Below are 113,168 nucleotides of genomic sequence, written 5' to 3'. Positions count from 1 at the left end.
AAGCACTGTTAATGAAACAAGACGGACTTGTTTAAACAAAAACACCAGTTCCCTTCTGAGTTAAACATTCAGCTTCAAGACTTCAGCAATCTGCAGTGGCTTGGGCCAAAAGCCGCACCAGAAGGGCAGGCCATTGACAGATTTACTTGGGATTGAAGTGGCTAAAAAATCTGCAAGACACTGCTGGCCTGTTAAGGGAGGTGTTGTTTCTGGCAGAAGGGTACTGCTGAACACCTTCGGACATTGCTAATCTGAATGAATCAAGCCCTCGGCCAAAAGGAGGAAGATCAGACCACAGACCCTATTAATTCATCACGTCAGCACAATCTCTGGTGAAGGAACACAGTAATTTCGCCCTCCTGCCCTAATCCACTTTAGTTTGCTGGAAAGCAAGAACCTACGACAAGGCCTCGGCATGGTGCTCAGAATATCCTGAAGAACCCCTCCGAAGGCAGGGAAAGAACGGGCGCTCAGAACGCACCGCAAACCCACAAGCTGGGCCCCGGGCCCCGGGCGCAGCCGCAGCCCCGCCCACAGCCGGCCCCAGGCTCGGCCCGCCCGCCGGGCGCCAGGCGGGCGTGCAAGCTCTCGCGAGAGCTCAGAAGCGCGTGACAAAGCCACCTGTCTACCCAAGTCTCGCGAGCATTTCCGCCACTGCTTCCGGTTGCGATATCTCGCGAGAGGTGGCGAGCCCGGGGGTGCAGGGCCTTGTTTGGCCGTGCATCTCGCGAGAGCCCCTGCGCGGTACGCTGGGCGCCCCCGTGCCGTGCGCGGAGCGGCGAGCGGTCGGGCGCCATTTCGGGAGCAGCCGCGGAGCCATAGACGGGGCCAGACCGGCACCGGGACGGACTCACGACCGCGCTGTCCCTAGCCGCCCGCTCCCCGCGGCTGCCTGAGCGCCGCTGTCCATTTAAGGTTCAGACGCCTGGAGAGGGTGCTTGAGCCCTCGGGCCCATCCCCCACCGCCAGCGCAGTGACGCCGGAGCCGCCGTTGCTGGACTAAGGGGCCCTAGCGAGGATCGCACTGCTCGTGGCGCAGGTAATTGCTCGTGGGGCCGGGGCCCCCCCGCCGGGCAAGCGGCGGCCTGGTCCGCGGGCTGCTGCGGCCTGGGTGTCTGCGCCCCTCCCGCCGCCATGGCCGCCTCGGCCCTTCCCGCGGGGCCGCTCTGCCCGTCACCGGGACCAGAGCTCCCGGCGGCCCCCGCCCCGCCGCCCGGCCGTGTGCGGTTCGGTTGTTCGTGGCCACGTCGCGGACAGACCCAGCTACCCCCGGCATGGCGCTGCCCCGCCCCGGCTCCCCCCTACAGCCCCCCCCTTCCCGCGATGGCGCTGTGCGGAGGGACCGGGCGGGAGCGGCTGCGGGGCTGTTCGCCCTGGGAGACGGGGCGGGGAGGGGCGGAGGTGGGGCGGGCGGGGAGTGAAGGCCTTTGGAAGGAGCGAGGTAGGAGGGCAGCCACAGCAGGGTAGGCAGCACTGGGCATCACTGTTTCTGGGAAACCGAATTCGCTCCGCGTGATCGTCTCAGGAGAGTGCGGGAATTCTGACTGAGGAGTTGCGTGCAGACGTATGGGTCCTGCTGAGAGGCGATCTGCCCTCCCGAGGCGTCGGAGTCCTCCCTAAAGTTTCCTGATGCTTTTCCAGGACACTACATGTAAAACGTGTAGAATTGTCATTCATTGGATTTCTAAAACAAATAATTTTGAGAACGGAACCCTTTTAAATTCCTTTTATGTAATACAGTACAGCACAAAGAGAGAGTGTTTCTCTTCAAAATAGTGACTAGCTCAGTTGCAGTAAATTTCCTGTCCCTTTACGTTTTCTGTAGATCCACAAAGTTTCAGGTGTAGTTCATTCCTTGTTTGTTTTGATGGTTTGGGAGGGTTTTTTGTTTGCTTGTTAGGGTGGTTTTGTTATTTTTTTTCCCTCTACAAACAAGTTAGTCGCTTTTTTGAGCAAGCTGAAAGGCTTTCAGGAAAATTATTTTGAGCATCAGTGTTTAATGAAAGATATTTGAAAATCTGTCAGGATTTTCTAGTCATTTGAAATTATTGCGAACTTTCATTTGTGATTTTAAAAAAAATACTTTCAACTCCATATGTAGCATTATTATATGCATTACATATATGCATTACAGGGCTGATAGCAGGATTCTGTTACATAGACAGAACGTACTCTGATAACATGCTATTGTCCCAGTGGAAGTGTTTTGTAAAGAGTACAAAGGGTACAGATTGCTGGGGTGAGGCCAAAGGTCCACGCAGTTCAGGAGATTGTCAGTGATGGTGGCCAGCAGTAAATGCCAAAGAAAGAATGGGAACAGCACAGTCACACATTGACAGTTCTCTCTATGTGCACTTAGTTGTGGTTCACGGTCACGAGGCGTGTCTTTGTTTAATGAAAAGCTTTTTCTGTAAACTTTTATGGGTTTGGGGGGGTTTTTTTTGAACACTGCATGTGCTTATTTTTCTTTGTCGGGATCCATAGTGCCCTTCCACAGTGAATTCAATGGCTAAATGCTTTGTGAATAAGGACCATTGTTTTGAACCCACTGGATGATAGTTCATTCACTTACTATTTGGGTGAATGCAGTAATAGTCCTTCCCTCTGCACTTTTCCATGCCATTCAAGGTTTGATGGTCCCTATTGTGGCCACCCCTCTTCAGGATGAATAATTCCTCACCAAATGTAGCTGGATATGTTGGTTAAATTACACATCTGAAACTAATTTTGAGTGGGAGTTGTCACCGGTGGGAATTTTTTTGTAGAATTCTGGGTTTGGCTTTTTCATGGCCCTTAGTCATACTGATGTACTATTTATACTACATACTGGTAGAACAGCAGTGAATTAAATCACTTGCATGTATGTAGATGGCTTGAAAAGCTGAATATAAATACTGTAGTAAGAAGTAAAATTGAGCCATTGCACTTAAATGAAGGATGCTCATATCTCTAAGTGATAGCACTATAGCCCAGCAGGTAGTAATTTGAAAATGAGGTTAGTGTGCCTCAGTTAAGTAATTGAGTGTGAACTTCCAGTGTTGTGATCCTGCTTGAGGATTGTGTTTTATTCTAGAATGTATTCCTGGGCCAGGGTCAGATGTGCTGCAGCTCTGGTAAAGCATTCTCAATTATGACATTGTAAGTGGCCTGTTTAAAGAATCTTGATGTGTTGGAGCAATTTCATTATTCTGCCCAAGTCTCGGGGCAGCACAGTTCCTGCAGTAGTGCCTGTAGACAAGGTGCAAGAACTAACCTGTATGATTAAAAATCCATTTTATTGTGCACATGCAGGGAAATCTTCGCTGTTGGGCTGTCAGACTTGTATCTAGAGGACTGGCTATTCTTGAGCTTAAGAAAGAAAAAGAAGAGAAACTTTCCCTAAGAGATTTGAGGAAGTTAATGTCCAAGTTTAATTCCAGGAGTCTTGAGAGTTGCTTAATTGCATATGCATAGGGAGAGGAAATCAAGTGTCAAAGTGATTCAGAGTATAGTAAACATAAAATTATATTAAAGGGTTGAAATTGGAAAATAAGAGGAGCAACTAAACCCAAAATGTTCATGGTGCCAAATGTTACCTGGTGTGGTGGGTCTTTTTTGTCCGAGAAGTTCCAGACTGGATGGACTTTATGTATGCTTTAGTAGCTCTTAGTACTGGAATCATAACTATTTTCCTGTGGCCCCTGTTATGCAGGAGGCTGCATTTCTCAAAGTACCACAGTGTCCACATCCTGAGGTTGATAAATGATGATGGCAAAGGCTAGGAGCTGTGAACAGGTTTGCCTGATGGTGCATTGTCCTTTGGTGAAGCTCTAGCACTTCTCAAGATGGCCACCAGAGCTGTGTTTGTGTGTCATAAATACACTGTGCTCTTTGTTTTGAAAGAAATTGGTGGAATACCTCTGGGGTTTCCTCTGGCTAATGGTGTTCAATCACATTTTGTTGTTTGCAGCCGTAATTACTTTGCACACATTCATTATCAGCTCACTGGGCAAAGCTTCATTCCAGTTTTTGTGGGAAATATCTACCGAAGCCCTGCATCGTGACTTTGAGCCAATGCAGCGATGACCTCTTAAGTAAAAGCTGTTGCAATATAAAGCACGAGGGTGTTTTCCAACTCAGGTGGAATTTACTTCTTCTTTCAGGTGTCCTGAAAAAATGGCTGATGATATTGATATTGAAGCAATGCTTGAAGCTCCTTACAAGAAGGTGAGAAAAAATATGCCAGTGAGGTCCTGTTTACCTTAATTTAGCATTATTCATGAAACTACTGCTGAACTGTAAACTAACATCCCTGGAGCCCTCATGATTTATCTTACTGGACATGCATTACATGTAACTGTCAAGTTAATATATACTGTTAATGTAATTATATTGTGCAGTAGTTTCACTTCAGCGTGATGAATAAATGCCCATCTATCTCTCTTTGTAGACTTGCCTAACGATATCTCACCTCTACTCCCATGAATTCACCTTTGATTCCAGTGTGAACTGTCAATCATAAGGTAGTAATTGAGTGACGTATCGCTGTACCGTGGTCCCCTAGGTTAAAAAAAAACCAACACCAAACACCATCAAAACAAAACAAAAGAAATCTACCCAAAAACCAACTAAACAAAACCAAAACAAAACCAAAACAAACCCCAGAAACCAAAATCCTAAAACCTTTCCTCTAAAATTGCCAAGTCTAGTTTGGTATAGCAACAAGGTGAATGCAGTGGTTTGGGAAAACAGCAGGGTTCCAAGAATAACCTTTTCACCAGTCCCATGGCAAGTAAATATTTGAACAATCTGCTCAGTGCGAGAAGAGTGGGACTTGCTTTTAATGCAGAAGGCTGCTGGCGGTTAATCTTTCAACAGGGCAGATGAAAATCAATTGCTGAGTGAACGAATTTACAGAAATTCTTGGATCCCTGAATAGAATGTTCTTAGCGAGTAAAAGACAGTATCACAGTCTGTGGTGTCATTCTAAAATAAGCTGTTGTATTCTTCTGTCCTAGTTGTTTAATTAGGAAATGTTGATTTTTGTGTGAAATTATTATCAATTAGCTTAGTGATGTCTTTCACTTAAACCAGCAGCAAATGAATACTGTCTTTTTTTGTTTTCCACCAGATGGTGGTGAAGTGTTAACAGACTGCATGCTTTAGCACTGATTTTGAAAGAAATGTATATAAGTTTAAGTTGCCTAGGAATTGTACTTTTGATGTAACCAATGTGATTAAACTGTAAAGCCAGTATATAGATTACATAGCAGCTATTGTTAGTCTATTTTGCAGTGTTTATTACAACTGTGTCATGAATTTTGGATGAGCATTCGTAAGTTTTAAGTGGTATATTTAGTTTATGTAATACTTAGCAGTTACGTTTACATCTTGAAGAGAAAGTTGTGAACTGTTGTGTTAAAATTCTTGTGTCCTGGCTTAACATGGATATTTTCCATGTAAACAGGTATGGAAATAGGGAATGTTTAGGCTGGACTGGTGGATTATTGATGGCTTTCTTGGGAGTCGACGTTACTAAAGCAGTGTGAATCCCTGTTTGCTTCAGGGCGAGATGTGTGACAGAGGTGACATCAAGCTCTTACAACCCTTCAACGAAAATGAGTGAAGATCTCGGGAATGGCATCGGTCACAGGAATTCCATAGTGGCTGGCTGCTAGTGTAGCCACGGGGCTTAGGCAGAGATAGCCTTGGTACTAATCAGAGGGGCTCGCAAACACCTCAAACTTCCTCTTAAATTTTATAGAAATAACATTTAGCCACTTGAGTGCTGAATTCTACAGGATAACTTGCTCTCTAAACCATGTAAGGAAGTATCTACAATTTAATACACACTTTTAAATGATGTAAGTCTTGTATTTTGTAATTGTATGACTTAAATTTAAGCAGCAAAGTGGTTAAACATGCCTATCTAAATTTTCTAAAGCTTTCCACATTAAGCTGTAAACAAGTAATTTAGTATTAAAATTTTTGTTTTTTATTTTCTTATTCCTATTCCCATTACCCTTTGACCACTTGAAATATTTCCGCTTCGTCCTCACGATGTTCTTCTATCAACCCTGCTTAGGATGAGAACAAATTGAGCAGTGCCAATGGCCACGAAGAACGCAGCAAGAAGTAAGTATTTTCTCAATTCTCTACATTTGGGGAGAGGCTGCTGATTTTCGTGGACTTGTGAATCCATGTCAATAGTGTTTAAAGAAATAAATTGAAAAAACTCTGTATTTGCAGTTGCAGCAATTTGGAAATTTTCTTTTGCTTGCAGATGTGGTTAATACCCTTTGCAACTGATGTCATCAAAATTGTGGAAACATTTGCTTAGCATCAGATAAATATACAGACTTGTTACGTTCAGCATATTTAATTTTTTTGCTGTCTTAAGTAATGGCCTGAGCATCTGTTTAATATGTGTCTTATGTATACATGCAGATATATTTTAGAAACTAGGAGAAACTGTAAGCTTTGGTGGTCTCAGGCTGAGATGGAGGAAGAAATTTGTGAATAACCCAAATGCAGTAATGGAACAGTTGCTCACTGTTTTTCAAATACGAGGTATAATTGACATACAGGTTTTAGAAGTTTCAATTTTCTAAGTAAATGGGTAAAGTTACAAAAATCTGCAGTTTGCCCCAAATCTATAACAGCCATAGACTTAAAAAAGCAAGTGGCTTATGAGTGGGAGTAGCAAGTAGGAAGCAAAACTCTTAAGCAGCATGTTACAGACTGTTGGCAGGGAGTATTAAGAGGAAACAACCTTCCTTTCCCCCAGACTTGCCTCTTCCTTTCTATTTTTGTTGTGTTTTGTTTTACTTTGCTATATATAATTTATTCTTAGAATTGTGAAGCTGTGTTTAAAGTATGTTTAAACGCCACATGAAGTACTGCAACTGCTATGTACTAGATCTAACACTGGAAGTGTGAGTTTTTAGTCCTTTTACTCTTCTGAAAGCATTCTCTAGCAATTAAAAATTTTAAAATAGAAATGCGCTGTTGCAAACTTGACATGGCTCACGATAGAAGATTGCTGACATGCTTAGCCACCCATTTAACGAAAAAAAGTATAAATACCAACAGGTAGAAACTTTTCCTATCAATGTCTGTGACATCAGAGGAAATGTGGAATGTGGGGTAAATAACACTGAGCTATGTGTGTAACTGAAGTTGCACTTTTCTTTTTCAGGAGAAAAAAGAGCAAGAGCCGAAGTCGAAGCCATGATAGAAAGAGGAGCAGAAGTAAGGAACGCAAACGGAGCCGAGATCGGGAACGGAAAAAGAGCAGAAGCCGGGAAAGGAAACGGAGCAGAAGCAAAGAACGTAGACGCAGCCGGTCTAGGAGTAGAGATCGCAGATTCAGAGGCCGCTATAGAAGTCCCTAGTAGGTTATTTGTTTAGAGTTGCATGTGTGCTGCTTCAATGTTACAATGTGGAAGGTTAAAGTTTCGCTCTGCTTTCTAAATTGGCCAATAATTATCTTAGAAAAGAAGGTGAGAGGTTAAGCTTGAATAATGTCAATAAATATGGAGTGAAAAAGAGGAGGACAGTAATATTCCTCTTCTAATTTTCATTCTTAGCCAAACATAGAGATGGAAAAGCAAATGAAAGAATGTGTACAGCTGACTGGAAAGCAAAGTTTATCACAAAATCAGTAGCAAAGTTTATCACAAAATCAGTGTAAGAACCAAATTGTCTCTGTGTCCTAACTATCTTAAGTATATGAACTTGATGGTTTAACAGTCAAAAAATTAATAGTAGTCTGTTACTTTGGTTACAGGCTCATAAGCCCCTTTTTTTTTCGTATTACTAAAGATTTTTACTGTCTTGCTGTTCTTAAACATTAAATTCTCTAAATGAATATTCACACAAACACATTCCATGTTTATGCATCCAAACTGGAAGCATCTTGTCTTAGCAATGCCTATGTGTTGCGTATTTGCCCTGCTTTTTCTCAACTTGTTTAGAGGCTGACAAGAATTCTTTTGTTCCTCTCAGATATTTAGTTTGATAGAACTTCAGCAATACGTAGTTCCAGGCATTTGTAAATAAATTCTCGAAAGATGTTTTTTCATCAGTTATCATTTCTGATGGTTTGTACTGTGGCTCTCCCCTTTGCTTCCCATTGCTTCCTTCTGCAGAAGCACAGTGAGAACTGGGCTGTATGCTTGACTGTCATTGATTACCTGAGACTGCTCTTTGTCTCTGCTGTTGTCCAGGTCTCCTCTCAACTGTTGCCAAATCTTGGAATGCAAGATCATGTAAAAAGAAGGCATTTGAAAAGGTGTATTTTTTTATTCATGACATGTAATGTCACCATGATGGAGAACTCTCTCAAGATGTTGGAGCAGACAGTGTTTGCCTTCTGATAAATTGTAGGCATTTGTAGGCATAAAATTCATGTGCAGTTTTATGCACATGAATGTTTTTCTTGGGGCTTTTTGTACTCTTGGACTACAGACAAAACTTCCTGAGGTCTCAGGGTCTCATTGTGCTAAGTCACCTGGATGTTGTAATTTTCGTAACGAAAACTTATTGCAGTTCCTGGGTCCTCTGAGGTGCAGTGGCATCCTTTGCATCATCAGCCCTGTGTATGTGGGCATCATATTATGTATTAGCCCTGCTTTTCCTTTGTCTTGAATATCAGAGCCTCTGTACAATGCTCTGGGCTTCAGCTGTGAAGATTTCAGCAGTGCAGAGTTGGCTTGTTTTCCTACAACTCTTGCACCTGTAAGATTACAGTAGCTAGTTGGGTTGCGCCAGTGCTGCTGTTGTGGATCAAGATACAGATGACCATGATCAAAAACTTCAGCCTTCTGTATATGGAGCCTGCTGGTCTCCTCACCTCCAGTGCAGTGTTGTGTGAAGAGGATGTACCTTTGTCTCCTCTTGTAATTGGGACTTGCTGCATTCTCCCAGCTATGTTGGAGGATTTTGTTCTTTGTTTTTCTAGTTGTCACTGGGTGAGGTAGTTTTTCACCTGGAGAAACTTGGGAGTTCCAGTATTCTGGTCTTCCAAAATGATTTCCTTAAGCAGAGGTTGAAAGTATTGATGTTACTACAATAATCCATGCCTGTTTTAATGCACTGAGATATGTTATGCCAAAAAGGTAAATGGTTACAAGGAGTCTTTTTTGCTATTCTGACACTCTTCCATAGCTGTTTTGGGTGATTTCTCTGGTGTTGAGGCACAGTGAACAAGAAGCAGAGATAATCTAGTATGCTCTGAGGATACATAGTTGTGCTTATTCATTTGATAGTTTGTTCTCTGCTTCAGTTGCCAAAGTGTTGCTTTCATTTAACCAAGTAGAATTCTAGTGTGCTTAGATGGGTTAGTGGAAGACTGGTATAGGGCAAGCACCTGTATCCCAGAAGCTTTGGTGTTCACTGTCGGCAGTCAGCAAGCAGTTGCTGTTATTCAGTTGTAGATGATGGATGGTCCTGTTAAAGTGATAAACATGCTAATGTGATTCCAAAACTCTTGTTTTGGCTCAAAAGGTGTGAAAGAGAAGGACCTCAGAAGATGCGGTTGTGGAGAGCTCTTCATTTCCTGTTCAGGCTCTTTAAATGCAGAGACCCACCTTTAAATCTGTATAACAGGTGCTGAATTTCAGGGAGACAAAAACTTTGGCGATTGAGCCTTCCCCATCACCAGCCACCTTTGGATCTACCAAAACTGGGCTTTCATTTGAAGAAGTCTTCTCTGTATCAGTGCCATAAGCTCAGTGTTTCAAAAGTGACTGCCAGAGTACTCTTGCTGGCTGGAGAATTTATTTCTGGAATTTCTCCTTGTGGGGCTGTTCTGGTAGTTCTGGGTTGGAGTTACTGCTGGCAGGGTTGTAGCTGACTGCAGCATCTAGATCAAAATGCTTTATGCCTTCTATTTTATCTTATTTTTTACTCTTCCTCCTCTTTGTGGTCTTTCTCATTAGCTTTATAAAGGCTCTTTTTCAAGCTGATATCTGCAAACTGAGATGGTTTTGCTGGTGGGAGCAGTTAGGAGGAGTCTCAGCAACAGTGAGAGAAGTAGTGTAGGTGATTCTGAAGGAAAAGAAGAGGGTGCTACAGAGAACCTGAAAACTTCAAGTTTGTCAGTTTAGGCTTGAGGTTGTGGTAAAATGTTTTACTACTTTAAAATTAGGTGACTGGCTTGCATCGCTTAGTGTTCACAGGGGTATTTTTTCTAATGTTATTTTCATGTATGTTGTCCCTTAAGTGCTACATAGCTGTATCATTAGGTTTCTTAGGAGAAAGAACTTGACTGAGTAGTCTTGCTTAGACATCTGTCAGGCAAATCCCGGCCCATACAGTAGAAGTCACTTAGACCATCCTATTTCTATTCTGAAACCAAGAATTTAGACAAAGCTGTTAGGAAAACAGGTTTATTACATGACGACTCAAAGTTCATTGTGATTCTCCTGGACTTTGTTAGCCAAAGTTTGCCTTGTCTGGCATTGTTTTGTCAAAGTCTTGAATATGAATGAGCAGGTAAAAGCTGATAATTTGCTGGCTGTCTTCTGACGTGACCATTTTTGGGCCATGTGGCATCACATAGGTTTTGTGAAAGTGTGTGCTTTGGCTGCACACAGGACTTCGGCTTACAAGGAAGGTGACTCCTAGACATAGAGATTAATGGCTTGTGACTTGGTGCTTCTGTACAGGTTAGCAGGAACTGGGCAACAATTGTAGAGACAGTAGAAGCAAAGAAGAAACTTAAAATCCACAGCTTTACAAGCAAGTCTCACTAGAAAAACACAGGGAGAATACTGTTGAAAAGGGATTTTGAGAAGGTAACTTGGACTCTCACCTTGCCCCAGGCAGCTTTCTGCTTGGTCTGTTCCAGTGGTCTGGGATTTCTTAATGTTGCTCTCATGGAGTTTGTAAATGAGATGGTACTAGTCAAGAGTGAAAATGGAGACTTTTGGAGTTGTGGTGGGTTGTGGGTTTTCCCTGCCCCTTTTTCCTCTTCCTCCCCCCCCAGCCCCCTGCTTGTGCCTGTATTTGAAAACTGTTACTTCTCAGTTGTTTGTGTTTTGGTTTTGTTTTTCATTAGGTTTAGACAAATACAAGATTTCTTTTATTATTTCCTTGAAAACTCATGGTCTTAAGTACTTATTATTGTGTAGTTGGTCTGCATGTTAGTATTCTGGAGTCACTGTAATTGGTTTGTTTGGCTGCATTTGAATTGAAATGAAAAGCACCATGTTTTACATCAGATGTGAAGGTGCAAGGTAATCCCGTGTCTGATAAGAAGCTAGCCTCTGGAACTAGTACCAGTATTTCCAGATGCAGCTTTTGGTGGCTGTGCCATAGGTATTGAAGACTCTGAATAGACACTCCCAGCAATAATTTGTCTGGACTTGAGCAGAAAATTGAATAATTTATTCTAGGCAAAAAAAAGTCTGGTTTTGATCAATAGTGATCTCATCTCAACATGTGCCTGTGTTTTATGTCTTATTTTCTCTTAATAAGTAGTTATCTTCTCTTAATAAGTAGTTTCTAAATGGTCTTTTTTCTTTATTTTTTTTTCCAGTGTTGTACAGGGCCATATTTCCCTTGCTTTAACCTGGCCAGCACGGTTTTGGATCTTGGCCCACTACTTCCACCTGTGTCATGACACGTTTAAAAAACGGGCATCTTCCTACTTGTGGTGGATGCTGAGTTTAACTATAAGCATTACTGCTCCATTGAGGAGCAAGAAGACGTTTTTCAGACAAATTGCCTGGCCAAATGGATTTAGTGAAAGACTACTTAATGTCTTCAGCCTGCCATGTCTTTCAGGGTGTTTCCCATCAATGTGTAGCCACAGCAGAAAGAATCAATTGTGTACAGATGGAAAGCCAATGCCCAGTGCACAGCATTCAGTCTGTGCAGCAGTGCCTCTGCGCTTGGTGGAGATACAGGAAGAATGTTAACAGGTGTTGTTCTTTGCCTTTTGAACAACTCTCTACCAGGAGATCAAATTCAGGAAGAACGCGATAGGACGAATCTGACTGCTCGTGTCACAGTCTGTTCCTGTGTGCCCCATTAACTAGCGAGAGGACTGTCCTTAACATGGAAGCAAAGGGCAGATTACAGTTTGTTCAAACAGACTCTGTGACGCCTGGAGAATTAAATTAGATTCAGTCAAGAGATTGGATTCCTTTTGTGATTACATGTCTGTATACAGCTAACTGCTGGGTTCACTGCTTCTGTGGTTTGGCGGCCATTAGGAACTTTAAGGAAGCTTCATTTATATATTTGTAGCGCTTTAGTGGTGAGAGCTGAGACAACGTTAGTGAATGTATCCCTTGCAGGTGTCTGCAGGGATCCACTTTGGTTTCCTCTTGCACCTTAAATTTCATGGAACTTTCGACTTTAAAATGTTACACTTGAGCAAGTAATCCTGCCAGCACCACTTGGCATACAGCTCTGAGGCCGAGTTCCAGGCCATGAGCGTTATCCTTTGCAGTCATTGCCATGTAGAACTTGCATGTGGACAAAAAACCAGGTGAAAATGGTTACAACAGTAATTGTAGCTCAGAATAGTTTTTATGTACAAATGTGCTATGACTGACTGGCTCATGAACAGTCCTGCATATTCTGGGATTTTGTGATGTAGGTGAAAGTGAGAGGGGATCGTATTCTGTGCCTTATGGTCTGGCATGTATTGATAACCTCTTGATAATCTTATGCATGCTGTGGGTGATGCTAATGGAAATGTTGACTAGTTCAGATGCAAGGGTGGGTGAGCGCTTGCAGTGTAATGTGAGTACAGACAGGAAGTCTTGAATTCAGGTACTCAGGTGTCTTGTCTTTTCTTCTGCCATAGTTCTGGTCCAAAATTCAACAGTGCCATCAGAGGGAAGATCGGTCTGCCTCACAGCATCAAATTAAGGTTTTTGACTTTTCTTTGTTTTTCATTACATCATTAATAGGTTTTATTTAGAATCAGGGGTGGTATATTTGAAGGTTTTCTTGTAATCTTGTTGATCTTTCTTTTTAGCAGACGTCGCTCCAGAAGCAAAAGTCCTTTCAGAAAAGACAAAAGCCCTGTTAGGTATGACTCTTTATGTGTGTTTGGGTTTGTTTGTTTTTGTCCAGTTGGAGTTGGAAAAGTGATGGTGAAATAATGCATGACTACTTGCTCTTGAGCTTATAAGTGGTGCTGGAATTCATTCAGGAAGCCAGTGAGAGAAGAACATTGATAATACGTTGCTTTCTCCCCATGTCATAAAAGGTTGTAAATAATGTCAGTTTGCAAAACAAGTCTTGCTTTGTTTGTTTCTTGGGTTTCTGTATTCTCAATCTTCTTTTCATTGATTGTGATTTAAATTAGTTTTCTGCTAAATTGTACTTAATAATCTAGAGTATGGAATGGAAAAGTACAAATGCTTCTTTTTACTGTTCAGTATTTATTTGTGTTATTTGTAGAGAGGCTATATGCCTCTGGAATCCAGGATCTGCTTATCCATTCTTAGGCTTCTCATTTAAGGGAATAGGATTTAGATAGCTGCTAATGAGATTATTCTCTTACATTAATGCAGTTAAATTTAACCAATCTCGTTTTGTTTTTCAATGACTGGCAAACTCTTACTGAGATAATTCAGTTTAAAATTTTATTGTGGATTCTCGGTGATTAATATCTATGTAATTATATTAACAAAAATACATACTACGTGGCTGGAAACTCATTCCAGGATCCACCATGCTACTTCTTGTGTAACTTGTACTTGAGTACAAGTCACATTTGTTTAGATTGAAAGCTTTGATATGTTCAAAGTGGTGCATCTAATTTCAGCTAACAGTTTAGTATTGAAATAAAATTATTCTAGTTCTTAATGTGTCAAGGATCAAAGTAATTATTCACTATTCATAGTTTTTTATGGGTTAACAAGCTGAAACTATGAAATGGGGACTGGGAGTTTATTTACGTGGATGTCAGTATTACGCGGTGGCTGTAGTGACTAAAGTGACTGGGTAAATGCAAGATGTGAGTTGGCATAGCCTAGCTCGCACTACTTGTCTGAGAATTTGAACAGCTGATCTGTGCTAGTTCACCCCGTTTGCCTTTGTGTTCTTGTCCTTTTTTGATGAAAAGGACATGCAAGCTCCAGAATGGTACATGGTACCAGTTCTGGACAGTAGCAAAATAGGTACCTCTGTTTAGTTTGGGCTTCTGTCCATAAAACAGAATTTTTCAGTTGTATTTGATGCTCACAGTTGAAATAGGATATTCAGTCATGTTATAAAAGTAAACAACTTACCATGTTAATATTTGGTATTCCCTTCAGTTCTTAACTATGCATTTTTAATACAGCAGGCATGTTTTTTCCCATCAGACTGTGAAGTACTGATCATTTAGTGTTTCGTGTGCGGTCCAAATATGAATTAACTTAATTCAGCTTATTTTTTTAACTGAACTTTACTCTTTCCAGAGAACCTATTGATAATCTTACCCCTGAAGAGAGGGATGCTCGAACAGTGTTCTGCATGCAGTTGGCTGCGAGAATTCGACCAAGAGACCTGGAAGAATTTTTCTCTACAGTAGGGAAGGTAGGTGATAGGGAAGTTAAATGATTCTGAATACTGCTTCAAGCTGTCCTAGTACAACTTGAGTACAAGATTAGTATTTTTTCAGAATTGTAAGCGTGTGGCTTTCTGGAGCTTTGTATATCTGTGCAAAGGGGGATTAATGATGAATTAAGTACTAAAAGCTTTGAACATGAAAATGTAGTTTCTTAGTAGCTCATTGTTCATGTGATGTGAGGCAAAAGATGTTGATGCAATTCTGACTCAAACAACTTTATTTTTCATATTTTCTTTTTTCAGATAGGTTTTTCAGTTACAGCGTAATTTGAATATTCATGTAACTTCTAAGCTGGAAAAACTTCATTTGTTCTATCAGCTGTAAGGTTCTGGTGTAAAGCATTAGAGTGCTTCAAGTTCTGTCACTATATTTGACTTCAAACAGCAGCTTTAATGCTAGCTTGCCTCTGAGATATGTTTGTTAAAAAAAGATGTATGCTGCTGTAGATTTTTCAGCATAATTAAAGCCATTGGCTTGTCAAATAATTCTCAGTATTAATACCTATCTGAGAAATAGGCTGCATCAGGCTTTTTCCTTTATCTCTAAAAGTATTTCCATCTCTATTCTTGCCTTTCAGGTTCGTGATGTGCGAATGATTTCAGACAGAAATTCCAGACGTTCAAAGGGAATTGCTTATGTTGAATTTGTTGATGTTAGTTCAGTGCCCCTGGCAATAGGACTGACTGGACAGAGAGTCCTGGGTGTACCTATCATAGTACAGGCATCACAGGTGAGGAATTGTAAACCTCATTTTTGTTCATGCAGAGTTACACCTCTTGTATCTTGATGAGAAACTTAAAGTTTGAAAATTTGGTTACCACTGAATGTTTGGAAAACCTTAACAAGGATGATCATTTAAGCTAGTTATAAATGGACTTCTGTTTCCTGGAGATAACAGGCAAATTAAAGTGATTCAAAGTTATATAAAGGCATTAGGAAAATACAGATCTTAAGCAAGTAGTAGTAATTTTAAGTGTTACAGAATTGAAAGCTATATTGTGTATGCTTTCCACATTAATTTACTGGGTAGAAGCCAGAATTCTGCATGAAGTTGTTCAGTTTAAAGGCTTCTGGAATCTCTTGTCTCTGTACTTCGTCATGGGTCTTGGGTTTTGTAGCTCTTAAGTTCAAGTCTGATGAATAGACTGCAGATCATGCAACAGCTTCTGTTTGTTTGGTGAATCTTCCAGTTTTGATTTGATAGATACAGACTTCTTATGTTAGGGGTTTTTATTAATTTCTTATAGAAGGTGAATTATTATTTTCTCCTTAGGCAGAGAAAAACAGAGCAGCAGCAATGGCAAATAATCTGCAGAAGGGCAGTGCTGGTCCTATGAGGCTCTATGTGGGATCATTACACTTCAACATAACTGAAGACATGCTTCGAGGAATCTTCGAGCCATTTGGCAGGGTAAACTTTAATTTGGCATGTTGTGTTAGTTTATTTGAAAAACGTAGCTTAGTTGTAGAGCACTGGCAGCTTCCGGAAATAATTCAGCTTCGTACTCACAAAACCCTTGTTGCTTTCTTGCACTGCTGTGCCCATGCATCCACAGGCCTTAGGTATGTGGGTAGTGTTGGAGAGCAGATGAGAACTTGGATTTGTGATGGTGTCCAGTGAATATGAATGGTTTCTTACAAAGCTCAGAATTCAATGAATACCTGAAATTAAGGAACAGGGGGGAAAAAAAACCCAAACCAAATAAATTCCCTATGTTGTATCCCACTCCGGCAGCTTGTAGTATCTTTCCCTCCCAGGATTGTGAATGGGAGCCCCATTTCACAGGTTAAAGCACAAAATACAGAGCTGAGGTCTCTGAGTGTAGTACTGTCTGTCATCTGTTTCTGAGGACTTTTTGCTGCAGATTTTGCTGATGTTAAGACCATGAACTAGCAGTGTGTCCTGTACAGCTCTGACTTGGGCCCATTCTCGCTCCTGAGCATTGGGCTGCAGGATGCAGCATGGCTGTAAGTTTATATAGAGAGAATTATGGAAGTGAGCGGATAAAATCTGAAGTTTCCAGTGGAGATATAATACATGTTAGCCCTACTGTGCTATGGTACTGGGGTATATATCATTTAGATAGGGGAAAAGTTAGATACTCAATATGCTTCTTAATAGGGAAAAAGAAGTCTGTTAATGTTTGAGGTTTTTGCATACTTTCTTTAGATATGAACTCTGCCTCAAACACGTAGCAATGCTTTTCACATGCTGTATTCAGAATCAGTATTCCTTTAAATCTCTTGTGCAAAACCTTGGAAAATTGCTACAATTGATTAAATTTTAATCCACATGTGTGGCTGTTATTCTTGTGGTTTGGGGTGGTTATTTTTTTTTCCTCAAGGTCTGGCAGTAGGATTAAGGTAGTTTAGGAGGCTTACATGGAGAGCTGTGAAGATCTTTCCTTCTTATTCCATATGGTCCAGTTCTTCCCAGTGCTACTTTATGGCTAATGGGTAACTCAGCAATGTGTTTTAAATTCAGTAACTGTAAACTTCTAGGAGCTCCCATATACCAATAGTTATTAAAATATACAGCTGTTTCTTAAAGACCCTGGTCAGTCATGCAAACTGCTTTTCTTAGCTTGTAAAACAGGGTTTCTCAGCTTTACAAGAGGTGCTATGATCAGTGTGTTTGATAGGATCTGGTCATGTCTGCGTGCTCATTATCTGCTAGACTTCTGCATCAGGACCAACCCTCTGCCTGTAGCTGAGCTCAAAACCCTTATGTTTACCTGCTTCTGTCTTATTATCCAAGTACCTATTTAGCTGTCTGTATACTAATTTTGAAATGAGGAAGGAATGAGAAACTGATTTAAAAAAATAAAAGTAGTAGTTTCATATTCATGTATGTGTATTTGACAGGGCTGTTTTCATGTTGTGTTCTGGTATCTCGGGGCTTGTTCCAAAAGATCTGATAATAAGTAGCTTTATTCTTACCTTTAGATTGAAAGTATTCAGCTCATGATGGACAGTGAAACTGGACGCTCAAAAGGATATGGATTCATCACGGTATGACTATAATTGCCAGCTTTCTTAGACAATTTCTGAGTGTAACCTTCCCATGTAGGAGAGTATCTCTATATATAAACCTTCTGTGTATATCTGTGTGGCTGTATAGTAGCAATGGAAACATAATACACAAAGCATAACCTATATTTGTTGCATATACATAGTAGCTACTAAATTGCAACTTTATATCTCTGTAGGTCTCATTTTAGAAGTGTCATGTTGCAGGATGCAGCACTGGCCTTTTTCTTTGTTTCTGACAGTTGTCTGGGTGTTGTGAATGAACAATGAATGTGTTTAGATAGAAATAGTTTCCTTTGTAATCAGTGCCTGCAAAAGCAAATGCTACCTTCTGCAGGCAAAGACACTAGTGAAGACTGGTGTTTTTTATAGCTGAAAATAATTGAATTTGAGCTTTTTAGGGGAAATAAAATTTTAGAGGCTGAAACTTTCAGTTGAAAACATCTTTCCTCTTTACCCTCAGGTACACAATTTTGTGAACTTGAGTTTCTTGACTGACCTGGCAATTTGTCATGGGGAAAAAAGTCTCAGCTGGGACCTCTGGCACGTGGACACAAATGAAACCAAACTTACTATATAGTTCATACTTGACGGTTTTAACACTGATAAAATGCTTGTATGTTTATTTTGATGTTTCGCAGCATAAAGCAGAACATCTGTTTAGGAATAACCAGTAAATACCATGGCAGTTACAAGGTTTCAAAGGAAGTGAGTGTCACTCTTGAAAGAGAACTGCAGCCATGGGTTTTGTTGATTGCAGTTTCTAGATGCTGTAACTTCAGCAATATGTTTAAATATGTAGTACCTAACTATGAGAAAGCAAATACCAAAATATGCGTGTGTTTGGTTTAAATGAAAACTACAGAGCACATTTACGTTAGCTCGTTGCTATTACCTTGAAGAGTTTCTCCTATTTGTGTAATTGTGGATATTACATACAGTAGAAGTGTTGCTGAATCCTGTAGGCGGTATTACTGAATTTGTGTTTTTTCAATCTACAGTTCTCAGACTCTGAGTGTGCCAAAAAGGCCCTGGAACAACTCAATGGATTTGAGCTGGCTGGGAGGCCAATGAAAGTTGGACATGTAACTGAGCGTACTGATGCTTCCAGTGCTAGCTCATTTTTGGACAGTGATGAGTTGGAACGGACTGGAATTGACTTGGGAACAACTGGTCGCCTTCAGCTGATGGCAAGACTTGCAGAAGGTACGTGTAATGTTGAATAACAAGTGTGTGAACATACAGAAGTTTGCAGAATTTGAATTAAAACACTCCACAGAACTGTTAGGATAAATGTATGAAACTTCTAAATGCATGGTATTTTTTGTCTTCTAACAGTGAAGATTTCTGATACTTCTGTTACTGCATCCCTAACTGAGTGAAAGGTTTGCTCCAAGGTCTCTGTGTTCTGTTCCAGGTACTGGCTTGCAGATTCCTCCAGCTGCACAGCAGGCTCTACAGATGAGTGGATCTTTGGCCTTTGGAGCTGTGACAGGTAAGAAATGATGACCTATATATATATATATGTTTTAAAATTACTTTATAAATTTGAGACAAGAGGTACTTAACTATGGTTTTTGATCTTTTAAAATAAGAACACAGGTGTTGCAGCATGTTTTACAAACTGTAAAACACTGCAAATCCATAAGCAAATTACTAGTACCAGTATATCACAATTTGGATGGGTGTGATTCACTTTGCATATTTTCCCAAATCTGCTGGTTTTCATCCCAAACCTTTATCTCTTTACTATTCTCTGTGCTAGTGGGGATTTGTATGTTCTACTGCAGTATAAGTGTTGACTTTTAAAAGTGACAGGCTCGGAACTGGAAGGGGATAGACCCATTTAGAAAAACCAGAGCTGTACAAGGGGCAGGAAGGTTATTAGGACTTTATGGGGGACACATCACAAAGATGGCAGCAGTGTTTTTACAGCATGTGTCCTGGTGAGGAAAGACACTTGACATTTTATGTCAGGGAATATGTGTGTTGCTTGGATTTGGCTGTAATTGGATGTGTGTTTTGCAGGTGGGTATGCTGGAATAAGGCTGAGGGATGTGATTGCTGCTGCTTAGTTCATAGCTGGCCAGCAAAACAAACTATTCATGGGGTCTTCAGAACTAGGAGCAGTGAATAACCTCCCTGAAGGTTACTTTTTTTTTTTTTGCTACTTTTGATTAATACTAAGAACAAAGGATATGAAACTGTTATAGCAGTAGAAAAGATCTGAATGTCACAAATAACCCGATGCTGGAACATGTGGGAAGTGTAAGGAAAGTAGCAAAGAAAAGGTGGCATTGCTGTTTGCCTTCCAGCAGAGCTTGTGATGGAAATGATTCAGACTTAATAAGATAGGTCTGAATCATATTACTGAAGGTCAGGTGCAGTCTTAAGAAGAGCATACATGTGAAGCTGTAGACAGTTGCTAAAAGAATATAATAGAGTTGTTCTAGACATGTACCCTTGAAAGGAAAAGGAACTGGCTAGTGACAGAAAAATGTCAGTTGTCTGAGAAGGATGAAAAAGGTACAGTGGTGAGAAAAAAGTGTGTCTAGTCCAGAAAAAGAAGGAAAGGTAGCCACCACTGAAATTAGATCAACATTAATGCAGTTTATAAAGTGGTGTGGCAGTTTTGTGTAGAAACACATGTAGGCAATTAGAAATGAGAGTAGTGTTTTAAAATAACACCAGTCCTTCTCATCCCTGCCATTTATAACAAACAAGGTCAAAAAAATCCAAGCTCACTGAATCAAGAACATGGCCAAAAACATCTGACACAGCGGAATGGTTCAGGTGGCATGGAATCAGCATGAGAAAACATGGCTGTGGAGAAATAAATGATGAGGCTGAATACTGGTGTTTGAAGAAGATGCATGTTTAGCAACTGTAGAAATAAAGGCGGTAGGGGTAACATTGTTTATTCCACTTGTATTGTACAAAAGGAATAATGCAGACATGTGCAACTTAAGTAACTTCAGAAAAACATAAAAATTTTTGCTGCCGTAGAGTCATGAGCTATCCCCAAAGTGAGATTTGGTTATGGATTAAAGATCTCTTTACTCTTGTTAGAGAAAATTACTACCAGGAATTATGTCATTGTGGGAGACTTTAACTTCCCCGATACAGATTGGAGAAGAATTGCTAGTAATAATGGTGGGGCCCAGATATTCCTGGATGTGATATCCGACAAATTTCTTCATCAAACACTCACTGACTCATGAAGAGGGGATGCTATTTTAAACTCAATTTGGTAAGTAATGAAGATGTTATGGATGAGAATAGAAATGACCATTGACTTGAGGGATCATGAGTTGCTCACATTTAAATGGAAGGATACACAAACAGGTCTAACTGATGGTTGAAGAAACAAGGCAATTAAGTCATCTGGTCTGAGCAACTTGGGTGTTTGAACAGGCAGGATGTGAAAAGTTTCTTGTGTTTCACATTGCTAATGCTGTGTTGGGTCTGTATTCTACAGAAAGAAGAAAAAGTCCTGTTAGTGTGGGCTCCACACTAAACCTGGGTGATTAGCTACCTCAGAAGAAATAAGGAATGACCACACAGCCTGTGAAGAATAGGGAAAAGGGACAGATAATAAAATAGTGTTTTTAGTTCAGAAAACAGATAAAAAGATAATTGATAATTGTCTGTCAACAGTCAGATTGAGTTAGACATTATGAAAGTCATGAAAGCAATAGATGAAGGTTTATCAACTCTTAAAGAAAAAAAAAAAAAAGGCAGTGGGACTCAGGTGGATGAAAAACTACTCCCAAGAAGTTTCTGTGTATTTAATTGCCTCAGTTTGTAGTGGGGCACTGGTCATAAAGTTTGGAATTTGAGGAAGGTACGCTACGAATATGTAGTTCAAAAAAACTGAAGATTATTCCTGAGGTAGAAATGAATCTAAAAGAGGCTAATGTAAACAGTTCAGAGGAGTAAAACTGATATGAAATGAGTGAGGGAATACATGTTGTGAAACATGAGGTCTCATCTTTGGTATTGTTAATAAACATGTTAAGTCCATGATACGGTATATAGCTGAAACATGTAACTCTAAATTACGTGCACTTGAAGGAACTGTCTGGCCAGATTCTGGACCTGTTACTGACTAGACTTTGCTCCTTCAGAAGTTATTCTAAAGAAGGGTAAACTAGGGAATATTATGAAAGTATGGCATACTGACAGAAACTGCATTTAAAGACCAAGAGTCTTTGATAAAACTGCCTTTTCTAGGCAGAGGAGGAGCAGTAGTAGAACTCTCTTCCTGCTGATCCTTGGACTCCTGTCATTTGGAAGTTACTAAACTGGAGAAGTGGGTAATAAAGGAAGTACAAGGTGTGTCAAGAAGCTGGCTCAGAGAAAGAAGGATTTTTTTTTACAGGCAAAAGCTAGGAAAGTTGGAGGCTGTTGTTAAAGCCACAGTTCAGGTGTTGGGCTGGTCTTGTGTAATATTTACATGAATGAAAATGGTCAGCGGTAGGAATGAGGTGAATAAATGCGTAGGTGCTGTCGATAAGAGATAAGAGATTCTTGGGGTGTTGTAAATTGTTCACCTCTTCAGGGTTGAATCAAATTCCAATCACATAGTCTGGGAGCTTAGCAGTGGAAGAATGGCCAAGGAGGAGAAAAATACCTAAGTACTTCAGTTTATCGGTGCCAGAATATGACCTGGCAGCATGATGCATTGTTAAAATATCAGCTGTGTTCCTAGAGGCAGACACGCCTGAGTATCTGAGGTGTAGTGTATACATCCACAAACACTTCTGATAATCCATGTTCAAGAGGGGGTCAATCAAAATAGGGAAGGTAAAGAATTAGTTTTATGGGAGACCTGAGAATTTGTCCATTATTCCTATGGAGAAAATTCTAGCAGGAAAAAAAAATTGAAGCTGAACAGTTTTAGCTGTTCTCTGTCTGAGCACAAGAAATTTAAAATAATCGGCCTGTAGAACGTTCTTCTAATGCTTTGTGGGACAAAACATTCCTTACTTGTGGAAGGAGCTATCTGTTTATGAAAAAAATTGTGATGGTGTTCTGCAAAAGAGGAAGGATAGGTATTATCATCCTGGACCTCGATTTGGTCTCTGTTATCTTCTAAGTAATGACTCGGGACACTGGGCAATACTTGGCAGGCTTTGGCCTATTTAAAGCCATCTGGATTTAAAAATAAACTTACTGTTTTAAGACACAAAATGTTTTGATAGATATGTCTGTATTTCTGCTTTCTCTCTACGCTAACCATGCACTCCTATCATGCTACACTTGCTGCTCTTAGAGGTGATATATAAGAACATACTGAAAAATTGACCTGAATTAGACAGATGTATTAATTTTAGTTTCCGCATACTATTCAAAACTGCATGTAGGGAAACACGAGTTGACAGTAAAGAGTGACAATGAATTTCTTAATTTGGAGTGATTTTAGAAGTGAGAGGAAAGGACCATTCTTCAGTCACGAGCAACAAGAGAATCCGGTTAGTTGGTAAAAGATCTGGTGAGCAGGGGGTTATGTTACAAAGGTGGTAGATAATTAACCTATGAAACTGTTGCACAGGATAGTGGTAGCTGACTTTGCTGTGTTTAGAACAGATCTTACTTGACCCTGAACAGAATTTGTGTTGGTGATACAAGCAAGTTTACCATGTTTGGTGCAGGAATTCTGGAGCATTTGTCTCTAGAGCCCCAGGCTGACCTACATAGACAAGTTCAGCTGGACATGATGGATTGGAATTGCAGAGGAAAAAGTGTCTGTCTCCTCATCTAAATTGAGAGAGTTCGGAGATCTGCGGGGTTTTTTTAAATACCTTTGTTTTCAAAAGGGTCTGAGTATTAATTAACTAGGTAATTAGTTACAGATTTGGCCAAAACCATGCAGTTTCTGCAGAGAATACAGGCTAAGGTAGCCTTTGCTATGGTGATATTTCTCATTCTATGGAGGTGAGGACTTCCTGTCTTCAGATCTGGATGGAAAAGTGAAACATAGCCAGCTCTTTTTACAACTCAGCCTTCAGAGCTTGCTCCTTCCAGCTCTTGCTTTTCAGTATGGTTCCTGATATGTATTCGTTTTTGCAAGGCACTTGGAAAGGCACTTGAGGAAAATCTAGAGAAAAAAACCATTTACTCCTGTTGGTTCTTCAGTGTTGTGGAGGAAATCTTATTAGAAAGGGAAAAAGTGTGTTGATACCTGGTGCATTCAGGTATTTCCAGGTAAGCTTGGAAGCTTACTTGGTGCTCATCACTTTGTTACTCTCTAAATGAGTGGATTAAGGTGATGGTTTGCTTCAGTCTTCTCACACCTTGTGTCTGTTAAATGGAACCATTATTGAAGGGGCTTATGCTTTCAGTTCTTGGATTCTGAAGTTTTCTGTTAGTTCAAAGATGTCAAGTATTGAAGTCATGTACTTGGAATAGCTAGAAAGTCTGCATTTGTTTGCTCTTACCACTTAGAATTGGGATAAGTGTATGTTGTTAAACAAGTAAATAATGATGTTGTTAAACAAGTAAATGTTTTCTAGGCAAATTACATGTTCTGAACACTTGAAAACGTTTTGAATTTGAAAAATACCAAAGTTATTTGTATCATTATGCCATCTGTATGAAAGGATAGCAGATGAAGTATTGCCTTATTCTACTTGAAATGAAATTTGATAACTGCTTTAAGAATGTTAGGTTTGGATAGCTGTGTGTTTAACTGCTTTCTGGTAGTAAAGACGTCAAACCTGTAAAGCGTGTCAAAATTGCTGTCATTATTTTCTCATGGAATAAAACATGTCTTGTAAAGAGTTCAATCACAGCAAAAGCAAGCTGGGAGTGATACACTGAATTAAAGGACATGGTCATGTCTGTCCTTTTTAGGGATTGTTTCTCTTTGAAATGCTTTGTGGTCATGGAATCTGTCAAGGACAGAATATTCCAGGAGACAAGCTGAAATTAGTGAAACTTCACAACTAGAGAGGAACAGTGAGACTGGGTTGAGATACTGGAATAAGCTCTTAACCACAGAAATACAAGCTGAACAACCTGGCTGGCAGGTGATGATATAGTGATGCTAGCAAGCATACTAATTAACTTCTCTGTATTTTTCTTTAGATTTACAAACGAGGCTGTCTCAGCAGAATGAAGGTAAATGATCACTTGATATGACTTGTAATTAGTAGGTTTTATTACTGAAATGCTTTTGGTATAGGATTTGCCCGTACCTGAGAAATTGTATCCTGTTAGTTAAGTGTCTGTGGGGAGTCATGCTGTGATTGATTTTTTGACTGAAAATTCTTTGTAGCATTTTCTCCAGTGTTGGTAACATTCCCCAGCCATGTGTTAGTCCAAGAAAATGTGTGGGTTGATATCTGTGATTGGGTAGGAGTGTTTTCCCTCCCTTAGAGAGGGGTCATTTGAGAACCAGGATTTTGGATTTACTGTCTCTGAGTTGCTCATTATCTGACTGCACAACCCTTAATGTCTGAAGTATATGGGAAAGGGGGGCTCTTATTGCAGCTCCATTGACAGAAGCCTGAAGCCTATGGAAGAGCAGCCTGTGGGGCAGCATTTAATACAATGTACTGGGATGATGAGCAGCAGTAAATGACAAGTAATAATTTCATAGTTAGAGGGAAGGAGCAGTTTCAGTTGTCAAATGCTTCCTACAATCTGCATTTTCAAGGGATTAAAGAGCAAGTATACTATTGAAGCATAATTCAACATGCTTAAAACAGGTTTTAAGAATTCCACAAGGTGTCTGTCCTTTGCTGTGCAGTCAGCTGAGGTAGTGCTGTCCTGAGCTGCTGCTGGGCTTCCATGAGGAGCAAAACATTAAAGGTGCTGCTGACATACAACTCAGGCAGACATTTTAGATGCAAATGAAGATGCCTGCATTTTAATGTTTAAATTGAAAATCTGCCAAAATCGATGTACACAATTATATTTTCACTTTTCAGCTTCAACTGTGATTCATAATGTGCTGGTTTTTGTATTGATTTATTTAAATGTATCTATCATCATTAGTGTCTGGTTTTGAGTTTTGCTTTCCTGCCTTCAATTTGTTTAGTCAGAGCTGTTTCTCTTATGCTGAATAAATTAGAGCCCTGCATAGCAGATTCTTAAATATGCTAATGGATTTTTTTCTCATTACAACAGTTCTGGCTGCAGCTGCTTCTGTACAACCACTTGCGACACAGTGCTTCCAGCTTTCCAACATGTTTAATCCTCAAACGTAAGTGATTTACCATTGTCTGGCATTTGTCAGTGACTTTAACATGTAAGAAAGAAATCAGAATGTTGCAGGGGTGGGTTTAATAGGTTTTGGGGGTGGATTTTGTCTGAGTGATATCTCTGTCCTGTTTTTCCTTTCCTTATATAGTGAAGAAGAAGCTGGCTGGGACACAGAAATTAAAGATGATGTGATTGAGGAATGTAACAAACATGGAGGAGTTATCCACATCTACGTTGACAAAAACTCAGCTCAGGTATGCCTGGTTTCGGGGGGGACACACTGAGCAGATGTTAGGAGTTCTGTTGCTCTCTTTTGTCTAGGGGGAGCGTTACAAATTCAGGACTTTTTCCTAAACTGAGCCAAAATTTCTTAGTTTGTGCAGAATGTAGGTGGTTCCTCCTATTGTGAATCATTGTGTGTAACTTGGATGTGGGTACGAGCAGCTTTCTGGTGCTGCTCTTGCAGGTTTACCCAGCTGAAGTTCCTGTAGGAGAGCAGTGACCAGTTCAGGCATTTGGCATTTCCCTTAAGCTCTGCCTTTCCCACAAGTCATGGACTTCAGTTTCCTCTTTCTAGAGCACAGGCTTCAGCAGAAAGGGCCCTTGTTCCAAGAAAATTACGGTGTGCAGGTAAATGTGTGCGTCATCCCATGCTTAGGAACAGTTGTGGTCACTCATGGCGTTAAAGCCTTGTAGTGGGCAGTCTGAGGGCCTGGAGTTACAACAGGGAAGAGGAAGACTGCTGCTGCTGACTGAATTTCAGATTCATACCTGGGTCTTAAACAGGTGAATATATTTTTCTTCTGACTTCAACGTGTTTACATAATCCCCAGACTGGTTACCTCTTCTCTGTATTTCAGCTCTTAGAACATAAAAACTCTGGAAGGTCTGTAAATAGATTAACCATCTTGAACCCTTTTTTTAAAGAATTCACAGCCCAAATAGAAGTTCAGTCTTCATATGGTTTCACAGTTAGATTAATTTCTACCTATCAGACCCTAAAAGTATCCTCTTGTGTTCCATGCTGTGGTACAAGGCCGAAACGTATATTCTGGTTGGTGTGCTTAAGGTGGGATTGTTCTGCCCTGGCGATGCACTTGGCACTCACCAATCATCACTGTCTTGTGCAGGTGCCCCAATGTCACTGAAACCCTTTCTTGTGGGTTACAGAGAGGGTTAGATAGGAGCTGCAGTCTAGCTCATAAAACAAGATGCCACCTTCCCTGGCATCTTGTAGTCTTCAAGATCACAGCTGTGATCTTGTACTGTTGGACTGATGAGAGGCAGAAACCTTGCCCACAATGTGTTTGTTACTTAGAGAAAATGAAGTGTTCTTTGACAGAAAAAAACTCAAAACAACCAACAACCCAGAACACTTCCTCCAAAAAAATTCCCCAACAATCCAACACAAAAAAATCACCACACAACCGCCCAAAAAACCACCACCCCCAAAACCACACCAGCCCTCAAGATACCTCACATAGGTTCTGAGCACATGGAGCTGGAAAATTGTTTCACCTTAGCAAGTGGATTTAAAAGAAGAAACTACAAGCTACTATGTAATGAGTTAATGTTTCATAAAAAATGAAATCTGTTTTGTTACAGTAACACTGCGGTGACCCAGATATAAAATACGTACTGATACAGTTTCCATTGTACCACTCTGTTTTCCAGGCTTAGATTCTGGGCGTGTTCAGAGCGCTGTCCCAGACAAGATTTTCATGCTGAGGGCTGTTGGGTTGGCTATGAGGGTGTGATTTGTTGTGGATGAAACAGTTCCAGTCCCAGCTGAGTGCATGGCTCATGTACCGCACCTATCTGCGTTGCTGAGTGTTCAGGAAAAGCACAGCTTTGCTGCACCTCATTTGGGCATTTAAACAGCTTGGGTCCCTTTGCAGGGGGAGGCTGAGAGCAGAGCTCTGTGTGTTTATTGATTGCTTAGTGCCTTAATCACCAGCCCCTAAGTTCAGGTTCACCCCATGAGAAGGGGATGAATTAGATTGCAGTGGGAAGAGTTAATACAGACTGACTAAAACTGCTAAGGGGAAGGCTGGAGTCTGTTTCTTAATATACTATTTTCCTGAAAAATCTGTATCAGCTAGACTTGGTCTGCTTGGGTATTACTGATGGTCTATTTTTAAGCAGGCAGCCAGAAAAATGACACACATTACTGCGTGTCTTGAAGTTGTTGGATGTGACTGTTGCAGTTCTCTGGATTAGGGAGGCACAGTGCTTGATGTGCAGATGGGAAACTCCAGGTGTCTCTGGTGAAGTTCGAAGATCAGTCTGTCATTCACCTTGGGAACCATCTCAGGCTCTTCCTGCCCTGCTGGGATGGGATTTTTCCCTTTGCCTCTGTTCTTTTTCAAGTAACGACAGACATGCTGATGTTCATGTAGAATTTTTATGGTATCAGTCTCCCTTGAAGTGCTGCTTGTCCTTCCTGTCTGGGGGAGTAGGGAGTGCTTGGTTTTTGTGGGATCCAGGCTGTGAGCTTGCATGTTGAGTGAAGCATATGTGGTTCAGGTTAGTGGCTTTTATAGACCTTGGCAGCTGGGCTGCCATGGGGGCAGCCAGACCCCTTGTGCTCTTCTCTTTCTCATGGTGTTAGTGATTGGGAGCCTTTAGATCCCTTCCCTAAAAGGCGCTCAGGAGCAGATCAGCCATCCATGGCTCAGTGATTGCAGATCAAGCACATGTTTAGGCTGTCTTGCAAAATCATGTTTAGAAAAATTGAATACTGCAACAACTGCCACAGTGGGGTAGTGCCTGCCAGTACCACTGTCCCCTTCTCTTGTGCTCATTCTGTGTTACTGATTGATGCCAGCGGATGCCTGATGGAGCGGGTGTGCCTCTGTCACAGCCAGGTCCAGGGTCCCAACTCCTCACAGGCTGCACTGTTGTGTCTTGCAGGGCAATGTGTATGTCAAATGTCCCTCCATCGCTGCTGCCATCGCGGCTGTCAATGCGTTGCATGGGAGGTGGTTCGCAGGTGAGTGTTCCCTGTACCCGCCTACATTTAGTCATCTGTTACAGAAATGACCAAATACTGATTTTTTACTTTTTCCTCTTGTGATTAGGTAAAATGATTACAGCAGCGTATGTACCTCTTCCAACATACCACAGCCTTTTCCCAGACTCCATGACTGCAACCCAACTACTGGTTCCTGTTCGACGATGAAGATTAATTTAGTCAGTTTTGTACATAGGTATTTTTTGGAGGAAGATTGAGTTATCTTTTATTTAGATAAAACTAAAGGAAAGGATTTAATGATTTAATGTCATTTTGTGTACACTTCCTGCTATCTTTAAAAATAAAATGAAGTAAGCAGAAATGCAGTGTGTTCATTCTCCCTAACTAGCATTTCCACTGTATACAAAGCTGTTGACTTCTTGTTCTGCCTTGTAATTCTTGTACATTGACAAAGGTGATCTGTAGGAACTGAGAAGTAGCTCATAGATAACAAGTACTCTGTAAAAGGCAGATGGGACATAATGACATTTTTAATGTTTCATGAGCCTTTCTTTTAATGCAGCAAAGACATTTTACATTTCACTAAATGTGAGTGATCTGCTCAAGGGTAATATCAGAGAGAGACTGGATGAAGGGACATATTTAGTGTTTTGTATAAATGGAAAATCCAAAAACCTGATGCTGACTGCAGACAGCTACTCAGCTTGCTTTGTGCTCAATAATTGGTAAGAATAGAAGGATTGAAGGGTTTTATTTCTTGATGGTAACTTTTGATTATTGTATCTGTAAAAGTTTCTTTGTAAATACTGTGAGGTGTGTCTAAGTTTCCAAACAAAACATCTCTGCATTTCCGGTTGAGTTTTCATGTGTGCAGTGGGGCAGAGCTGAAGGATTTCAGCCAAGTCTGAAAATGGGTAGGAAATACAGAAACATGTTTTGTTCTGGTTGCATATAATCTTTGCTCTTTTTAAGCTCTGTGAGCTCTGAAATATATTTTTGGGTTACTTCAGTGTGTTTGACAAGACAGCTTGATATTTCTATCAAAGACTTTCATATTGCAACAATCTTTGTAAGAACCACTCAAATAAAATTCTCTTAAAAAGGCCTTCATGAAGCTTTATTTCTCTGCTCTCCCAGTGTGATTTAAGCAGTGTGGGCTTAGGCCTGGAGGTGACAGATGCTGTGCAGTACCAGATGTCTGGGATCCCACTGTACAGTATCCAGGTATACAATGGGATATCATGTGCTCAGAGAGTACATGCAGGAGCTGTTCCCAGCCCCCCGTGCGTGGTTGCTGAGGACCTAGCCACAACTCTTATCTTCCTCAGGCAGCCAGAGATCCGTCCCTCCTGCCCACCTCCACTCCCCCCATTCTTCACACGTCCTGGGGCTGGAGGAGTCAGTTACATTGGCTTTCAGTCTGGGTTCTAGAGGGAGCCTGCCCCTGTGCTTTGCCCTTTCAATCCCTGGCCTTTTTAACCACTAAGAAAAGCTGTTTGACCAAGGCAGAGAGTAGGGAGAACAGAACATTCCTCGGGGGTGGGCGAAGGTGGGGCAGGCAGCAATGCTGCTGGTGTTCCCATGGTGGTGTGGGGAGAGGACGTGCTCTGCAGCCCCTGGGGCTGTAGCTGTGCCTGAGCTGCAGTGAGGCAAGGGCCTGTCCTTAATCAAGGAACTGGGAGCAGGCAAAAGGCAAAGGTGGAGAGGGGCTGGGAATATACTACAGCAGGATCTTGGGAAGAGTAACACAGCTGAAGAAGTAAAGCTGCTCTCTAGGTGTGCTTGACCTGAGAACAGGCTTTGAGTGGTGAATTTGTGTTTCTGCCTTAAAAATGGGAAAAGGCACTTGTACCAGGTGCTGGTTGAGGTAGTGCTGCTGCTCATGTGTCTCCCTTAACTAAAGGAGGAGCAGAGAGAGGCCTTGTTTCAAAAAGCAAGTAATGGAAGAGTACACCACCAACAACCCTTTCCTAGGTCAGGTGTAGGCAGTGCTTCTGGGGCTGCTGAGTTGCAGGAGTGATTCCCCCTGCTCTCCTGGGGGAGTGCTGACCACCTTGTAGGGCTGCTAAAACAGAATGTAGGAAAAGGCTCTGTTTCTGGGAGTACAGCTCTTATGGGACCTGCCTGAATCCTGGGCCCCCTTACTCTGTTGGGGGCATCTGCCCCATGACACCTGGAACTCAGAAATGGGGCCACCTTCAAGCCACCTATTTTTGCAAGAGGAGAGAAACTTGATCATTAGTCTGAACTACCCACCATCTAACTTTCCTAGACTCAGGAATGCATGAGGACCCCAGAGCAGCTCCACATCCACATGGGAATGTGAGCTGCCCAAGTGCCAAAGGGAGAAACTTGTGTGGTGTACTTATATCTGTAAAACAGGACCTTTAATGTAGTAAAAATGATTATTAATTCTCATTGTTTTGGGAGTAAGAGATGGGAGGAAAGTAGAAATTTTGTAAAAAGCATGCTTACAATCAGCAGAGCACAGAGGGTAGGACTGTGCTGTTTCACGAAGAGCTCTCACTTCAGGTGTCTAAAGATTTTATTATCATACAGAGGAGGAATGGCTGGGTGGGGGCACTCTGGGATAAATCCCAAACTCCAGGTTAGCAGCGTATTCCCATACCAATGGCCATGAATGTCCCAAATGTCCCACCGCTTTGCATCATCGTTTTGCCAACTCCACCCATCAGCTCTCGTCCTCTCATGCCAATCCTGAGATAAAGAAAACCACAGGGATTATATAAAAGCTGAAACCTGACAGGTCACAGACATGCACCCGAAAACATCTGAGACAATCAGCTCATGGTTGCAAATTGTATACTTCTTCAGTCTAAATCTGGGCAATTGTACAGAGACTGGCTGCAGTGCCCTGCACTACTGCAGGGGCTCTTGGGTGGCCCTCACCAATGGCCCATGTGTGTTTTTACCTGCAGTGGAACCTTCCTGCCATACCCTTAGCAGGAATAGCTTTGCATCCTGGTCTCCCAAATACCCTTAATACGGGGGGAAAAAAAAGTGCTGTCCCAGTATTTCACTTGCCAGAGTACAAAAAGAGTTGTCTGAGCTGTTGTACTGCATCCTCTCCAGCTGCATTGGCAGTGTTTTTTATACCACCAACTTAAAATTATCTTTCTATTTACTACTGACTCTGTTTTTAATACAGGACACCTGAAAGACCTAGAAACTTCAAAAGGTGTTTCTGTTCTCCAGTTTTCAGTTAACTGAGGTCAGACTGAAACAAAAAGAATTGTTCTGTCTCAAGAAACTCTTGTAGTATTTGGCTTTTAAGCACTGCAGTGACTTTAGGGTCTAAGGAATTTCATGCACTTCATTCTTAAAACATGAGATTTTTCCCTCAAAAGTGGTACAGCAGAAGTATGTGTCATTCAAGTATGACAGAACCACTCTCACTGGTTCTTCTAAATCCCCTAAATCTGCATCCTCTACCAGCATTGTGCTGCTTACAAATACCCTCTGGGAACTGAGAGGGAATGGAAAACTTCAAACTCCCGTTGGATTAGACTTTGTGCCTTTTCCTCCTTCACCTCACTATGAAATCGTTGCCCTCGTTTAATCACAGATAAAAACTATCAAACAGAAAGAGTTCTGCTAAGTATGAAAGAGCTGACTTCAGTGATTCTTTGTCATAGGTGATGTGCAAAGCCAGTCAGCAGTGCCAGAGCAAACACAGAGCAGCAAGCATGGCTTGTTTTCATGTCAGCATGCTGGCAAGCCCCAGGGGAAGGTGGAATAAATCCCCTCTCCGTTGCACAGTGGGACTGTGCCAATACCAGCCACGGCTCTGCAGTTCAGACTCGGGGGTAGTTTGGTAACTTCCTCTGTGCAGGGCATGGGACACGCAAAGGGACCACAATGGAGGCACTGAGAGCTTACAGAGCACCTCAGGAAGCTTTAGGGCCAGGAGAGGGCTGCACATGTATCTGCACAGGCAATTCATCCAGTTTCTCCTGGAGCTGATCCTCCACAGCCTCAGCTTCCCAATGAACCTCCGTTACAAGAGGTAAGAAAAGGTCTGTGAACCTGTGAACTCCCGGCATATGGGGGACCCAGAGGTGATGCCCTGCCAGCACCAGACTCACCTGCTGGAGCCCAGGGCTTACTGCAGTAGCTGGAGTCCCAGACAAAGTTCCACTCATGGGACTGGCACAGGACCAGAACAAATCCCTTCCCAACCCCACAGCACGGCCATTTCTCTCTGGCTATTGCCCTCTCACCACCTGTCTGTGGAAGCCAGTTCCTTGGCGTACCTGAGGCAGGAAAACGTGCCGAACAGCGCTCCTGCAGCCATGCCCACTGCAAAGCCCATCATGAAACCCATCTTTATTCTGTCAAAGCAGCTGGGCTGCGACTGCCCATACGGGCCCACGGTCACAGGCATCTAAAAAAGAAAGGACAATCGATTTACTGCTTTATCTCACAGACTTACATAACCAAACTGCGCTGGCAGGCCGGCCCGTGCAGCTCAGAGCTTCTCGCGCCTACAGCGCTGGAGGTTGTGCTGGCTCCCAGGCTTGTTTCCTTGCTTGTCAGGTAGGAGGGACAAAGAGGGAACGACGGACTCGTTTTCCCCTCAACAAGCTCCTGAGAGCGCCGCTGTGGCTGCCGAAGCTGTTCCGGGGCCTCATATCCTGTGTGCTCTCCAGTCCCCAGTGAGCAGCGCACGCGGCACCTGACCGAGCCTCCGCTACCGGCCCGTCCTCCCCGGCTGCCGCCGGCCTCGGGGACAGAGGAACGGGCAGCGATCCCACCCTTACGGAGACCAAGGCCAGAACGGGGACTCAGCGAAGGGGCTCAGGCCTTGGCCGCCCCGGGAACGGCGGCCATCGCCTGCCACCCGGCGCAAGAGGTCTGGAGGGCGCTCCGGGGTCCTCAGCGCGCGCTTCACCTCGCCAGCACCCCGTCCGTGCCCGGGCCCGGGCCCCCGCCCCGCCCGTACCTCGCTAGGCCGCACCGCGCCTCCGCCTGTCCGGGCCTCGCTTCCGGCGCGCGCCGTGACGTACAGGAAGAGGCGGGCACGGCCGCGCCCCGCCCATCGCGCGCCATGCTGCTGTGGCGGCGCCTGGCGGCCCTGAGGGGCGAGCGAGTCCCGCGGCGGCTCCGGGTGGGGGGACCAGGACCGGGACCGGGACCGGGACCGGGACCGGGATCGGGATCGCGACCGGGATCGGGATCGGGACCGAGATCAGGTAAGGCCGCGGTCGGGCAGAGCCCGTGCCGGGGCAGGGACAACGCCCCCGCTCCCGCCGGCCCCTGACAGCAGCTTTCCCCCTCTTCTCCCCTCAGGGCGAACCGGCGATGGCGGCGGCGCTCTTCGGCCGCTTTACATGGATGTCCAGGCCACCACCCCGCTGGTAAGGGCCGCGCCGAGCATGGGAGGCGGAGCGGGGTCCCCAGACTCCCGGTTCTCTCGCCCGAGCGGTCGCGTGTGTCCCGAGCTGTCGGGGGAACGGAGGCGGCGTTCGGCGCCGGCTGTAGCGGCACAGGCTGTTCCTGTCACCACAGGGCAGTCCGGGCATCCCCCGGAAGGGCTGTAGCTACGCCCGGCAACCCCCTGGACGGCCAGCCCCAGCGCCGCAGGGCGGGAGCGAGGCGGAGCCGCGAAGGGGCTCGCACCGACCCCTGCGGGAGTGGGGACAGCTGCGAGAAGCAGGAAGTGAATTCAACCAAAATACTGATCTGACATTTTTCTTAACATTTTAAGACCTTGTATCCTTTCTGCTCAGAAGAAAGGCCAGATTGGATAGGGCTTGGAGCGGCCTGATCTAGTGCAAAGTGTCCCTGTCCGTGGCAGGGGCGCGGACCAAGATAAGCTTTGAAGTCTCTTCCAACCCAAAGCAGTCTGTGATTCTGTTTTCTCAAATGATGCTGTTCTTCTTTGACCTTTGGTGCAGGTCAGAATTACATGCACAGAACATAATTGCCGAATACTTGTACGTAAGATGTAATAGCCTCAAGTTTCCAAGATCTGGTCTGAGCTAAAGCAAGACACTCTGACAGAAGTGCTGCTGGTCCTGTGGCAGGGAGCGTGTCCAGAGGGAACAGAGATGCTTTCCTTTCAGCTTTTCTAAGGTTGGGTGGTTTTTGTTCCACAGGATCCCAGAGTCCTGGACAGCATGCTCCCATACCTGACAGCCTACTATGGCAACCCGCACTCCAGGACCCACGCATACGGCTGGGAGAGTGAGGCTGCGATGGAGAAGGCGAGGCGGGTGAGTCTTCAGCTCTCCACAGTTGTGTTGGTTTTCCTGCTGCTGAGGAAATTCAGGGTCAAAAGAACCTAAAAAAAAAAAAAAAGCCAAAGAAAAAAACCCCCCTGTTCTCTGTTGGCTGGATTTAGCAGCTTCCTCTTTGCTTAGTAGATTTATTGCTGTACTTTAGTAGATTTATTGCAAGAAAAAATAGAATTATAGAATATTTCAAGTTAAAAGGGACTCACAAGGATCATCAACTCCAACTCTGGCCCTGCACAGGATACTCCAACAATCTCACCATGTGCCTGAGAGCATTGTCCAAACACTACTTGAACTATGGCAGGCTTAAGGCTGCAACCACTTCCTTGGGGAGCCTGTTCCAGTGCCTGACCAGCCTCCGGGTAAAAAAACTTCTTCCTGATATTCAGCCTACATTTCCCCTGACACAGCTCTCTCTGTTCCCTCAGCCCCTGTCAGTGGTCACCAAGAGCAGAGAGCTTCCTCTCTGCTGCCCCTCATGAGGAAGCTGCAGCCCCCAGTGAGGTCTAACCCCCGTCTCCTCCTCTTCAGACTGAAAAAACCAAGTGCCTTCAGCTGTTTGTTTTACAGGCTACCCACTGGGGCCCTTCACCATTTCATGGCTCTCCTCTGGATAACTTCTAATTGTAGTTCTCTAATAACTTCATATCCTTATATAGATTTGCCCCAAACTGTCCCCAGGACTTGGGGTGAGGCCACCCCAGCGCAGAGCAGAGCAGGACAGTCACCCCCTCGCTCGGCTGGCAATGCTGGGCCTGATGTCCCCCAGGACAGGGCTGGCCCTTGGGGCTGCCAGGGCACTGCTGGCTCCTGTTCCACTTGCCCTCAGCCCAGACTCCTAGGTCCCTTTTCATGGTGCTGCTCTCCAGCCTCTTGTTCCCCAGTCTGTCTGGACATCCAGGGTTGTCCAGTCCAAGATGCAGAAGCCAGCACTTGCTCTAACAGTGAGATTAGAGCAACTGAAATGGTAGAAACCAATACTTTAGGCAAAAGTGCCTCAGTATTTTTGGTTTCCTGGAGTCACAAGCATGTTGATGCAGTCATTGGACTAACTCCATATTTTATCATTCTTCTAATCTTAGGTATGGGTATAACTTTTTTTTTTAAGTAATACATAATGGGGTTTTGTCCACTTAAGCTTTTATCTCTTTTATAACAGGTTAATGCTTAATACCACTCTTAATGACTGTGAATTCTTTTTGTATTTTATATTAATGCAGATATAGAGACTATTTGTAGCATAACTTTGTTAAGTACCAGCTGTAATCCCTTTGAGGCTCAAGGGGGTATTCTTGAAAACATTTTGCATGTATTTTGCTGTAGTGAATTCATTGTATGTTTTCTTAACAAGTCAACTTTTTATTTCTTTTTAAACAGCAAGTTGCAGATTTAATAGGAGCTGATTCACGGGAAATTATATTCACCAGTGGTGCAACAGAATCTAATAATATGGCAATTAAGGTAAAAGGTTTATGCCGATTCTTATTTATTATATTAAAATTATGTGTTTAAGAACTGTATGCATCTCTCAACAATATAAATGTTAATATGTTGGAGTAGGTAGCAAATATTTTCATTCCTGGATTTACTTTTTGTGATACTCTGTTACATATGTGGAGGAAATTCATGGATGAATGTTTTGGTGCCCAGGACATGTTTTTGAGGGCAGTGTAAAATATTTGATGTTTATCTTGCATACACCAAATACAATCCTTCTGCTTCTGTAATTAAAATAGTGGACATGCAGATTAGAAACTTTTTTCTGCTGAAGACTAGGTTGTGTATGTAGTATGTGGTTGTTCTTCTCTGCGTTTATGACTCCACTGTAAAAGCTTTCCAAAAAATGCTTTGGTTAATGGCATCTACAGCTTCTATCAATAAACATTTTGGCAGAGTTTTTGAGAAGTGAGATGCTTTGAAAAGCAAGTGCTGATGTAGATATGTAGCATGGATTATGTGTCAGTGCCTTTTAGATTCATGACTTGGGTGAAACAGGAAAGATCCAAATGAATTATATCCAAGTAGTAATTTCTTATTTCAAATCGTTTTGTGTAATGCTTGCTTTCTTCAGTGGTCTAATGCTTGCTTTCTTCAGTGGCCAATTTCTTTTTCATGGACTGTGCCTGACAGGGTGTTGCAAGGTTCTATAAATCCAGAAAAAAGCATATCATTACTACGCAAACAGAGCACAAGTGCGTGTTGGATTCTTGTCGTTCCCTGGAAACAGAAGGTTTTCGTGTCACGTATCTGCCTGTTAAAAAAAATGGGCTCATAGATCTGAAGGTAAGTTGTTACTGACAGAAAGAAACTAAAAATAAAAGAGGTTTTTACTTCAGATTGATGCTCAAGACCTTGTGTCCTTTACATGAAAAAGAGGAAGGTATGATAAATATCACAAAGTAGAATGAGAGTCATAGTTAAATCTGTCAGATCTGGAGAAGGATTTTCTGTTCTGTCTGTTGCCCTACACTTTTTCTCAACCAAAACTTCCACCTTCTATCCCACCATTCAGCTGCTGCTGTGCAGGTGGAGCTGTTGTGTACCCTATAGGGAGCCCAGTACTTGAGGCATTGTTTCAGTGATTACAGTACTTCCTATGTCTGTCCATGAGCCAGCCCTTCTGTGTGTACTGGCTGCAGCCCTGAGATGTAGAAATTGTATGTTTTTAGTTCATCGTTGACATACTGTAGCACGGGGCAGTGACAGTTTTATTCCTAGTCCCTCACCTGCCATGGAGAGCGGTGGTGTGTGTGATGGGTCCGAGGGATCAGCCTGTGGGCACAACAATGAGTTGTGTTTTCTGAGCATTTGCTGCAGAAGTGATGTGACCTTTCTATAAAGTGCCATTCCTTTAAAGCCAGCTGAAAGAAGAGGCTTAAGCTGTTCTGTGGGTGGTTAATTCATTAAAGAAAATAGTTCAGAGAAATGTACAGGATATAGTGAAGCCTGTTGAGACTTGATTTAATCAAGTGGGGTGGCAGGTGCATCGAAGGGTTAGGACATGCACAAATGCAATTAATCCACTCCTCTTCCTACAGGCATTTAATGTTCACATGGGTTAGTGTTCTCCCCACGGCTGTTTGTCAGAACCCCAGGTGTTTGTTGTGAATGAGGGACTGTTGGTTGAGTTGCTGGCAAATTGAAGATGTGCACAGGAATCTTGCTTCTCTGTTAGTCACGATTTTTGTCCCTCTGAACCTTTCACCAGGAGCTGGAGGCTGCGTTCCAGGCAGATACAAGTTTGGTTTCTGTGATGACTGTAAATAATGAAATAGGAGTAAAGCAGCCAATTCATGACATTGGTAAGTACACTGTGGCTTCCAGATGCCATCTAAGGTTGCTTCTGCTTCATTTTAGTTAATGTTTTCATCCCCAAATGGTACTGATGCAAAAGATTAGGTGTAATATAGCTAAGGAAAAATTACTAACATAAATATTTTAAAATAAAAAATGTAATATAAATAAATAATACTGCGGTCCAAATAAAAACTGATTTCAAAAGGGAAATGAGAATGAAATTCAGTACCCTTATGGTGAGCATTGCAGCAATCATTGCTCTGGATGGATCAGCTGCAATTCATTGGACTGTATGATGGATGAAAAAATTGCACAGAATAACTGGCCAAAATTGAGCTTATATACTGTAACAATTTCTTGAGCACTCGTAGTGTTTAAGAGAAGAAATGTGCAGGATTTGGAGTGGGAGAGGATGGTGAACACCACACTTAGACAATCATTCCCCCAGTATTGTCATATATAGTCATGAACAATTCCTTTGTAGGCCAAAAGGCCACTGAAGAGCTACGCTTCTGGAACAGGAGGCAGGGAGAGGGTGAGCCAGGCTCTGAGCTGGCAGGTGGAGTGACGGGGACCTCAGAGCAGATGAAGGGAGGCCCTGGAGAACCACGGTTGGTGGAGCAAGCAGGGTGAGCGGGTGCCTACATAGGCAGGTCCCTGGATCCCAGGTGATTTGTTGATAAAGTTTTCTGTGACAGTAACAAAACATATACACATACCCTTTCTGTCCTGGTTTTATCCCATCTGGCAACCAAGCACCTGGCAGCCACTCACTCCCTCCCCCACCAGCACAATCAGGGAGACAACTGGAATGGTAAAAGCTAGGAAACTCATGGGTTGAGATAAAGACAGTTTAATATGGAAAGCAAAAACCATACACACAAGCAAAGAATTCTGTACTGCTTCCCATGCGCAGGCAGGTGTTCATCCATCTCCAGGAGAGCAGGGCCCCATCCCATGCAGTGGTGACTTGGGAAGACAAACACCATCACTCCAAACGTCTCCCCCTTCCACCTTCTTCCTCCCAGCTTTCTATAGTGAAAGCAGATGACATATGTCATATGGTTTGGAATATCCCTTCGGTAAGTTTGGGTCACCTGTCCTGGCTGTATCTCCTCCCAGCCTCCCATGCACCGCCAGCCCCCTCGCCAGCATGGCCGTACGAGGGGCAGAAGAGGCCTTGGCTCTGTGTAAGCCCTGCTCAGCAATAACAAAAACATCTCTCTATTATCACCTCTGTGTTCAGCACAAATCCAAATACAGCCCTATTCTAGCCATTGTGAAGGAAGTTGGCTCTACCCCAGCCAAAACCAGCACACCTTCATATTCAAGATATCCTTTCATAAGATGTTGGAGTTTTTAGACAGTATTTTGGCTTTGTCTCTGTTCTGAAGTACATACTCTGGAGGATATTGTTTTCTTAGGCTGTGGCAGGCATCTTGTTGTGCACCTGATTTTCCTCTTGCTTAGCTGCTGCATTTATTTTTTTCTTCATTAAGCTCAAAGCAGCATTTTTCCCAAGGTTTTTCAAGGTTCCGTTTCTTCATTGACAAGCATTTGACCATCAGTGAGTTGCTTATAGGCCCGAGGACTCTTTTTTTCGTCCTGTGCTTATATTGTCAAGGCCCTTACTATGGTCCCATGTTTAAATGCCAGAGACAGCTGGTGCCAGCTCTAGTTCCCCCAGTATGTTCTCATAACACCTTTATAACAGGTCCAACAGGCCAGGCCCTGGAGCCTGAGGCCCTGTTACCATGTGGCCTGATACTACTGCCTGTGGCCTGACCTTGCTGGACCACAGGAGGACTACTTATCCTGTGAAGTATCATGTTGAACCTCTTGTGCAGAGGAGAGGTTTCGGATGCAGCTGTGCAGATTCTGTGGAAGATGCACTGTGATTTTTTGATAACAAAAATAAATAATATTTATGTTTACTGCCCATGAACAATACCTTACTTTGTTCCTTCGTATATTTTAGCCTGGTGACAGGCTCAGCTGATTTCAGGTAGTAGTAATAAGTGTGTGTGTGAAAATTCTGAGAATGTTTTTGAAGTTGAGTGTTGGAAAACTTGGAAAATAGAGGAAATGGCATAAAAATACTTGGCAAATACAAATTTGAAAGGAAGGTTGGCTTGTACTGGACATTGAGAAGAAAAAGAATCAAGAAAAAGCAATTCTGTCCAACTGTGGAGTCATTGTTGTGTGGAAACTTTGATGTTCCATGCAACCACTTTTCTTAAACTTGTTAGGTGTGGATTTGGAAATAATATCACTTCTTAACGGTAGAAGACTTCTAAACTTCTCAACTGAAGAAATTCACTGTAGTGTTACCTACCTAAACCTGTGCCAAGGCATCAGCTATAGTAGCCTCTGCCCAGCTTTAGCCACTTCACTGTAAAAGAAACATCACAGCCCTCATTTCTACCTTTGTCACCTCAGCTACCTCAATAACCTACTGTTGTTTTAGATTCACTGATGCTTTAGATCCGTTGTTGGAATCTTTGGGATCATAGTGAAAGCTAATGTGGTTTTGGTTTGGTGTTTTTATTACAGGTGAGATCTGCCGTGCACATAAGGTGTTCTTCCACACGGATGCTGCACAAGCGATTGGTAAAATTCCTATGGATGTCAACAACATGAAAATTGACCTAATGAGCATCAGTGGCCATAAAATTTATGGGCCCAAAGGTACTCACTGAAGTGCTTTATAGGCAATAAATATATGTTTCCATACCTGCCTTAAGGTAACTACACAAGGTATGAAGTCAAACCCGTTTGTCCTAGTGTCAGTTACTTAAGCTGTAGAAAACTGTTCTGAGTGGTGTTGGACAGACTTCAGAGTAGCTCAGGCCCTGCTGCCAGCGTACAGCTGCAGTAAGTGGATCTTCAGTGCTAGATGGGTCGAGGTAGCTTCACTGAAGGAAGAAACAGTGTTGTATAAATGGTGGCAGCATTACAGCAGTGGGGTTTTCAGGAGTCATCTGCTTGATGTGAAGGAGAACTGATGCTGAAATGATTGAAATGAAATCACTTGGTTATAGGGCAAAGTTTAGACCAGAGTGTGACTTGCAACAAGGAGACCAAAAGGTTTGGTGATTTTTTGATTGTTTTCTGCTTCCAGTGGCTTCTTTCCCCTGACTCCATTTTTGCATTTTCTTTGCAGAATGGGGTTTAATATCCAGCTATGCATTTTCTGGTTGACTCACAAATACTAAAAGTCCAGCTATTATTATTGTCATAGTCTATTTAGTTTGTGACAGTGGGTGTTAGCCAGAAAGGCTAACAGGTTCGCTGTATGCTATGTGCTATTTGGAAACAAAAGACAAAATTCTTATTTTTCAACACGTTTTTTTTTCTGCATAAGTTTTGCTGAGGGCTGAAGACATTATATCTGGACAAGGACTAAGTTTTCAACCAGTAACTTTGGACAGATGACAGACATAAATTTTCACAATTTGTTATGCCTGGAAGTTGCAACTGTTCTTCCTGTGGTGACAGTCACTCCTTAAGTGTACCAGGGCACTTGAAGACATAAAAATTTCTAGGTGAGGAGAGTGTTAAACTGACTGGCTATCAAAACTGGCTCATCTAATCCACCCACTGAAAATTGTTGGCACTGATAAGTCTTCCTAATGAGAAGAAAGGGAGAGGACTCCTGGGACTGGTGCTGGCCTAGTAATCCAGGGAAAGAATTTGGAAGTCAGTAAGAGAACATTAGTGAATGCACATAAAAACTTCCGTGCAAAGGGATGAACTTCAGCTGTGTACAGGAATTATGGGAAGGAAGGGAAGTGCTGAGTCCTTGGGTAATTGAAGCACAGTGGAAGAGGCTGAGCTCCCATGACTGAAGCTATGCAAGCCTGAACATGAACACTGGGAACAAACACCATTTCCTAGAAAATGATACTGAACTTGTTCACTTCATTAACTGGACACTCCAGTTAAGAGTCCACATGTGTGTTTGCTGTGGAAATAAGGAATGTTACCAAAGCTTGGAGTCCCTGTTCATAATTTCAGAACTCTGGGCATATGGGTAAAACATCTTTCTTTGTTTCCAAGGAGTTGGTGCTCTCTATGTTCGCCGCCGACCACGCGTCAGGCTAGAACCCCTGCAGAGTGGGGGCGGCCAGGAGAGAGGACTGCGGTCTGGAACTGTGCCCACCCCTCTAGCAGTGGGACTGGGGGCAGCGTGTGACGTGGCACAGCAAGAGATGGAGGTTTGTGCAACAAGATACTTGTCCTGGGTTCCAGAAAATAGTATAACAGCACCATTTAGGTCTTGCATTCCTTACATCTTTTTGCATCCATGTAACTAAATTAAATTTGATTCTCATTTTTAGCATCAATTGAATGTTTTGAGAACTTAAGGGATGTTTTTGGGTAATTGTAAGTTCTTTCTAAAGTTTCTTTTTTCTTGAAGTGGTCTGAATCATAGTTTTCTACAACAAGGCTACAACTGATAGTTTTAGTGAAATACGGCTTTATGTGCTTGTATTCACTTCTGCATTATGCATGTGTATTAACAGCATCTTTGAAATGAATGTTGTGTTTATGTAATGTATATTGAAAAAATAAGACTTCCCAGTCCGTTATTATATGTATTGGACCTATTAAGTATAACTTCGAGTTTACTGCAACTTTGCAACTAAGAATTTCTTTTCTTTTTCCTAGCTTGGACAGTAAAGTTTACTTGCTAGGTCTGGTGTCTGAGCCTCTGTATGCTTCTACACTGGTTTGTGGGCACCAATGCTTTCCTTACAGCTGGAATGTAAAAATACTTACAGTGACAATGGGATGCGTAGGCCAGACATCTGCACCCAAAGGATCAAGCTTCTTCCCAGGAGACAGGCAGAATTCCACCATCTGAGCTGGTGGTTATGGAAGTTGAGGCTAGAGAATCTGCAGAGTCTGAATTCTGCACAAGCCTCTGATCTGGATTCTCCTCCTTGCCTGGCAGAGTTATGGCATTTTAAAACCAACTGGTGTTGGAGCTAGCCTGGTTTTCTTTTAACTTTTCCAAGTGTAAACAAGCATGAATTGCATGTGTGCATGTGGCTGGTTCTGTGTGCTGAAGCTGATCCCAGACCTTACTGCTTTCTTGGTATAAGTGACCTCATTTTTCAGTCTAGAACAAGACACTGCATGTGGGCAGTTCCCACTGTGCGGGTTACTTACTGTAAAAGCTGAGTTCATAGTAATTTGCAAGTCTATGTCTTTCTGTTGTATGGTTAGAGAGCTCCAGGGAAATAAGAGGCACTTGCCATAATAGGTGCCCTTTCTTGGGTAAAATGCATCATCTTCTGCATTGACTAACTTGTCTTTAAACACAGAGAATTCAGTGCTTTTATGAAAGTCAGTTCAGCAGCTTGTGTATGTAGATCTTTCTGATCGGTTTGAAACATTTGTGAAGACTGAGCTAGCTTGGAGCTGAGTGGTTATTCTCTTTTAAAACTAAGTGTCTAAAAAGTGTGTAAAGCAGGCAAAGTTTGACAGTTTAAGTTTCAGCTGTGTTCTTTCCCTTAATTCTGCTTGCAGCTGGTGACACAAAGCAGTTTGAGTGAGGTCAGACTGTACACTGTTTATTATTTGTGTCTTTTCTGGTTTCTCTGCTTAGTATGACCATAAGCGAATCTCACAACTGGCAGAACGACTGGTTACAAAAATAATGAGTGAAGTTCCTGATGTGGTGATGAATGGAGACCAAGAGCACCGCTATCCAGGTAACTCAAGCAAAATTCTGAGCCTGTTAGTACTGTCTGGCTCCTTGGTGTTAATGGCTGTGGCTGAATTATGCACTTGAGCACATGATGCAAGTCCTGCCTTGCAGGGGACAACTGAGATTTTAGTTGATGGTTTCTTTTTTCTATTTCATTTATTTGTATGTAGGATGCATCAATTTATCTTTTGCTTATGTGGAAGGGGAGAGTCTTCTGATGGCTCTGAAAGATGTGGCTCTGTCTTCAGGAAGGTAGGTGGAATGTATAGGAAGGATAGCAATGTATTTTTGAGAGAAAATAGCTTCTGCTAATGAAGGTAAAAGCTAAGGAATAGTCTCCTCTGAATATTTGCATATTCAGTTAATGAGTCAGACTGGCATTGATTACATTCTAAGGTGGTGTTTAAGTGACACATTTCAACTGAAGGTCAAATTTACTTATCCTGGAAGAAAAAAAACCAAACAAAACCACAAACAAAACCAAACACAAACCAAACAACAAAAAAATCCTAACAAAAAGACCTCCACAAAGCCACAAAAACTAGCCCAGAAATTCCTACCTACTGGCCTTGCAAACTGGTTATTTGAGTAGCCTCAACTTGTACTGGTGACACTTCAATTCTAAAGGCCACCAACATTTGAGCAGCTTCTGTCCTTTGGCAGGTTTTAACTGCAATTAGTGAGGCTAGGCATGTATCTGAATTAAGTCAGCTCATAATTCCTGTGTTAAATGCAAAAGCAAGAAAGAAAATGACGTGCTTTTATGGAGCTCTTCTGACTACAGGAGTGACAAGACAAACTTGATGTTTATGATGAAATGAATGGAGTGTAAGGAGGTTCCCCCCTCTTTCCCTCACCTTTGGGAACAAAGTGGTCAGCATAACCTAATTAGAAACTGGTTGGCACTATGAGCAGGAAGAACAAGTCTCCACATGACTGTCTCTGAAGCCAAACACTTCTGTAATGTGAAGATCTTTTCTGAGTGTCTGCTTTGTGCAGTGCGGAGCTGTTTACAGCTCTCCAGCTGGCACTGCGTGTTGCTACCTGTAAAAACTGAGTCGCAGCATGTAACCAGTTCTGTATACTGCTGCAAGGTGGAAGCTCTCTCTACTGACAACTGCAATCATCTTGCTCTGGATCCCTCTGTGCACTGTTTTTCATTTATTTGTTCTGCTGCCAAACAGCAGCTTGTGAAGCCTTTTTTTTTTTTCCCCTTTTATGTTCCTGGTATGTTACCTTCTCTGGATAGTTTTTGTCTTTGTCTTTTTTTAACTACCTCCTAATCTGCATTTCTGCTGCCTCTATGGGGCATTTTGTTTATTCTTGTGTATTATCTGTATTCTCTCTCCTTTCCTTATGCTCCTAATTTATTACTCTCATTTCTCGCTAATGCCTGCCCCTTGTATTCTTTTTTCTTCGGTAGCAGAAATATCACTTTACTTGCTTGTATTCACTTGTGGTTTCTAGGAGGCTGGGGAAGCTGATACAGGTTGTTGTAAAGAGGTAAGTGACCTGTTCTTTGTTGGAAGAGATTAAACAAAAGTCTGACATTTCCCTGCCTTCTCTTTCCCAGTGCTTGCACATCAGCCTCTCTGGAGCCTTCCTATGTTTTGCGGGCAATCGGAACAGATGAAGACTTGGCTCACTCATCTATAAGGTGTGTGGAGTGGTCTGCCCTAATGCTTTCAAATATTTTTCTTTCCTGATAAAAGTAAGTGGTAGATTTGTTCCACCCCCTCCATATGCATGTTATTCAGTTCCTTAATGATTTTCTTTTGGTTTAGGTTTGGTATTGGTCGTTTCACTACAGAAGAAGAAGTAGACTATACAGTGCAGAAGTGCATACAGCACGTGAAGAGGCTGAGAGAAATGAGGTGAGAACACGTGAGGTTGAACACAAAGACTTCTGAGGTGTTATAATCATGGGAAGAATTGGATTTATTTGGTTGAAAGTAATTTTTTGCTTCAAAAATCTGGTGGTGTTTCTCTATATCAGCAGTGTCCCCCAAGTGGGTAGGGGCCTGATTTTAACATTAGTGACAAATTTCTAAGGAAGCAAATCTGACACCAAACCTTTTCCCAGATCCTGCCTTTGTCAGAGGAAGAATATGAGTAGGGCAAGCACATAGGGCAGTACCTAGGAGGTTTTAAGCCAGAGATGGTATTACTGAGTTAATGTATTGATAACTTGTTTTATTCTGGTGAAACTGAAAGACTAGTGACTCATCTGGACAGTGAAAATGCAAGGGTTCAGTCCCAGAGACACCAGTGCTTTATGCTGAAAGTGGGAACAGGAAATGAGGTGGAGCACCTGTCCTCTCACCTCTTGTATTTTGGATTGAGGACACAGGTGAGGGCTGATCACCTGAAGCTCACTGACCTCCAGAAGGGCGAGACAGGCAGATAGATATCTCCTAATTCCTTGTGTCATTGATAAAATTGTCTGTTTAATTATTGTTGATGATGTCCTGTGCATTTTAGCTAGGCCTCATTTTTCTTCTTTTCTTTACAGCCCACTCTGGGAAATGGTGCAGGATGGAATTGACCTCAAAAGCATTAAATGGACTCAGCACTGAGAAAACATTGCTATCTGTGGACTAGATGTGGATTAAAATGCATTTTTCTGTACAGTCTTGAGCAAATTATGCAGCACTTCTGTTTTCTGATGCTTGCAGTTTGAACGGAGAACTACCCTTTCAGACCACAAAATCTAAGAAGCCAAAAATGAAACTAGTCTTTATCGTGGAGAAAGACAGGCTGATGCAACACCCATTGTGTTTCTATTGACACACAGAAATTTATGCTAAAACGTAATTTATTCAGAAATATATTTTCTAATGAGAAAATGAAATCAGCATGTTACTCTCAGGCCAGTGAATCCTGGCAAGAGGTTGCTTCTCAGTGTAACTCATCCCAAGTCACTGCTGTGTTTGCACCACAGACCTGTTGCACATTTGTTCTGTTTGAGGTGGGTATCCTGCAACATTAGCTGGGTTTTGCCTCTCAAATGCCTTGTACTGCAAGAAATTCTCAGATAGGAGGACACTTGGATCTCTAGAGGAAAGAGATGCCTCAGTGTGGCTATGTGCCTTCACAGATAAGTTGTACAATTTTTTTCTGAAGTTGAGTATTTTGGGCTCATTTTCCTTGGTTTTTTTGTGTGTGCATCTTTTGTGTGTGTGTGTGTGTGTGCATTAATCCAAAAGATTCTTCTGTGTTCCAGAGTTTATGATACAATCATGATGCACTTTGCTGTCCCCTCCATTGGGTTTTTTCCATGCAATTTTTTCTCAGTGAGGAAAGAAAACTTGAATGACTGGGGGAGGGGATATGCAGAATATGTCAGCTTTGGAGGCAGCGCCAGTTTTGTGGGAGCATGAGTAGTAGAGGTGGTGGGGAGAGCAGATACAGTGCAACGTCTTAAGGCAGTCTGGGTTTTGGGTTCTTTTTTTTTTTCTTGTCTTTTTTTTCTCCCCTTGTCATGGGATCTTTGCTGTTACTTGGTTTGTCTGTGGGCCCTTGGTTTCTGTCACTGCAGGGAGTCTGCCCAGCTCTGCCTGTGTATTTTGTCTGGAGATAAGAACACCTGGCACTGAAGTTTTCTTTGTTTCACAGACTGCGCTGTCTGACAAGAGATTCGCATGGGAATCCTTTCCCTGCACCTGCTGGGGGAAGTATCTGTTAAAAAGATTTTGATGAGATTAATTCGTATCAGTGTTTCTCCTTTCTTACCTTTGGTGATCTTTCGAGTAAGAAACCGAACCCTGTATGGCAAAGTGCCTTTTTTCAGTGCGTAAACAAAGAGTTCTCAAATTAGTTGTGTTGATTGGTGAATGCTGTGTTAGCTGCTGAATTTGATATACGCCATAGACAGTATGTACACCTTCAGTTTGGGATGGAATCTACCTCGAGGATCAACCATGTTGTGTAAAAGCCGAAGCTGAATCTCACAAGATGGATTGTTTTACAGAAGCTTGTGCATTTTTTATTATTAAGGACAGATGTAGTTGTTTGTAATGCAAAGCTAATCCTTGGTTGTTCTATTTGAAATGACTAGCTTTAGCAGTTTTAATATTGTAGTGCTGGCACCTTATATTTCATCACAACATGTTTAAAACTACCATATGCATAAATATGTTTTAGCGGTGTTGTATGTACTCTTTTTTCATCCTTGGGCCATATATATTTTCTGGATTAACATGCTTTCTCAGCATGTTTTAGAAATACATGTTCATGAATTGTTCTTTGTGTTTTGAGAATGATAAAAAATTACAGATAAGAATTAAACATGGCTACTGTCAGTCTTTTCAGATCCACCTTTCTGGGTGAACCATACAGGACAATCAGTAAGTTGCTGAATTGCAGCTTTCATTAGGCAACAGAGAAGGATAAACTTTTCTGCAAACACTGTTAGAAGTTTGCTGTCACTGAGTTGACATTTGACTTTTGAAGAGTCATTCTTCTCAAACTCAATGCCTGATCTCAGCTAATTTTTTTTTTTTTAACTCAAATAGCTTAAAATGTGGTTATTTTGAAAAAAAGGGAGCCCCACATCTTGAAGATTCTGACCACCTCTTATGTGATAAGATTTAAAATAAAAATTCTACATGTAAAGGTTAGGGAAACTCATTCATATTAGTAACAAATATTTATTTGAAATGTTTATAGGACAAGATGAGGAAAAATGTATAGTGGAGATACTTTCCCCCATGACAGAAAGAAGTAATGCCAAGGATGAACACCTAGCTGTACCGCACTGAATGCAGTAAAGCCATTGAGGGAGGGGAGCTTCAGTCTATCCCACTCTTACCAGCTGGATGCCAATGTATGGTGGTGCATCATCAGGCTGCACCGTGATCTGAAAAATGCTCAAGGCTGATGCCTTCAAGTGGCTACCTGAAAACAGAGGCTAGACAAAAATAAGAGAATAAAAGTAGGTATTTATTTGAAGGGCCTTCAAAGGTACACCCTGGGCAGTCCAAAGGCTACACCCAAGACGGACACTGGGTCATGAGTTCTTCACACTTTTATAAGTTTGGTCCATTTGCATATCAGGGTTAATTCTCCAATTATAATTGCAGTTAATGATGTAATTACCCCAATTTGCCCCTACTCTTCTCAGGCTTTAGTTTACACATTTTGGGGCCTGGAACAATCAAGGTGTCCTTGGAGAGCAAACCTAGAGAGGGTTTGTTATGTCTGACCAGCATGAGAGGACAGCAGCTAACAGGCCACAAAAAACTTCAGAGTTACACACTAGGCAGTACAGGATTTGAAAAATATAAAAGTTAAGACCTAAGGCATCAGGCCTTGGCCTTGATGAACAGCACTTGGGCTCAGCTCCTCTTGAGCTTATCAGAAACATTGCTCCAGGAACTGGTGTTGTCCAATGAGCTCCTGAATTTTTTTTTAACAGCCTTGAAAACTTTTCCTGACTGGCATAATATTCTTGTTCTCCCACTTTCAAAGAGTTTCCGACCCAAAGTGGGGCCAGGATGAAACATTGTTGTGACTAAAGCCCATCTTTTGTGGTCCTATAAACAGTGGCCCTGAGGGAGACCCTTGGGGCTCTCCTGGGCTGCAGCGACCTCCCTGTACTGGGGCCTCTCCAAGCCGGGAACTCTCCCGTTTGCTGCACTGGGAGAATCCCCGGAAGACGGGTCCTGGGCAGATCCCGCACTCTTTGAAGCCACGCCCTTCACTCAGTGAATAATGCAAAAGGCATCTGAAGTGAGTATTTCAGTTAGAACCGTGCACGTGCCTGCAGGCCTGTGATCCTCCTAGCAACAGGGAGAGCTGCTGGGATGGCTCTTGTGACTGGGGAGTTGGATGCAGGCAGGGGAGAAGAGAGGCAGTGTTACTCTCTATGTCAATGGCTAGCAGGAGTGCATGGCGCTCCACCTGGGGATGAATGAGGAACTAAGAATTTAGGTGTCAGGATTAAATGGAGGGCAGGGACAGGTGTCATCACAGTGGGGGTCTGCTACAGGCCACCTGACCGGGAAGATGAGCCAATGAGGGCCATCACAGGCAAATAGGAACGGCCTCATGTTTACAAGCCCTAGTTTTCTTGGAGGAATTCAATCACCCTGACATCTGCTGGGGGGAAAACCCAGCAGGGCACAGGCAATCCCGGAGGTTCTTGGAATACACTGATGTCAACTTCTTTCTCCAAGTATAGAGGAGACAATGAGAAGAGGTGCTATGCCACCTTATTCTCACCAACAAGGACAAGCCAGTGGGGAATGTGAAGCTCAAGGGCAGCCTGGGCTGCACTGACCATGAAATGGTGGAGTTTTAGATCCTTGGGGCAATGACAAGGGTGAGAAGCAAGCTCACTGTGCTGGACTTCAGGAGAGCAGACTTCGGACTCATCAGGGATCTGCTTGATATAGTCCTATGGGATAATGCCCTGGAGGGAAGAGGAGCCCAAGAAAGCTGGTTGATATTCAAGGATCAGCTTTTCTGAACTCAGAAGCAATGCATCCCAACAAAGTCAGGCAGAAACACCAGGAGGCCTGTATGGAACTGACAGAGGAAGTGGCTAAATGCAATTAATCAATTTGAGAAGTCGTGGCAGTCTGGTGAAGTTTTCATTGACTGGAAAATATCCCCGATTTTTAAAAAGGGAAATATGGAAGCCTTTGGGAACTACACCTGCCTCACTGACTGGCTGGAGATTCTCCCTCTGCTGTGAGATCAGTCATGGGCCAGTTTCCAGTCAAATTGTTTCTGCTAACATGTATGCTCTGTGCTTTGAAATGGTACAGTTTCCCAACTGAGTCTCAGGCCAGCTGAGTCCCAAAAAGCTGGCCTGAGACCTCTTCTCTACTACTGACAGCTTTGATGAAATTTCAGGCTGGTGCTTAAGGTCCTGCACTGGAAGGAAGGAAGAAAATGCCAGTTTTTAAAATGGACAATATGAGTGGCTGAGAGAAATGATCCCTCTGACAGCTGATGCTCCTCTGATCTGTCCAAATCAGAGTCACAAAAAAAGGTAGGTCCAAGATGTAAGAGCAAAGCTCATACTAATGAACAATCAGAGCGGGCTTGTGCTGAGTAGGCATAGTAAAACCAACAAAGTGTTTGATTCTAAGAGTAACTACACAGGACCATTAAATCACGTCGTATCTGACTGACAGGTTTTAAGCAGAGATTGGGATGAGGAATGAAGAGAGTATTTCTGGGAGGCTCTGTGAGGATTATTTCTGTTGAACAGTTTTCTAAATGATCTGGAAACAATTAAGATTTGTGGTTGACATGTAGTTATTGGAAAGGAAAATACAAAGTAGTATGAATCATTTAGCAAACTGAGTTCATTCATCCAAACCACAGATGAAGGAATAAGATCAGAGGCTGTATTTATGGAATGGTACCTTTAGGGTCTGGAGAAGCAAAGAACCTTGGATTTGGGGTAATGCTTCCAGACTAATAGTGCAGCAAAAGTATATTGCAAGGAGGAAAACATATTTATTTCAAATGTGGAATTGGCACAGTGGATGTGGGTTACCTCAAGCTTTACTTTAAAATGTCCTGTGTAAATTTTCTTCCCCTAGTTGCATACCTAACACCTTTTTTCAGTTTTGGTTTAGGTAAAGGAGACACATAAATTAGTGTGCTCCCAATGCTTTCCTAGTATCTAATAAAGGCAAATCCCATTCCTTCCTAAAGCTGTTTTTCTCTGCCTGCCTTCCCCCACATGCATGTTACAGGGAAAACACTGGACACAGTTACATGATCCCTTGTCCTTTAACCCTCTGTCTATCTATGTTTTGCTTTCCATAGATACTTTCCTGCTGCTGTTGATAACTAACTGCATTATGCTGCTGACTTGTCTTTGGTACCCTTGGTCCCTTGGCATGCTCCTAATGCTACTAATACTAGTACTAATAGTAGTCCAGGATTTTGTTCCCTTTCATCCACTCTATAAGCAATCTGCTTCTTGGTCTTGAGTGAACTAGACATTCTTTTCCCAGGAAAATTTGGGTATGGCTGAGAAGGCAGTTGGAGACTTGGTGTAGTATGTCATGGGGATCTGTTCTAGACTTTGCTCCAAGCTGAAGCAAAGACCAGAACACTGCAGATGCAAGGACATGTGCTGGTTTGCAGAAGCTGTCCAGGACACTGGGATTTCCTCTTTAGAGTGCCTTCATGGAGTCTATACAGACACAGTCTAGAGGCCCACTGAGGATTATGGAGCTTGGTCCTGTTTTTTTTTTTTGATGGTCTACACAGTAAGCCTCACAAGTCTCTTCACCATACTTTGTTTGAGCAACAAAAAGTAACGTGGTGACTCATCAAATTGCACAAAAGCTGAAAAGTCTTATTTTTCCTCTGACCTGGGGTGTTCCAGCACAGTCCTTTTGTTATCCTACACTGTCTCCCCACTGCAGGGTGGTTGGTGCAGCTTGGGAAGTGCTATGGTGTCACAGAGTGAATCCCTGGGCTACAGATGCTCCTGCTACGCCTTGCATGACTTAGGCAACCAGCTCTCCAGGGAAGCTGGCAAGCCTGGCTATTGATGTCTCTGGTGACTTCAATCACCTACTTTTCTGGCTGTGTCGGGGTGCATGGTGACAGCCAACCCTGCCTATTGTCACTAGTGCTATAGAAAGGTGAATTACTGGATACTGCCCACAGCAATCAAAAAGAGGTGTGTAACTAGATGGCACACCTGCCAAGACAAAAAGGAGATATTAGCTTGGCAGAACTGGTATTTTCAGGCCATCTATTATCATAAATACCAAACAGAATACAAAACCTGAAAAACTGAGGTTAATAGGGAGAAGATGAGCAAGCGTGGGCTGTTGACTGGGATGGGATGAGAGTAGTAAAGTAGAATTTGGGAGTAGAAAGAGGGGATATACAGGAAAACAAATGAGGGAGTGGAGATTATTATGCTGCTGTATGGTATAATGTATCTGGATCACTCTGCCTCAGGAGAGTACAACCATGAGAGTTTGTTGGTTTTCACCCCTTAACAGAAACCGGGGTCAAAGTTAACTGAATTGTTGAACTCCAAAATTTGCTGCAGAATTGTTTGCAAAGGGAGGCAATGATTTATTTTTATCCGTTTCTTGCAGAGGACTACACCGAATTTTTTCCATTGGAAATGGCTAGTGCTACTGTGCCTGTGTCTGCTGAAGCGCAGTGATGGAGAACCCAGAGGGGTCTGGGGATCTCTCAGCTCAGGGCACTGCCTGGTTATCGGTGCTGTCTTCAGTCAAGCCAAGGACAAACATAGCACGGGGCATCGGCCCCCGGGAATCTTTCATTTTAGTTCTGCAACCTGGTCGTAAGTCAAGAAGTTACAAACAGCCGCTCTCAGGGTTCTTTTCTTCGTGCGAAGGCCAATGCTCCCCTCCAGCGCCGTCCCCTCAGCAGCAGCGCCCAGCGGCGCGCGCCGCCCCCCGCGGCCGCGGGACGGCCCCAGGGCCCCGCCCCCCCCGCCCGGCGCACGCGTCGTCCGCCCGCGCGCGACGCCGCCCCCCTCGTGCCGCCCCGCCGGCCAGCGCACCGCCCGGCCCCGCCCCCCCGGCGGCGCCGCATCGCGGCGGCCATTTTGTGCGGCTGCGGTCGGTGCGCGGGGCTCGGCGCGCCGCGGGCCCGGGCGGGGCGGCTCCGTTCTAACCCTTTTTCCCGTACAGATCCCTCGGTAAGAGCGCGGCGGCGCCCGGGCAGGCCGGGTCGCCTGCCCAGCCCCGCGCTGCGGGCCCGCGGCGCGGCGGGGAGACGCGGGGAGGGAGGCCGGGCGGGCGCGTCCCCGCGCACAAAGGGCCGGGCCGGGCCGGGCGGCGCCTCCCGCCTGCGGCCCCGGGGCGCCGAGCGGGGCCGCTCCCGCCTCGCTGAGGCCCGCGGCTCGGGCCGGCCCCGGCCGCTCCCCCGTCCCTGGCTCCCTCTCGCCGCCCGCGCGCGGCGGCCCGCGGAGCTGCGCGGGCAGGTGAGTCTGTGCGGGCCGAGCGCAGGCGCCGCGGGCCCGTCCGGCGGGGGCGGCCGAGTGACCTTGCGGCGGCACCGGGGCCCGAGCCGGGGCACGGGCCGCATGGCGGGGCCTGTGTCGGGGCCCGAGCCGGGGATTTGACGCGTCCGGAGCGGCGCCCACGGGCCGGATGCGGCGGGCAGCTGCGCGGTCCCGTTTCGGCGCGGGGCCCCGGCGGTCTGGTCCCGGCTGCTCGAAGGGGCGGCTGCGCCTTGCCCGGCCCTGGGGGACGGAGCGAGGCAAACACTCCGCACTTTGCGGGGAGGAAGGTCCCCGGTGTCTGCGGCGCTACCACCGCTCGTCGGGGGTACCCTATAAAGACCAGCAAAGTTGCTGTTCAGTAAAGTAACTCTTTCTTCTACTAGTAAAAAAAAGAAACCAAGCAGCAACAAAATACCACTCACCCCTTCTTTCCCCCCCCCCCCCCCCCCCCCCATCCAGATCTATAAACGAGAAAAAAAACAAAGCCACTCTTCCCACAAAAAAACCGAATCAGCGTTCAAATGGGTCCCGGAAATACAGAGTGTGAGTTTTCTTTCGAAAAAACTTCATGGCTCTGGTTTTAATCACACTTACCTGTTATTCTTAGTGGTTTGCTTCCCCACCTTGATCTACTGGGGTTAGGCAGGCACATCGGCCGGTTTTTTCCTTGGTGGATTCCTCTGGTTTAATCGGTTGTGTGCCCAGTGGATGCTGGGTCTTTCTGTACAGCTGACAGGGTGTTGTGGAGTTTCTCCGGAGAACTCCCAGAGGTGTGGTGTCAGCGTTATGTGGGAACACCTGTGCTCTGGCCGGTGCTTGTCTAGTTAATGTGCTCTTGCGTGTTCCGTTGATTGGAAAGGATATTTTCACCTACACAGGGCATGGATGGTTTTCTTTGAAGTTGAGAGATCTGAGACTTGAAATGAAAAGTAGATGGTGTTTGGTGGAGAAGTTAAACACAGCAGAGTGGAGTTTGCACCTTTTCTGAATGCTGCCTGGTTTTGTTTATGTTGTCTTAGTCCACTGCAAATCTTCAGCTTGTTTTCAGTGTTGTGAAGAGGAATGTATGCAACACCGTGGTTGCTATACTGGAAATCCATCTAATGATTTGGGGTTTTCTTCTAAATGGGAGGTTCCTTGTGCATGAAAGATTTATCTGCTGCTTGAAGCAGGTGTGTTTTTGCATGAAACCGTTTTTTCAGGTGATTACATTTCTTTCTTTCTTCGTAAACTGCTGCTTGACACTGCTATACATGGAAGTATATAGTTGAGTCCTTCTAATATAGGATTGCATGTTTCTCTTAAAGGTCTAATAAACAAAAGTCTTACTTTTCTAAATGCGTTTGCCATTTTAATATAAGTCTGTATAGTGTAGTTGTATCTTTCTCACTTGTAAGTCTGCCACTAATGTCCTGGAAGATATGCAAATATCTATGTTTGTTTTAGTTCCCTCTGTTAGGGAGTTTGTGAAGGGTTTGTTAGTACTTCTTGCTCTAAGTTTGCTTTGGTAATGATGCTTGTAACTGAAACCAGCTTGTTGGGGGTTGTGTGAGGAGGAGGCAGTTATCTGTTCTTAGTGAGATTCATTCCTCAATGGCTTTCCAAAGAGTCACAGTTTTAGTGTGAGGTGGTCTGCCAAGTAATGAAGGAGCAAAGGTTTTCCACCCCATCTTTGAATACAAAATACGTGTTGCCACTTAAAATGCTTGGGTTTTTTATTGAGTTGTAATCCTGGGAAGAAAATTTTTATAAAGGGATGAAAAAAACGGGCATTTGATGAGGATTTTGGGTAATGAAATGGCAGATCACAAATGAAAATAGAGTGTCTTATGCAAGTTCTTGCTATGGGCTCTGTGGAGTTGACTGCCCTGGACGTGCCTGTGAAATGTCATTTAGTGTCGCCAGCTAGTGTGACTCTTGAAGAATTCTTCACCTGCAGCTCTAGGGCGGTTTTCTGAGGTATGGCTTACTTAAGTTGCTTTGTTTGAGTAAGTAGATGCACAGTTGGAAGAAGGAATATCATTATTGATGGAGCAAGGGTTTGGTAAAATTCAGGGCTTTCAAGTATTATCTCTTGTTCCTTACCTTTGAAAGAGAGATTTGTTCACCTGTTGGTGATGGGAAAGTTTGAAAGACTCTTTAAATGTTTTCTGGCTTTCTGTATATTCTTTGTGGAAGGCATATTTATGTCTTGAAACCATACAAAAGCTCTACAATGCAATTGCCAGCAAGTCATATAGAGATAACGTATAGAAAACGCACCCTTATGATTCTTGTATGATGCAGTGCCTTGTGGTGGTTGCAGGTTTGAAATTCTATGTATACAGTTCTTTGTGAACTGTTACTGCTGTTGTGTTGCCTGCATTGATTTTTGCCTCCATTTATTCTTTATTGCAGTCTAAAAGTTGGTTTTAATTGGTTGCCCACAGGATTGGCTTGGCTTCTGCTACTTGTTAAGAAAAAAAACATCTGTCTTTGCAGGTAAGAGCTTTTGAATTGAAGACTTCTTTATATGCGTATTGAGTATATCCTAAGAAACACTTGAAGTTTTTGGAATCTGTGAATTTGTGTCAAAAGACTTGGGTCAATTAATCTGTAGCTTGTCTACTCACCACTGGTGATGGTGGTTTTGGCAATGTTTTTCTTGTAAACAGAATTTTCTGCCAAACTAATGTTTTGTTGTTTCATCAGCATGTGGTAGTCTGGAACACTCTCCCAGTTATTTTGCACTGTTGGAAAATGCAGTTACTTTGCTGCAGGCCACAGGTCTGAGTGTTTGTAACCGTTGGAGTGTAGAAGTGTACATCAATTGGTTGTAATTAGGTTTTGCAGCACTTAAAGCAATCAGATAGTTTCAAATTGGCTCAAAGATAACTATAATGGGTTGATTTTAGCCTTAAAAAAGACAGAACTGTTTGCAAAAAACCTGTTAGTTTGCAATTTTAACTTTTGCGAGACAGTCTTGTACTTAAAATTCCTACTCCGATACCAGTGTTTCTGCAGTTCTTAGTCTTCACTCAAGAATTGCCAAATATGTTTGTGTGTTTGTGTATCATGTGGGTACTGTACTTTAATACTCCCCAGGGGCTAGGTTGAATCTTCTGAAGTTTCCTATTGCAAAATCCATACATCTTAAAAAGCTGGCTTAGTGTGTTTATGAATTTATATATATGACCCAAATTATTCTTATTTTACTGACTAGCATATTGATGAGAAAAGTAGTATTGTCCTCTTTTACGCCTTTTTTTTTCAGTGTAACGTCAACACTTTTAAAGATACTACTGTCAAGACATGTTAAGTTTCATCAAATGAGTTGAATCAGGTTGAATCAGCAGCCTGTTAATCTCCGGCTTTGATCGTGACTTGCTATAGTGGGGATTGGTTGTCCATAGCACGCCCCTAGAATGTTGTCCTTCCACTAATATACCAAACACACAAAAAATGACAAGAAAACCCACTTCGGCCTTGAAGTACCTTTTTGTACCAGGAGAAAAGCAGGCAGCCTGAGAACATGTCTGACAGCCCAACAAAAAGCCTTCAGTGCCTGCTGAACTGGTGTGCAGCCTGTTTTGTGTCTGAAGTTAATGTTGCCTCTGCGTGTGTTCGTCTTTGCAAGTGAACAGTGAAATATTTGAGCAGGCTTTGCATTTTCATTACTTGGAAAATTTGAGCAAGTGGGTTATTGTCTCCTAAGCGCATTTTGGAAAAAATGTGGTTTGTGAGTATTTAGAAATTTGAAATTTGGCCCTTTTGGTCCTTGAGATTTTTCTTTAAATCACAGAAGTGACACTACTACTTTGTCTAAGCACTGAAATTCTGGAAAAATGAAGCAGCTGTGTTACGTGTTGAGAAAATATTCTGTTGTCAAAAATATTTGATTAGTCAAGTTCTTAAAATTCTTTTTATTTGGACCATGTTACTGTCAGCTCTTGCTTAATATTAAGCAAGCATTTGCTTAATATTCTGTGTGGAATTAACTACACTGAAGTCATTGCAGATAGTTTTTCTAGTGACTATATGCCTAAGCAGCTCTTTGGATTTTTTTTGTCAACAGTGATTTAGTGGATCTGAATAGAGTACTTAGTAACGAGACTTCAAAGACTCCTTTAGCATTTGTTATGAAGTTCTGAATTTAATGCAAAATGGAAAGACTGGCATTATCCCAAAAGTTGTGTAAATGTTCAAATGCTTGAACTCTTCTGTGACTTCATCTCTTGATTTGTCTTCTGGGCTGGATTCATGAAATAGTTTATAAATGCAGTTATCTAGCAGGTGTCAGTTCTGCTAAAGAATGTAAGGTGTTCCAAACCAGCAGACCTCGGTACACCTTCCCAAGTTGCCTTTGTTCAACCAATGGCCATATCAGATTGTCATCCCTTTTGTATTAAGGAAATAGCTAGAAGTGGTGTCCCATTTAACATGAGAAACTTTAAATGTCTTTAACTTCTGACACATAAAAATTTCTGAAACTTTATATGTATAATAGGTAGTAGAAGAAATCTAAACCTCCTGGCAAGATTTGCTTTTAGTAGTATTCCAGTTTTGAAAGTGTAGGTGCAAAGCCCAGGGATGCTTTTATACTGCTTTCTTGCCTCAGGATCATCTAATTCAAAAGCAATCCTGTAGCACAACATAGTAAACCTTGGGTTTACAATATTTTTTAATATATCTTCTTTAAAGGAGGCAGAATTTTCATTTTAACTTTAATTTCAGAGATTGTCATCAATGCTAGACAAATTTAAAACAAAACTACAGAATAGTTGTAAAACACTGCTTTTTAAAACAGTGCAAAAAGTCTAAGATACGTTTTTATATATTTAGATAGCATAGGTAGTCCTTACTTTGACCTGTTGTGGATTTTTTTTTCTCATGGGCAGATTATTTTGTTGTTGGAAAATGATTGGGCAATGAATTTTATTTTCAGTTTAAATATAATTCCACTGTAAGAGATAAAGGCAAGGATATGCTTCTGTTACCTCACCATGGAGATGGGAAAGTTGCTTTCAAAAAGAGTTATCCCCAAAGCTTAGTATATATTCGCCTTTCTGTTGCTGTCTTCCCTTGGTGGAATAGGGGTTTTCTTAGTGGTGTTTTTTTTTAAGTCTTCTTATGTTTGTATTGCAAGTTCTTGTCTCTTTTTCAGGATGGTGCAGTAAGGAATCCGATAATCATTCACAGCGACTAGAGCAGCAGGGTTGACTTGGTGTGGATGGGCTTGTTTGCAGTTTCCTTGAGGGAGAAAGGTCCTCCACCCTTTTCTGGTGCCGACTAGTTGTGGGGCAATGCCCTGTAATACCCCAGGATGTTGCTTGAGTTCATTAGTATGTTGAAGGGTTTAGCTCTGGTGTACTGGTCAATAGAACAAAATACTTCAGGACTCATTTTAGGAATCTGAAGTTCCATCATGCAAACAAAAGAATTGTTGCTTCTTCACCCCGTGGAAGAATTGTTCCTCTTGTTTCATTAAGTGCTGAATTCAGCCTTACCTGGTTAAATTGTGGTTTTACCTTGTCATTCAAGGCTTGTCTTCTCTAAAGTGTTTGGATGACCTGGACAAGCAGATGGAGCCAACTTACATATTTGACTGTATGCTGGGATATAGCTGAGTTGTTGAGAGATAGTTATTGATTGTAGTTGGTCAGGTCTTCGGTAATGGCCAGGAGTCTTCGATGCATGGCTTTGTGGTGTTGCATTGGGGTGTCTGGTTGGACTTGATCTTTAAGGTCTTTTCCAGCCTAAACAGTTCTGTGATTCTGTGATCTGGTTCATCCTTGATTTCAAATGCTGAGTTAGCACTATTTGTATGTGACTTATGGGAGCCTTGGAGATCTTCCATACAGGTACTGAACTGACTTGTACTTAGGAAGTCAAGAAGTTTCAGAGATGAAGTGGTTCAGGTGAAGCATGTTGCTGTGGCTGATGGTTTAGGACGAGAGACTGGCTTCTGAACTGTTGAATTGTGCTAATATTATTAATATGATGCTTTCAGCCTTTGCTGAAGGTTTGAATAAGTGATGAGTATCTAGTTTCCCCTTTGTCTTCAACTTCTGATATGACCTTAGACTTCTGAGGTCACAAGGTAACTGTCTAGATCCAGCTGTTCAGAATTACCTTAAGCATCTGCTAATGTCAGCTGCGGAGGTAAAATTCATTTACTTGTGTCTGAGACAGAAGGTGTCATGCTAGACAGAATATCTGCAACTATTAAAAAATATCTTGTTTTTGAAAATTGTAAGGGTCATATATCTAGCTAGATATGCATAGATGTTAATTTAATTTAGGTGAGGTTTCTATTGTCACAAAATTCTGGGGCTAGTTTATAATAGAAAGATTCAGGTCACCTGGACCTTTTGACTTTGCTAGGAGAAAAACATCAGGTCAGTATAATACAAATGCTTCTTGTCAGGATGTCTTGTGAGTCTCACAGTTGCTAGTTGTCCATAATGGGTTTTTGTTCATAACTCAACCCACTGTTACGTTTCTAGTTGTCTTCACCTGGCAGGAAGTAAAAATCCTTCCCCAAAGGAAAGGGAACTGTTTTTTTCCCATAGCTGTGCAGAATTTTTCAGTCACATTGTCATGTACAGTGGGTACCATATCAGCGTATAGTACATTAATTTTGTTTTGCATGGCTAAAATACTCCTTTTGCTTACATTCCATTAAATTTTGAACTACTGATGTAATAGTTCTGATTTTTGATGTTCCTTTGTTTTTTTTTTTTTAATTGACACTTGTGGGTCTTAGCATAACAGCTATTTTGGAATTTTTAGTGCAAAATGTATACTGATTGTGTTGGTAAATGTTTAATACTTCAGTCTGTATGAAGTAAACAAACATTAATAAGGAACTTGGAATATAAACATGCTTAATCTTTGCAAGATGTTATTAGGTGTATTTATGAACAAATATAGTAGATGGTGTCTGTAGGTAATTGCATGGTGTCACGAACAGTAGTCTGACATAGCCGTTGCCTTTTCTCATCTGCAGGTGTGTGTTGTTTCAGCGCAGCATGGCTGTGGTCATCCGCTTGCAAGGTCTCCCGATTGTGGCGGGGACCATGGACATTCGCCACTTCTTCTCTGGATTGACCATTCCTGATGGGGGCGTGCATATTGTAGGGGGTGAACTGGGTGAGGCTTTCATCGTTTTTGCCACTGATGAAGATGCAAGGCTTGGTATGATGCGCACAGGTGGTACAATTAAAGGGTCAAAAGTAACGTTGTTGCTGAGCAGTAAAACTGAAATGCAGAACATGATAGAACTCAGTCGTAGGCGTTTTGAAACTGCCAATCTAGATATGCCACCAGCAAATGCTAGCAGGTCGGGACCACCACCTAGTTCTGGAATGAGTGGAAGGGTTAACTTACCTACTACTGTACCTAACTTTAATAATCCTTCTCCTAGTGTAGTAACTGCTTCTACTACAGTGCATGAAAGCAATAAAAACATATCCACATTTTCTACTGCCAGTATGGGGACTGCACCTCCAAATCTTGGGAGTACCTTTGGTAGTCCAACATTTAGCTCAACTATACCTAGCACAGCATCCCCAATGAACACAGTACCTCCTCCACCAATCCCTCCTATCCCAGCTATGCCATCTTTGCCACCAATGCCTTCTATTCCCCCTATACCTGTTCCACCTCCTGTACCCACACTGCCTCCTGTTCCTCCAGTTCCTCCAATACCCCCTGTGCCCCCTGTACCTCCAATGACGCCTCTGCCTCCCATATCAGGAATGCCTCCTATGAATCCTCCACCTGTAGCACCCTTACCCACTGGAATGAATGGGTCTGGAGCAGCAGTGAATATGAACAGCGGCTTGAATCCATTGTTTATTGGTCCCATGAATCCTGTAAATACTATCCAGATGAATTCTCAAGGTAGTGTCAAGCCAATTCCAATCAATCCAGATGATTTGTATGTCAGCGTTCATGGAATGCCCTTTACTGCAACAGAATCTGATGTGAAAGACTTTTTCCTTGGGCTCCGTGTGGATGCAATCCATATGCTGAAGGATCATGTAGGTCGAAATAATGGAAATGGACTAGTTAAGTTTTTTTCTCCTCAAGATACATTTGAAGCACTGAAGCGAAACAGAATGCTGATGATTCAGCGCTATGTGGAAGTTAGTCCTGCAACAGAGAGACAGTGGGTAGCTGCTGGAGGCCACATAACTTTCAAGCAAACCATGGGTCCCTCTGGGCAGGCACATCCTCCTCCCCAGGCTCATCCTAGGTCCAAATCTCCCAGTGGACAGAAAAGGTCGCGGTCGAGGTCTCCCCATGAGCACGGTTTTTGTGTTTATTTGAAAGGTCTTCCCTTTGAATCAGAGAACAAACATGTGATAGATTTTTTTAAAAAGCTGGATATAGTTGAGGACAGCATTTATATAGCTTATGGACCTAATGGGAAGGCAATTGGAGAGGGGTTTGTTGAGTTCAGGAATGAAGCTGATTATAAAGCAGCTTTGTGTCATCATAAGCAGTACATAGGGAATCGCTTCATTCAGGTTCATCCAATTACTAAAAAGGCAATGTTAGAAAAGATAGATATGATTCGTAAACGATTGCAGAACTTCAGTTACGACCAGAGAGAAATCCTACTGAATGCTGAGGGAGAACCAGGCTTGCCAAAATTGTGTGCACATATATCTAATATTCCATACAATATAACAAAAATGGAAATACTTCAGTTTCTAGAGGGACTGGCAGTAGAAGAAAACTCTGTACAAATTCTTGTTGATAATAATGGGCAAGGTTTAGGACAAGCACTGGTTCAGTTTAAAGCTGAAGATGATGCTCGTAAGGCAGAGCGTTTGCACCGTAAAAAACTGAATGGAAGAGATGTTAATTTGCGTTTGATAACTGTAGAAGAAATGAGAGATATTGAGAGAAACCCACCGTCTCAAGGGAAAAAGATCCTAAAAATACCGATCCAGGGAAATGCGGCTGTGCCAGGAGCACAGGGCCTTGGTGGGGATGAGCATGCCTTCTTGGGGGGAAATGCTAAAGAAGCAAACAATGGTCCTCCATTCAGTTTCCCTGGTAACTTCAGCGGCTCTGGCACGTTTGGTCCCCCTTTACCACCACCTGGAATAGGTGGCTTTCCTGATTCTAGACCAGGAATACCCACAGTTGCAGCTAGTGGTTTACCTGGTGCAAGTATTGAGGTACCAGGTTTTGCAGGTGGTCCTGCTAATTTGAGTGGACCAGCAGGTTTTGCAGGGGGTCCTCAGACGTTTGGTAATGGTCCTGGCAATTTAAGTGGGCCCCCTGCCTTTGGTGCTGGTCCTCCAGCAATTGCTAGTGGTCTTGGACATTTAAGTGGACCTCCAGGGTTTGGACCCGGACCAGGAAACATACATATTGGTGGACCCCCAGGTTTTGGAACAGGGTCTGGGAAGCCAGGGCCAACTGTCATTAAAGTGCAAAATATGCCCTTTACTGTTTCGGTGGATGAAATTTTGGATTTCTTTTATGGTTACCAAGTGATCCCTGGTTCAGTGTGCTTAAAATACAATGAAAAAGGCATGCCCACTGGAGAAGCAATGGTTGCATTTGAGTCTCGTGAGGAAGCTATGGCAGCTGTTGTTGATTTAAATGACAGGCCTATAGGCTCCAGGAAAGTAAAACTTGTTTTAGGGTAGCTGTTCATCTGAAGTAGTTGTAGAATAGATATTCATAGTGCTGTGATAAATGCATCTGGATTGGTTTTTATAGTATTTCCAGGATAGAACCTGTGGATTGTTTAAATTGTAAAACAGATTGGTTTTGATAAGACAGAGCACTGCGTTAGCCATTACATGAGAAACACTGCAAGGAGAGAGGTGCGGTGGAGTTTCCTCGTACAAATATGCAGAGAAGCTGGACAGATTGTTACTCGTCATAAAAGTTTGGTAAACTCTTCTGGACACGGTGCTTATCGAGAAACTGAGATTGGTTTGACATAGTTTCGGATAAGGGAAATAGATGAAGTCAGTGAAGCTCTTCAGTGGTATTCTTGTAAGCCATTGTAAAATAGATAGCTATTTTTAGATTTGGTTAAAAGCTGGCTGAATTTGCTTTGTTCACAGGTCAAAGCTTTGTTTGAAGTCCTGATTTTATTCTGCAACTGAATGAATTCTCAGTGTACACAGATCAATTGTTTTGTGTATGTATCTTTACTTTTTCCAAAATTTTCACTGTATGAACAGTTGAATTATGCCCTTTGCTGATGTGTCTACCAAACTAATTCCTATGAGTATGAGCAGAATCGTTCTGTAAAATTCAAGCTGTTCTTTGTGGTATAACCTTTAGTTATTTATATATTGCAATTATAACTGTGCAGAATAAGACTTTTGCCACAAGTATAGCTAACCTCAAACATAAATCATATGAGTTTTATAGTACATTTAAAACGTTTGCAGTTGAAAATAATCATTATTGTTTAAGTAGCTTGATTTGTTAGGATTACACAAATCAGTTCGGAAGGATCTTTGGATCTAGTTGGATATTGGTGTTTCTCACGTCTCTTGAACTCCTCACATAGAGTCTCTGCTAAGAGAGCCAAAGTGGTGATTATTAGAAGATTGGAGTCCAGATAAAGTTTTAAATTAGGTTATGATGAAAGAAATGTGTATCTTCAGCAACTCTGTTGTGAATTACTGCTATGGGTGAATTCAGAGATAAAATTTATTTTTCTCCAAAACTTGAAAATACTGAGTTTACTATATATTTTTGCAATAAAGTTGTGCTGTATTCAAAGTCTGTAAAGAGTTGCCATTTTTTTTGTTGTGCAGTGAAACCTTCCATGGAAAAACAGAGAAATGGAAAGGAAGTAATTACACAAGTGAAAAGTAGAATTTTTTTGTTTCATCCTTGCTTGGCTTATGATAAATTTTAAGACTTGGGCATTGCCTGAAAAAAAGCCTGCTATTCCCTGCAAATCATTGTACTTAAACATAGTAAACTTCAAACTGTTTTTGGTTTTTTTTGACAAAGAAGAACAGTGCCTTTTGGTGTTGCATACCATGGAACACTGAAGTGTATGGGCAGGCAAAATTGAGAGGTGCAAGTGGCAACAGTTTTATTCATGTGGTGTGTAGGAGAGATTTGCAAACCTGTGCAGCGCTGCGTCCCGAGAGGATTTCACAGTACAGGAATCCGTGGAAGGATTGTATAAAGGTGTACTTCAATAAAGAGGCGGTTGCATTACACAGATGCTTCTGTAATTCATTAGCATAATTTTGTTTCGACAGATTACTAGGTGGTCCCAACTTTGGAAAAGTCATGTGATTTGTATATACTGTTTAAAATTAAGCCTCCTGTTAATAAAACTGTCTGTCTCTGAAGCTTCATGTTACGCGTTTCAACAGTCTTTGGGAGTAATGTTTCAACAGCAGATCTTTGTTTCTTCCTTTTTTTTTCCGAAAGTCTGAAAGTACTCTTCCTGATGTCAGAAAGATGTGTGATTAGGAGTCAAGTCAGTTTATTTTAAAATTTTGCTCTTTGTTTTTTAAGCAACTTTTATTAAAGTTTCATACTATATTGGAGTTTTTTGGGTGCTTGTTTCTTCATGTTTCACATTAGAATAAAATTACTGAAAAGGAAAACTTGGCTTCATTGTTCACAGAATTGATTTAAGATATTAGTGTATGTTGACTCACCAAAACTGGTGATAACTGTTTTTTCAAGTTCAAATGAATCACAACAATGCTTGCCTTGTTGTGAAATGTAATTAAACTACAGGTGTCTGGAATTAGATACACAGTTCTGTGTTACTGTCTTTTGATTTCACATTGTGATCTTCTTGGTAATGGATCCAAGGCTTTTAGTGTTTGGGTTAGACACGGCATATGCTGTGAGACATGCTTGTGTGCCTGTTCCTTTGGACTTGCTAAAAGTGCAGGTTTGTTTTGGAAAGCTTTTTTCTGATTCTTGATTTTTCTGTATGGTCTAAAGATGTTTAAATGCTTACCTGAAAAAAAAGTGCACACTGGAAAGCCATTGGTGTTGGGAATGTTGACTTGGATGGAATGTTCAAATGGAGAATTTGGGGTGGGGCAGGGTCTCTTCATCTTGCCAAGCAGTCGATGCTCCTTATCTTTTAGCATAGATTAGTAAGTAAATATCCCTTCTTCCTTAAGAGCAGGCTCTTGGAAAAAAGGAAGTCATAGCATACTGAGGATTTCTGTATGTATGAGAAGCAGTACATCAACTCAAATAGTTACAGTTGATCCTTTAAAGCATATACAGAGAAACGTTCATTATCAAGGGTCGATGCGAACTTAAGTTTTCTGTAACAACGTACAGAATGTTAGAAGTAGCTTTAAACTGCATGTTATGCTAAATGATGAGCGATACCGTTAGACTATATGTCTAGAGTTCATAAAATTGCTTACTTAGCACTTGTCTGTATTCATGAACAGCCGTAAAAATAAGGGGTAGGACCTCTGAGGTCCCATCTCCAATGTGGAAGGTACGTAACTACCCTTGCATATAACACCCCAAGCTGACTGCTAGCAAGCGGTAGCAGTAGACAGAATCAGCTTATGTATGCTGCTCAAATCTGCAGTTGCTTTGACATTGATGCCTTGAGTGTCAGGAAGCTACATCCTTAGCCTCATTGGAACAATATAGTCAGTGACACTGATGTCCCAATTTCTCCAAATAATGGAAAGAAGGTACTTGTATTTATATAAGTGGCTTAGTTGGTGTTTTTAGCAGTTCCTTATGTGTGTCTTAAGTACTACTGCTAAAAAAAGAAGTAGTAAAATGGTACATTCACAACACGATTTCTTTAACATACGGGGGTTTTTTTCCATTCTAAATAGAAATGAATGCAATAGTCGATGATAAAATTGTGACTTGCATGAAAGAACTTCAGTAGCTGGGTGAAAGTGTGACTTAGTATTACCAAATTTCAAGCAGTTACCCATAAATGCCACAGTCAGATTTTGTTGCCAACACAAGTCAATTCTGTAATATCAGCATTAAAACCAGTTCTTTACTGATTAATTGTTGCTATGGTCTAAATGTAGATTTATGAGAGGTTTGAGGCTTTGTAGGTTTAAAGAAACCTGAAGGATGCTTTATTTTAAGTAGCATTCCTTTCATAGCATGTAGCATTTTCCTTGAGTGTTTAGGTTCTGAATTTGTGGTGAGTGGAGAGGAAGATCGATGCAAAAATGAAGACTGTAGTTGTGTACCAGCTGACATTGAAGGTCTGCCTTTTAAAAAACGTGTGTGCTGCTCCGTTCTACATTGCTCATGCTGTCCTTAAAGTCATTGCCTATACTCTGTGAAATCAGCAGCTTGTTTTGCTGAGAGTATCTTGGAGCACTAAAGACTGTAGAGTCTACAGAAGAGTATATTTCCAGTTTTCAGGCACACCAGTGGTGTATTAAATGTAAATAATGATTGTGGTTTCTTTATTTTGTTTCTCCTCAGTCTTCTGCTGTGGTGGTTCCAAAGTTGCTGCTTCCCATAGCATGTGCTATTGGCCCTCTGGCCTTCTGATCTGCAAAACTGAAACTGCTGTGTGTTATGGACCATTTAAAACCTCTGGTTGGCCGATGGACCACTGTTTGAGAGCAGTTGGTTTAGGTTGATTATTCAGATACGTGGATTAGACCCTGAAAGAAAGGACTGCAATTCCTGTTCAATATGGACTCTAGTGCAAGAAAATGACTAGTTGCTGTATTTGCTAATTGCTTAGAAAGAAGCAGTTTTGAAACGGGGCATATTAGGAATTGTTTAGTTTGACTTTAGAGAAATACACAAATTAGTTCTATGTCAGTTTGCTGCTTTAGATGTGCATGTCTTTGAAAAGAAAATGAGATGCTGAATTCTGTTGCTGTAAGGTTTTTCATAAACTCTGCTTTGGCCTGGAGGCAGAGTTGCCAAATACATTTGCTCGTCTTTGCTCTTTTCCAGGTTTGCTGATGCTCCTCGCTGTTCTGTGGCTGTATTTTTTTTCATGGCTTTGGGAAAACTGAGCTAGAGTTTGTGTACAGAGGAAGAGGAAGGGAAGCTGTTTAATGCTCATGCAGGAAGAGTAACCTCAAAGTGTTCTCTTCCTGTTTTTGGCAGTGAGAATGTGATTGCAGTTCAAAGATTTGTTTTTTCCACAGTTTGGATTTTCCATGGAATGAAAACCTGTTGGTTGGTAGTACACACATTGATTTGTGGCTGTGTACTGAAATCCACTGCACTTTCCCTATCTCATGATCAGGTAGGTCTAACTGTGGCTTGTTTTCTATACAGATGACATTGTTAGTGATTTTCCTGGAGCTTTGTTACTGTGTGGAATGTTTGGGTGTTGCTTGTGCAGGGAGCATTTCCTGTGTCCCTGACCTGGATGCTTTTCACTCCTGGCTATAAACACCATATGGAAGAAAAGCAGCCCTACAAGTGTTCCTTTTTGGTAGCTCCAGACTGAACATGGGTGTCAGATGGTCTGGCTGTGACTCCTTTCACTTGCTGGCACTCACTTCTGTGCAACTTCCTGTGTTAGCATTTTGGGTTTGTGTCTTCACAGCATGGCAGCTTCAGAGAGAAGCAGCCAGATGAGTTCTGACCTGAGTTCCTTTACTCTTCCGCAGAGGCAAAGCTTACTCCTTTGTGTCTATCTTTCTTGTGTGTTCTCATGTCTAAAGCCTGAAATTCAAATAGTCTTACTAGTTGCTTCCCAAATACATTAAAGTAAACTTTCAGAAACGGGGAATGTGTTCTCTTTTAGCATGAGTCTGAATTCCACAAAATCAATTTGTTAACTCTGTATTTTCTATTCTCACACCAGCTTCACCGTTTTTCCTGAACTTTTCAGTTCTTTTGCTATGAGTAACCGGTGAATTAGGCCTGGTTGATCATAGGTCACAGCCAGGAAAGACTTCGGGGACTGGAGTGGGGATTGCCCTTACAGTGCACAGTACATGGGAGTGTAATTTGATTGCCCTGTAAAGTTTAGAACCAAAAAGTAAGGACTTGTAAGTTGCTTTCACAGGGAAAATAGGAATTAATCCTGCCTAAAACTGTCTCTGACATAGCCTGGCCTTTTGGTCTGGTCACTACTTCAGGAAGGCTGGTAGCTCTTTGAACTCTTCGTGTTGTATTTACAGTATTGTTAAACAAGGAATCAGTTGGATTGTACGGCTCTGATTTCTGACCATCTGAAGGCAGGTGGAACTTCCAGCTAGCAATTTCAGAGTTTGGAACAAATAGTTTTATGTCGACTTTTTTCCATTGGATGTGAATATGTGGATGTAGCACTGCTCTGTGTGACAATAGAAAGGTTAGAAATGCTTTCTAGTCACATAGGCAGATTTGGGGAGGAAAACAGTGATATAGTCAGAACCTAAACTACTTCAAGAACTCCTTTTAGATAATTTTGGTTGAGTGCCTTTTATGATGACATTCATAGGATCTCTGTCAGTAAAATTTGAAGCCTCTGTGTAGCACCCATTTGTTTAGTGACCTTGCTGTGGTGGTGTTTGCCAGAATGTGCTTCTCAATGAGCTTTTTATGAAACTTCTTTGTTTTCAGCAGTATAACCAAAGCATTGCTACTTGTTTTGATGGGAGGATGGACATGGATTATGGAAAGCCCTTGCTTGTTTGAACAGGAAGCTCAACTCTAAAGTGAAAATGATGGTTGCCAATACTTTTTCATTATTAGGCAAATGTTTCTAATACAAGAGCAGAGTTTATAAACCATGTGTGCTTGAGGAACACTAGTGCAACCAGCTATAAAAGGGAAGAGGCTAATTAACATTAGACACTGGCAGTTCACTGACTGAATGTACGGGAAACCCTGTTCCTTAAGGAGGGGAGGCAGAGTTATGAAATACCACAAATTCATCTGCCTAGGGTTCCCCCACTACATTCCAGCATTGCTGCAGAGCCAGTCTTCTGTGTTGCAGGTCCAGTTTCATATGAATAGATAAGAGTGTTTTTAATAGCACTTAGAGCTCTCTCCAAATATGGACTTGAGTGCTTTTTGGGAGGTATGTGTGCAGGGTGGTGGTGGTATAGCTAATTTGTCTCTCAGTAACTGGTAAGCCAATGGCAGAATGTTTTCATCCTCACTTTAAGGGAACATCAACATTGTCATCAGAGATGGGGCATTAGGGGGGAAATTGAAAGGTTGAAGTGAAACTTTCATGCTTTAGCTGTAGTGAAAACAACCAAATGCTGCCCTAATTTAATAAAGAATGTATGTGGGTTCAGAAACTTCAGCACTGAGTTTGTGTGAAAAAGAGCACAATAAACCAGTGACTAAATACTTACATTCTTAAACTGATCTGAAATGTAAATTCAGCTGTTAATGATAGAATGTATGAAATAGGTAATTGCTCTAAATGAGTTGCTGTTAAACCTAAGCTCTGCACAGTCTTATATTTTCTTAGATTGTAAATCAGAATAGTTTTTGATGGTAAGTCTTTTTAAAGTTTTTTAAAGACAACTGTAGTTGTTATCACTTAAGTCAGTGTGTATATAAAGGTGTTTTAACTGGATGCATCTCTTTAAAAAGCCGTTCAAGTATACGTGGAAAATTACACACACAACACCATACACACAACACTACTGCACAAATGTCCTGAATTTTTTGAAGGCCTTTTTTGGTCATCTGGATACTTAGCCCTCCCTTTGGGTAACTGACACTAGTTTTGTTAAGACAATAACCCGAATGGCATTTCTTCCTTGCAGTGCAAGCACTGTATCATGCTATTTCTTTGAAGGAGTAGGTAGTATTTGGCTGCTTTAATGTCTCCGGGAGCAGAAGACTTTGCAGTCTTTTCCTTCTGCGTGATAGCTTGTGTTACTTTTTGCATTAAATTTTGTCATTAGTTGGGTCTGTAAAAATAGCTTCAAGCAGAAACAACAGTAAGTTTTCTGAAGCCTAAAATGCTTCGTTTTAAACTAAATAATAAGTGAATGTACTATGAATCCTAATTAGTCTGCAGGTAATGTATCTCTATGAAAGACCAGCTATTTCGGTGCAGTGACTGGAATGAATATAACCATAGGATCGTTTAATTTTGTTATTATGGAAAGTGAGAGGAATCCCTGTAACTGTGTTCAGCGCCAGCCACGGTGTGGTGATGTAGTATAACCTTCTTCTCTGTCTTCTTTAGGTTTGAAGAAGTAGTTTAGGCAGGAAGAACCTGTTTTTTGAATTTTTTGGGCAGCACACAGATACTGTTTTAATCTTTTTGTGCTTTCCAAATCCTTCTGGTACTGCATTAGGTTGACATAAAAGCTCTGGTGATGAAGAATCTATGATGGACAGATGACTGTGGTGCCGAGTCAGTCTGACGTGTGTCCTGCCCACTGCCTGGTTGAGGCAGGTAGTGCTCTGCAGCTTGTAACCCAAGTTTGCAGGTTCCACCTAATGGTCGTAACTCCCAAGTCTGTCTGCTTAGAGTCAGTGTAATTATTTCATTCTTTTACAGCTGTTAAATTTACTCTAGGTTTTTCATCAGAGAAGTTTTTCTTGGAGAATTCTGTCTGCCACAGTTCGGTCATGTTTCTTAAAAGTTAGTTGAAACCATTTCACTTTGAGAAAAGAAAGGGGGTCCCTGGTGGGAGTTGTAGGGGTTTTCAGGCGCTTGCCTTGCAGAGACCTGTTTTCTCAAGGGTGTGGAACACCTTTGTAGCAAATTCGGACCTGGTGACAACAGACTTCTTCAGGGTATAGATTGGAAACTGTTACAGTGCGTATACTGTGGGTAGCAGACATGGCAGAGCACTTGAGGAAACAGCTGTGTGCCTGAATTTGTGTGGTCTCTTCTCCCATAATGCAGGAAGATTGTGTGATCATTTTGGCCTACTTGTCTCTGAGACAAGTGGAATGGCTTGAACCCACTGTTGTGATGGGTTTGTGCTTTTGTGAAGGTGCACTGGCAAGAGAAGTTGGACCTGGAACAGAACAGAAAGGGAACATGAGGTCTGTTTGGTGTTTATAGCCTATAAATTGTTCTATTGTTAGTCTGGGTGGGGGAGAGAAAAAACAACTTTTAAAATTCCTTGCCATATCCTTCCCTTTATTCTACTTCCTTAATGTCAGGCTTTTGTGGTGGTGGGATTTTTTAGGTTTGTTTTGTTGGTTTTTGTTTTGTTTTGTTTTTTTGTTTTTCTTCTTTTTTTTTTTTTTTTTTGAAGTGTCATTATTTTGCAACAGATTAGGATGGAGAAGTTAAGATGTTCATACTGTAGATGGTAATAATTAGTGACAGAAAAGTAGTATCAGAGTGTGAATCTCTCTCTTAAAAGGAAGCATACACTTAAAAGCAGAAAGACCTGAAAGACTGTTGGCAGTTAGGTTGAACTTGCAGTGAATAAATCAAAGAAATCAATTTCCTGGGAGTACTGCAAAACCAATATTAAGCTTTGGGCTTTTTTCTGGATCGTGTTTTGTGATCATGTTTGAGATTAAAGTAGAAGAAGAAAGCCTGGCTTATGTAATGTGAAGGGGTTATGCGATTCTTAAAGTGTGAGAAATTGAAAGGTCACTTCTGCTTTATGTCCTTACTAATTTTTTAGGCAAGAGTTGTCACTGTGCAATAATAACTGCAGAGTGACTGAGAACAGTCTAAGGAATTCCTCTGGTGTATTTCAGTCTTTTCTGGTGATGATTCAGCAAGTGCAGTAAAAAGAAGATGATATGACAAGCTTTTCATTGACTAAGTGGCTGTTGGTATCATGTAGCCACCAAAATTCGTCATGTGATTTTGATAAAATAGCGAAGATCAATAAAATGTATTGCTGGCATACTTGTATTTAAAGTCTTACTTTGAGCTAATGCTGTTCACACAGTATGGACTAGTCTACATAGGTGGACTTAATGTGTTTCTGCCTTGAAGTCACCATGCCTAGTTTTGGAGGAATGGGTAAAGTTATATTGGTGTAGTATAACTACAGGATAGTGGTACTATAGTTTAGATTTCCAGTGTTTGAGAAGGGTAGAGGTTGTGAAAGGGATAGGCAGAATGGATGCTGAGGAACCACTTCAAAAATCATGGGTGTGTGTAAATGAGAAGTGGTGTGTGGAGGTACTTGCTGGTGAAACTGCAATGTGGTCTTTGATCTCAGCTTAAGGAGTTTGGATTGAAAAGTGGAAGATTGAGTGATAGCCAGCTGGATTTACTTGGGGAATGGGACAAAATGTTTAGCTGTTTAGACCTACAGGAGTTTTAAGGGAAAGAACAAGACCTTACTGGAGAAAGGCAAAGATTGCTTGCCATGTAAAACACACGTTTGGGGTTGTTACAAAGGTCTGTGTGGTTGAGCTGTTAAGTCTGTTTTTCAGTTAAGTTGTTCTTTAAGTTTCAGTAATAAATACTTGAGAATCATGGTTAGGGGAAAGAAAAAGCAGCTGAATAAATATGAAAGGAATGGGGAAAAAAAAGTCTTACTTGGTGGGAGGAGTCAGTGAACACTTCTAGGATTGCAGTTACTATTGTAGCTTAAGTCCAGTGATGGACTCCAAAGCCCCAGCCTGCGTTAAGTTAGTTTTTCAAGGAAATGGGGTTTGATATTCTGCTATTAAATACTGTGAAGAACTTTGAAACATGTTTTCTTTGCATGAAGAGGTTGGTTTAATAATTGGTTTTGCTTAAGTCCCGGTGTTAATTTGAAACTTTTTATAATTTAGTATGTTCCAAAATAATATTTGAAATAGTTTCAATGTTCACCTGTCAGTTTCTTAACTTATTTCTCAGAAAAGTTGAGAATATATCTATAGTGAAGGCATGCACGGTCATTTCTTTGAGCTTATTGATCGTGATTAAGGGGGATATTGGTGCTGTACAAGTTAACAGTGAACATTGTACAGGTATAAAGGTGAATTTGTAGAAGGTGCTTTTTCCCCAGAGTTGGGACTTGGCTCTTGGGTGGGAGGAAGCTGCAGTAAAGAAGATGAACTGATTGAAGTTCTTGCTTGCATTTTTTACTGGAAATTACCATCCCATTTGTGATTGTTATGCTTTGTTTCAGCTTGCTTGCTTTTTTTTTTTTTTAACTGTTCTAAGCTTGTTATTTTTGTTGTTATAAATGGGAGCTTTGCCTTCTCAGTCAGTTTCCAGGAGCATCTTGGAGGTTGGGTTGTCAGAGCTTGTACCCATTGGCTGGTTTTGGACACACCACCCCACCCCCATTTTCGTGGTGATACTGGAGCTTCAGGGTTCATGTGGACACAACTCAGTGAGTAGAGCCAGGTTGTACCTTCCTGTGTGTTCAGCAGGTGCGCAGTGGTCAAAAAAGTGTTTGATGAGGCCTGCAGTCCAGTTCTGAGCTTAGGGGCTGGGCTGGGGGTCTTACCCTTGGTCATGGCTCAGAGTTTCAGCATCAGCACCGCCTCTGCTTTTCACCCTGGAGGAAACGTGTCTGTCCACCCTGGGAGGTCTCATCCTTGGAATTAAGGCTGTCTGATGGACCATGGGCACTCTTCACCAGGACAGAATCGAGTTGACAGCGGTTTGTTTAGAAAGTTGTTCTTAACAGTATTCACAATTCTCTTTCTTTTATAACCATTAGGAGATTTCTTTCAGGTTATATGTCAAATTTGTAATAGCAGTTAATTAACCCCTTGTATGTACAGTGACAGCTTGGAACACAGTATGGAGAATAGTGATTTATTCCCTGCCTGTAGTAATAGTGATCTTAACCCACTTGCATCCCTGCTGCAAACTGCCAGAAATAATGAAATGATAGAAAAAATTGCAGCCATTTGTATTGTCTGCAGAACATCTGCGGCTGTGGGATGAGGCTCTGTGGCCCATGGAAGAGCTGTTGTGCTGGAACAGGCCTTTATTGACTAATAATTTGTGGACTGTGGTGCTTCTCATTAGACTCTCTTAATTGCAGTTTAAAATAAAGATGCATGTTAGTGCATCTAGTGATACAAACCTAGCTATATGATTTATTTTAGAGCCTTATGGCGTTCAGGAAAGAAGGATCAAATTATAACTTTTATTTTGATGACACATTCAGAAAGTGATCCTGACCTCAGCACCAGGATCAGCTTTGTAATATCAAAACCCAAAATGTAACAGGCTGCCCCCTCAAAATTGAACTAATAATGAGAGAAAGCATTGCTTCTGCTGGTCTGCGTATTTTGGGATCACGGCAGAAAAAGAGAGAAGGAGTTTTGAAGAAAGTTGGGTGATAACTGGAAGGTGTGGGATTAAACTAAGCAAGAGACAAGGGGGAGGGGACAAGTTTTTGGTAAGTGCAAGATTAATTAATGGAGATGCTCTCTTACATGTGTTGGGTTAATTTCTTGAGTTGCTGGATAGCAAAAGGCCAAGATGATGAAATTTGCAGTAGGGACATCCTGCTGGCACGATTGCTGACATTTGTGCTGGGTTTGTAAGCAGAATGTAAGGCAGGAACTATGGCCAGTCCAGTACAGAGTAAATTCTTTGGAAATCAGCTGTCCTGGAGCACATGCATTAAAGCCTCAAGTTTGAGTTAAACAAGGCGTTAAATTAATGTCTAATATTTGGTGTACACTGAAACAGAGCTGGTTGGGTATTCTGTATAGCTTTATGTACTTAATGAGAATTTATTAGTGTGATTGAATATGAAAAAACTGCAGGTTTTCTTGTGCTGAATCCTCGCTTATATTTCATTTTTATGTGGAACAGCAAAACCAGGCTGACACACAAGGCTGTATTCAGTGATAGTGCTACCATTTTCTCTCCAGAAGATACCACCTCCTGGCACTGCTAAAAATACTGCTGATGGTGTTTGATGCCATGAAGTTATCAGATTTTTTTTTTGTCCTCTGGGTGACTGTGGGTTCTGTGAGCTGCCATGCTGGGGTGATCACAGTGCCCCTCTTGCCCAGTGCTCACTGTCTTCACCTCATCCTGTCAGCCTAAAGAGGAGGCTCTGGTCTTCAGGCTTACTGAGGGATGGAAGTGTATAAAACAAACTATGTAATTCAATAATTCTCACAGTGTCCAGCACTTAGTCCTTAGTTAACTAAATGGTGGCCCTCAAACAGGAGGGATAAGTAAAGAGGAGTTTATTTATGCTTCAGGCACCCGTATGTGGTGTTTTGGGGAAATGCAAGACCCTCCAAAGCTCTGAACTGGGACAGTTAAAGCCTTTAATCTCTCTTGGTTTGGAGTTTTCTTCAACCATAAGTGTACAATGCTTTCTTCTCTTACATTTGACTTGCTTTAAGCTTTGGTTAAGCTGAATCACTAGAGGAATAATAAATTTAATATTACAGACTTGTCTATGTGTTGATTTTCTTTATGTTGGAAAGTGTTCTTTTCCGTGTGAAAGGAAGTTGTTTTTTCTGCAGAAATGTGAAAAAGGTTGGAAGTTCTGAAATGCTTATATGAAACTCCAGAAAGCAGCAGGTTGTTAGGTGCTTATTCTTCTGAATGTGTAGCATAGATGTCCTATGGGATTTTCCTAGAATGCAGCTTTTTATTTTTGGTCTTGGTTTGATTGTTTAGGACCAACTTCTTTACTGCTGTACTTCATTTCAGTGTAGAAGAGCTCTGTTGAAAAGTTGAGAGTTATCTTTTTGTATGTATTATACACCTATTGGAGTTTATGATCATCTTTGCAGGGAAAAGGTAGTATGCATAGTAAAAATGATTTTGACTTTTTAAACTGGACCTCAGTTTGGTTGTCTGAACACTTCTTAAAGTGTACCTAGTATGGAGCCATTCTGTGTTTTACTTGAACAAGTGGGCGTGACATCTGGTTGGGCAGTGAAAGACTTCTCTGGAGGATGTGCTTGGGATCTTGCAGATTTCTATGGATAGTATTTTGCTCTAGTGTTGGTAGGGATAACATGGGTGATGTATTACTTTTTTCTTCAAAATGTAGTGTTATATCATGTGCAATTCTAAATAAGAGCAAAAAAAAATAGAGGTACCTGATGGATCTGAAGCTGTGTGTTGGAAACTCTTCCCTTGAGGGAATGTACAGAATTTGGCTCAAGGTGAAACTTCACAGGTGATGGCTCTCACCAGTAAGATCCCCAGGTTGTGGGAGCAGTGGATCAGATGTGTGTGGCTATTGTCCATATAACTGTTGATCATGGAGGTGTAACACAACCTCAGCTGTGTTTTACAAGCTGTTTCAAGCAACAGCACTTACCTGGTGGCTTGCTTACGTTGCCTTTTCATTTGAAACCACTGTACCTAGTAGCTCTGTTTCCTGTATTTTAAAGAGAGTTTGAATTTATTACTTCTTTTGGAGTTTATTTTCACTTGGCAATCTCAATTTCTGTGGCTAGATTAGTTTTGTGACTTCCAGACCATGTGGTACTTTAATGTACTAGTGGCAGTTGGAGGTTGTTAAACTGTCATTATTGCAAGCTGATCTGGGTCAATGTATAATAAATCCTTTATAAATGAAATGTGGTAACTTTGTGGAAAGTAGTTTGCTTTAGCTGCTGGTTTTGCTTTGGAAACAGCTACTGTCTTCTGTGAACCAGAAGGTTCGAGTAGTAGACACCAATATTAGTTATCAAGGCTGGTTGTGAGGGGGAAAATAGAGAAATAATGCATTTTAGATTTTCTGAAACTGTTGGAAAAATTTGAGTGTTGCAACAAATGTAAATAATATTCTGTCATTATAAATACTGTTGCAAGTCTAAAAACTAAGTTTATTTTGTGTATATGAATGGATACAAATAAGTATGCTCTATGAAAACTCAGTAAAACAACATGAAATGTGGTTTTGAAATGTTGATTCCAGTCTGCAAGCTGAATACAATTGGTGTTCTTGAATGCATGCTGAGGAAAAAGGCGGCTGTTAATAAAAATAATAAAACCCCAAGTTCTTTCAGTTTAATTGCACAAAATTATATGCTTAGCCTGAGATCAGAGCCTTCGTGCACTGTTTGAGCTTAGTAACCACTAGAAGATTTTTCTCCCATCATGTGTCTATTGCACAGCACTGGTAAGTGGTGAAGTGTCACTGCTCCGACAGTGTCAGCGCTGGGTGATGCTGTAGTGCTTGTCCCTTGCAGTGAGCTGGCACATGCCAGCTGGGCAGCTTGGAGTAATGAAATGCCAAGATGATGTTGCAGCGTTGTGTGGAAGTGCAAAACAGAGAAAGCATCATAGGCTCCTGCTTAAAGAGGAACAGGCTGGGGGGTTGTGTTAGGTGTGGCGTGGTTCTAAGTCCAAGCACTAATTGCTGGCATTTTGAAAACCTTTGCGATTCTCACTTCTCTCGGAGGAAAGGAACAGGGACTTCATGGAGAGAAGTGGAGATGAAAGCTGATATATTTCACATAAACTAGTCACTTTTTTTATAGAAGGAGAGATGCAATCACTACAGGTTACTATGAGACATGAAAGTAAATTCCAGAAATCTTACTTTATGGAGGAAAAGAAAAAATTTGAGCCAATATTTTCATAATGAAATCCTGTTAAAAAATCAAGTTGGAGCTAGCTTTTCTAATTGGTGAGGAACATCACTATTTTTTGTTCCCATTAAGTTTTTTTTAATGTGTGTGTGTTTGGGGATGAAAATATGTTAAACTTTTGATCTTTCTAAGTTTTTCAAATGCAGGCAGATTTCCAGAGATTTGTGCTGCTCAATTAACTGCATGAACAGGGTATCTGGGCAAAGATGCTTACCTGCAGGCTAAGCAGGTCTTCAGGCTTGGCTGAAATGGATGCTGTGTCTTAACAGACCAACTACTCCTTGCTCTTGCTGCTGGGATGTCTATGACCAGGATTTTCTTCTGCTGCTATTGAAGGAATGAACTGATCCTGGAGAACCCCATACCGTGTGTTTGGGTAGCCATGACGTGAAAAGAAGGTTGTGTGGGCCCTTCAAGGACATCCATATGCAGTAATCTATAAGTAATTACTGGCTGAGGTTTAAACTGGTGTTTTCAGGTTAAAAAAGGGTTTTTAAAAATCTGAATCTGTTAAGGAGCTGTCCATCTTCTTTTCATAAGGTTTCTGTCTGTAGCTGTCAAACCTGCTTTCTTGTTATCCCCTGAGTTGGTGAGGAAGGGAGTACAGCCAGTTAGGACAGTTCCTGCTCAGCCACTCCAAACAGCTGGCCTGGTCGTGCTCTGTTGTGTCTTGGTGGTTATGTGCATCAGTGAGTGCCCTGTGATCTCCTGATGGAGGCAAGAGGATATAGTGGGAAAGGATCCCATGTAGTTTGTAACATCTCCAGTGGTTCAGCAGAACATCTGGGCTGTATTTCAAGGGAAATCCTATGCCATTTCTAAATTTACAACAATCAGATGAGACAGCCTTCTGGGTATTTGGGTACTGGAAGTCAAATCTTTGAAGCAGTGGAGTACTTTCATAATTTCATTGCTGTTGATCTGGAGAAGAGATTCAGGTAGCAGATAAGAGGTGATTGGGTTTGAGGACTTGGTCCCTTCACCTCCTGGCTCCATTGTGTGGTTTAACAGTTGCCATCTCAAACTCTTCCTTTTTGATGTCTTTTTATCATGGAATAAATATGTGTGGGCTTGTCCTGCATGCAGTTTAAGATCTGCAGTAATGGTTTCCTCCCAGAAATGGACCACTGCTGACAGGGGATGCTAAAGCTTATGGGGAGCTGTTTCTTTGAGGTTAACTTTACTCCTGATTCTTTGAGCTCTAGTGGGGAGGAAAGGTGCCTCCTGTTAGTACAGAAATCTCTGTTGCAGTAGAGAAAAACAGAGGCAAAAATGTTGGCAAAGGAGCTCAGACTAGATGTCCTGATCTTGTTGTCGGAATAGTGGGTGTCAAACAAATTTTTGCTGTTGTCTGTAGAACCTCAAATGCACAGATATGAGTCTGTGTGAGATGAAAGCTGGTCTGGTGGAATGGTATGTGGAGATCAAGAAAAAACCTGATAGCTGTGACTTGCAATTTTATGGGAAATGTATTTATTAAAGGCAGCGGTTTCTTTGTGAATCTTACTTGGGGCTGAAGGCGACAGAGTGGAAAATGGATGGCTCCTGCCAGTAGTTTGAACAGTTGACCAGACCACTTCAAACAAGTTTTTTTGAAAATACTGGTGTTAAACAAAACGATGACAATGACCTTAGTTGAAAGCTGCACTATGATTATTTTTGCCTAAAGCTTCGCTAATTTTGTCCTGCTCACTGGAGCACCTGAGTGCCATGCACTGGCGTATTAAGTGACATTGTTAACATTTGTCCAGAGTAGATTGCAGACTGGGATGTCCAAGGGATTAAATGTTATACAATAAAAGCTCTTCTTTTTGAGTTAAATATATACACCCTTAAAGTATGAGGAAGCCATGAGGTACTCGGGTACTAGAAAGCCAAAGCAAGTATTTCCTTATTTTCCAGACTCAGAAGGAGCTTCTCTGTGAAATAGTCCTGTTTAAAGCACTTGGTAGAGCCCTCAACCTGTTCAGTCTCTGTAATATTTTGATGCTTGAAGGCTCATCTTCTGATTCAGTTTTGAGAATTATAGCTGTTCCTCAAACAGAAGCTGTCTGCAGTTTAATGTGTAATAAAATTTAGTTATCCTCCGGTTGTGGGATGATGTTACGGTGTTTTGGAAGCCAGCACGGCAAAGCACGTGGGCTTTGTGGCTCCCGTGGGCGAGCAGGGGGAGCTTTGGCAGCGCTTTCATCGCGTGGGGCGGCGACTCTTCGGCGTGGGGCGGTGGCTGCGGCGCTGGCGGGACGGAGGTCCCTGTCCCTGTGCGGGGCTGTGAGCGGCGGTCCCAGGGAGGGGATAACAGGCCCGGCCCTTTGTAGAAACCTGGGGCAGCAGCGCGCACCGAGGCAGAGGGAAGGGCTCCTGCGCGGGGAGCGGGAGCAGCGGGGAGAGCCCGGTAGAAATAGGTGAACTCAACAGCCGAGGGACGGCGGCGGGGCGAGGCGGGCCGCAGTCGGCGCCCGGCTGCGCGGAGGCACCGCGTTCCTCCGCGCCCGCCTGGCCCGGGGCGGGAGGGGCCGCGGAGCGCCGGTAGCCGCGGCCCCGCCCCGCCCGCGCGTGCCTCCGCTCCGCCACACCGGGGGCGCGCGGGGTGCGGGCCGGGCCCTCTGACGCTGTGCTCTGCCCGCAGATGGCCGCGTGCGTGTCCCGGGTGGAGCTGTCCGTGTCCTGCCGGAGCCTCCTCGACAGGGACCTGGGCTCCAGGTCGGACCCCCTCTGCGTCCTGCTGCAGGACGCGGGCGGTGGCCGGTGGGCTGAGGTAAGAGCGGCCGGCGGCCGCGCGCTGCCGGTGGGTGTAAACAGGCCGAGTCTCCCCCTTTCCATCCCGTAGGTTTTCCTGGCAGGTGCATGACATACTTAATTCAGATTTACAATTGGTGGTCAGTCACACTGCCCACACTGAAACCTTCTGTGGTTTCATTAATTGCTGACTTGTTTGCTCAGAGTTGCAGCAGGAGGTTCATTTGCCTGTTACGGTATGACTTGCTCTAGAGCACACACTCCAGAATACAGTGTTTCAGCAATCTTTTCCCCCTAATTTTCAGAATTTTCCCATATGATAGTGTGTATTTTTCAATGCTGTTTCTTTTCTTGGGGAGCCATTGATCAGCCTGGTTTGTCACTGAGCACAAGGCATGGTCCAGGGTGTGTAGCCTTGCTGGTGCCTGTGTCCACCTGGTGCAGGTAAAAAGCTGCGTGGGAGAGTATGGGCTTCGTATTCATTATCAACAGCTTTACTCCTGTGTTTGTGCAGCTAGATCGCACGGAAAAGATCAAGAACTGCCAAGACCCTGAATTCTGCAAGAAACTGGTTGTGGACTACTACTTTGAGAAAGTGCAGAAGCTGAAATTCAGCGTGTATGATATTGATAACAAGTCCTTTGATTTAAATGACGATGACTACCTGGGAGGGGTTGAGTGCACACTGGGACAGGTGCGTGTAGACGTGTTAAGTGATGTACAAAATAAGAAGCGAGAGTTGGTTTTACTATAAAAAATGAAGTGAAAATCTGCTTTGTCAAAGGCTTCAACATACTCAAATTTGAAAACACTGTTAAACATGTTCGTGTTACCGTTGAATGTAGTTAGAAAAATCATTATGTTGATCACAAAGCAAAGGTTAGAAATACATGTGGTATTTAATTAATTGCTTAACTTAGGAGGCACTTGTAGCACTAAAGGCAGTCTGGGAGTAAGGAAGCATGGTGCTTGGAGGGCTCTCATGGAGTTTCCTTTGCACAAAGTTGACCATCAGGGGAAATAAGGCTACTCGAGATTCTATGTTCCTTTCCTGAGAAGGGGTTTGTATAGCTAGGCAAGAGAAGAAAAGTGGGATTCATATTATTAAAGAAAGATTCAATAAATTAAATAGTATTTTCTGTTTTTAGCAGCTTTTTGGCTGCTTGTGATGACAATGCCTCTTGTTTCTAAGAGGTAGCAAAAATAGGAAGCTAAAGTTAAGTTTGGAGACGTGTTTGTGGGCACTGTTTCCTGGATAGTGAAAGAAGATAATTTTCAGACTGTTCAGGAGCACAAACTGATGGCTGTCACTGTTGGAAACACATTTAAATCTTTTTAGAACTTTTACAAGAGTTTGAAAACTTTGCACATGAAGAGTAATTCTTTGCTCTTTGTCTAACTTGATACTTTTATTATCTGCCTTTTACCCTTAGGTTGTGTCCAGCTCAGTTTTCACCCGACCGCTGGAATTGAAGCAGGGAAAGCCAGCAGGAAAGGGCACTATTACGGTAAATGAGGTTTTTGTGTGAAAAAACTCTCTCAATATCTTGTCTGGGATAAAGTGGCTTTTCTGGTTGTCTGTCAGTATATCTTCAAATGCTACATGTATACAGGAGAGAGATATTGAAAAGAAACTACAGTTTCTTTTATGGACAAAGTGTAAGCAAAACTGTGATTTCTTGTTTACTTCCCCCCCTCCATTTTCCATGGCATAGATTTCAGCCGAGGAGATTAAAGATACCAGGGTTGTGTACTTGGAAATTGAAGCCCAAAACTTGGACAAAAAGGTATTTATTTTTTAAAAAATTATATTCCATGCTTCTCTAGAAGTTATGTTTTGTACCTTTTGGCCAGGAATCTCTGTGTTTGCAGACATTCAGCTAAGCCAGTAATCCATGTGTAAGCAAAGGCTCACTGTGTTTTGTGTTATTTACAATGGAGTAAACTGGAGATACAATTGCATGTTGAAGACCACAATGTCAAACCAGAAACTCAACTGCCAGGTTTAGGTTTTGAGGTATTATTTTGGCTTTGGAACATTCTGTATATTAATACAGATCAGTTACGTAATTGTCTCCAGTGAGTACTGTAGCTGTGAACTGATATTTCTGTATTTTTGTTAAAGAAGAAAAGGTGGAAATTTAGGTGTACTGCTCAATGTTATTTTAAGCCAAAGGCCAATACGGGGATTTAGTGACCTAACTTTCAGTTAGTAAAATGACATGATTTATAGGGACAAAAATGATCTGAGGAGATCTTGGAATTGGAGCTGATAAATTCTGATGACTTACAGAGTGCAGCAGTTTTAAAAAGGAAAATAAAAGTGAGGAAAGAAAACAAATGTATAGTTCGTTTGTTCTTTGTTTGAAGTATTGTATACCAATTAGCTAATTCTTTACTCATTTTGGTAAAATATAGAGGAGGCTGATTACTTCTGGTGGGTTTTTGTTTGCAGGATTTCTTAGGTAAATCGGATCCATTTCTGGAGTTTTACAAGCAGAGCGATGCTGGAACATGGCAGCTTGTGTACAGATCAGAGGTAGTATTTCCACATGATGTTTTCCTTGAGTTGATCAGACAGCTTACTTTTACCAAAAGTGGGAGTCCCACTCTTGGTTATGCTTTGCACCAGTTTTGCAGAGAAAGTTGTATCCTATAAAAAGGTATTCTGCTCACTATGGCTACAGCAAATTGTTTATTTGCTGCCTGGTGACTGGATGGAGCTACCTGAGTGAGGAGTCTGACCATGGACAGCATGCGAGAAGAGGGCCTCTCTTCCTTTTCAATGGTGTTGAGCTTGGCTGTAAAATTTAACTTTACCCAGAGCATCAAGCTTTTATTTCTTACGGAGCTGTTGCTTGGCCATTGATAGGCCAAGGGTTGAACTGGTTGAGGCTGCTCTTAGCTTGCGGTGAAGAGCCCTCATGTCATGATTCCTAGTGAGTTGAATGATGTATTCCTCATGTGACATTATGCTGTAATTTTTTTAAGGTGATCAAGAACAACTTAAATCCATGCTGGAGGAAGTTCAGTGTTCCCTTGCAAACTTTCTGTGGTGGAGATTTTAATAAACCTATCAAGGTAGAGTCTTCAGGAATTCTCTTTGTTGTTCCAAGTCATCCATTCTCTGTTGATGCTGTGAGTTATCAGGTTGTCGAGTCATATTTAAATCATTAGATTGCCTTTCTAGAATTGTAGTGTGGCAGGTAAGTGATTATATGTCTGTTTTAAAACATTATGAGTTGTCAAATTGAGAACTCGGGAAATGCAGAAGTGACACAATTTCCAGTTATTAGTCATTAGAAGAATTATAACTGGGCTTTTTTTCACTATTCTGGCCAGGGTTTCAAGTTGAGCTTTGGTGGTGGTGTCTTGTTTGGTTGTTTTGGGTTTTTTTGCATTGTGGCTTTCTAGCACTGTTTCTAAGTTAACTGAGAAGCTTGCAGGTGTTGGACAAACTTGAGTACCTTGGGATACTGACACAAGAGAGGACTTTGAGCATCTCTCAGATTTTTCCATTCATGAGACTGGAAGCTTTTCCCCACTCTTTTTCTTTTTCAATTGGAAATTTAGTTTTGAGTCAGAACTGCATTTCTTTGTGGTCTTTTATATGATAACTAATTCTCTGTGGTCCTGGCTTGTGGAGGTTTAGCAGAACAATTACATCTTTTAATATATTTCTACAAAATAAAATCTGATAGCAACTTAATCTGTTAATTTTTCTTCTAAGCAATGCATTGGTAATTTAAAGGCATTTAAATCCATAGATGGTTCTGTGTGAATATAATTTCTCTCTACTTATCTAACACCTAAATGCTTTACATTTGCAGAATTTTACTGCTTCATCCTCTCTCTGAAGAAATCTCATGCTGAAAGCTTGATGTGGAAGATTTAGCAAAAAGCATGCATGCTAATGTTGTTCTTTGTGCAGTATGGCAGGTCCTAAGAATTACTCATCTTGGCCACATCTTTTGTCTCTCTTAAGTATCGTCATTCTCATCTCTCAGGCAACAAATGGGGGAAAAATTTCCTGAGAGAAAGGAAAAAAAAAAGGAAAAATCCTAACCTCCAACAGGTGTGCTGGGCTTGTTGATAGGTGGCAGTGTTCTAAGTGGTGTTTGTGAGCTCTTATAGGTGGGGAATCAACAGTCTTGGGTCAGAAAGAAGTCATCCTGGTTTAAAAGTGTGCAGCAAGCATGTAGAGGAGGTGGCTAAGAGGTGCATATTGTCATTTGTTAGAACTGACATGACATGGCATGGCTTACACATGCTGTTTGTGGGGCTGTATTTGCTATACCCCAGAAATATTTGTGTTGTTGTTTGGGGGTTTTTTTTGTTTTCTAGAAGCTTTCTGTGCTTTGGAATACACTTTAGAATGACCTGCTTCTTCAAAAGATAACTTTTTGCTGTTCATTTAAGCCAAAATTCTTGATGTGTGTACAAATAATCTATGAAATTTCCCAATGCAGCTGTGAAATAGGATTAAACTGTTCTTGTCCTTAACACGCTGGGGAAGTTAGTCAGGGGAGTCTAGACTGACAGGCAGGAGTTTCACTAACAACACTGAAGTATATGATATGCTATTGCACTACTGTTTTATTTTTAATTTGGAATTTATTCCTGTACTAGTTTGAAAACAAACCAGTGGGAGGCACCAAGTCGGAATAACAATCTAATAGGGAAATTAAAAAAAAAAAAGGCAGAAACCACTGGTTCAAAGTGACAGAGTCAGGATACAACCTGATGCCCTGTTAGTCAGGGGGGCGGTAGCAGTCCCATAAGATGGTGGCTGCAGTCCTCCTGAAGTGGTGGATGTGGTTCTGTTGAAGTGGTGATCCTGTAGAAGGGGCTGCTCTTCCTCAGAAGGTCCAGTTGTGGCTATGTAGTTCCTGTGCTCTGGGAATCCAGTAGATTCACAGAAAGGGTGTCTGTGGTGTTTGGGATCTCAGATTATATCCAGGATGGAATGCTTGGTTCCTCCCTCTGGGTGGAGCATCTCACAATGGGGTAATGAGTCATGAGGCAAAGTGTTGATGGGCTCGTTAACAGAAGATAGTCCGGAGGGAGTTATCTGTGAGTCATGTGGCAGGACAATGATGGGCCATTAACAGAAGATGGTCCGGAGGGAGGAGGCAAGGAAACACTGCCCCACCTGGTTTCAACAGCTCATGAGGATGGTAATAGAATACACTGCAACCCAGGACAATTCCTTGAAACCTCTTGTTTGAGGCTTCCAAAAATTTACCTAGGAGCAATTATGCATGAAATACTGGTAGTCAGGGAAGGGAGAACTTGAACTTCAGCACAGCGAAAACAGACATTTTGGTGTATCCCTAAACAACAACTTTGCCAGCTGTGTATGAGGATTACATGCTGAATATATGTGTGAACATAAATCTTTTGATCAAATACTACCTAGTATTATGGTAATTCTTTCTTCATTGTGATGCAGAGTGATGTTCTTGTTCTGTGTTAAGAACAGCTCGTATTTGTAACACAGCCTAATCTTTGTGACAGTTTTGTGAAAAATAAGTGAAAGCAGTGGCTCAGCCCCATAGTTATTTAAATGGCAATAGCAAATGTATCGAATAGAAGTAGCAAAATAGAAGTTTGTGGGTGTTGGTATTCACAGGTTTCATGGCATATACACAAAGGCAAAATAATTTTCTGTTACAGTGCGGGGACTACTGTAACACGCATATCAAACAAGGAGGCTCATGGAAAAGAAATATATATGGACCAATTCTTGATAGATGTTTCAGCGATGTTTATTTTCCCAGCTGCATGGCCGGGGCTCTGCCGAGGAACTGAGGCAGTCACGGGACCCGAGGGTCCTTGCCTGCGCAGGGAACACAAACCAACCAATGGGAACGAGGCTGAGCAGGGGCAGGGAAACCCCGTGTCTGTCCCCTCAGGGCCCCTCTCCCAGGGCTACATGGCGGGGGAGGGACCCCAACACCTCACCTGTTTTATTTTAATAAAAGGAGAATGAAAACAACTGGATAAACATAACAAGAACAGTTTTAAAACAAAACAAGCCACCCTCCTGAGTCTTTAAATGTCCAAACAGATTCTCTGGAACATCTTAAGGCTGACAGAAGGGAGACAGAACTCTCTGAGCATGCTTTGTGGGGAAACTGAGGCAGGAGAGGGTTTAATTTTTTCCCTTCCCCTTTTCATCCCCCCCTCAGCATCGGAGAGGAGTTGTAGGGAAAGGGAATTGTATAGGGAAGCCATGGGGTGAAAAACGGATTGGGAATACACTGGGGGTAATAGGATATAGGGTAAAAGGGAAAGGCGGGATTAGGAAAGGGAGACTGTAGGGGTTGCTTATAATGTAGATATTGTCTAACATGACTACGATTTTTAGCACATATGCTGCCTTTTACAGAAACACCATCAGGCCCAGTGACCTGCGATGCTTGTAACCCTTTTCTACCTTGTACAGTTTTGAATTCCACCACCTCTCCATCTCCCAAGCTTGGGATGCATTTTTCAGGGTTATTCTTTTTAATAGCAGTTTCATGCACGAATTATGTCTTGCTGGTTGTCACATCTTGTTATAAAACCATAATTTTGTTTAACATTATACCATTTTACTATTCCTAAAACTTTAGCTACGGTGATCTTTTCTTTTTTCTGAGTGGCTGCTGTTTTCTGTCTTGCTGCATTTTTGCTTTCTCTTTTGTTTTCGCTTGCTCCCGTGTTGGAATTGTCGGGGCTGCTCTTGCCTGCGCGCTCTTCCTGGGGTCGCATTCGGGGCCGCGCGGGCCGGGTTGGGCTGCACTGCTCAGCTCTCTGCCGTCTGCTCCTTCTGCTCTCAGCTGCGCTGCCGCCCCTCTCGGTCGGGTGTTCACGGGGCTCGCTCCACCACGCGCTGCGTGGGGCCGTGCGGGCACCGCCGGGTCCCGCCGCTCCCGCCGCGCCTCGCTCCACCACCGACACTGCGGCTCGCTTGGCTCCGCCCGCACGCGGGAACTGCCTCGCTGCTGCTCGGAGAGCGCTCGGTGCACGTGGCCTGGGCCGCACGGTCCCTGCGCCAGGCTTCCCTTCGCCAGGACACAGCTGACATTGCTCAACAGTCTCGGTAACTAAATAATATTCACGAAAATATTCTTCCATCAGCATATATTTTGACTCAAAAATTAACTGGGTTCAAACGGTGTTCCAAAAGTCTTTGGTAAGAATTAAATCCCAAGAAATGTAGAAAAAGTTCTTAAACAACCATGCCAGGAAGTGTTTCAGTTCCTTTTGAGCTTGAATTAAGCTAAAATTTACAAATCGTTGTTCCAGAATCTTTTCAAGTTTAAGATAAATGTCCATATGCGGCTCTGAGAGCCAAGAGTCTTCCCACGGTTCCTCCATAGTTTAGATATGGAATAGCAAAACAAAACCAAGAAGAGGAATCCAAAGTTTCTAGGGTTTACTCACACAAATCAGTCGCTTAGGGATCGGGGATCGTTCTGCTTGCAATTCTCTACCATTTGTTACAGGGGGGATTCTGTAACATGATGTATCAAACCAGGAGTCCCGTGGGAAGGAAATATATATGGACGGATTCTTGCTAGATGTTTCAGAGATGTTTATTTCTCCAGCCGCATGGCCGGAGCTCTGCTGAGGAACTGTTCAATCACGGGACCAAGGGTCCTTCTGCCCGCGCAGGGGAACACAAAACAACCAAAGGGGAACGAGGCTGAGCAGGGGCAGAGAAACCCCGTGTCTGTGCCCTCAGGGCCCCTCTCCCAGGGCTACACGGCGGGGGAGGGACCCTGACAATTTTCTGTGAATTTTGAAAGTTCTTCTTGTAGATGAAAGGGGCCTTTTCCTTGCTGACTGTATTCCACGGCTCGTTGTGAGTACTGGACAGTTCATTTGCAAAGAAATAATCAGTAAATAACTGTACAGTGTCCTGCAGTATTGGAAGGGGTTTTTTTTGCAGCAACACTGCTCTTTGGGCTGCCTGCAGTGAATCTTGGCCAGTCTTAGAAAAAACCCTTGTAAAAAGAGGTTTGTTTTAAGCCATTCCGTGTTGTGAACTAATAACAAAACTGGTTCTTGGCATGGCTATGAGGGGAGCAGGAGCAGGACGGAGGGGAGAGGAGGTGTGTGGAGGTGGCAGCTGCTGAATTCCCTGCAGGTCTCCAGGTGTACTGGCACAAAGGACACCCTTCACTGGGAGTCTGCACCATGGCTTCTGCACAAGAGCCTCCTTCCTTGGCCTCCCAGGCATGATCCAGTTGCTTTTGGGTGATGTGCAAACATCAGAATTGTTGGGAGAAGCCAAGTGAAGTTCAGGCAGGAGGGGTGGGAGTTGCTTCATGGTAGAGTGTCTAGAAGAGAAGAGATGAAGTGGGGTGGGAAAGGATGGAGGAGGAGAAGGGGGAACAGTCTCTGTGGTATCTTTTGCCCTTAAGAAACTGAAGGATGCCATGGTGTTGCTGTTGTGTGCAGGGATGGTGACAAACAACATAGATTGTCAGAGAAGATATGGTAAAAACCGACCTTTTAATGCCAAACCCCCATCTTTTTATAGCACGGATCGCAGAAGAGAAATTACATGATTGGCCCACTGGTCAACCACCTACCAGTGATAGGCTAAGAGGTATAACCACCCATTTCAAAATATTATTCTTAGTGAACCAAAACATTCCACTTTGTTCTCACAACAGCCCTGCACCTGCAAATGTTTACCAGCTAGCAAACCATCAGACAGATAGCTTGCGTGAGAATGGAGACTTTCACATGAGACAGTAAAAAGTGGAGAATTTTTCTCTGCTAGCCTTCTCAGCATCTACTCCATGGTGCTTCCCATTTAGGTGACTAATAATAGTCATATAGGTCATAATTCACTTGGCTGTTTGTATGGGTTTTCCATTGATACCAGTGGAAGATCCCATGTAGATCTTGAGTAGTCCTTAAAGAACCCAGTGTCAAATTCAGATACCTAGCCATTGCATTTGACACCCTTATTGGGGTGTTACCCATGGGTTCATCTTGACCCATTGTCCTTAGGAGAAAGCTGTCACTGTGGTTTATACTGGAGTAGCATCAATTCCTTGATTACTAAAGGCAGATCTCAGAAAGAGAGTCCCTGAATCTGTGTGGCATGTGAGCTTCAGAGGAGGAGAAGGCAGCTGCTTACACTTGTTCCTTAGTTGACTGCTTCTGGAATTACTTGTGTTCTGCAGTCATATGGACTGAATGTGTTAGAAATGCTCCTCACTGGTGATTTTGTGGAGAGCTATGACACCATGTTGCTGTAAGCCATAGTTACTAGTATATTTTCATTTGTAAATGCATTGTTCTTTTGCATTATCTAGTTCTAAAGCCTTCATGCTGATATAAAAATGACTGTTTATTAATAAAGTATTTATAATTTGGTTGGTATAAGATGCAGAAAGAGACAGACTTACTGTTGCATGGAAATTGCAATTTTCCTGTAAATTGATGCTATTGTTGGACAGAAAAAAGAGCATATCTTAGATAACAAAGTTTTAATTGCTTGTTCCCCTTACCCCAGTTGCATATCTTGTCCTGAATGATCTCACATTTACACATCTGGGCTGTGAAATGTTGGGGGCTTTTAATGTTTCTTTAAAATTTTTATTTATTTATTTAATCTCTTATATTTAAACCACGGAAAGATTTTATTTTTCACCATGCATATTTAAGTGGGTGAGGAAGTGAATATGTTCCTCTCTTGAGATTCTCTCTGGCTGTGTGTCTTTGCTCCTGGGTTTCAGTTAGTGATGTGGCCAAAATCCCCAGTCCTGATGGCATGGGGGAGTACACCAGCATAGAGCAGACCTGTCAGACAGAAGGTGGGGCAGTGAGCTGTGGCCGGTCTCCCTAAGACAGGAAGCCTGCCCATTGCCTGCTCCCTCCTCCTTTCAGGTGCAGTGTGCAGATCATGACAGCGACGGCTCACATGACTTGATAGGCACTTTGGAAACGACCCTGGCGAAGATGCAGACAGCTGGTGCCGGCTCTCTGGTGAGCTTCCTCAGCCTGCTAACTTAGTCCAGAATTCAGGCTTTCAAACCCCCTTTTTAATATTGACCTCAGATATACACTTTTAGTTGTTGCCTCCAAGCATGCATATTTTTGTCTATGTTGTTGTATTACTAAGCCAACATTTGGAAAGAATAAAAACTGGTGTGGGAATTATATTTCTTTGTTTTCTTTGGGTTCTGTTACCATTCTTATTTCTAAAAACATCCTTGAGCCTTTTTTCTGCTGGCCCTGTTGTCTTCTGAGCTACTTTTCCCAGCAGTTCAGCTTGCTTTGGCCTCTGCTGAGTCAAGTGAAAATAAAAGTGCTTGTTGGTGCTGTAACAGATGAGTCCAGAAGCACAGCTTGTCTCAGATAATGTTTGTGCTGGAGCTGGTCACCCTCCTGAGCACTCTGGTCACCTTGCCAGCTAACAGAGAGCAGCAGTCCTTCCAAGGGGCACTTGTCTTGGTCATCTGGTCTAGAGTAAGTTGAGTCACATGCTGGTGGTGCTGGTTTTGCTTTGTTGTCTGCAGTGAAAACCTGACATCTCATTCTTTTGGAGATGTCCCACCTGAATTGAGTCAGATGTATTTGCACACAGGATGTAGCCCAGGACTACTCAGTTGCCATCCAGGTTGATGGGTCATAATCCAAAAGTGAGTGGAAGGTTCCTGCCTTTTTTCGAGCCCTTGTGAATTCAGAACCTTGTGAATGCGAGTGAATCCAAACAGGCAGATACTGCCACTGGGAACCTGTGGCCTAGGCTTTTTGGCCTCCCCACCCTGAGATTTTGCCTTCTCTGCCCAGTGCTGGTGTCAAAAGCACCCCATTTAGCTTGTCAGATAGCAGCCAAAGTAGTTGCAGACCTTCTAAAATTACATTTCTTAATTCTGCTGGGTATTTTGGTAACTCTGAAATTGTGGGATGTGTGACACCGCTTGTTTCAATAATTTGTTCTCCTGTAAAGGCAGATATTTTGGAACTTGCTTCTTCTGTGCTTGCTTTCTGTAGGTGGAATATGAATGCATTCATCCTGAGAAAAAACAAAAGAAAAAGCACTACAAAAACTCTGGCATTATTAGGATAAAATCCTGCAAGGTAGGAAGATTTTTGTTGGGTTTTTTTTTTTACTTCTTTTATTTTCTGATCGTAGTGAAATGAGTAGGTGTAACACTGTCTGTCTGTTCCTCTAGATTGAGACAGAATATTCATTTCTGGACTATGTGATGGGAGGTTGCCAGATTAACTTTACGGTGAGTTGTTCCCCACTGCTTGTATTGGTAGATGACAGGACAAAAGCAGTGAGGTTGTGTTTAGTTTTTACTGGCAGCATGAGTGACTGCAAATGCAGTGTGAATTTGCAGTGATGAAATCTGCAAAACCCAAATAATACTATATTTTTACTTTTTGCGATCAAGTAGCACTTTAATGGAGCTAGGGCTTCTCAAACTTCTTTTGAGAAGTTGGTTCAGTCTGTCAGTGGGAAGGATTGCTACGACTTGGAAATACCTGTACCCAGGTGGGAAAAGGGGTGCAGGCATGTGTGCCTGTCGCTGTGTAGGGCTGCTGTGTGCCTGGGAGGAAAGGAACTGTATGGGCCTGAGCTAACCCCCTGTTTCTGGATATAGTTAGTTCTTCTCATTTGTTTGTGCTGACATATCAGTGACTTGCTGCCATCATGTTGCCTGATCAGGTGGGTGTAGACTTCACTGCCTCCAATGGTGATCCCAAATCACCAGATTCTCTTCACTACATCAGCCCAGATGGGATAAATGAGTACCTGAGTGCCATCTGGAGTGTGGGAAGTGTAGTCCAGGATTATGACACGTATGTAATGATCTTGATTGATCCAGTCACCATGTCACAAATGTGTCCCAACTTGTTCTAGCCCTGCACTGTTTTAATGATTGAGGGGCTGCCTTTCCTTGGGAGATCCCTTTAGGAGGTGCTACTGTTTCCTCTTGCTTCTGTCAGTGCTAGGGAGGGCAATGGCAGCTCTTCATAATTTGGCATATTTGCTTGGCTTGTCCCTTCTGACTCCCTTGGTGCTTCAGCTGAGCACTGATCCCTTGTTACAGATGACACATTGCAAACATGAATGTCCTATTTGATTCAGTGGGAATGGGAACATGTTTGTCTGCTTTGTCCTGTAGCCAGGCTGGGGTTGGTCTGGCTTTTCTCCTGCTACTTTGAAATGTCCTGAGAGTCCTGTGGGGTGCTGCACTGAAAGAAATTACCTAGCTCTCAAGCCCAAGCCCGAAAACATTGGATACCTGGTGCCAGGCCATGGGCAGCTAAATGATGTACCAATTCCTTATGGCAGGAATTCTGCCTTGGTCTCCAATTACTTTTGGTGAATAAAACAGAAGAGTGAGTTATTATAGAATTGCTCTTAATTTTTGTTGCTGCCCTTTCTTTCCAGGGACAAGCTGTTTCCTGCATTTGGGTTTGGTGCTCAGGTTCCTCCTAGCTGGCAGGTAGGACCTTCACAATGCTGGGCCCTTGCTCTGTTGTGTCTGCATTCCCTAACTGTTTGTAATGTCCCATTTCCCAAGGTATCTCATGAGTTTGCTTTGAACTTCAACCCCAGCAACCCTTATTGCCAAGGTGAGGACACCTCCTTATTAATAATGTCACTGGGAGGGGGAGATGTTTGAAGTGCTGTGTTTATTTCATAACTGGTGAAAATCAAATGCAGCACCAAGACATAGGGCAAACATAGATTTACTCTCACCTTGATGCTGACAAAAGCAGATGTGTGTTGATGCAGATTTCTGTGCAAGCGCCATAAGCTCCAGTGAAGGGGTCTAGATTTAATTGATTGTCAGTCTGTGCTAAAATTTTTGTTGCTTCAACTTGGTTACTTCGGCTGGATTACAGGTGGCAGTGGATTCAGCTCAGCCCTGTGCCTGTGCTTAATAAGATTCCAGTGCCACCATCTGCTGAGGCTGTTAGAGACCAAGGTTACTTCACCAGCAATGGGATATGTGTGGATATGTTTGACTGTTCTCTTAAAATTTGTCTTAAAAGCTTGCTTTTTTTCATAGCCATCTTCTTCAGTGGAGGTGCTTTCAGGTTATATTGGCTTTGCATGGCAAGGTTTTGGTAGTGGGGACTACAGGGGTGGCTTCTCTGACAAGCTGCTAGAGGCTTCCCCCATGTCGAATGGAGCTGATGCCAGCTGGCTCCAAGGCAGACTTATCACTGGCAAAGGCCAAGTCCATCAGCGATGGTGGGATAATAGATTTAAGAAGGGGGAAAAAACCCCTGTGTGCCAGCAATCAGAGGGAAGGAGTGAGAGTATGTGAGAGAAGCAATACTGGAAACCCCAAGGTTGGTAAAGAAGAAGGAGGAGGAAGTGTTTCAGGCACTCAAGCAGAGATTCTCCTGCAGCCTGTGATGAAGGCCAGGATGAGACAGCTGTGCCCCTGCAGCCCATGGAGGTCCATGGGGGAGCAAATACCCACCACCAGCCCATGGTTGCCCCACCCTGGAGCAGTCTGTTCCTCAGAGAGTGCATTTTGTGGGAGGGACCTACATGGGCAATTCATGAAGATCTGCAGCTTGTGGGAGGCACTCCCATGGGAGAAGTTTATTGAGGATTGTCTCCTGTGGGATTGACCCCATGCTGGGGCAGGGGACGAGTGAGGAGAGACTTTCCTCTGAGTGAGGAAGGAGCAGCAGAGATGACATGAACTGACCACAGCCCCCATTTGCTGTGCCACTGAGGGGAGAGGAGAGAGAGAATTTGGGAGTGAAGTTGAGCCTGAGAAGAGGGGAGGTGAGGGGAAAATGTTTTTAAGACTTAGTTTTTACTTTTCTTTATCCTATTCTGATTTGATTGGCAACAAATTCAACTGATTTCCCCATGTCAATTTGGCAAAAATGTTTTGCCAATGACAGTGGATGCTGAGCAATCTCCCTGTCTTTACCTTGACCCATGAGCCTTGTTGTATTTTCTCTCCCCTGTCCAGCTGAAGAGTGGGGTGATAAATGGCTTTGGTGGGCACCTCATATCCAGCCAGGATCACCCCACCACACTGCTGTATTTAAGGGCTGCTCCCAATGCTAGATTATGACCTTTAAGGACTAAGATCTCTCTCATCATGCTGTCACACAGAATTGTTCTTGAATGAGCATTTGTCACTTAGTTTTTCTCTTTGGTCTTAGGCCAACAAAAAGTGGAATTAGAGATTCAGTGCTAAAATCCAAGCATTTCTTCTCAGTTCAGCATTGTCTGCCTCACTGGGATCTGGGTCTGTGGTCTTTTAGGGTCTTTGTACAGCAGTTTTGAGTGGTACCATGCTAAAACTTGATGGTGGACAATGTAAACAGCAGTGGCAAATGAAGCTACATCGATACAAGCTAGGAATAGGCCAATTTAGATGGATCCACAGAAGAATATGTACCATTTAAAATAGGAGTTCAAAAATTTTTTTGTTTAGTTAACCTGAGAAAAGCTTTTTGCATAAAAAAACCCCTTAGATATTGCTATTTCTGTTACAGAAATGGTTGAATCTTCAATCAGAGACTGTTTTCTAAATTCTGCACAAAGAAAATGAAAAGTCAGTGTTCCCGAGAGCTTCTGACCTTGTCTAATTAGAACATAACCAATTAAACAAGATAAATTGACAAGGTAGAAAGGACAAAGTAAACAGTCTTCATCATATCTTTGCTAGATTATTTTTCCTGCAACTTTATAGAATCATAGAATGGTTTGGATTGGAAAGGACATTAAAGATCATCTAGTTTCAACCCCCTGTCATGGGCAGGGAGACCTTTCACTAGGCCAGGTTGCTCAGAGTTCCATCCAGTCTGGCCTTGAACACTTCCAAGGAAGGGGCAGCCACAACTACTCTGGTCAAACCCATTCCAGTGCCTCACCACCCTCAGAGCAAAGAATTTCCTCCTAATATTGAAATTTCCTCCTAATAATTGAAACCTAGTCTCAGTTTGAATCGATTCCTCTTTGTCCTGTCACTACATGCTCTTGTAAAAAGTCCCTCTCCATTTTTCTTGTAAGCCCCCTTTAGGAACTGGAAGGCTGCAGTTATGTCACCCCTAAGCCTCCTCTTTTCCAGGCTGAACAAACCCGATTCTCTCAGCCTTTCCTCATAAGAGAGGTGCTCCATCCCCCTGATCAACTTGGTGGCCTCCTCTGGACTGGCTCCAGCAGGTCCATGTCTGTCTGGTGCTGAGGACTCCAGAGCTGGATGCAGCACTGCAGGTGGGGCCTCACCTGAGGGGAGTAGAGGGGCAGAATCCCCTCCCTTGACCTGCTGCCCACACTTCTTTTGATGCAGCCAGGACATGGTTGGTTTCTGGGTGCCAGCGCACACGGCCGGGTGTGTGCAGCCTCTCATCCACCAGCACCCCCAAAATCCTTCTCAGCAGGGCTGCTCTCGATCTGTTCCTGCCCCAGTGGGGATCGATACTGGGACTGATACCCAACCCAGGTGCCACACCAGCATCTGGCCTTGTTAAACCTCCTGAGGTTGCCGTGGGCCACTTCTCAAGCTTGTCCAGGTCCCTGTGGATGGCCCTGTCCTTCAGGTGTGTCATCTGCAAACCTGCTGAGGGTACACTTGTTCTCGTCATGTATTAATGAAGATCTTAAATAACACTGGTCCCAATATGGACCCCAGAGGGACCCCACTTGTCACTGATGTCCATTGGGACTCTGAGCCATCGAGCACTACCCTCTGGATGTGACTGTCCAACCGCTTTCTTATCCATCTATCGTGGTTTGGCACTGGCCCAACACCAGGCACCCACAAGAGCTGCTCGCTCACCCTTCTCTGCCGCAGCTGGGCAGAGGAGGGAAAAGGAAAAAAAAAATTACCCAAGGCTTCATGAGCAAGATAAGGACCGGGAGAATAAAACACTTCAAGGGTGAAACAGGTTCAACTTAAGTTGCGAAGTGAATTTATTACTAACAGAGTCAGAGGAGGATAATGAGAAGTAAAATAAGCCCTCAGAACACCTTCCACCCCCCAGCCCCTCCCTCCTTCCCACTAACAGTGCAGGGAGACAGGGCATGGGGGTTTGGTCAGTCCATCACTGAGATTTCCTTCCGCTGGTCCAGGAGAGGAGTCCTTCCCCTGTGCGGCCGGGGGCTCCCTCCCACGGGAGACAGTTCTCCGTGACCTTCCCCGGCGTGGGTCCACTCTCACGAGCAGCAGTCCTCCCAAAACTGCTGCACTGTCAGTCCCTCCCATGGGCACACAGTCCTCCCAAAACTGCTGCACTGTGGGTCTCTCTTTCCACGGGCTGCAGTCCTCCAAGGCCAGGCTGCTCCAGCCTGGAAGCAGGGCCCTCTCTCTCCACCGGGACTCCCACTGGATCACAGCCTCCTCCAGGCATCCACCCGTTCTGGCACGGGCACCTCCCCCAGGGGCTGCGGGTGGATCTCTGCACCCCCCGTGGATCCCCAGGGGCTGCAGGGGCACGGCTGCTTCACCGTGGTCTTCACCATGGCCTGCAGAGGAATCTCGGCCGCGGTGCCTGGAGCACCTCCTCGCCCTCCTTCTTCCCTGCCCTTGGTGTCTCCCTGTTGTTTCTCTCACATGTGCTCACTTCCTCCTCTTCTCTAGCTGCAATTAAAACTGTGCATGCCCCACTTTGTTTTGATTTCTTCTGAAATCTGTTATCACAGAGGTGTTACATCATCCCTAATTGGCCCAGCCTTGGCCAGCAGCATGTCCATCTTCAGAGCCACCAGCCATTGGCTCTGCTGGACATGGTGGGAAGCTTCCAGCAGCTTCCTTACAGGAGCCATCTTTGTGGCCCCCCTGCTACCTAATGCCAGCCTGTGCCAAACCAATACACCATCTAACAGTCCACTCATCCAATCCATCTCTCTCTGATTTAGAGAGAAGGATGTTGTGGGGGTCTGTTTCAAAAGGCTTTACAGAAGTCCAGATAAAGGACATCTGTCTCCCCCCCTTGTGTACGGAGCTGTGCCATTGTACAAGGCCACTGGCTTGGTCAGGGAGGACTTGCCCTTGATGAAGCCATGCTGGCTGTCCTGAATCACCTCCATGTCCTTAGCAGAGCTTCCAGGAGGGTCTGTCCCATGGTCTTCCCAGGCACAGGGGTGAGGCTGACAGGCCGGTAGTTCCCAGGGTCCTCCTTTCTACCCTTTTAAAAGACGGGGACAGTGTTTCCCCTTTCCGAGTCACCTGGGACTTCACCTGACTGCCATGAGTTTTCAAATATCATGGAGAGTGGCTTGGCAACTCTGTCAGCCAATTTCCTCAGGGGTCTGGGATGCGTCTCATTGGCTCCCATACACTTAAGTACATTCAGGTACCTCAAGTGATCACACACCTGATCTTTACTGATAGTGAGAGGGACTTTGCTCCCCCAGTCCTCATTCTGCTGTTCATCCACTCAGGGTGTGGAAAGAGAGTTTGCCATTGGAGACTGAGGCAAAAAAGCTGTTGGGTACCTCAGCCTCCTCATCCGCTGTTACCAGTTTTCCAGGATTGTTGATCAGGGGCTAACACCTTTGACTTTTCTGGTTAATGGGCCTGTAAAATCCCTTCCTTTTACTCTTTGCCTACCTTGCCAGGTTCAGTTCCAGCTCCACCTTGGCCATCCCTACACAACGAACTTGATCTCTATACCCTTCCTGGGTGACCTGCCTTAGCTTCAACCATCTATGCATTTGCTTCTTTCCCTTTAGTTTGACTAGCAGTTCCCTACTCAGCTATGCTGGTCTCTTGCCTTCCTTGGCTGATTTCTTGCTCCTGGGATTGCTAGCTCTTGTGTTCTATGGAAGGCTTCCTTAAAAATCTGCCAAGCTCTGTTCTTCTCCCTTGTCCCCAAGGGCAGTCTCCTAGGGGATCCCACTGACTATCTCCCTGAAGAGCTGGAAGTCTGCTTTCCTAACCATCAGTGGCCTAACTTTACTCTTACCTGACCCATATTCCTCAGGACTGCCAATTCCACCAATGCATGATCACTGCAGTCCAGGCTGCCTCTGATCTTGATGTTCCCAATTAGCTGCCTTGCATTGGTGACCAACAGATCCAGTAATGCATCCTCTCTGGCAGGGCTGTTGATTACCTGGGTCAAGAAGTTATCCTTCATGCATTCCAGGAGTCTCCTCCTCCTGTAGGATTGCCTACAGCTCACTGTGCTACTTTCCCAGCAGATGTCAGGACAGTTGAAGTCCCCCAGCAGGACAAGAGCCTGCAAGCACAGTGCCTCCTGTAGCTGGAGCAGAAAGGCTTCATCAACAGGTTCCCCTTGATCAGGCAGCCTGTATTAGACCCCAAAACCATGAAGTTCCTTTTGTTGCCTTGGACACTGATTTTTACCCACATGGCTGTTCTTCAGAGACAGATAGTCACACTCAATCCTATTCTTGGCATAGAGGGCAGCCCCTCCACCTCTCCTTCCTTGCCTGTTCCTTCTTCACAGCCTGTAGCCATCAATAGCTGTACTCAAGTGATGGGATTCCCATGGGTGTCCCACCAAGTTTCAATAATGGCACAAGGTTGTAGCTTTCTAGCATCATGGTGGCTTTCAGGTCCTCCTGTTTGTTGCCTGTGCTCTGTGCATTGGTGTGAAGCACCTCAGCTGGGCTGTTGGCTGTGTTGCCTTCCTAGAGGAACACTCATAATTCCTTTGAGATAATTTTATGCTGTTTCCCTTTTGGCTTTTATTACCATAGGACTCGTTGTCTTGTCTCCATAAGTGTGCAAGTGTGTTCCAGTGAGACTCACACACTTCAAAGTCAGCAGGGTATAGATGAACTTCAGCTGGGCTCTTGATTTCACCCCCAATGCTGGCATGCCAGCCCTAGGCTCATGTCTGCCAAGCCTGGTCTTATCCCCTTCCCCATTCAAACCTAGTTTAAAGCCTTCTCCATCAGCCAACTCAAAAGCTAGAATCCTGAGCTTTGTGATGTTAAAGGCACAAAGACTGATGTGAAGAATGAAGAATGGGGAAGAAATGTGCAAATCCGATCTCTGCAGCTGTCCACTGTTTTCGTCATCTGTTTTCCCATATTTCCTGTTATGCTGCTGCTTATTTGCCCTTCAGGAGTTCGGAGCTGTGTGAGTTGTCCTTTGGCTATGCTGTTTAGTAATGCTTATAAAATAATGACTGGAGGAATTGTGGGCTCTTGTGGCAGCTTTCCTTCCTTGTGTTGCAGGGATCCAAGGAATAGTGGATGCCTACCGCCAGATTCTGCCTCGGATCCAACTCTACGGGCCAACCAACTTCTCTCCTATTATAAACCACGTGGCAAGGTTTGCAGCACACTCACTGCAACAAGGAACTGCTGCAGTGAGTGCAAGGCCTTTACTGTGGATCTGCTTTGGGTTGATGTTTCTGTTTTCCATGTTTATGATTGAATAGAATGGAATAGTAAATTGACATCATCTTCCTTCCTTAGAATCCCAAGTTTGGTCGTCTGTTGTCAGCCTACAGAGAGCATGTCAGTGCTCTCTTGGTACATACTGATAGGAACCTATACTGGGTAGACACTCACATTAGTTTCATTGCTCAAGTGACATTTATTTCTCTCCCAGTTTGGCATCGTCCTTACATTGCATTTTACAGGGGTGCTGTGTTGGCTGGTCGACCAGTTGGACTGTGGCAACAGTTTCCTCACTGTAATCTCTCTTGCCAAGCTCTGTCACCTCTAGGGCATGCACATAGAATAGAGTGTTGTGCCAAACAATTTTGCTCTCAAGAATGTTGAGAAAAAGCCTCCAAGAAACTACCAGAGGGCTTGGCTTTCTGTCCCACCATAATGGCATGGCATCTGAGAACTGTTCAGTCAGTGTGCTGATTGCAGAGCATCTGTGCTCCTCTATGGTCGTGGGCTTATTTGTGTGCTGCTGTGGCTGTGGTTGCTGTTAAAAATAAATTTCATTTCTTTAAACTTCATTCATTTTGCTTAAGGATGAAGGACTTGGATGTCCTGATAGATTTTAGCTGATTTCATTTTGACAGGCCAATCAGAAACATATACTGTGTTATTTGTTTTATCACCTAGCTGTGTCAGTACTTTTGGTGCTACTTATGTTCGTGTGTATATCTTATATTTGTGTGTATATCAAATATTTCCCATGCTGTGAGGCACTTGGACTAAGGAGATCCATTTCTTACATTTCTGAGGGTATTTTTTAACCTTCCCAGCACTTTGGGGAAATCTTCCTAATTCTCATAATGTGTTAAATATCTCTACTTTTTCTTTCAGATTTAAAGCTAACTATTTAAATAAGGAATCTGTCAGCAGTTGGGTACAGCAATAGTAACTCTTGTGTTGACTGTGCTTTGGAACTGGAAATTCAGTTTTCTCTTATTTTTGTTGTGTTTGCCTCATTTTAAGTCTGTAAGTAGTTGCTATAAAACAGCAGCTGCTCATTTCAGAATCAGGTACTAAACTTTAGTTTCTGGAAAATGATATAAATTGTAAACACTTTACCATGCCAAGGCATTGCTTTGAGGTACTCCTTTCTTTCTGGAAAAGCTCCTGTATCCTTCCCTTCGTGTTATCTCTAGAATGTCTCATGTTGTCACTGCTGTGTTTTGAGATTTCTAATACTTCCAATGCTTCTAATTTAAACTATTGATAACAAAAAAACCCAAGGCTTTTTGAGTTAACACTGCAGGGATATTAAATATCTCTAGCCTTTCTGAATATCAGTCAGCAAAACAGTGCTCATCAGTGAATTTTGTATGCAGCTGTGTTGACTTAGTAGTACTTTTCATCTCTAGTACTTTTTGCCAATTGATGTAACTATTCTTTATAAACTGAATTTAATCCTTTATCTTTTTTCTAGTACAGAGAAAATTGGAAGTGCACAATGAAAATCATTAGGCATAGGAAAAAATGCTCATGAACATAAGTTTCTTTAGTGTTCTGGTTTTGTCTCATCCACAACAACATCTGATTTCTTTCTTAGCATAAAGGAGTGCTCTATCTGCCTTCAGTTATGTGAGCTCTGGTGTTGAAATACCTAACTAGATGCTTTCTTATGTTTTTCAGCAATACTTTATCTTGCTGATCATCACAGATGGAGAGATCACTGATCTAGACCAAACTAGGCAAGCAATTGTTAATGCCTCTAAGCTGCCCATGTCCATCATCATTGTTGGTGTTGGTGAAGCCGATTTTAAAGCAATGGAGTTCCTTGATGGAGACAACGGTGTTCTGAAATCTGTGACAGGAGAGCCAGCTGCACGGGACATTGTCCAGTTTGTGCCTTTCCGACAGTTCAAAAATGTAGGTTGTTTTTAAGTTCAGAAGAGTCCCAGTGCCAGGATGTATGCATCCTAAAAATGACCTGGTCTTGACAAGGCAGCAAGCTGCATGCTCAGAGGGTATGCCCGTGCCGCTTGTTCCCAGTGAGAGTTGAGATGTTGGCTTCTGTGTTCAAAGCTGTGTGTCTTGCTGTCTTGCAGTTCTTGAGAGCCCTCATTGTATAATTGATTTCACATACTATCTCTTGGCTATTGCAGGGTTAAAGGGGATGTTCTCTGTCCTGGGATGTGAACGTTTAGGCAGGAACTGAGATCATATTGTCAAGTCTCTGATGTTGAGGCCCATGAGTGATTGAAGTTGAGATCATTCTTCCTTGCTGTTGAAAGCAGTCCAGTCACTCCCCAGCTCCCCCTGAATTCCACTGTTGGCATTGGCATTCATGCACTTTGCATGGTCAATTGGGTTGAGTGATTCAAATGAAAACCCAAAATAAGAGACATTGCTAGTGGCTGGGGCAGTTTTGCACTCAGACTATGTAAGTCTGAAGTTGAGGTGAGAATAAGTGGTTTTCATCAGCAGTGCTCACCGAGACTGACTGGAAGTGCTCCTAAAGCCGTAGCAAGGAATTCTTAAAACAGAATGATCATGACAGGTGTTACAAATTCTCTAAAAGAGCTTTTCACTAGGCTAACAAATCTGTTCTCTGTGGTATTTCTGATTTATTCTCCCCATTCTCTTTTCAGGCTCCCCAGGAAGCACTTTCCCAGATGGTTCTGGCTGAAGTGCCCAAGCAGCTGGTGTCATACTATAAATGGCAGGGGTGGCCCCCCCTGGAACTGCCAGAAATCAAGGCAATGTAGATTCAGGATGGCCCTGGCCACCTGTAGCACTGGGGTGAAGGAGAGCTGCTTGCAGCCACATTCTCCCTTGTACACTGTGGGTGCTCAGTGCCTTGAGATCGCACCAGTCACACCACTTCTTTCACTTGCTTGTGCTCTGGGTCTTTGATCTTTCCTATTTCTATCAGAAGAAATGTAAATACAGAAAAACCCCCAAGTGCTGGAAGTTTTTGTCACAGAAAAATCGACCTTGTTGGTTTTCTACCTTGCAACAGCACAAGTTGTGACACATCACACCACACATCCCATCTGCTACTTGCTATCAGGGTGGGCCTCTGCACTGAGTGCTGAGCCTGGTGGGAGAAGTGTTGCACCTGTGTTTGCTGTAGTGTCACCTACCCTGTGCTCCTTGATAGGTGTCTTTCTTCTATCAAGCTGCCTTTGAAATGGGGACCCTTCTGTTCTGGATGTGACCAAAGACTGTTGGTTGGATGCCTGAGGTAGTTCCTGTTGTGCCTTCATAAAGTGCCAGTATATTTTTTTTTATGTTTCAGTGACCATACCTTTCTGTGTTCTTTTTAATCACATTTTTTCTATTAGCAAAATTTTTTTCTGTGATGAACTGCTTGGAGTGACTGTTATAGTTTAAGAACACTGCACTTCGCTTATTTATGGGGGAGAAATGAGGATTAATCATTAATTAATGAGATTGTGGTGAGATTAATGAGTCACACTAATGTGACTTTAAAAATCCAGCATTTGGAAACACTGAAGTGAAGATGCTTTGAGTGAATTCTTTATATCACACAAGTTACAAAATGAAGAAGTAACTTCTCTGTGGAACTCCAAGGAGGAGCTTCCTTATCCTCAGTAGTGTGAAGTGTGCATTACATGGTCTGGGGACTGTAGAACAGGCACATGACAGCAAAGCACAAATGTTTTGAGGGAGATGGTTCATTTCCAAGTAGAGATAAAGAAACTTGGGCTTGTCATTGCACTACAAGTGTCATCGCTTTCAGTTACATAAATAAAGATTCTACTTTGGCTTAGATAACATGTCTGGACTCTCATTTCCTTCCTGGACTTTTCCCTTTGTTTTCCAGCAATGTGGATGGTGGCGTTTCAGTACCTGAAGGAGCCTAGGTTCAGTGTGATCCAAAACAAAGCAGAGCCATTTTTCCATCATTAACTTTGTTCCCTTTTAATCACTAAGACTGCTGAATCCCACAGCCCTTTACTGCAGCAAGATGAGATGTTCCTTTACTGTGAAGTTACAAAAGAATTTGTCTGTTCTACCATATAAGCCAGAAAATGGTGAGAATGCATTGGCAGATTGCATCTGTGATCAGGCCCTGAAACTGGTTAAGTTTACAAGCTTGAGTGAGACAGAACTTGGGGTTGAACTCACATCCTCAACTAGACTAATTGCTCTGGGAGGACTCTGCCACCAAACTACCATTACATAGCTTGTGCTTGAAGGGCTGTGGGGTCAGGACCACTGCTGAGCCGAGATTAAGCTGTTCTAATTTTTTATTCAAACCTATTTTGACCGTGATATGTTCTCTCAGGTTACATGAACAGCAGCCAGCTTCCTCTAGAGAAAGCTGGACTGTCTTTCCTGACAGCACCCCATTTTCTTGCATTTCTTGGACTTTCTAAGTCTTGCACTTCAAAACTTAGTCTTGAAAGAAACCAAGCAACCTCTCGAGTCTAAACTGAAATGTGTTACAGGTGTGGAAGAGGGAGGAGAACTGCCAGGTCATCTCTGAGAAACTGCTCTTGTAATACTGTCCCTGCCCGGCTCCCACAGAAGCACGGGTGGGTTCAGTATTATAGTCCGTAGCAAAGAGTCGAGAAAGGCATTTGAGTGCGTTCTGCCAGGAGCATTTATTGCTTCCACACTGTCAGAGGTTGCAGAGGCAAATACCAGCATGATCCCGCAACTCACAATTTTGTCCGGGGGCAGGGGAAAGGCAGGACCAGGGAACGGGGACCAATGGAGAACTCTGGGGGAGTGATGAGGGGAAGAGGCTGACAGCCAACCGGGGAATCCAAACTGGGGTAGATTAACATAACAGAACAATGCATCCCAGGAGAAGCCTTTCTGGTCACCCTAACATGAAGTGGTTCTTGTGGTACTAGGGACTTGTCTTACTGAAAACTCTGTCCCTTGTAATGTATGTTCACCGGCCACCGCACTCTTGTGGTTGAGAACGTCCTTCTCTTGTGATTTTAGCTGCTTACAGCCTGTAGACAGAGCTCTTCTTTGTGTTACATACAAGAAACCTAAGGCTGGTTTTTGTGTGTGTATTTTGAAGCCCATTTTGCCTCTCCTTTTTAAACCTCTGCCAGCTGCCATGCAAAATGGAGTGAATCCTCTGTGTCTGTCCTGTAAGGAGTGCAGTCACTGTTCTGCAGCTAGCTGAGGTATGTCCAGGTGCAGGATTCATTGATGGTAGAAGAGACCTTTCCTGTTTTGGGGAGGAAGAGGCCAAGAAGTGGTAGAGACAGGTCTGAGGAAGTTCTTCCCCCTGTGGTAGCAGACCTGAATTTGAAGGAGATGCTCTTTACCCACAGGTAAGTGGCTAAAATGTGAGCAAGGAAAGGGACACAAGTCCTGTAGTTGTCACCTAGGAACAAGAGCTGCATGGGTGTGGGCCCAGGTGAAAGCCAAGGGAAGCTAAGTTTGGAAGCTACTGACCTGGTGTGGCAGAATTTTGTTTTCTGTCTTTTACTCTCCCCAGGACACCAGGTTTTAGAGGAAGTGCAGACAGCTGCTGAGCACTTTGATGGAAGGCTGGCGGGTCTGTTTTCTGCCATGTGCTGCCCTGGGTGGAGCTGGAATGCAGACTGATCGAATGGCTGAGTTAGAGGAGAGGTCAGGTTATTTTCCTCAGGACAATGTGTTGTGCATGCTCTCTGTATCTCTCAATCACTGGCTTGATTTATCTTCACGGTGAGCACAAGCAACACCCCAGAAGTCTTTTTACCCTTGCCAAGATTAAACAAGCACCTTTGTACTTGTGATCCCCAAAGGTATTTCAGCCTCAGGGCTTTGAAAAAATCAAAAGCTGTTGATGTGGGAGCTCAGTGGGGAGGGTTCCTCTTGCTTCCTGGACATTCGGCAATAAATATTGGTAACATTTCATGCCAGGCTATGCTACACTACCCAACAGGTAGGGAGAGAGAATGCTTTTTTTGCCTGGATAACTGGTAGGGTTAATGTCTAAACACACAGGGGACTGTTTTGCTAAAAATGAGGCACTGTCTTCAGGTGGGTGCAGTGATGAGACTGCTGCAGGTGTTTGAGGAAGCCACACAAACTCCATGAGGAGGTGCTGTCTTTTGACCAGCTTTGAGCAAGTACTGGATCCACTCAACTGCAGCATACTTCGGTGGTCTGGATGTCTCATTAAACGGCTTAAGTTGCACTGCTTGCTCCATTCTACTGAGGAAGGGGCAGTCAACAGCTAATTCATGTAAACACAGTTAACAATTGGGAGACAGCAAATGTTAGTTCAGACAGAAGATGTTAATTACAAAAACCTAAGAAGCCGAATTCGCCCTAGTCTTGTCAAGATAGAGGGCACAAGGATCATCTCAGAGACCACTGAATCATTCCTCAAAGGACTACGCATGCCCAGGGAGAAAGGTGAAAAGTGCACTGTGAGGAAGACTACTGGTCTTCATCAGAAAGACCCCCGAGGAAGAGGAGAGGTCTTCCTCAGCGCGACCACCAGGACACACACAGCGCATGCGTGACCCGTATGCTAATGATATTAATGACTTCTGAGAAATAATTTGTATAACCACACCTGTCCCCAGGAATGTGATGAATATTCATAATTTAGCCCATAATACTGTGTTGTAGAGAGCACCAGGTGTGTGTGTTCGGAGGAGCGATCCCCACACACCCGGCGCGCCGAATAAAGCAAATACCCACTTCTCTGACTCTGTCTCTGAAGTGTCTCCTGGCCCAGTTTGTGGTGATTTGACTGGCATCCCAGATGGGATCCTAACTCTGCCCGGCTGCCTGATGCAGGGATAAGCAGACCCTCCCAGTTATGGCCCTGAATTTTCAGGGGGAGCTCAGCTGTCGTTTGGCTCACGGCGGGGGCAGACAGGGACCATCTGCACCAATTTAAGGTATTTGCTATTCCTTTTAAACACAAAATACCTGCAGGTCCAGGGTTTGAGTCCCTGAGGGTGGGTCGAAAGTCCTGAGGAAGACTGGGTCTCCCAAAATTAGTCCTGGGCAAGAGGAAAAGTACTTTTAAGGGGTTGGACCCCCCGGGGTTGGACCCCACTGTGAAAGGTACCTTTAAGGGGTCGGACCCCGCTGTTAGGCGCTATTGTACGGCTCTTTGTGTTTTGTCTGTTGCTATTCTGCTGCTGTGTGAGTGAGAGTGGATGAGACGTGCTGTCAAAGTGCAGAGCGAGTGAGGAGCTCTATCTGCGGTTCCGTACCCCGGCGAAGGGCTCGGCCAGAGAAAAGCGAAGCGTTTGGCAAAGAGTGAATGAGGATAAATCATATAAACTGTTGGTTTGGAATTCAACCTTACTGTCCAAAGGGAGGGGGGCAGATTTTAGAGGAGAAAGATTTTAGTTAGTGAATTGAGAACACCCAGGCCCCAACGCTAATTTCTCTTTTGAAATCCTGTGCCTAGTGTGGAAACAGTTGTGGAGCTTGGCTTTTGTGTACATGTATTAGAAAGTGGTATTGTCTATTAGAAAGAGTGAACAGTGTCCAAGTTGCTGGAGGAGAGAGCTTGGTATTAGACAAGAGTGGCAGAGCGTGGCTTTGTGGGAAGGAAGAAGTTGGTTCTCTGGTTTTGGGGGTTTTTGGCTGTGGTGGTTTTTGGCTCATGTTTTAGGTATAGCTGAAAGAATAGCCCTAACTCAAGCCTTGGCGTTAGCTGAAGGAAAACCTATCAACATTTGGACTGATTCAAGGTATGCTTTTGGGGTGGTACACGCTCACGGGGCTATCTGGAAAGAAAGAAGTTTATTGACCTCACAGAAGAAACAAATCAAGCATGCTACTGAAATCATCCAGTTACTGGAAGCAGTGATAAAACCTTCAAAAGAGGCTATAATGCATTGTAAGGGACACTCCCAGGGTAACACTATCCCTGAACTGGGAAATGCTACGGCAGACAAAACAGCAAAGGCCGTGGCTGGCGGGGATCAAATTCAAGCCCTTGCTCTAATCCCTTCCAACATCCTTATGGGTGAAAAACCCCCACCATATGACACTGATGATTTAAATTGGATACAAGAAGGGAAGGGACAAATAGGATCTGATGGGTGGGCTAGAATAAAGGATCTCATTGTAATACCCAGAAAACTGCTAAAATTACTCATCCAAAGCAAACATTCTAAGACACATTGGGGAGTTGATGCTTTATATAACCATTTGAAGGACAAAGTGACAGCATCAAAATTAAAGGAAACAATTGAGGACATAACTTCCACTTGTGAAATCTGTCTTAAAAACAACCCTAATACCACGGTTAGGCTAAGCACAGGAACTGTCACTAAAGGAGTTTTACCAGGGGATGTGTGGCAAATTGACTTTTCTGAATTACCTAGGAAGGGGGGATACAAGTACCTTCTAGTCCTCACAGACACTTTCTCAGGTTGGCCAGAAGCTTTCCCTTGTAGAACAAACAAGGCTAGAGAAATTGTTAAAGCTTTAATACGAGAAATTATTCCACGATTTGGGATACCCAGAGAAATTAATTCTGACAGAGGATCACACTTTGTAGCCCAGGTGGTGCAGGGAGTGAGTCATCTACTGGGCATACACTGGCAGTTACATACACCATACAGGCCTCAGGCAAGTGGACAAGTAGAAAAGATGAATCACTTAATAAAGCAACAATTAGCCAAAATTTGTCAAGAAACTAATTTATATTGTTATCAGGCTCTGCCCATGGCTTTGCTAAACATTTAGGTCAAAAATTACAATCAATATGCACTACAGTTGTTAACTGTCAACCGCCACCACCTGATAAAGCCTTTCATAATGTGAAACCAGGGGATTGGGTTTATGTTAAGTCTCTTTCAGGGGATCCACTCCAGGAGAAATGGGAAGAACCTTATCAGACACTGCTGACCACTCATACAGCAATTAAAGTACAAGGAAAACCGACCTGGATCCATTATACCAGGACCAAACCTGTGCCAAAGCCAGAGTCGGAGGCAAGAAGAACAGGACCTCTGCACCTTCAACTACGAAAAATCAACACAACATACAGATAACATTGGTAATTGGGGCAGGCACATGGGACCAGAATACATACCTTCGATTGCTCAAAGGTGTTGTTGAGAATTTTAATCTGATTGCTGGATATGTTCCCAGCTGCCTGAGAATTCTGCTAGAGGCTTTCCTTTGGTTGGGGCAACATTTCCTAATACAACAACAATCTATGCTGCACTTAGTACTAGCAGGCTTTCACATTATGTCAACATATCCCTAGATCAATTTCAGTGGAAGTAGGAGTTTGAAGAGCCAATACTTGGGTCCTCACCAGTATCCTGTGTGCAGAGGTGCTGGGAAGAATCTGTACCTGAAAACTCAGGAGGGAATAAGACAGACTCCAAATGTGAGAACTTAACATTTATAGGCAGGTACCCCAACTGCTCAGAATTCTGGACCTATGGGGGGGCTAACATGTGGAATAAGAATCAAACAAGACAAGGACCAAAGCCCAAAGGTTGGCTGGTGCCCACAGGGCAGGGTTGGTACTGGATAAGTGGTCACAATGCCTATAAAGTTTTACCCTTGGGGTGGCAAGGCCGCTGTGCTATAGGACCAGTATTTCCCCACATCACTGTTGTTTCTCAACTACAAGGCTTGCTCCGAACTTTTATACAGAGGACCAAAAGGACATCAAACCCCTTAACAGATAGGCCCACTAGATTTCACAGCTTTGCCCGATGGTTTATACTGGGTAAGTGAACTAGAGAAAGCAATAGTGAACCTTTCTGCTACTGTAGAAACCATAATGAATGCCAGTGCAGATGCCATAAGAACACAGCAAATCGAGATTAAGAGCATCTCACAATTAGCCATACAGAATAGACTTGCATTAGATTTACTGTATGCCAAGGAAGGAGGAGTATGTACAGTTATAAATACAAGCTGTTGTAGTTATGTTGATTTAGACAAACGAATAGAAAGAGATTTGCAGACAATTCTGGAAAAAACATGGACACTACATCAGATCACCTTGGATGACACTTCTTGGGGGTTTAAAGAGGTGTGGGGCAAACTTACAGCATGGTTACCCAACTTATCCTGGCTTAAACAATTGTTTGTAATAGCTATTTGTGTTATTGCATTGTTACTTAGTGTTTGTATTAGTAGTTACTGTTGTATGATATCATGTACTTGGAATCACGATGCTTATGCTCAGTGGCACAAGCACAAACTTAGAAATAAGATAGAGAAGGGTACTTACTTTAAAGACATGTGAGATTTGTAAAGAATTACAAATAACCAAAGAAAAGGGGGGATTGAAGAAGGGGCAGTCAATAACTTATGTAAACACAAGTTAACTATTAGGAGACAGCAAATGTTAGTTCAGACAGAAGATGTTAATTACAAAGCCTGAGAAGCCGAATTCACCCTAATCTTGTCAAGATAGAGGGGACAAGGATTATCTCAGAGACCGCTGAATCATTCCTCAGAGGACTACGCATGCCCAGGGAGAAAGGTGAAAAGTTCATGAGAGGATGACTACTGGCCTTCATCAGAAAAGACCCCCGAGGAAGAGGAGAGGTCTTCCTCAGCGCATGCGTGGCCCGTATGCTAATGATATTAATGACTTCTGAGAAATAATTTGTATAACCACACCTGTCCCCAAGGAATGTGGTGAATATTCATAATTTAGCCCATAATACTGTGTTGTAGAGAGCACCAGGTGTGTGTGTTTGGAGGAGCGATCCCCACACACCCGGCGCGCCGAATAAAGCAAATACCCACTTCTCTGACTCTGTCTCTGAAGTGTATCCTGGCCCGGCTGCGGCACGATTCACTACCCATGACTGGATGTGGGGCCAGCACACTGAGCTTTGTCTGTTCTAAACTGATGAGCTTACTTATTTGGATTCACAAAAGTGGTGCCAAATGTTGTCAGTCTGCTATGTTTTATTGCTGCATGGCTGTGCTGGTTTGAAAGTAAACTGGTGGAAGAAATGAACCCCACTCAACAACCTTAAGAGAGATTACAGGTCAGAGTTACAATTTATTAAAGAGATTATAATACAATGATACAGAGAAAACTGGTTTTAACCGACGAAGACTGAATAAAACCTGGCACCCTGTTGGTCAGGATGGTACCAGTCCTGTTGAAGTTCTGGTCCTCCTCCAAATCCATCGAGTGGTGGTACCTGAAGTCCCCAGGCCCGAAGATTATATATACTCAGGTTTGTTAGGAAAATTAATCCACAGTGCCAGAGGTTTATGTCCAAAAGGGAAACAGAGGAGTCCCATAGCTTTATTCATGAATAAAGGGAGAGACCAATGGGGCATTTTCCATAAGGCCTCTCAAAATGATGGAGGACGCAGCCTCCTTTTTATCCTAATTTCCCAGCCACATTTCCCTCTCTCTTTCCCCATTGGCTGAGGTACTTGAGAAGTACAGACTTCCTGAATTGCCTAATACAGACCCCCTTCTAATGTGCACACCCCCCACCCCCCACCGCTTTTTTCTTTGTATCTCTGTTCTTTTTCCTCTAAATCCAAGAATTTAGCACACTGAGCAACAGTGTCAATTGGTGGAATTCCTCTGGAATTTATGGTTTCTCACATTGCTTTTTTCACCTATCAGTATCTGGCTTTATCTACAAACAGGCCCACAGTAAAGACACATCCCTCTTGTGAAAAATGAGGTTCACTCTTTATAAAATTTTAAGAAAATTTTAATAAAAGGGACAATTAGGAGACAATAGCAAAAAGGGTATTATGACTGGGTGCTTTGGCAGAGCCAAAGGCACACCTCTACGTCCAAAAGATCGTCTTTAAACGTACATCTCATATTGCATATTCATCACCATCATGCATGATTCATAAATTCTTTGGAGTTTCTGTGTATCATCCCATCAGCCGTATCTTCCTCCTTGGCTCCATTCCGTCTCTGCTCCCTCCATCAATTCTTCTCTCTGGTTTCGGGTCTTCTTTTTCTCTGATTCCAGGAATGTGAAGACTCTCTCTCTCTGCCCACCTTCTCCAAACCGACTACATGAACAATAGACATTCTATATCATGCATTACATCATAGAACCTAGGCAAAGTTTCTCCAACATTAAGTAACATGCAAAAAGCCAACATCACAATATATTCATAACAATTATGTAACATGCGAAAAGCCAACATCACAATACATTCATAACAATACCTCCCTTTTCCTTTTTTTACAGATCATTTGGCTTGAGCAGTATCCCTTGTTTTCTAGCCTTTAATATTTGCTCATTTTTTTCACAAATCAATCTTGCTTCTTCAAAGGGGTCTTTGATGTAATTTTGCTTCTTTAACACCCTGATCTTTGGTGCCATTCCAGATGTAGCCAATTTTGGTTCCACAGGCATTGGTACTATTTGCATGCCTTGGACCACGGTAGATATTAATCGAATGAAACAGGGGATCAGGCAAGGGAGAAATATCAAGCCTGCGGTGGCACATAAAAGGAAGAAGCCTAGCTTCTTCCACACTTTTATTCCCAATACATTATCCCACCAGCTAAGTTTTAGTGCGGATTCCCACTTTTGGACTGGTACATGGGCTATTTTTCTGATATTTTTGGCTATATCTAGGATGGCATCCCCATGGTCATCTATCTTCAAACAACAATTTGATGTATTAAATTTTCCACAAACTCCTCCTTCTTCAGCCAATAGATAGTCTAAAGCCAACCTATTCTGATACACTGCAGCTCTTGTTTGGCTTTGTTGGCTAGCTAGTAATTCCAATGCCTGACCAGTTT

General features: G+C 43.0%; 5 protein-coding genes across 17 annotated transcripts; 4 read left to right on the top strand and 1 right to left on the bottom strand.

The window, feature by feature from the left end:
• The first annotated feature begins 751 nt into the window (after positions 1 to 751).
• On the top strand, positions 752 to 29,874 carry RBM39 (RNA binding motif protein 39). Of its 8 annotated transcripts, none has more exons than XR_004243516.1 (18): positions 752 to 1,039; positions 4,143 to 4,206; positions 6,065 to 6,114; positions 7,178 to 7,372; positions 12,800 to 12,865; positions 12,974 to 13,027; positions 14,406 to 14,523; positions 15,135 to 15,287; positions 15,831 to 15,968; positions 17,504 to 17,569; positions 18,589 to 18,793; positions 19,005 to 19,082; positions 20,657 to 20,837; positions 24,677 to 24,709; positions 25,721 to 25,796; positions 25,944 to 26,049; positions 28,709 to 28,787; positions 28,876 to 29,033. XR_004243516.1 is itself a non-coding variant. In XM_032127068.1 (18 exons), exons 8-18 carry the CDS (start codon positions 14,461 to 14,463, stop codon positions 28,974 to 28,976), a joined length of 1,098 nt encoding a protein of 365 aa, XP_031982959.1. In that variant the 5' UTR covers positions 757 to 1,039; positions 4,143 to 4,206; positions 4,430 to 4,502; positions 6,065 to 6,114; positions 7,178 to 7,372; positions 12,800 to 12,865; positions 12,977 to 13,027; positions 14,406 to 14,460; the 3' UTR covers positions 28,977 to 29,874. The 8 variants fall into 8 exon arrangements, 6 of the variants coding, with proteins under 6 accessions (XP_031982955.1, XP_031982954.1, XP_031982959.1 ...); XR_004243517.1 differs by having other exon boundaries at positions 753 to 1,039; positions 20,714 to 20,837; XM_032127068.1 differs by lacking the exon at positions 20,657 to 20,837 and adding an exon at positions 4,430 to 4,502 and having other exon boundaries at positions 757 to 1,039; positions 12,977 to 13,027; positions 28,876 to 29,874.
• Positions 29,875 to 31,296: 1,422 nt separating this feature from the next.
• Positions 31,297 to 33,816, bottom strand: ROMO1 (reactive oxygen species modulator 1). The gene is made up of 3 exons (XM_032127070.1): positions 33,733 to 33,816; positions 33,044 to 33,174; positions 31,297 to 31,487 (listed from the first exon to the last, which is right to left on the bottom strand). The coding sequence occupies exons 2-3, from the start codon at positions 33,172 to 33,174 to the stop codon at positions 31,379 to 31,381; spliced, it is 240 nt and encodes a 79-aa protein (XP_031982961.1). The 5' UTR covers positions 33,733 to 33,816; the 3' UTR covers positions 31,297 to 31,378.
• Positions 33,803 to 48,326, top strand: NFS1 (NFS1 cysteine desulfurase). Its single transcript, XM_032127069.1, has 13 exons — positions 33,803 to 33,982; positions 34,080 to 34,147; positions 34,889 to 35,005; positions 36,404 to 36,487; positions 37,157 to 37,309; positions 38,235 to 38,328; positions 40,877 to 41,011; positions 42,383 to 42,540; positions 43,938 to 44,043; positions 44,210 to 44,291; positions 45,613 to 45,696; positions 45,824 to 45,913; positions 46,552 to 48,326. Exons 1-13 carry the CDS (start codon positions 33,838 to 33,840, stop codon positions 46,613 to 46,615), a joined length of 1,380 nt encoding a protein of 459 aa, XP_031982960.1. The 5' UTR covers positions 33,803 to 33,837; the 3' UTR covers positions 46,616 to 48,326.
• Positions 48,327 to 53,584: 5,258 nt separating this feature from the next.
• Positions 53,585 to 104,230, top strand: CPNE1 (copine 1). 6 transcript variants are annotated; one of them, XM_032127290.1, is made up of 17 exons: positions 53,608 to 53,694; positions 56,430 to 56,481; positions 81,014 to 81,142; positions 81,638 to 81,817; positions 82,557 to 82,631; positions 82,839 to 82,910; positions 83,579 to 83,662; positions 84,115 to 84,204; positions 91,018 to 91,116; positions 92,128 to 92,214; positions 92,310 to 92,369; positions 92,810 to 92,943; positions 93,539 to 93,593; positions 93,672 to 93,723; positions 100,280 to 100,413; positions 102,125 to 102,361; positions 103,084 to 104,230. In XM_032127290.1, exons 3-17 carry the CDS (start codon positions 81,014 to 81,016, stop codon positions 103,198 to 103,200), a joined length of 1,605 nt encoding a protein of 534 aa, XP_031983181.1. In that variant the 5' UTR covers positions 53,608 to 53,694; positions 56,430 to 56,481; the 3' UTR covers positions 103,201 to 104,230. The 6 variants fall into 6 exon arrangements, 5 of the variants coding, with proteins under 5 accessions (XP_031983180.1, XP_031983181.1, XP_031983179.1 ...); XM_032127289.1 differs by lacking the exon at positions 56,430 to 56,481 and having other exon boundaries at positions 53,585 to 53,694; XM_032127288.1 differs by lacking the exon at positions 53,608 to 53,694 and having other exon boundaries at positions 56,399 to 56,481.
• RBM12 (RNA binding motif protein 12) lies at positions 53,595 to 65,534 on the top strand. The gene is made up of 3 exons (XM_032127287.1): positions 53,595 to 53,694; positions 56,398 to 56,481; positions 60,989 to 65,534. The coding sequence occupies exon 3, from the start codon at positions 61,011 to 61,013 to the stop codon at positions 63,648 to 63,650; it is 2,640 nt and encodes an 879-aa protein (XP_031983178.1). The 5' UTR covers positions 53,595 to 53,694; positions 56,398 to 56,481; positions 60,989 to 61,010; the 3' UTR covers positions 63,651 to 65,534.
• Positions 104,231 to 113,168: the final 8,938 nt, after the last annotated feature.

Source organism: Corvus moneduloides, chromosome 17 (assembly GCF_009650955.1).
Source record: "Corvus moneduloides isolate bCorMon1 chromosome 17, bCorMon1.pri, whole genome shotgun sequence".
Classification (NCBI taxonomy): domain Eukaryota; kingdom Metazoa; phylum Chordata; class Aves; order Passeriformes; family Corvidae; genus Corvus; species Corvus moneduloides.
Note: the sequence above shows the minus strand (reverse complement) of the source record. Positions and strands in the feature narration are given on the sequence as shown.

Excerpts from the sequence above, each read along its gene's own strand:
- RBM39 (XM_032127063.1), top strand. The coding sequence starts at position 4,156 with ATGGCTGATGATATTGATATTGAAGCAATGCTTGAAGCTCCTTACAAG. Across the intron at positions 26,050-28,708 it reads TTGACAAAAACTCAGCTCAG|GGCAATGTGTATGTCAAATG; the intron begins GTATGCCTGGTT and ends TGTGTCTTGCAG. Across the intron at positions 28,788-28,875 it reads GCATGGGAGGTGGTTCGCAG|GTAAAATGATTACAGCAGCG; the intron begins GTGAGTGTTCCC and ends TCTTGTGATTAG.
- ROMO1 (XM_032127070.1), bottom strand. The coding sequence starts at position 33,174 with ATGCCTGTGACCGTGGGCCCGTATGGGCAGTCGCAGCCCAGCTGCTTT. Across the intron at positions 31,488-33,043 it reads GGCACGTTTTCCTGCCTCAG|GATTGGCATGAGAGGACGAG; the intron begins GTACGCCAAGGA and ends TCTTTATCTCAG.
- NFS1 (XM_032127069.1), top strand. The coding sequence starts at position 33,838 with ATGCTGCTGTGGCGGCGCCTGGCGGCCCTGAGGGGCGAGCGAGTCCCG. Across the intron at positions 36,488-37,156 it reads CTAATAATATGGCAATTAAG|GGTGTTGCAAGGTTCTATAA; the intron begins GTAAAAGGTTTA and ends TGTGCCTGACAG. Across the intron at positions 42,541-43,937 it reads TGGCACAGCAAGAGATGGAG|TATGACCATAAGCGAATCTC; the intron begins GTTTGTGCAACA and ends TTCTCTGCTTAG.
- RBM12 (XM_032127287.1), top strand. The coding sequence starts at position 61,011 with ATGGCTGTGGTCATCCGCTTGCAAGGTCTCCCGATTGTGGCGGGGACC.
- CPNE1 (XM_032127289.1), top strand. The coding sequence starts at position 81,014 with ATGGCCGCGTGCGTGTCCCGGGTGGAGCTGTCCGTGTCCTGCCGGAGC. Across the intron at positions 81,818-82,556 it reads TTGAGTGCACACTGGGACAG|GTTGTGTCCAGCTCAGTTTT; the intron begins GTGCGTGTAGAC and ends TTTTACCCTTAG. Across the intron at positions 92,215-92,309 it reads TTAGGATAAAATCCTGCAAG|ATTGAGACAGAATATTCATT; the intron begins GTAGGAAGATTT and ends CTGTTCCTCTAG.